We start from the raw sequence: 144,179 nt of genomic DNA on the forward strand, positions 1-144,179 counted from the left end.
CCTTGGCCTTGAGCTTGAACTCGTGTTTCACCTTGCTTCGTTCCCTTCCTTGTGGCTATCCTTGATTTTCCTTAAAGAGGGCAGTGCTTGTGAGTTGATTCATGTTTATGGTGATAAAACATATATTTCTAAATTTTGAATTAGTCCAAGAAGGTTTGGCACGTGTGAGATTGGTGATGCCCTAGGAACAAGGGTTTTGAGAAGGTGAATTGGGGCTTTTGGAGTTAGGGAACCCATAAACTGGTTCTTAGTCTAATAACATTAATGAAATGCAGGGAACATTAATGCAAAGCACCTAATCTTTTTTATTTTCTTTATGTAATAAGGTCTAGGGATAGATCTAATGATCTCCCTATGACCATCCACATTTGTAATGGACACAAGACCCCATGGTGCAACTATAAGCCTTGGCCATCAATTGGTCCAATAAAGTGGATTTTTGGTAAGTTCCATGTTTTTTAGGTAAGTCTAGATGTTTAGAACATTATTAGGGTACCTAGGAGTTTGTAGAGTCCATTTGCAATCAAATTTGCAATAAAACTTGTCTTAGCGCAAAAATTGCAAAAAGTTGCTTAGCAACTTTTGCAATTTTCTTGACAACTTTTCAAAATCTAACTTCTAACAACTAAAATTGTTCAAATCATCAGTTCCATTAGCTCCGAGTGGGTGGGTGAACCCTAGTGACACCCTTGTTCCGGCCACAGAGACCATCCATCGTTCGCGGCCACCCTGTACCGAGGAGTCCTAAAGGTTCTCTAAGTGCATTTTGAGGTTGATCTTTCAAGGGTCATAACTCAGAGCTCGTGAGGGCTATCAATGAACTATTGAATGCTACAAGATAGTGATGTTGAGGCCTAAAATAACCTATCTCATTTTTGAGAGATCACATTCGGTTTGGATTCAGAACAATGATCTCGCTCGATGCCAAAACTCGCAGTGTGCCTCAATTCATAGGTTCACCACATCATAACTTTGAAACCACTAATCTCGGCATCGAGTCATCAGTGCCATTAGCTCTGGGTGGGTGGGTGAACCCTAGTCACACCTTTGTTCTAGCCACGGAGACCATGCATCATCTGCGGCCACCCCGTACCAAGGAGTCTCCAAGGTGCTCTAAGTGCATTTCGAGGTCAATATTTCGAGGGTCATAACTCGGAGCTCATGAGGGCTATCAATGAATTGTCAAATGCTAAAGGACAGTGATGTTGAGGCCTAAAATAACCTATCTCATTTTTGAGAGATCACATTTCTGTTTGGATTCGGCACAATGATCTCGCTCGATGCCAAAACTCACAGTGTGCCTCAGTTCATAGGTGCACCACAACGCAACTTTGAAACCACTGATCTTGGCATCAAATTATCAGTTCCTTTAGCTCTGGGTGGGTGGGTGAACCCTAGTGACACCCTTGTTCTGGCCATGAAGACCATCCATCATCCACGGCCACCCCGTACCAAGTCCCCAAGGTTATTTAAGTGCATTTTGAGGTCAATCTTTCAAGGGTCATAACTCAGAGCTCATGAGGGCTATCAATGAACTGTCGAATGATAAAGGACGATGATGTTGAGGCCTAAAATAACCTATCTCATTTTTGAGAGATCACATTTCATTTGGATTCGGCACAACGATCTCGCTCGATGCCAAAACTCGTAGTGTGCCTTAGTTCATAGGTGCACCACAACGTAACTTTGAAACTGCTGATCTTGGCATCGAATCATCAGTGTCATTAGCTCTGGGTGGGTGGGTGAACCCTAGTGACACCCTTGTTCTGGCCACGGAGACCATCCATCACCCGCGGCCACCCCGTACCGAGGAGTCCCCAAGGTTCTCTAAGTGCGTTTTGAGGTCGATCTTTCGAGGGTCATAACTTGAAGCTCGTGAGGGCTATCGATGAACTGTCAAATTCTACAGGACAATGATGTTGAGGCCTAAAATAACCTATCTCATTTTCAAGAGATCACATTCTATTTTGATTTGGCACAACGATCTCGCTCGATGCTAAAATTTGCAGTGTGCCTCAGTTTATAGGTGCACCACAGCGTAAATTTGAAACCGCTAATCTTGGCATCGAATCATCAATGCCATTAGCTCTAGGTGGGTGGGTGAACCCTAGTGACACCCTTTTTTTAGCCACAGAGACCATCCATCATCCGTGACCACCTCGTACCGAGGAGTCCCCAAGATTTTCTAAGTGCATTTTGAGGTTGATCTTCCAAGGGTCATAACTTGAAGCTCGTGAGGGCTATCGATGAACTATCAAATGCTACAGGACAGTGATGTTGAGGCCTAAAATAATCTATCTCATTTTGAGAGATCAAATTTCATTTGGATTCGGCACAATGATCTCGCTCGATGCCAAAACTCATAGTGTGCCTCAGTTCATAGGTGCACCACAACGTAACTTTGAAACTGCTGATCTTGGCATCAAATCGTCAGTGCCATTAGCTCCGAGTGGGTGGGTGAACCCTAGTGACACCCTTGTTCTGGCCACGGAGACCATCCATCGCCCGCGGCCACCCCGTATTGAGGAGTCCCCAAGGTTCTCTAAGTGCATTTTGAGGTCGATCTTCTGAGGGTCATAACTCGAAGCTCGTGAGGGCTATCGATGAACTGTCGAATGCTACAGGATGATGATGTTGATGCCTAAAATATCCTATCTCATTTTCAAGAGATCACATTCCATTTGGATTCGGCACAACGATCTCGCTCGATGCCAAAAATCACAGTGTGCCTCAATTCATAGGTGCACCATAGCATAAATTTGAAACCACTGATCTTGGCATCGAATCATCAGTTCCATTAGCTCTGGGTGGGTGGGTGAACCCTAGTGACACCCTTTTTCTGGCCATGGAGACCATCCATCGTCCGCGACCACCCCATACTGAGGAGTCCCCAAGGTTCTCTAAGATCGTTTTGAGTTCGATCTTCTGAGGGTCATAACTCAGAGCTCGTGAGGGCTATCGATGAACTATTGAATGCTATAGGATGATGATGTTAAGGCCTAAAATAACCTATCTCATTTTTGAGAGATCACATTTTTTTTGGATTCGGCACAGCAATCTCGCCCGATGCCAAAACTTGCAGTGTGCCTCAGTTCATAGGTGCACCACAGCATAAATTTGAAACCATTGATCTTGGCATCAAATCATCAGTGCCATTAGCTCTGGGTGGGTGGGTGAACCCTAGTCACACCCTTGTTCCAGCCATGGAGACCATCCATCATCCACGGCCACCCTGTACCAAGGAGTCTCCAAGGTGCTCTAAGTGCATTTCGAGGTCGATCTTTCGAGGTACTTATATGTCTTTTGTTCCTATTATTATCTGTATAAGCAACACATCTTTTTTATGTTATTATAGTTTATGTTTAAAAGACAAAATATATGTTAAAAGCATTTGGTTAGCTCAACCACTCAGAATAAGACTTTTCCAGTGCCAGGGACATTGAGAATAAATATTGAATTCATATGATATTAATTTTTAAGTGGGCTAGTGAATTTGACTAATTTTGATCTTGAAAATTTTATGGTTAAATAGGTTTTGAGTTAGAGTAGTGCAAGGATGGTGATTTTTAAGAAGTTTTGTCATCTATATCAGCATTGCCAGAATGCAATAAGTGTTAAATAGACCATACATTCTTATAAGTCATAAATCTGTACAAACCACTACTCATATAATATGAATCAATAATAAAAACTTGAACTGTAATATACCATTAATTAATAATGAACATATCAAAATAGACCAGCATATCCATAGACAAAGTACTCAAATATATATCAAAATACATAGATCCATATACAAAATGTGGCTGAACATGCCATCAGAATGTGTATAATATCAATGTTTCTATATACAATGTGGCATATGCCATCTCAAAATGTCTCATGATGCATCCTACAACAACTATACTACCCTAGGGTGCTGGTGGATGATCAAAATGCAGCCTCTTCACTGCACTAGGTGGATTGGATGCCTCCTACATAAACAAAAATGGAAAACCCAAAGTTAGACTACTAAATTTATATGATTCTTTGTATCTAACATTGAATTACTCAAATGCATAATGATCTTTTTTGTAATGAAGATTTATACTATCAAAATTTCATAATAAATACCTCTCTCGTCGACCTCCTACGCTGGTCAGGAGTCCTCTCATATGCCCTCGGCAATGCTTCTACCTGTCTGATTGTGGGTTGTGTATGTTCAAATAGGTTTGTCAAATGAATCTATAATTTAAACTATAACATTATAATTCATAGCTTGCTAAATTTATAACATATTTAATCATAAATTCAAACTACAACTTACTATTGTAGGCTCCTCCTCAGGAGAGAGTGCCCGCATCATCAAATCTACATAACTCTCCCGTCGGACCTCATGTGCACTAGGAGTCTCCTATGAGATACAAAATAGTAGTTGTTAATATCATGAAAATCAGTTTTGAATTTATTTATGAAGATAAGGATAATAAAAAATAAATGATACTTATACATACAATGGGGCTCTCAGTGCAAATGGAAATCCCTGATGGTCTATGACGCGAAATCTGTACATTCTCATCGTCAATAGCCATGCCCTATATATAATAAAGAATGTAATTAAATGGGATCACCAAAAACATGTTACAAGAATGCATTGATATTTAATCAAATAGAAAGCACCTAATTACCTTTCCTTTGTCAATGCACGCTGGCTCACCCTTTGCACTTTGTCCCCACAGGACAGCTACTACCTGCAAGATAAAAGAAAGTTTAGCAACCATATATGCTACAATATTAAATAGAAAAAAAAAATGTAAACAACATAATGTACCGTAGATGTCTCAAGGCCAAATGAAATGACCAAGAGCGTGGCATCATCAATCTATTTGAGCTCCTCCTCGGTCATCAACTAAACATGAATGAAGATTACATACATATAAAAGTCAATATGGCTTAAAAATCAAAATTACTCTATTATAAAAATTAACTTTAAATCGCATATGTCATAACAAAAAAATTTATACACGTACCAACACCGAAGGAGGCCATGCCTCTGCATTCCCCTCCTCTCTCGCATCGAGATCTGTAGCCTCTGCATGTGTGTCTGGTGTATCCTCATCTAATACAAAATGATACTCAGAAAGATCACCTATGGGACCCAGGCAAATATTCTTGCATGTAATGCAAGTGTGAGGCACACAAACGTGTGATGAGCTAGTTGATGATGAACTGGCACCAGCATCATCAACACGAGGAGGTAGGATTGACCTAACCTGAGATATCATGAGGCTACTGAGCCTATGAATGGCTCTGATGGTCTGAGAGCTAGCCTCTGTCATAATATCTGGATGGTGCACTCGAGGAGGAGGGGAGATATCAGTGGGGGGGACAAAAGTGCTAGCTTTCTTCTATTGGGAAGAGGATCTATCCTAAAGAGCTCCTAGTCCTACGCCCATGTTGGGCTTCATGCTCCAATAGTTCACTTTAAGTTTCAACACAAATTCTGCATATAATTTTTTAAGGAAATAAAATGGTATGTCTAAATTGCCATGTGGAGGGATATCAAAGACCATCCACCAACGATCCCAAAAGTTTGCACGTATGGCATCATTTGTGCACCATTTAATGGATAGTTTGGATTTTTTTGAGTCGACTCCTAAACCCGTTTTCAGGTTCGCAAAAAGGCTAGCCAAATCTTCTTTGGTTATGTTGAGGGCCGCAACCTCATCATAGTCCAAACCATCATCAAACATCGCGTGCATTTTATCACACCAATGAAGAGTAGCATTTTGTTGGTTCGTAAGGGTTTCAATGTTATCCACTATGGTGTTTAATGTGGATAACATTGGAGCCAATGCGAGTACATTATTATATGTCCTATGCAAACCTCTCAACTTGGTGAGGTTTTCATTTATCAAATCCTCAATTTGAGGAGGGTTTTGAGGGGGTAGAGGATCATTTGGTGGACAGTTTTGTGGGGGTACTAGATTGTTTGGTGGGGGGTTACAAGGAATATTATTTCCTGCCTCAATGTCATCATTCTGTTCAGCCATTCCTATTGAATTGCAAAACATAATATATATTTAAAAAAACCTTAATTTTAACCATTTTTTTCAAAAAAAACCTAGATTCAACTAAAACAAACAAAATTATGCAAAAATCTATTGAATTTAGATTAAAATGAATGGAAAACAAAAAAAACCTACTTAGATATCTAATATCCGATATTGTATCTGATATCCGATCGCCCTTGCAAACTGGCCCCTAGAAATACCAAAAAACAACACCCGCGGGTCTGTGTTTTTTTTTTTATGTATGCAGCAGATATCAGATATCCGATTCAATATCGGATATCCGATATTATATTGGATATCCGATATGCAGCAACATATTATATATATTATATATAACATATTACATTATATTATATTTTATATTATATTATATTATATTATTATTATAATATAATAATATTATTATAATATAATAACATTATTATATTATATTATTATATTATTATATATTATATTATAATATATTACTTTTTTATTATTATATTTTATATTTTTTTTAATTAAATTTTATATATATTATATTACATTAATATATATTATAATATAAAATATTATATTATATTATTATAATATAATATTATTATATTATTATAATATAATATTATTATTATATTATAATATAATATTATTATTATATTATATAATAATATTATTATTATATTATATTATTATAATGTATTATATTATATTATATTATTATAATTTATAATATATTATAATTTTTTATTATATATTATATTATAATATATTATTTTTTATTATTATATTATATTATATATATATATTATATTACATTACTATATATTATAATATTATATATTATATTATATTATTATAATATAATACATTATAATATAATATTGTTATAATATCATATTATATATTATATATTATATTATATTATTATAATATAATATATTATTATATTATTATAATTTATATATTATATTATATATTACTTTTTTATTATATATTATATTATAATATATTACTTTATTATTATTATATTTTATATCATATTATATTTTATATTTTTTTAATTATATTTTATATATATTATATTACATTAATATATATTATAATATAAAATATTATATTATATTATTATAATGTATTATATTATATTATATTATTATAATGTATTATATTATATTATATTATTATAATTTATAATATATTATACATTTTTATTATATATTATAATATAATATATTACTTTTTTATTATTATATTATATTACATTACTATATATTATAATTAAATATTATATTATATTATTATAATATAATATAATAATAATAATAATAATATATTATATTATAGTATAATAAATATATAATATTATTATTATTATATTATTATTATAATATTATATTATAACAATATTATATTAAAATGTATTATATTATACTATTATAATATAATATTTTTTATTATTATGATATAATAATAATAATATTATATTTGTCTATTACGTCGGCTATCGGATATCCAATATGCATTCGGATATCCGATAATATCAGATATTTGATATTAAATCGGATATTCGATAAGGCTCAGCCTTACCTTCCAGGTTTGGTACCCGGATAGGTGGAAAAAAGTCAGAGCGGATTTTGAAGCGCTTTTAGACATCTTCAAACTCTATTTTTTTCACATCGCCACTTTTTGGCACACCATGATCTTGCACATACCAACCTCATTAAGGTATTTCACCTTTTCATAATTACAAATCACTCACGGCTCATAGCCTTTACACCTTTTCACACATTTGACCTATGACCTTGTGCACTTATTGACATTGTCATCAAGTTATCTTATGTAACTATCTAACTTTTCTTATCACAATTATTTCTCTATTAAGAGATACAATCCAAACATCAGAAGCCACTTATCAAGTACTTTGACTACTTATTGTCTTCTATAATTCAAGAATAAATTTTGCATGTTGTCGATTCTCTGTATGCACTCTTGTCCATGGAACTAGGACACAATGTAGAATACATCCTCAACTATGCTTGACTTGATCATCAATACATTGTCCATATGACCTCATTCTCTATCTGCTACTATGTCAGTCTTCACAGAAACAATACTATGTTGACATCAATGACAAACACAATCATGAGTGCAACATGTCAATCATGCTAACTGTCTCTCCAATGCTTAGAATACTCCCCCAAAGGAATACCATCAGCATCAATGCTAACATATAAATTGACAACATAGTTGTGGCATTGGAGATGATCCACACAAAAAGGATTATATATATAATATATGAACCCCAAGTGATTGTCTCTGGAAGAACAATGTCTTATTTCATGAATTGATGTGGACTATGCATGAGTCAATGTCAATTTTATTACAATTAATAAAAGATGAAGATGATTGAGATGGGATCTTAGTGTAAGGTGTAAGAATAGAAGATGGGGATTTGATCCATTGGGCCATGCAAGACCTCTAATATACTTGACCTCCATTTTAGTATCATCATTAAACCTGGTATGAAATGTACATTTGAAAGGGAAAGAAGATAATATATTAAATTATTCTCTAGGAATGAAGAGATATGAAAATCTCCATGCATCTCCAAAATTTAGGTCCAAAGTGTGTAAGGACACTCACAGTCCAGCATAGCACACATAGTGTCATAATCAAGTCTAGAAAAAATTACACCTACAACATGGTCTATGAAATTACCCCAAGCTAATTTATCTCCTAAAGTTTGAGTCCATACAAATATGGCAACACATCTATCCATATGAGATTTGTCAAGATATCATGTTGTCAACAATTGTAATTTCCCTTTATTAGGCTAATAACATAAGGATTAACAAAAAACCCTGTGATAACTTCTTAATAAAAGTGTTAGACCCCAAAAATATTAGAACAAGTAGAGAACATCCAAAACCCTCACCAATAAAAAAATCCATCCCAAGAGCTAAAACGTTCAAGTAATTGAGAAGATAGTGAGCAAATAAAAAATTTAATAATTAGAGCACAAATTTTTAAAATTGAATACAAATATGGGTAGTCTCTAATATATTTTTGATAGTCTATGGAAGTTGAAAAGCATGGTCTATTTGATCAAGTTATGGCCCTTGAAGCATAAAATCATAGGCTAAATTTGGAGGGATGGTATAAAATTTTGGTGTTGAATCTAATCAAACAACCACTAAGAAAAGATTGCCACCAAAATTAGGTTTTTGACAATATCTTGTTTGATCAATTTTTACTTCATATTATGAAGTTATGGGTATAAAACATAACTAGGTTATTGAGGATTTAGATGCTAAAAATAGAGGTCAACTAAATTTAGATGAGCATCAATTTTAGTGGGTTCACAAAAATTAATAGGATGGAGATGTTTACATTAGAAAAATTGTAAAAAGGTACTTAATTTGTTGTAAAAATAGTATGCCCCTCTGACATTTTGCAAATAAATAACTTTAATCTATACACAAAATTTTATGCAACTTTGTCTAAAAATTGTCCAAACTACATTAATGTTTTTGCAACTATTTTGATTCTATTCTAATAGAACATTTATCAATTGTGTGTATTCGATATGGGTCTATATGGACATACCTCAATATGTGTGCACAATTTTTATTTTTTAAATACTCAATTTATTTTCATTACCTCCTATTGTCATAAAATCATAGGCGATATAGAGTTTTTGGGTATCCTGAGTGAGATGGTAAGCTCTTTTTCTTTACAAAGTATCCAATCCTTTAAGCTACCCTCAAATCTTGCCTCAATTTTTGTGGCTTCATCCAATTTGATCAAATTTTCAACTACTCAAGTTTTGATGAAAGGTTTGATCTTAGGTTTTTTGACATTACAAAAACAATGTCAATCTCTATTTGCTCTTAATGTGCACAAAAAAGAACCCCAAAGTTTGGATTCCTTGAAAATGCAAACAAGAGAGTGGCACATCTAGAGATTTGATACCATATAGGAGTTGATGAAACAAACATAGTAGTCAAGAATCATTTGCAAGAAAAAAATCTCACATAAAAAAAATTAAGAAAATATAATATGCTCTATAACAACCATAGAATTTTTTATTGATTGCACATTGAAATTGGACATACAAAATTAAAATGATTTAATGACTTGCTTGATAGAAATAAAGATCTCTACCCTAGTCCTGACTTTAGGAGAGCTAAAGCAATGAAAAATAGGAACTAAATTAATCTCAAAAAAAATCTTTAAAAACTAACTAGAAATGCTCTTTATGAACTCAAAAGCACCTAAGTTTAGATTAAATGAAAAATTGATTTAAGAACCTAATTAATTAATTATTAAATAATATGTCCTAATTACTCTCACAAAAGGTACCTATATTAGTGCAAATGATGTTTTAGATAATCAATTTTGTATGAAAATGTTGATAGTTTCAAGAGTTTGCCTTTGACAAAAGAAATGGCTTGCCTCAGAAGAGGTTGAATGCCAAAATGATGCATGTGAATGATTGTTGGAATTGAAATGGGATTTAGAAAAAAGATATATTTTATTATGTGGATCAAAACACTCATCCAATTGATTAGTCACTGGCATAGGTTTGGGGTTGGAGCCCCCTAGAGAGACAAAAAAATGACTAGTACAAGTGCTAAAATTTAGAACATTCACACTCAATTATAAAGATGTTGAACTATATTGCTAAGTCACTACAATAACCAATGCATATGCTAAAGAAACCAAGGCACTAAACTACATAAGAAATAAATGCATAGTGTTACACATGAGTTTAAGATGTATTCGTGTTCAAAGAAGAGGTGTTGAGATGCTAAATCACAAATCATGTGTGTTGCTCCATAATTCTAGGAAATAGTCACAATTTTGCAAAAATGATACTATAAGAGCTCCAGAAGGGGTAGATTAACTAAATTAAACAAAGGGTTAGTAAGGTAATGTACAAGATTAATAGAAGAAGAAAAAGGAAAACAAAAAACCAAAAAATAATCAATGCACTAAATTGTAAATGTATTGAAAGGTAGATCATAACCACTAAACCACATAGACACTAAAAGATGTAATGCAACCATTAAACCTCATAGGCCTTGAAAGGCTAGGTGGAAGCAATAAGAAACACAAGCACGGAAGGACAAGTTGTGGACAATATAATACAAAGACATTGATCATATCTATAGAAGCAATAAGATACAAGGCATAGACATTTTTCTTGCAACATAGGACACGAAAACTTAAACAAAAACTTAAATTTTTTATTAGTATTTATGGATATGGGTTTTGCCAAACATGCCAAAATAAAGATGGAGAAATTGTAAAGACAAAAATATTTAAAAAAATGAAAGATACAAATTATTATCTTTTACTCTCATCATCTCAAAGACTGAGCCCAAGTAAAAGTACCTTTCTCCACTTGATTTTTTTTATTTGACATAACTAGGTGGCATGTGGTTTCTTATGGTAGCATCATAATATTAGGATAATGATCGATTAGAAAAATGGACACCATAATGATAAGAAGGTGGTGTTCAAAAAAAGAGAAAAAACTTCAAATTGTAAATTTTTCATGAAGAACATCAGTGGTCTAGATGTGATGATAAATGAATGGTTAAATTAATCTAAAAATGGAATGGATTGAAGGCTAAACCTTGTAACATGTGTCGAATGGAGTAGGCAAAAAAATTGTGTGTCATAGACATGAGAGCTAGATGAGCTCACACATGAGGAAGCTCCTGAAAGATACATATCTATGATATGTGTAAGAGAGAGGATGGTTATGAGGTGATCATTGAATGTTCTCATTGTGTGAGCAAGAGGCTACAGACATGACAGCAAGTTTTTTTTTTAAATCCATGTAGATGGACTCGATGGTTAGAGTTGAATGGAAAAGGATCCAGAGCAATATGGAATAAGATATTAGGAAAAGTGATAATAAAAATTAATAGTCTAAATCAATTAATTGAGTCAATATCAATTGATTGATTTTTTTGGACGATGTAGAAGTAGGGTTAGACTTATTAAATAAAAGTAAATTTATTCAATCAAAGGTCAAAAAGTCATTTATGACAGATTCTCTTACAACAATAAGTGATTGTATATATTACAGATTCTACAACGATTGTAAGGTGCATAAGAACATATGTAATACCCATTATTAACAATAACAATGAAATGTACCCAAGTTTGGAGATGTGGAATGGAGATTTGAAAATGATGGACAAGTGTATGTTGTGTTCTTTCATATAATTTAGTGAAGATAGCTTAATAGTGCATTCTAAAATGATTTAATAATAGTTATACTTGATGTTATTTAATATTTTACATCTTGATTTAACATTTGTAACAAGGTAGTTATTCCTACTCTTTCCAAACTTTATCTCATAACTTCGTAGCTGGTAAGTACTTTACATAAGCACACAACGCTCGTATAGGAGCATTTCAATCATTTCATATTATTACAATGCAATTGCAAGTTTTTACCTTTAATCTTTTTGTTTTGCATTGCTTTCTTATACGAATATTTCTATCAATTCATATCATTACATTGCAAGTTTTTGCCTTCAATCTTGTTGTTTTTCATTGCTTTCTTGCAATTGATGTCCTAATTTGATCCCTTAAAGTTTGCAACTTTATAAAATCCAATTTTTTCTAACATGGTATGAGAGCGCAGTTCAAGCAAATTACCTTCCCGATCAGAAAATTGAACACTTGACAAGAGATCCAACATTAAATCTTCTCACAACATTGTTTGCAGATTCCACATCATTTCAGCATTGAAAATTCTTGAGATTTTAGACAATCGCCTTTATCATATAGTAACTAGGGTGGAAATATTACTCAATTTTTCTTAGCCAGTTTGCAGAGACAATCATACCTACTTATAACAGCGATATACATTTCATTATCAAATTTTGTCTATTCCTCAGTTACTTTCCTGTCAATTCTTCGCAACGACATTACATGCATTATCATAGTCTTTGACAACGATTACAAAGCATTATACACCAGTTATGAAATACATTGGCTGAAATATATACAGTTGCAACGTCACCTTGATCAGTTTCACAAAAGCTTCTTTTGCCACCTACGATGTAAGCCAAGGAGTCGATATATGAGGTGGTGTGATCAATATCACAGAGAAAAGTTTTATTTGATGAGATATTAATAATATTAAATAAAGGTAGCTTATTCATCATTGGCAGTGATATATCAATGTTTGAGAAGTTGCCAGCATCAGTGTTATTATATTGGGAGCGGTTATCCTCCCTACAAATTGTCTCATTGACTAAATTTCAAGAAAATGAAAATACAATAAAAATTTTTTGAAATTTCAACATTTGATCTTCATGATCTGTATATTTTGTGATCGAAAACAACAAATTTTTTGAGAAAATTTCGCTGTGTTTTCATGAATCTAAAAAGAATCATGTTTGACTCTTTTCTTTTCTTTTTGTCTTTGGTGCATTTTGTCTGGAGTTTAGCCAGCGCCACTATCTTGGCATTGTATTTATCATTGGTTCATGATTGTTTTATTAAAGTTGGCACAATCATCTATAGAGTGGTCACTTTCATATAAAGGAGGTTGATATTAATAATTGTTTTTGATTGCCAACTTTATAATCGAAGCCCAATTTTTACTCCTCATGTTCTCAAGGCTGGTTGGAGTGGCAACAACTATCAATAAATATTGGTATCAAAGGCTATTTTATAATAAGGCATCATTTGTTGACAAGTTGAGTTGAAAAAGAAGCATTTACTTCGAGCTTGTTAGTGTCAAACTTGTAAAAAAATAAGTTAGGAATCAAGTCTTAATGTGTGATGTTTAAACCATCTAGTGAATTCTTCGGTGGAGAATTTGTATCGATGTTACAAATAGAGAGATTAGCTACTAGCGACTTATGACACAAGACAATTGTTATTATCCACTTTTGCACACTCCACCTACCAGCCATTCTCATATGATCAAGTTTGTCTAGTTTACTTATCATGTCTGCATTTTTGAAGAATATGATAGTATACAAAGGAATATCAATTCATCCTTGTTTGATACATATTGGAGAGGAGGAATTACATGAAATGGAGGAATTGCATCATTACCGATCTTAGTGGACTTTACATATTGTCGTATTTGTAAATTCATGTTCCTCTTCCTCACACACTTGGTCAAAAAATTGCTCCAGAATGCAATGGGTTCAAGTCTTAGGAATTGATATTATGCATGTTAATGAAGAGATCTTGGAGTCTACTGTTAATTTTGAGTGTCCTCATCATGCTCTTTGGACTCATATTTGGAATTTATGTGGAGATGTTGATACTCAACCCTTCTAGATGATCTTATTTTATCTCTTCATTCTTCAACAAAGATATCATTTGATTGTTTTCCTTTGGAGGTTTTTGACACTTTAACAAAGGTTTTTAGTTCTTCTTCAAAGATAGTTGCCTAGGGAACTATTATAATGTATTCGTCAGTGGATATGGCTCCATATCACTTTCTACATAGTTCTAGTTTGTTGCTTTTGTCTTTGTTTGGGCATGTACCTACATGGATTGCAGCATCAACATCATTCACGAACCGATGCACCTAAGCAGTTTTTAGAGAAGACATCTTCACTTTTCATGCTTCCATCTTTCATTGCATATCTAGAATAAGAAGCATACTTGCATTTCTACATAGTTTTATTTCTTCTTAAACGATAACAAGTTGTTTGTCAGCATTGGATCTTGTTTTGTCTTCAAATACTTACCATTCTTGTAGGAGATTATTTAATATGGAAGGTTATATAGTCTCTATGCTTCTATCCTATAGAAGGTTATCAATTGAATTTTATGATGGATGTAGTTCTTGGGGATTTTGATGTGAGAACTTCCTGTGTCACTTCACTTTCAATGTATCTTTTTTTTAAAGAGAAGTTATATGCTAGGAGATATTCTCCTTTTCTCCATTACTAACAAATTAGTTGCCTGATTAGTTGTCCATGGCTAAACATGGCCTAGTGCTAAGAACCATATATTGGATTTTTATATTAGGCTTACATCATTTGCATAATAGTTTTTCTCCCTAAGTTAAGTATAATTACTATAATTAAAGTTAATTGAGATAGCTTAATAACACATGTTACAATCATTTAATGATGGTTATCTTTAGATTTCATTTAATATTTTTCATGTGCATTTAATTATAGCAAGATAGCTATACATACTCTCTCCAAACTTTACCCCACATTGATAGTGTTTGTAATCTCTTAGGTGGTAAGTACTTTGCATACTCAACCATTACTCTTATATGAGCTTCTCAATAAAACAAAGAGTAATTCATATCATTGCATTGCAAGATCTTTCATTCAATCTCACGTTCTTTGTTGTTTTCTTGTGGTTGATGGTTTCTTGTTTCGATCCCTTGAAGTTTATAGCTTCATGGGCTCTTAATTTTGCCAACACTATGAACCTGCAAGTGTAGTGTAACAATTTGTTGCTAATTAATGCATTCATTCAACACTGTGGAATGTGGGGTTTTAAATATGAAAGGGATTTCCCACCTATATTAGTGTTTCTTATCTTTTTGTCAATCTTTCTTCTATTTTGCTTTCATATTCTTGGAGTGTTAATGTACACATCATTATGCCACCAAAAAAATAGAGACTTGTTTCCAATTTAATGGCTTAGTAGTATGTGCTTGTATCAAAATATTGAAATTTGTTTAAAATAAAAATGTAGGATAGTGGAGTTGTATATTGATTCTAAAATATCGATTTGGGTTCATCTTTCCTTTCATGGAAAATTTTGTGTGTCAATAGGCACCATGAATTCCAAGATTGATCAATAAAATTGTTTTCTGTAATGCCCCGCCAAGAGATCCAAAAGAATTAACCTAAATTTTTACTAAGTTTGCCAAAAAAAAAATTAAAAACAAGAAGAATAGCATACACATCAAACACATAGTAGTGGAAGCAATAACATACAATCATCCATAAGCATACATAACAGGTTACATTCCTTAAGGATCCCAAGATGTTGAGTCACATTTAAATTTAACTAATACTAACTCTAACAACTACCACATCCATATGAAAGAATAATTAAGAAGTCCAATGTCTATTTAAATAATATACATCTATTATGAATGCCTCTTGGCGAATGAAATTCAAAATGCTCAATCATCCACTATACATGACATAGGGTATGAAAGGCTAAAAGAATATACATATGTAGAAAAAGAAATACATCATCCTCCTCAGATCCATGATACAAAGTACAATAAAATAAATGAAACCATCCACCATACATGATATGTTCCTCCATCATAAAATATATAAACATCCATCATAAAATATAACCATCCATCATAATGATACATAGATAGAATGGAAGGAAATGCAGACAAGGAATGCTCCAGCCATGGTGACTACGGATGGATCTCAATGGTAAGAGTGAAAAAGTACTACCACCTGACTGTGTGGGACCTAAATGGCCCACTCCCACCATGCTGAGGATATAGTCTCAAGTTCCAAATAGGATATCAAACCACATATCAAAAGTACTCTCTAAGTTTGGGAATCCCTAAAAGCATTCTAACTCAAAGGTTCCAAAATAGATCAACATCTATACCAAAAGGCACACAAGACACGTAGGAAACCTACTATGTAAGTGGGCAAGTTTCATCGCATGAATCACGCTAGAGTTACCCTGGGAATTTCTCAAGACCTCGGCCCCCTAGTGATCCCTATGCGGCCGCTAGTATCCTCTCGTACTGACAAGGCATACTACGGATGCAAGGTCACAACCAAGCATTCTCTCTACTCTCATCCTAGTTTGTACTAGCACTTGAGGCATGGGCGAGAACATTAAAAGAATCTTATTAGGTTCATTTTATTCCCATTTAGAGTAGTGTTTTCACTTATTAAACAACTTACAATGCGTTACCCTACAAACTACTTAGGGCCCTGGCCCCCATTGCAAGCCACTTCCCGACACTACAAGTTGATAACCTACCCGAGGCTCATAAAAGCACAAATCAATAATCATATAAAATCACCTCAGTCATGTACAAGTGACTGAAAAGCATCAAAAGATAATCATAATAACACATCAATCCTCTATGAGCAACTAGAAAGCATCCAAAAATAATATTGATCGAAGACTCATAATGGTTAAGTCAAAAATGTCACAACATGACATTACCAAGAACACAGCAAACAAACACCTCAGTCCTATAAAAGCGACTAGAAAGCAATCCAAATATAACTAATCGAGGACTCAAAAATGGTTAAGTCAAGAAGGTCTTACATTCACCTCAGCATCACATAAGAACACTGGAAAGCAATAGGAATCAATAGATCAACACACATCATAGAGCATACCAGACACATTACCATGGTTAAGTAAAAATAATCAAATCGAGTCAGCATACAAACACACTCACAGAACTCCCAAGCCTCAAGTAACATCCTAAGATTGGTTAACACTAGGACAAACCCCAAAACTCGAAAAAATAGGCAACATACAGAAAACAAGATGTAAGTTTCATGTTTTGCTATGTTTTGAAAACACGTGGTTGGGTTAAATGTAAGGTTTCGGTTTCCTATTTAATATATGTTCCAATTAGATACAATTCACCATTTAACCCATCTTAATATTTGAATAAAATATAAAATTACCCCGTTATATTTTAGATCAATTATCCCAAAATATCCCAAAGGGTAACATTGATTTATTTAAGTTATAAAATAATTATAATTTAATTAAAATCAATATCATTAATTATCTACAACTTCATTTAATAACTTTCATTATTAATAAAACTTAATTTAATCAAATTTAATTTAATTAATTAATAATTTATTTAACTATATTACATTAGTTAATAACTATTTGAATTATCCATATTAATTAAATTAATACATAATAAATAAATTTGCAAATAAACTTATTAAATAATATTTAATTTAAATATAATTTAAACTTAATATAAATTAAACATAATACTATTATTTATTAATTAAAACAAATTTCAGAAAAAAAAAATATAACACTACATATATTTTAAAAGCTTGTCGGCTTTATTAAGGTCATGCGGCCATAGGCTGGGCTGCTGCCACCGGCAACACTAGTGTTGTGGAAGGTGAAAAGTGGGGTGGGGGGGTGGCCCCTACCCACCCAAAAATTATTATTATATTATTTTTTTGGTATTTTTTTTAATTATATTTTTTTAATTCTTTTTAAAACAAATTTCTTTTTAATATATAACACTTTTAAATTTTTATTTAAAATATTAATAATTTATTTTATTTAAACAAAATAATCAAAGACCCCCTTTTTAAAATAATAATTTCAATTGATTTCACTTTATAAAATTTTATACATATAAGATTTATATAAAACAAATTCTCCCCTTTTTTTTTATAAAACATATTTTTTATAAATTTTCTAATACAGATTTGGTGTGGAAATCCAGATCAATCAATTAAAATTCTAGACAATAAAATTTGCTTTCTTAGCAAACCCAAAACCCAATTCCAACATCCAATAAATTCTCATATTTGTTTGATTTCCTATTCAACCTTATTCAAAATAAAATATAATTCTCTATAATATATTTAGCGAGGTTTTCTAATTGGTCTTTCAATCCCTAAATATAGATGGAATTGAATAATAAAGATTCAGAATGAATAGTTGAAGGATTCATACAACGAAATTTGAGAAACAAATTTCTACAATCACAAATTAGACAGAAATATCAAATTACATAATTCATTTAGTGATCAAAACACAAGACCCTGCCTAAGCCTAATGCTAATATGCAAACCTCCAGAAGATTGTGAGAGAATTCGCTTCTATCCAAGAACTTCTCTCTGAAAATTTTCCCAAAATTCTCCTTCCAAAATTCGCGGTCCTTCGAAAATGAACCCTCAATTGGTGATAAGGAGTTCTCTCCTAAAATCGGGGCACTAATTGTGTGTTCACTCAAGAGAACTCCCTACTCACCAAACTTCAACTCCCTATTAACTTTTCTTTATCTTTTCTTTATATTTTCCATGCACGTTAATTGAATTATTAAATTATTTTATTTAATTTTCACTTGACTTCTTTTTTAATTAATTTATTAAATTTAATCTCACGCATGCACCATGCAATCTTAAAACTTTTAATAAATTAATTTCTTTTTTCACTTCTAATTAATTTGTTATATTTTAATCTCATGCATACTTTATGCAATTTAACAACTTTTAATAAATTAATATCTTTTCCCTTTTTAATTTATTTTTGAAACTTAATTGATAAAATATTTATTAACTTAAATAATAATATAATTTATCATTTATTTAAAAATGAACTCTAAATATATTATTATTAAATTAAATTAATATTATCACGTTCTAAAATTATTATTATAAATTTCATCTTTAAATTTAGTTCTTTTTATTTAATTAATTTTCAAATTAAATATAATTAAATATTAAAATATCATAATAATTTTCCATTAAATTAAACCATTAATTTAATCTTTTAATTAGACTTAATTAATAGAAAATTTCACCAAAGACTCATAAAATAAAATACGAAAACCCAATAAAGAAAGACACATACAAAATCAGACTAAAGGGTTATAATCACGAATTAACATCATTCGACGCATTCAGAAGGTATTCAACTCATATACTTGTCCTAATTTTCTAAGACAAATGGCTTAAAGGTTTAGGATTTGGACTTAAGAATTTATCTCCCCTCTCTTACCATTGAGATAATGCGTTAGGGTATGCTCATCCTAGCAATTTAGGGAAGTCGATACCCGGTACCTGCAACCTGCATAAAATGCATGCATGTACAAACACAATATTCTAAACTAAACAGGCAATGGCAGGAAGTGGTGCATCGTGTAGATCCCAACTACCAGGTGACTACGAATCCCTTCCTTAACCACATCAAAAACACCTTACATAAAGAAAACATACACACACACCATACGCATGCAGTATGGGGTAAGTATCCATAATAAAACACATATGATAATCCATCTAACTAATCATCATGAATAACTGAAAATACTGTAATAATCATCATGCATACATGAGGTATAGAGTACCAAGTAATCTCATCATAAAATCAACTGAATGTAAAACAATATCTGATAATCTCAAAGATAGCACTACTAATCAACAAGCATAAATTGGCCTAAAAGAGTTCGGCAATAATAACAAAATGTAAACTAGGGGCAAGCACTACATTTTCTCAAAACTATTGGGGACATAACCACCCCCACCAATAATACATCTCTTCAACATCTTCTAGAAAATTATTTCTTAAAATTTTTCCTATAGGAAACAATATTTATACCGAAGGCATACTATACTGAGGAAAACAACTTAAGATTGTTGATCAATGGTTGAAAGTCTATAAAACGCCTTGCAAGGCCATTGAAATGATCTTGTCTGTAGATTAGTTCTTTATTATTTTGGTGGAGTCTGTTTGTCACGACCTATTTTGGTTCCACTTTTCCCTTCATATGCGACATCTTTGATAAGGTGGTCATTGTGTGTCTGTTTTACAGTTTGCGTTGTCAAATCCTTTATGAATGCATCCGTCCAATGCCTCCTCCGTTCACTTTCCCTCAAATAAATTGAATTGTTCTATTTTCCAAGTGAGTGTTATTATTAATTATTATCTATAACATAAATATGAATAAGTTTTAAAACTTTTTTTCATTATTAACTATAGCATAAATATGAATGAGTTCTAGAACTATTTTTCATACTGCACAATCGCTCAATTCCAATAAATATATGTTTCAATTTGTATAAAAGAATGTAGAAAATGAATATTATTCTTCATATATAAATATATTAAAATAGAATTTAAACATTTAAATCTATTTGTTTATACATAGATAAATATTAGATTAGATGAAAAGATATAATAAACAAATTATAAATATTTTTATACTTGTAATATTGATCTTGATTATAAAGAATTATTTCTTATCTTAATTTTAATTCTTATAAATTGATTGCCAAATTATTTCTCAAAAAATATTAAACAAAATCTATTTCTATATAATTAATTGTGAAAATCAATTTCATACAAATTATAATTAAGATAAGATTAATTATATAGAAACAAATTTTGTTTTGATGTCTTGAAAATTGATTTGACAATTAGTTTAATAAGGATAGGCACTAATAATTACATTTAAATATAATTTTTTTAATAAATTTAAATTGAAATTAGAATTTATTGAAGTTTATTAAATTAAATTAAGTAAAAAATTTCAACCGTGATTTATTAATTAGTAATTATTTTTATTTTTAAAATATTAATAAATAATTGATTATCTTATGGTATCATTTCTTTTCAATTTTAACACTATATAACATAATATATATAGTATATTATAATATGTACATAATAAATATTCTATATTTTTTTAATGTATGAGACTTAAGTAAGCTACCATATTCATTATTTATAATATTCAAACTTCACAACACATTATTATAGAATAATTAAAATTAATATAAATTACACGAATTTATGATTTTTTCAATTTATTGAATTATTCAAGTATAATCATATTTTTAAATGATTTTAATGTACATAATATTATATTATTAATTTTAATTTTAATGATTTTTTTAAAATTATACTTTTATGAACTATGCAAATTTATTATGTATTATTAGATAGTAGGTATATTTATTAAATAATAAATAACATTAAATAGTTATGAAGGTTAGTATCATGGTTAAAATTAGGATTTTGATTACCATTCATGATAAGGGTTGAGGTTTACATCACCCTTACAATTATCTTAGGATAGTTATAAATATGATTGTAAAGTTCTAACTAGGTTTTGATGCTCAGGGCTAGGGCTAGGGTTACAAGAAAACTCTACAATTAGGTCATGGTAAGAGTTTGATTGGGTTTTTAATTTGGATGATCATGCCTAGAATTATGATTTAATATTTGGATAAGGGTTACAAAACTGATTGGAATTAGGGTTCAAGTTGACAATTATTATTATGATAAGAGACTACATCATTTAACTGTACTATTTTTTAATTATTTGTGTACCTTTTAACGCTCCATTGAGACTTTTGGCCAACTCACGTTATTAGTTTAGATGTTGCCTCTTTTTCGGCGTACCCATTGCACCCTAAGGTGCAATTGCTAGTTAATAGTAAGGACACAATGTAGATGCTTACTTGCTCATGCACGCTTTTTGGAAAAATGCATTTCTTTCTAGTGTATATATGTTTGTTCACATGCACAAATTTTTTTTTGTGTGCGTTATTTCTTTCATGCATGCATGATTTTTGTATGCACCCATTCGCATTTCATGCATGCAAGCATGCAATCTCTTTCCATGCATGTATTATGCATTCATATTGTTTTATGTATACATGTATATAGACACATAGCATGCATGTAGATTCAAATAATGGCATTGTAGGTAATGTCCCTGAAATATATAAATGACCAAATTAAAATAATTGATTAAGTAGTCTCAAATCTAATAATATCCTATGCACCATGTAACTAATTAATTTTATTATAAAATAAAAAGTAATAAATTTCTAATGTCAACTTATTTGTAACCCGTCAAGAAACTTTTTGAAGCCCTTTATAAGGTCATGTTTTCTATTATAAATAATCATCATGAAGTTTTATGTTTCTTATGTATTTGTGATTCTAGCTATAATTTAGAATTGTATGTCATTTTGGAGGTGGAAGATCCTCCCTATTTTGGCATTTGTGATTTCAGTGGAAGGCACTCCTCACCGCATTCTACTTGTTGGTCCAAATATGATATAATTTGAGATATATACAAGTAACAACTATTGATTCCTATGTGTTGATCTACAATAGATTCCAGGCAATAGTGCTAATGGTTTGCATGAAGATTGAGTTACTTCCATCATACAGCTACCAAGTTTCTATGCATTACTATGATCTTTGAATTATATTGTGAATATCATTCGGGAAGTGTTGGAGATAGTACACATTCAGGAGCGGAGGTTTTTTGCCATACAGACATCATCAACATAAGCACGCTATATGTATTGGTGTTGAGATAATTGGCATTGGAAAAATAAAAGAGACAATTGGCATTACCTAACCATATCCCAGTTGGAAAGGTATGTGATTATCTTATGGTTGTCATTAATGGCAATCATACATTCATCAATGAGAATTAAGTTGGCCAACCAACTAGTTCATTGGTAATAACACAGGTTAATAGGCAAGGAAAGGACACCTATCATGATCAGTGATCACTAAGTGATGATCAGTGAATACATGATAGAGTGTGGACAATTTGCCAACCAATCAAGGAAGAGGTACAATGGATAGTGTGAATACGCAAGGTGAAGGTTAAGGAAAGATACAAGGTTACCTTGGGATAGGTTATATGTTTTGACCAGTCCAAGCAGTGGATAGATAAAATAGGGATGAAGGTCAACCTAGTCAAATCTAATCATTAAGTTTTGTGAAATGTTTGAGAAGACAAAGAGGGAAACAAAAAGATCAAATAAACGATCATGATTAAGAGGCAAAGAGATTACAAGTAAACATATAGGATTTGTAATAAATAGATTGGTGTTGTAGAAGAAGAGAAGTGAACAGAAAGGAGATACAATGCAAAGTTATGTCTAAAAAAAAATGAAAAGTCTCGCAAGACATATGTTAAGTAATCAAGAAAGCTCTTCGTCACATTCAATTCTAACTGGTCATATCCATTGAAGAATCAAGTAATGGATAGGTATGTGTTAACCAATGACAAGAGTCTGTTCTTGAAATTAGTAAAGGTATTGTTTGAACTGTTAGAAATGGAGACCTCTATCTTTCAATGCTAAATAGTAGTAAAGTGATTCATTTGACACTTTTAATTTCATCTATTTACTCGAGGAAAATTAAGCATTATCAAACAATTGATCAAGAGAGATATTGAGATGTGAGAAAGGAAATTGTAATTAAAATTATCATGAGCCCTAACTAGTCATTCACGAGATGCTAGTTTCAATTGTTGATTGTTGAACATTATTTTAATCTAAGAAAGAATGGAAAAGTATGTTGAGGTGATTGTTTTGATTAACAATAAGGAGGAATCTAGGCCAATGTACATGCCTTAAGTGGACAAAAAAATTGAAGTAGACATGGTTGGAGCATTATCTGCAATATCATCAGGTTAGAGCTATTAGATTTCCACAATCCATCAGTGTTATTTGTTTTCAAACAATAACAACAATATCATCAGGTGTTTTACAACTGGAAGATATTCAAGCATATATCCATTGCAAGATTGAGGAATTAGACACACAAACTATTAAAAATGATTACGAGAATAAGTGCTTGAATAGTGTATTGAAAGATGAGCACAAGCATCTACAAGTGAAAGGTTTACCCTACATTGTTGACATTCTCACTGAGTTTCATCCAAACTGGATAAGGATTGTACTAAGTCGAGTGTGTGACCATTACATGTGGTTGCACAAACCACACAAGTTGTCAAAAATGATTATTCACAGTTACATTAATTTTTTTCTCAAGGAAAAGAGTGCATAGTAAGAAAGATCCCAACACATTGGTTCCAAATCTAACCAAATCGAGATATGATAGATGAGTCATAACCATTGAGAACATTATAGACATTTAAGTACATTTGTTTCAAGCATAATTGGATTTAAAGTGTATCAATCTAACAAAACCAACAATGTACCAACATGTGCAGTACATGTCACTTACAAAATTGTGAAGAACAATGTGGTTTACAACCTATGAGAAATGGTAAGGAGGCAACTTCTAGAGAATATGAAAATAATAAAGAAGGGCAACAAGTAATCGGTGAAGTATGGAGCTTTACCAGTATGTATTTTGTTTTACATTCAAAGTTGTTTTCAAGGAAAATGAAAGGTTGAATGTTCAAAGAATACACTAGTAACTACACATATAAGTGAACTTATAAAGGAGCAAGGTTAAATTTTTAGTAATGTCATGAATGAATACTTTAGAAATTTTCAGACTAACATGCATACTAATGTAAAAATTCTTGTTGGTGCCATAGAAAAGCATAAGAATGATATGTTTTTTCTAGTAGACACAAATTCTTGTATCCTACAAGCAGTTGAACCTGTAACCCATTGGCTTCCACCTATGGGCTATGAGGTTGATGAAGAAGAGGTCAATCTTCATGTTGACATGCTATTGTCCAAACCTATTGACAAAGGTGAGAAAAGGTTTGGCAAATTTGAAGAAATTCTTGTAGGAATAGTCAAGGAGATGAAGACACTGGGCTCAACCAAAAGGTTTATCGGGCAAGCCTAGTATACACCCAGTGAAGGAATAGGAACATCTGGTACATCAAAGATGGTGATAGAGGATACATATGCAAACATCCCCTCCCCTTATCAATGCGTAAAGAGGAAGGCTACTTGATCAGCCACTAAGGAAGAAAAGGTTGAATCAAAAAAGAAGCAGAGTCAAGAAATAAAGGAAGTTACTAGGAAAAAGAAGCATGACAAGAAAAACAAGAGGTTGAAGAAGAGGTAGAAAGCACTAAGTTGGATCAATAGGTTTCACAATTGAAGAAAAGAGTGCAGATTAAATCACCCACAACTGATGATTTTGTCAAAGTTATAATAGAATCAAGGGTCTTAGCAGCGTAAAGAGAAGATACAATTTGGCAAATGAAGAAGATGAGAAAAAAAAATTGAAGAAGCAATTGTTCTACATTTGCACAAAATCAAGAGAACACCGGTAGAGCTACATTCACTATTCTTGATGAGTTGCAACAGCTTATTGATGCAAGATGGGCATCCACATTACAAATGGACAAGAACATAATTGAGAAAGCTTTAATGGAAGCTCAACTAGACCTAAGTTTAGAAGATGTCAGGAAATTATGTGAAGATCGTAAGAAGAAATTTAGAGTAAAGAAAAGAGCAACTAGAATTCTAGTAGAAGACAATCAATCATTACATCATGAGACAGTAGAAGTATGGAGAAAGATTCTAAAATCTAATGACAAGTCACAAGGGCACTCAACACTTGTTTGAGTGGATGATATCTTTACAATTGAAGAGATAATTGACAGTGTGGTACAGGATATTCCTCAACGAGTAGAGGAACTAGTAGCACAACAAGAGAAGACACCAACCAATGAAACCACAGATGTTGACATAACCAGTCAACTAGAATTATATATAGGATAGGAAAAAAGATAGTTTCACCAAAGAAGAAAGATTAAATGATTAAGGAAAATCAAAAAAAAAAAGGGGCAATAGGAAAAGAGTGGGCAAGACTATCAAGTAAGAAGAAAGCTTCGTCTTGAACCAAGTATGGTGAAGAAAAGGAAAATGGTCAAACTTCTAATTGAGGAAGAAGTAGAAGATCTACGTGAAGAGGTGATCATTCCTACACCTATGGACATTAAAAAGTTAAACCCAAAGAATCAATGGAGTACTCAAAGAAGTGGAAGAGAGGCACCATTACAGCACAAGCAAGCACTCGAAGGTACAGTGTCTTGAGTTTGTGGTACGCTCCAAGGATGGTGTGTCATAATCATGTTAGACAATAGGGCCACTCTCAACTTCATCAACTTGTCACTCATCACCAGGTGAGCTTAGTGTACGGAGGAACATGAAGGGTTTGAAATCAAGGTGGTGAGAGCAAATCTATTGACACACCCTAATTTGGTTTTGCAACTTAGCATCACCATAGGGAATTTCATAGTGATAGATGATTTCTTTGTGGAAGACATAGATGATACGGATGTCCTATTGGCATTCAATGGATCAAGATCCTCGACTTGTACACACAGAGTTTCAAGAGAATGGAGTTCTCGTTCAAAGTGGATGGCAAGGAGGTGGTAGTAAGAGCAATGTCAAATGGAAGCCCAAGGGCAATTTTGGCAAAATTTATGGAAGAAATCTTTAGACATGATGACATTGTCTGGGTGGCACATTACTTGGTCTCAAAAAAATCTTTGAATGGGCAATTAGCTTACTACCATGATGAGGAGCTTCAAGCAGTGTTCAATAAGCACAATTTGGTCTTCATGGATATAGTTCACCTGGTATACCCCCATATAGAGGTTTTGAGAACACCGTCAAGTTAGAGAAAGGAGCCAAGCATGTTACCACCATGCCCTATCCCCACCCCTAGAAGTTCAAAGAAGAGAGAGAAAATAATCCAAGAACTCCTTGACAAAGGATGGACTAAACCTAGTTTCAAAAGTCGTGTGTTGACTTTGAACATTAAACAAGAAGACCATCAAGAATAGATGCCCCATTCCCAAGATTGACAAGTTATTGTATAACTACACAAAGTAGTTTACTTCTCCAGAATGATCTTTGCTATGGGTACCACTAGATCCACATTAGGAAATAAGATGCCAAGATGATAGCAATTTGTTACCACTATGGACATTATAAGTTTTTGGTCATGTTATTTGGTTTGACTTGTGCTCCAACCACCTTCCAATCCTACACAAACTACATCTTCAGCAAATAGTTGTGTAAGCTTTTGTTGGTGTTCTTTGATGATATACTTGTTTACAACAAGACATGAGAGGAACATTTGAAACATTGGGACAAGGTATTAGGAATCATGGAATCACATTCATTGTTTGCAAAAAGGTCCAATGTGAATTTGGAATGACTAAATACTTGGGTCGTGTCATCAACACCCAAGGGGTTTAGGTGCATCGGGAAACAATCCAAAGAATTATCGATCGCCCAGGCTACTCACGGAGTTGTCTGGATTTTTCAGTTTGTACAGGTACTACTAAACATTTGTGAAAGGGTTTTTACATTTCAAAGCCAACCAACAAACTAATGAAGGAGAATTTCCATTGCAATAAGCAAGCACAACAAGCCTTCGATAGATTTAAGTCATGAATACGTGATCAATACTAGCACTATCAAACTTCAATTGACCCTTCACCATGGAGTGTGATGCGTCAAGAGAATGTATTGAAGTGGTGTTAATGCAAGACCGTCAATTCATCGCATTTGAGTTGGAAACTCTCGAAAGTTGAATGATTGTACTTGATTTATCATAAGGAAATGCTCGACATCATGCATCCATCGTCCAAGTTTTGACAATACCTCATTGTAGCAAAATTAGTTGAGGATAGACCACAATAGACCGAGATATTTCCTAGAGTAGGACTTGAATGAGGAGCAATAAAAATGCATAAGAAGAATACAGGCATATGATTTTGACATTGAGTATGTGGAGGGAAAGAGTAATGTGGTGGTTAATGCACTATCAAGGAGACTTGTCATATGTTCATTGTCACAAATTTTGGCAAATTGGAAAGCCCATTTGTTGGTTTACTTTAAAAACACGCTTGTGTGTCAGTTGATGTATGGTTGAGTATAGGATGACAGGTACAAGGTGGCTAACAATATCATCTACTACAAGGATAGAATCTATTTAGTACCTAATTCGGAGATAAAGAAAAAGATTTTGAGGGAATGTCATGATTTACCCTTGGCAAGAGCCCACTGTACCTCAAGACCTATAGGCAAATTCGAGAGAGGTTTGCTTCAAAGTGCCTCAAAGATGATGTATCACAATACATGAGGGAATGTTCAACTTGCAAACAGAATAAACCCAAGCATAACTTGCCTACAAGGTTACTTCATCATCAAAAATGGGAAAGCATCTCCATGGACTTCACATTGGACTTCTCCTGGTGCAAGGGAAGGATTGTACCTATGTTGCAACAGATCGTTTGACCAAATATGCCCATTTATTTGCCATCCCTGTGAGATTCCAGGTAGCTTGGGTGACTGAGTTATTTTTCCAAGAGGTGTTATGCTTGCATGGCCTTTTGTGGAACGTTGTCAGCAACAGGGAAAGTCGTTTCCTCAACACTTCCTGAATACAACTTTTTCACTTAGCAAGCATAGAGTTGTCACCAAGTATGAGCTACCACCTGCAAATGGATATTCAAATAGAGATTGTGAACAAATGATTGAAGACTTACTTAAGGAACTACGCTACAACACAGTAGAAAGTGTGGACTTGTTGGCTTCACCAAGGAGAGCACTACAACACTGCATACCACATGTTGATAGGCATGTCACAATTTGAGGCACTTTATGGTTATGAGGCTTCGTCACGTGTGGATCTAGCATTAGGCGACAATAGTGCACTGAACTATGTCACAGCGCAATAGAAAGTGTGGATCTGTTGGCTTCATTTAGGAGGGCACTACTACAACACTACCTACCACATGTTGATAGGTATGTCACCATTTGAGGCACTTAATGGTTATGAGGCTTCATCACTTGTGGATCTAGCATTAGGCAACAATCGTGCACTGAAGGCCAAGGAGTGGTTGCAAGAGGGTTTAGATATCCTTTGGTCTCTCAAGGATACCCTACAATTAGCTCAGAATCAGCCAAAGATTGTAAGCACAAGATTGAGCAGAATTTTGAAGTAGGAGATATGGTCTACCTCCAACTATAGTCGTACAGACAGCCTTTCTGGAAGAGAAGTGGTCTCAAGAAGTTGAAGCCTTGCTTCTATGGACCATACAGAGTGGTAAGGAGAGTAGAAGTTTGATGTTGAAGCCTCACTTCTATGGACCATACAAAGTGGTAAGGAGAGTAGGACAAGTTTCCTACAAGCTCGAGCTTCCAGAGGAAAACCAAATTCACGTCTTTCCTGTTTCATGCCTCAAGAAGGCAATAGGTCAATGTGCCACAATTTCTAAGGAAGTCTTGCCAATTGATGAAGAGGGAAAACTTGTGTTGGAACCTACAGAGATCATCAATGTTAGAAAGAGGAAGTTAAGGTCATGCACCATCAAGGAGTACCTAGTTTGTTGGAAGGATTTGCTTGTTGAAGATGCCACATGAGAGAGCAAACATATTTTAAAGTAATTGAGTTTGCAAATGTTTGAGGGCTAGCAATTTTTGGGCTAGTAGGACTATAATGTCCATAAAATATTCAAATGACTCATATTAATTGATTAAATGGTCCCAAATATAATAATATTCTAAGGAGCTTTTAATTAATTAATTGAATTATAAAATAGAAACTAATAAACTTCTAATGTCATCCTGCTTGTAACCCTCCAAGAAACTTCTTGTAGCTCTTTACGAGGTCTTGTTTGGCATTGTAGGTAATCATCGTGAAGTTTTATGTTTCTTATATATTTGCAATTCTGGTTGGAATTTGGCAGTGTCTATCATTTCGGAAGTGCAAGATCCACGCTATTCTGACATTTGCAATTTTGGTGGGAGTCACTCATAACCCTATTCTACTTGTTGATCCAAATCTAATGTCATTTGAGATTTATCCAAATACCAAGTATTCATTTCTCTATGTTGATCTACAATATATTCTAGCAATAGTGTTAATGGTTTGCGTTGACGAATGAATTGCTTCCATCATTCAGTTGCCACATTTGTATGTCTTACTTTAGGCCTACTTGTTGAACTATACTATGAATATCGTATGGGACGAGTTATAGATTGTACACGTACGTGAGTGGAGGATTTTTGTCATACGAATATCGTCCAGAATGCATACTAGTGAGTAAGTCTATATAATAGTTGTCATACTCTCCTGGACCAGACTGCAAAGCTTCTCTTCTGAAAGAGAAGGCTTCAACCCCCAATATCTAAGAGGTTGGAGGTAGTGAGGTGGGAACTACCTTGACTTCCCCTTGGTGGTACTGCAACAAGAGGCCACCGGAACCACCCCACCGGTGGTGGTGCAAAAAGGAATGGAGGTCATTCTGGGAGATGTACCTTGGAAGCATGTGGGGCCTACTTTGTTGCATGGTTGAACCATTCCACAATATGGGGAAATTAGTCAAGTATAGACATTTTACCAAATGGGTGAGGGGCAACACTATAGAGCTTGGACTTTGTCATACAAGTGAAATACATCACCATAGGCTGTGGTCTTTGCATTACATGCAATTATCGTATGTGTGAGGTTGTGAGGTGGAATGTCGACCGAGGATGGTGTACAGCTAAGAGGTGGTGTCGGTACATTCTATCAGATTTTACAATTTGCAAAGTGGACAAGCCAATTATTTTAGGGTGAAAAAATATTATCTTTCACATGCATCACATTTCCATATGCACATGCAGCACATAACAGCCCCTCAAGTTTTACCACCTGCAAGGTTGAAAGCCAGTTTTTTTGGGCAAAAGCTATCTCTCGTCTTTCAAAGGCATCATATTTCCATAATTCCTCCTTGAAGGCCCATAAGCTATTGTTTTAGGTAATTGCTCCAGATTTTACTGCCTGCATGGCTGATAGCCTGTGTGTCTTCACACACATCCAATCTACTTCTATAATTCCTGCTTTAGGGCCTGCAGGTTATTGTTTAGGTGATTGTTTCAGATTTCACTACCTGCATGGCTCAAAGCCAAGTTTTTAATTTGAAAAATAAACTTTCACAAGCATCGCATTTCCACAATTCCTGCTTTAAGGCCTAAATGCTAATTGATTCAGATAATTGTTTTAGCATCTTTTCCATGTGTTAAGCTTTTGACACAATTTCTTATTATAATTTTGGACTTATTTCTCTATTTGATAGTATTTTCTGTTAAACTTCATTAAAAATGTGTGCATCTCCCTGTGATCTTCAGGGTAACAAGCTAGACACAGCCTATGAGATCATGAAACAACAGCACGTTTTGTATATCAACAGACATTGCAGTTTTTTGCTGTTTCTGGTTTGCCCTGCTATTTGAAGTTTTTTTTTCTGGCAAACCTAATGAAGGGGTGTGTAGTGGTGTACAATATTTACATTTTCTAGAGGTAGAAACCCCAATAAACCCCACTTTTTTTACCCATAAAAATTAAATATTGCCTACTGAGGATGTTTGTAGTAAATCCTACAATTTGTTCGTTGAGGAAAACTTTTGAAATGACCAAAAAGGGGAAGCCACGAGCTTATATTGTGTTGCCTCAAATTAAACTGTCCTATTATATTGGAAATAGTTGCCCATGCCAGACATAGCTTTGTTCCACTTCTTATGGTGGAATATAAAGAGATACAAATGCTTTTTTGCCTGCAACTTTGTATGGAAAACTAGTTATGGTAACCTCATTCATACCTAAATGCTTAAACTTCCTAAACAAACATCAAAATAAGACAAGCAAGAAATTCAACCAGCTCTTTGACAACTAAATAGATTCATTGAAACATGATACCCCATGCAATGCATGAAAAATGATTACGTGAAGTGGAGCTTAAATTTTTGCATTTATTAATTTTTATTCAATCTTGAATTGTGGTAGAAATGAACTCTAAACTAACTATAAATATATGAAACATAAAAATGCTTAATTAAAGAATTTATTGAAATCCTTTTAAATTAGCAGAACGCTAGTGCCGTAAGTTAATGACATTTTGGCCACATATATACCACTATTCCCATTGTATTTTAATTAAAGAAGCAATAACTTCCGAATAATTCAATTCATCAATCAGAGTGGCCCAATTTGGAAGCCATAGTTCTATCCCAGTCATCAAATCGATCTCAAGAAAGAATGAGAATTATTCAAGAAATGATATCCCAACTGCACATTATGGATGTTGGGGAGGAAAATTGTTTAAAAACATGCAACAGTGAACCGTATCCTAAAACACAAAAATTCAGCAGCAGGATGCTGTGATTGTAAATATGATATGTCAAATTTCAATATTCCAGGTCCTCTCTGCAATTAGCATTGGTGATTTATTCGTTTCATTAATATTCACTGATGCTGAAACCTGAAGCACCAAAAACAAAGACATCTGTAAGGATCAAAATTCTATTCAACGTTGAATGAATTTGGATTTAGAAGATACAAAAAGTTATATAGAAAAATCAAATAAATTGGCCATTTAATCACTAGCATAATTCATCTGCCCCTTATCTGATAAGGAATCGCCAAGATACAACAGGAAAACAATTGAGCTAAATTCCTTTTATTGAGTTGACAATTCAAAATATTGATGTGACGTTCAACCTATCAAAATCAAAGGTTAAGTATATGTAAAAATCAACAAATATGAAACCACTACAATGTAGTCAGGAACAAAAATCTGGCTAAAACAATAACTTAGAATAGTGCCTACATAAATCCTCACAAACCACAATTTTAGAAGTTACCAAGTGTTTTACAGATGAACTCTAAGATGCACAGGTCAATAGTACATTTTCAAGGCACATGATCCACCTAATTTGAAGGAAAATCTTCCTAGTCCTGAGCAGGACTCATCTACATCTATGAAACCAACTCCAGTCTTGCCTTCAAGCCAGGAGATGGGAACACCTAATAATTAAAAATGTGATTTCACAATTGAAAAAATCTCTGCCATAATCTATTTAACACCTAATAATTAAAAATGTGATTTCACAATTGAAAAAATCTCTGCCATAATCTATTTAACAGATGCCTTCGTTAACAATAAAGACATTCAACTTGCAGGTAAATGCAAGGTGAGATAGGCACTCAGCCTTCATGGATAACACAGTAGAAATATCAAAGGGCGTACAAAGTAGGGATCACAATGTACAACATACTCTTTGATGACTATGAAAGGAAATATATCTATAGTGGCAATATATTACAGTTAGAGATATATTAACGATTTTTTTTTAGTTTCAAACAAGCCAATTCAACTTGAAAGTGCTCAGAACATAATTTTAACAAAGAGCAAAAGGCAAATGAACCCTTAAGCAACTAAGATAGTGAAAGAGAATGTATTGGCTAAGATAATCTATGGTAGCCATAATGTAGTGTCCACTTTCGGGGTTTCCCTAAAAACACAAATGCATTTCAAATAAGAAATGTAAGATAGAAGTAACCTAAACCTTTAAAAAAAGCCTTTTTACAAAATAAACCTTCATTTTTAAGTCCTGCAGCCACAGCCCCAGACACACACATATATACAGAGTACACACGCACATATATGTCAACTATCTTCAAAAGGGTTAGTATTTACACATTAATACAAATAAATATAATCATACTTCACTTGATAATCTCGATCAGGTGTGTGTGTGTGAATTAGCTTCATTACGGTTAGTATTTACACATACAAATCAAAATATTCATTATTCACTTGAAAACCCCAGTCATAATAGAGTTTGAATGAAGGAGCATTATAGGATCGGCCCAAAGCAATCTTCAATAAGCCCAAAAGTCAATATATAATCCCTCTTGGCCACAAGTGGCAGGCACCTTGGACAACCAGCATGGAGTAGTCTACCAAGTTGGAAGCATCAAAATCCTAGTTTTGTAGTAGGACTAGCTCTTTCAATACACAAGTATAATCCTTCTCAATAGCATATAAATCCGACTCTTGTAGCAGTAGCAACAATTGTAAAATTCTATAGGTATTAGAGTCAATTTAGCTATTTAGTCAATTCATCTTCTAAATTTACCAGATTTTTATGTAAAATGGCTCCATTTGTTGGGTGGAGAGACAGAAGAAGGGGATGTATTTTTGCCAGCAACCTTTTGTGATAATTTATTAAAGCATGTCCAAGTTCACCATTGCAACTGAATCAACTGAAAAAATTATTTTAGCCTTTCATTCCATCCAACTTGGACACCTTGAGGCCAAGACATCAATGTCTCTAGTTTTCAAGTTACAAATGCATGCATTTTGAGGTCATACCTCATACACCATATAGTGCCATCCAGTCACCCACATATTCCAGCCAGAATATTCATCCATTAGCACCCTCTACCAATTGCCAAAAATATCCCTAAGGACTGGAATATTCCTCAACCCCTTTAATACACCTTCCTAAATATTCCCTAGGAATATTCTAAAATACGATACCAGTGAAATACATACACCTATGAGCAGCATGCATGTAAGTTGGACCTTCTTCAACAAACATTATGTCTTATCTTCATCAGGATTGTAACTATTGGGTGAATCAATTCATTTTCCTAGACCTCCATTGTGACAACACTTGAATCTTGCATCTTTATTGAGCCCTTGATGTGTTCAACAACACGTCCTTCCTCTCTCTTTTCCTTGTTTTGGAGGACTACCTTTTTCTTTCTTTAGAGGGATTCTATTTTGTACACAGGTACCTATCATGGCATCTTGTTTGTTTAGACGCGTTCTTTTTTCTCACTAAGTTGTATTTAAAGGGGCTTAAAGGGGGATGTTAGCATAATATTTGATTTTGCATCTTTTTTACTTAACTTTATTTAGACAAATAAGTTTAATCCTGGGTAAGTAACAAACACATATGGGTTTTGTTTCTTGAAGGCAATCAGATACCACCACTGCCTCTAGCTGTCAATTTAGCACCTCTCTCTATGTTGAGTTAGCACCTCTCTCAATCAAATCAACGCATCTCCTCCAGGACATTCATCACCATGACTTATGCATCCAAGAGGCTATATAGATGTATGTATTTCCTTCTGAGCATGACATGAAAATTCCAACTTCTATTCACATGCAACTGTTGGTTTCTTCTTTTGTAGATAAAAGACTGGCAATGTTTAATTAGCTTAATTGCCAAGGTATTGGATAGAGGTTACAGGCTAAAACAGTTCTATAATCCCCAAGTCCATATTGACGAGCTGAATTAGAGAACTCTATGGTGTGCTCAACTGTCCATTTATTGTCTCTGCCTACTAGTTGAGAATTATTAGGAAAACAGGCATAACCTATGGAGATTCTCATCAGCTCTAATACCTGGCTGAGTCACGTAAGCACATCCACTTCACTTCTGATTAGCTTTGCTCCAGATGTGGGCCATTCTCATTCACATGGATCCTCATCCTCATTGGTGTTCTCGGGAAGGGGAGGTGGAGTTGCTGTGTACCTAGCTTGGCTGACTGCCTGATCTCAAACCAGTTAGTGAAAGGAACTGGTTTTAGTTCATAGGATGTTTTGAAAAGGCCTCAAGAACAGAGAAGAACAATTTGGATGCCGGAGTGTTTTTCGAGTTGTATAAAACATCTAAAAATAAGTTTTGGCAGAAGAGAAAGCAGTGATTTGTGATTATATTAGCCTGTGATTGCCAGTTTACAACAGCAGCTGGTGTCAAGTTTGCTGGCACAGTAGCAGAATCACCAAGCCAGTTTTGATACTCAAAGCAGTGAATTTGCCGCACAGATAAAAGCATCCTAAGGCCTTCAGGTTTCTTCTGTCACTTCATTTCTCCCACTCCCATCAACTTCTTCATTACATAATGTTAAATATTTTAGCCTTATATGAAATTCTGGATATTTCAATTTAGAAATGGCAAATTTGTATAAATCATGAATTAACATATTTCTGGAGAAATTCTATATATCCGAACAGGTGTCTTATATTTTATTCTTCTTCCGTTCTGGGTCCCGCATATTTGCTGGCTACGGTTATCTTCTTCTTTTCGGTTACCAATTGTCAAGAGGAATATCGTATGAATGCAACCCGATATATTAATGAAATGACAATCAACGTGGGAATTTCAGTCTGCCATCACTACTTGCATCAGGTCACCATTCAGGCTTTAAGAAATGATGGTATCGGGAGAATACAAAAATGATCTTCAGTATTATCTCACAGATTGATTACTTCATTACAAATGATGAGTTTTTTTCAGTAGGACGGCAGCTAATGATCTGCTCCCTTTATATATACAGCATCTCCGATCTATCAATTTCTTCCTCTCAGATTTACGTTTTGCATACCAGTTTTGGTTCAAGTCTTACGAAGATTTGGTAATGTTTATAATTACTTTGATGTGTTCTGTATCATCGGGCTTTACCTGCCTTGATCAGAGGTGATTGTGGGGATTGATAGCTCACGTGTTCATAGAGCAGTAGCTCTGTTATATTGTAATGATGATTACTTCATAAATAAAAAGGATTCATTTTGGGGCTGGGTTGTTTCCGTCTGAAATGAATGTGTTTGATTTATAATTTCTAGTCCAGATTAACACATAAGATTCCATTTAGCCTTTCAAAACCTGATTGTGCAATTGATATGCATTGAGGACATGTCATTGAGGATTTAGAGCAACCTTAAGTGCATATTCTTAGTTACTATGTGACTGTGCTTAGTGAGCAGCCTGACAATGTGGTTGTGAAGGTAGAATAGAGCTCTGAGAAGTCCGAATCTGAATTGGTTCTTGTCTTTTTCAAAGCCCAGAGGCTTAAAACTGTGTGCTGCCAACTGGAAAGAGGTTAAGTGAGACTTAGCTCGTATTCTTGGAGGAATTTTCTCCCTTAGGTGGGTTTCTCCAAGGTAAATCTGTGTTTTTCTCTTTGTGGTGATGTTTGAAGTAGATCTTTGTTGTTTTCTTAGTTCAATTGGTAATTGATTGACCATCCAATGGAATGTCCATTGTAGTTAACAGATCACAAAAATTAGAAAAAGAAATTTAAATTCCTTGTGTGGAATCGGAAGCATCAAAAAGATAAGTTGAGAATACATCATCAGATGTTCATTGACCAATCTTGAACTGGACCAGAATGAAAATTACGGCTGAATTAAAACACTGACTGGTAAGTTCCGATATCCAGTTCTTGTCTCTTAGTAGATTGTGTTAAACGTACCAGTAAAGCAGAATAGCAGTTAGTTTGGTCTTTTCTCTTATGTGCAATTGTGATCGTCATAAAGATAACTTGAAACTGGAGAACCTTCTTCAGAAACCAATGGAATTTATATAGCCAGATGCAGTTTAACCCAGGCAGAATAGAGCACCCATAGTACACAGCAAGAAAGTTTGAGACATTGATTCATGAAAGCATAAGATTGTTTGTAACCCTTTGGCCGTACCTCTAAATTTCACCCATTTAAATTTTTTTAATGTAAGATCAAATTTATTTATTTATTTATAATTCCACAAACTTATTATCATTTTCATTCTATTTCTTATGCATCTGCCTTAACACTGACAGCTAAATGGACAGATAGCAATACTTGTGGTGACCACTGAATGAAGAAAATATGATACAGGTCCATTGATAATAAATAGTTTTATAAGTCAATGTTGCATTATAACTTTCCATGCTATAAATGGTCAAATAGATTATATCAACCATAGAGGGCTGGGTGTTTTTCAATTTTTTTCATGATTAGGCTAATTAAAGTTAAGATCCATAAGAGTCAAGCTGTCATATCTTTTGAGGCATTTTTGTCCCTTTTGTTAATTCAAAAAAAATTAATAACAGCATAATTGATCACAATTGAAACAATACTAACATAAGCTTAATAATTTGCAGATTATCAAGGTAAAAACAAAAGAAGAATTTTATGGGTACCCAACATTTAAGTAGGTTTGTCCCTACTTAGGTGGTTGAGATTATTAATATTTTAATTTTGTATTTATTTATTTAGAATATCCCACATATCATTTGTCTTTTAGTTTTCTTTTCTTAGATGTTATACCATATTCATTACAAGGAATGTTGGAGTACCATATTGTTTGCAAAGAAGATTGGAGTGTAACTCCTATTTGTTGCACATGAGCATGCAGATCTCTTCATGAGGAATAAGACACAGAAGCACACACTAGAGTAAGATGGACACTCAGAGCCACAAGCATTTCCTTTTTTTTCTCTATAGAATAGAGGTCCTGAATCCCTTTTATTTGTGGCAGTACTTAATTATCCCATTATGTTGAAACCCTTTTTTTTTGTTGTGGAGAGATAGTGAGGCATTGTAAGCTTTTGATATTGCCATATTTCATTAGTGCATATAGGGTGTTCTTCAGTCCAACAGTTTTGCCACTTAAAACCCTTGTCTTGCATTTGTTGTGATGTGATATTATATAAATTTGTTAGTTTATTTTTTTTTCCTTGGTGATTTAATGTTTAGTGGTTGATCTTGTATACCAGAATGTTGGCACACTTCTATAAACCCTTATTCTTGAGAATGCCCCATGATGAAGAGTATCCCAAGAGGCAGCTTATAGCTTCCTATCTACGACGTGCAAAAGCTATGATGGCTCTCAAATGAACCTAGCTTATGTAACCCTTGCAAGGTGCACCATATAATGGAAGATTCAAAGAAGAGAGCAAAAATGCTAGCATCCAAGAATCAACAATGCACATGCCATGCAAGATGAAAGCTAAACTAAATGAGATGCAAGATGCAAGCTAACAAGCATGAAAGATTAGAAAGCCTCCTATTTAGACTAGGTGATCTAAGCCATGAGTATAAAAGGAATCTAAACTAAGAATGCCATGATGCAACCATGAAAAAGCAAATATGAGGTGCAAATGCAAGAGCACTCCAAAGTCCTTTCAAAGCTCCAAAGCACCTAGAAATCCTGTAGCATAATGTTAGTAAAAAGCATAATGGTTAGAGAATGAGGAGAGAGCCCTCCATTTTAAAGATAAATAGATGGTTGAGATTAAAGGGGCATTGAGATTAAGGGGTGAGAGAGGCATAATCAAAGGTGAAAAATGCATCTTGAGTGATCCATGTGCACAAGCATCCCACCTAAGCAAGATCAACGGTTGAGTTTAAAAGACAAAAGATGTGTGGAGGAGAACTAAAGTTATTTTGGAAATAGAAGATTCCTCTCACATAGAAAAGTGTGCCCCTCATGTGAAACAAAAAACCTTTTCTTTTATTTTTAAATAGGAACAATACTTTATGTGTGCACACTTAGGATAAGTGGGACTTGGGGATTTTATTTAATTAAAAGGGAACAAGTTCTTTCAATTAAATAAAAGACTTAGGATAAAGTGGTCAAACCATAGGTTATAATCGGATAAATAGCAACGTGATGATTTGATCAAGAATAAGCAAGGGATAAATTAAGTAAAAATGTTAGAAAGGGTGCTCAAAGTCTAGATGACCATTTTTGAGTCATTACAGATCTTACCACAAAAAAATTTCTCAACAAGTATTTTGATGTGTTATACGCAATGTCTAATGATAATACAGACTTTACTAATAACCATCGTCACACTCCCAAAGCAAATCTACAGGAAATTGCTTGCTTCAATGATTCTTAGGTTGTATCAACCACTGATCAGGTAGATGATTACCAAAAAATTCCTACCAATGCTCACCGTACAATTCAAGTGTCCTCTAGCTAGGTGCAAAGATTGTACTATCTAGGGATTATTTAATTTCTCTTAAAAGAAAATGAAAATATGAGAATGTTGTCCAAAGATGATCTGTCGCAACAAAATTCATATCTCTATCTACTCCTTGAATAACCGAATCTTTGACTTCTCTTCAATGTTGAATTGATTTTTTTCACTTTCTTCTTTACGAATTGATTTGACAAAATTCATATCTCTATCTACTCCTTGAATAACCGAATCTTTGACTTCTCTTCAATGTTGAATTGATTTTTTTCACCTTCTTTTTTACGAATTGATTTGAGATGATTTTGCATTGAGCAGGTTCACAGTTTTCGTGTTTCAAGATAACTGATAACATAAGATCTTTTATGCTAATCTACAAATGGTTTCTATATCCATTTCAATTGATAATTTTGTTCCCATTTATCTTCACCATGTCCATCAGAATTGTCGGTATGGCTCTGCATATGCCTCCTATTCTATTAATGTAGGAACATCATCCTCCATATTTCCTTTGTCAAGAACTTCTCAGTTTAAATTTTGCATATTCTTTCACATTCATGTCTTTGGAACAATTCATATATCTAGCAACAAATTACAGAATCAAATAAGTTAATTTTTATACTTCTGTTGATTACGAAGAAAAACTCCTCAAAGGTTGCCATAAATTATCCTCTAAATACAAAATATATCTGCACCATACAAGAATTTGCATATTGTTCATATTTCAAGATAGTAACAAAGTGAGATTTCCAATGCTAATCTACCAATAGTGTCCACATGCATTCCACATGATTAATTTGTTACACATTTATCTTCATGTATATTAGATTTGCCATTTATATGTATGGCTATGAATATGCCCTATGATTCTAATTATTTATACAATGCTTCTATTAGAATAATATCTTGTTTATTGTTATTTTAACGATCAATTTTGTAAATATTGGAATGGTTTTAATATTGTTATTCTCCTTTTATTATTAGAATATTTGTAAACCATATATGAGCATCTTGCTCATTCATTTAATTATCCAGTATTTTACCAATTACCCATGTCATCTAGAATCAAAGCTAAAGTTGTTTTTATTTGACAAATTTATATTTTCTTTATGAAATTAATAGTGTTTAAAAAGGTTGAAATTCTTTCTTAGTTCAGTCTGAAAATCATAATCCTTTTGTTCACAATTAGGGTTTCTTGAAGATTTTTGGGTTTCACAGGGATATTTTGCAAAGTTCATTTGTATTTTCAAAATTTATTTTTCTGGAGACGATGATTTCTCCAGCAAACATGCCCTAGTAAAAGGCATATTTTTCTGTTGAATCTGCAAACAACTTTAACTATTTTGGCTCGCATGATGCCTTTTTCGGCCTTCATCTGCGTTTGAATCTCAGCCATTTTCTGGTTTTCTGCAACAGTTGACTATTCCTGTGGTAACGATTAGCTAAAACAGGCCTTTTTCCCAATTTATTTTTTTGTTTTTATGAAAACATCACTCACCTCTGATATGCTTTTCACCAAATCTCTTGCTCAAACAACCCTATCTGAGGTCATTTTCTTTGTTACAGATGGGCTCCTCTGCAATTTATGGCCAACTTTTTTATGCAATGATTTCCTTCAGATCTTTGCCTTTTGTTTTCTGCGCTAAGGTTTTCTACGTGGGCCATGTTAAACCCAGAGCACAATTTTGTGGCTCAAACTGTGATTTCTTACACCTACAGAGACAGCCGACTAGGGTTTTTCAAAACCCTTTGATTTTCCTGTCAGATTCAAATTTTACCTTCAGATTCTTAGTGGATTTTTCAAGAGCTTTTCTAGGTTTCTCTCAATGGTTTTCAAATCTTCCAAAAAATTTACCTTGGGATCTGTGCCCAGATATCTGTTGTTGAACCTCAAAATAATTCTGTTGTCTGCCTCAATCTTGTTCAACATGCACTTTTTCTACATTGTATCTTATTTTGTCTTGACATTTGTGCTGTCATCCAGTCAACCACCTTTGATCTCAGTATTCTGCAATGACATTTTTGACAAATATTCTACTTGTGAAAAGTCTGAAATTCAACGGCAGAAACTACAATGCTTGAAAGCAGTGTATGATGACAATCTTTCGAATAGACATGTCTTGACAAAATTGCTTTAGGTAAGACCAATCAATCTATGGATGAAGGCAAAGAGCAGGACAAATTTGATGAGCAAAATCGGGAAGCTGTCATGCTCATCAAACTTTCAATGACTAATGATCAACTGCCGCAGTTTCCTTTTGGCAAAATAGTTGTGAAAAATTGGAGCCATCTAAAATATTTGCATGAAACATTTGATAATAGTCTAGAGTTCTTCTTAAAGAACATGCTCTTCACAATCACAATGAATAAGCTGGTGTCTAGGCATGATCATCTCAATAAAATCAAGGACATTCAAGATAAGTTGGAAGCAATCAGACACAGAATGGAAGAAGACATCACGGTGATCACCTGAAAAGTCTTTCATTTTCCTACGAGCACTTCGTTGAAACTCTCAACATTGCTTCCACTTATGTTGATCTGTCACTTTCCAAACTCCACATAATGCTTCTACAGCAAGATCACTGGAAACAACAATTTGGCAGAGGCACCAATTTATCTTCCAACGAACAAACTTTCTCAACCAACTCTCACTTTTCTCAGTCTTCTCCGCAGAATCCCTCTGCTCGGTCATTAGAAGGCCCAAAGTAGAAAAATATTAAGTTTAACTACTACCATAAGTTTGGCCATATGAAGTTGGAGTGTCATAAACGCTTAGCTGCACAAGTCAAGCAATTTGGTTCACAGCATAAACCACATATAGCGGAGCACACTGAGTAGAATGAGTCTAATATTTACACCTCTATAGCTAAAAGACCTGCAGATCATGTAAAATCTTTTGCCTGGTATGTTGATTCAGGTGCCTCCTGCCACTTCACTCATTGTTAGGCCCGGTTCACAGATTTTCAGTCATTCTCAGATTTAGTTACTTTTGGAGGGGAAAAGTACACTGTAGTCGGAAAGGGTAATATACAGATCAGTGTGAAAAGAGAACTGATTTTCTTCAATGTATACTATGTTCCAGGAATGGGACTCAACCAATCAATTTCTGAGACATTCTCCTCAATTAGATGTCAGCTTCAATTCACATCAGTGCAGTATCATTGATAGGAAGACTGTCTACTATGTCGTGGATCTTAGGGATCATGGTCTATTCAGACTTTTTGACTACAAAGATTCTCAAGAACTTGCTATGGCAGCCCAGCACTACTTTGTTAGCACACTCTAGCACTGGCTGTATGGACACTTACAATGCACTATGTTTCTCAGCATGTTTGAGAAAATCAGAGATTCAGATCTAGAACCTAGGAGTTTACAAAGCATGAAAAGTAGAGAAACAGCATCACACTTCGTATCCAAATGGGGACTCCTAGAGAGCTTCTAAGGTATTACAAGTGGTCCATGTAGATATCTATGGACCTATGGCTACTCCTATTACTGGGTCCAGGTATTTTTTACTTTTTGACATTTGTTGATGATTTCATTCATAAAATATGGCTATATTTCCTTCATAAGAGGTATTTATTTTCTTTCAAAAGTTCAAAGCATTTGTATAAAAAGAGTTCGGTCAACATATTTGTTGATGTGTGTTTATGACCCACCAAACAGTAGAACAAAATATCGAAATATCTTATTCTCTCTTGAATAAAGTCTCATGTATGCTAAGATTGCTAGAAGATCATACGATGACTTCAAGGTTCCTTTAATGCCAGGTCTTGACTGTGGATAAGATCGGTAGTTGATGTGATTTTTTGATGACCACAAGGGGCCTTACGTGTTTATTCAAATTTATTTCAAGCCATACTGGATGTGGGAGCTATCTTAAGGTTTTCCAATGAAGTACTTTTTGGAGTTTCCACAAAATATGCAGGAATTAAATATGATAGGGTTCAAGAATTCAATTATAATCCCAAGGGTAGTGATGACAATAAATGGTACTCTAGTGGACAAATTCCCCAATTTACCGAGCTCTGCTTTGCCAAGTCATACTACAACTAACTACACATGAACCAATGCAATCTTCAAGGGTTATGCAAAAGATTTTCATACCACCACATACACCATCATAAAGAACAATGTATATGAAAGATAGAAGTGAAATATATGCATGAAAGGGGTTCAGGCTCACTTTGCACAACGATTTAGAATCACCAAATGTCAAAAGTATGAACCAAAGGAATTCATCAATACACCATCATATTCTCCATTGCAATCACAATACTTTAACTAAACTAAAATTAATCTAATTGAGGGAATATGAGAGAACAAGCAAGCACTAAGACACATCAAGTATTCAACAAGCTTCTGATGGTTTGATTTTCCACAGTGCAAATTTTTCCCACAAAATAGGTTTGTAAAATCAGAGAGACTTCTATAATTCTTGCAAGTTAGGGTTTGACCTTTTCCAAAGTTGGCTAGCCCTAGGTAGAACCTTATTAAATTAAAAAAATTTGCCCTAAGTAGACTTGTTAGGTCATGTGGTTTTATTTTGAAAATTTTAAGCGGGTGAATCGTTTTTGAAATTGGTAATGTTCTTTCGGGATATCGTTTAAATTCTTCTTTTTTGGTTTCATTTTCCCAAAATTGCTTCTACCGTCAAATCTCCCTTTAGATCTACAGTGATCATCATGTTGCTTTCACAAACTGCAAGGATTTTATCCTATGCAACATGGCGACCATTGTGAAACTGAAAGACGGTGAGATGAAGTTCTGAAAGATGGGCGTTGGGTTTTGAATTTTTTTTGAAGTTTGCAGCAGTGTCAAAGATGTCAGATATCAAAAAGGAGGACTAGCTGGAATATGCTCCGTTTTTCGTTACCAATTTTTATGAAATCTCGGAGGTCGCTATGTCACGACCGGAAAATACAAGAATCCCACCGATTGCAACATAGCGCCTTCCCGAGAAAGTGAAACAAGGTGAAATAAACAAAAGGGCAAGTGTCGTAAAATGTTTCTGTTATCAATATGGCTGTGTGATTATGATGCATGGTCAGAAGCATTGAATACAATGATAAAGGCAGAAACGTGTGATATTTCTTGGCACCAGAGTTTCTTAAAGTTTTAAGGTGGTCGCCATGTCACCACCGGAATATGAAGGAATTTTGTCGGTAACAACATAGTGCCCTACCAGGAAAAATGGAACGCAGCAATGGTTTATAATGAAAAGTGGGTGCCGAAAAGTTCTCTCGTCAGCGATAAGCCACATAATCATCTTGACACGTTTGCAGCAATTAATATGGTACTAACTTTAAGAACATGCATATTTTGTGTGCCGAATTCTTTTAAAGAATGCAGTAGTCGCTTTGTCACTACCGGAAGACCCACGTTTTGCACCGGTAGCAACATAGCGCCTTCCTGGAAAAACCAGGCACGGTGGAGCGTGATTTTAATGAACATTGCAAAAAGGGGTAAATATTATATATACTTTGCCAGCATGTCAAAACAATGTTGTCATCTGCTACATGGAATCGCATTTAGAATATCACACATGTAAATGGAAACCATCAGATCAAAATACATCTACGGTAGGCGGTGAGTCGCTATAAGAAATTGTTTGATCTTTAATGGTAGCGACATGGCGACCAAAGTAAAACAAGAAGGGCCCACCACAGTCACATTAAAACACTAGTGAAATACACATCGTCAAATTAGGAATGAATCAACGATAGTCGTTATGTCGCATCAAGAAGCTACTCGTGGATTATGCATTGTGACAAAATGACAAGGTGACACATGTTCGTGAGCTCCAGTGGGTCCAGAACAAATTGCCAACAATAGAGAGAAATGGGTATGCGAAGGATTTTTATTGGATTGACTGCCAACTTGGCAAGTGGAAGCTGAGTCATTTATGGTTTTGTCCCTGGATCGTCGGATTTTTTTCAGAAATCAACAGCATGTTTTCAAAATAGAAGGTGATGCCACCCAGTTCTCCATACAGTTCATTTATGAAGATTGAAAGCTCCCGCGCGAACTAGAGACAAGTATATTACAAAGATTTCGCCATTTCTTTCATACACAAACAAACTTTCAGATTTCCAATGAGCTCGAAGCTATTGAGGAATTGTGCTTTGTGTAATCAGGAAGCGAAAGAATTTCCAATAATTTCAGTGCGTTACAGGATTGCAAAAACAAAAGCGCGAAGAGCCAAGTAAGTTTCTCAAGTCACTACATATCAAAAGTATTCTAGTATTCTATGATTTGTGTCCATCGTGCCTCCAAAGAAAGCATTCTTGGGTCAGGTAGATTATGCTAGTAGAAATATACATGATGACCTTAAATTATTACCTGAGTCTACCAATGAGTCAGCCCAAGTGAAAAAGTTGATTCCTTTAAACCCTAGGCTCAAGATAGCAGATGGTTTATATGATAAAGGAAATTGGCTTAGGGATGCAATTACTACAAATCAAGGCTTTCCCTTTTTAAAAAGTGGTTTTCATAAAGAAACTTGTTCGCCCTCCATGCAAACATTTGGAATTTTGATTTAGGGAAACTAGTGGTCCCTAGTGTGTTTGTGGATGTTGATTTACTCATGGTCATTGCCCAAAATTATGACTCTGTGGCCAGAATTGTAAGAAGATTGGATGGGGAACGTTTGAGTATTAATGCTCAGAAGATTAGGGAAGTTTTTGGCCTAGAACCATTTTCAGATTATCATATACCCATTGACTTGCGAAGACTAGAAAAGGAATACATATCTAAGAGGGATAAGATTAGGCAGGGTGCACTGAGGGCACACATAGGCTCAATTGGGAAATTGTCAGTGGTCACAGCATCTACTAGGGAACCTTTTAAGAAGGAATTTTTCACTTCCCAGGCTATAGAAATATATATGACTTTATGTAGGGTTTTTGGCAAGGATGAGCAGAAGTTTATGCCAATAAGTTTTATGTATATGATGGCTCAGATTTCTTCTTTTGGTGTGGATATTATTTTTGATTTTGCATCTTATATAGCAAAAGAAATCCATGAAGGACTAGTTGGAATTGCTAAAAGCAAGGTAGAAAAGACTTTTGGTCACTACTCATTACTAATGCATATGTTCTTGTTTAAGGGTGCAACATATTTTGGGAAGGAAATGGTTTTAAACAAAGAAAAGGAAGGGTAAGTTATGCCAGTCCAGTTGTGGAGTGTTGATATGACTAGGGATGCTGAAAATGCTAGTTTTGTTAGATTTGACCGATATTTTGCCTCAAAATTGAGAAGCCTCATATTAAGGGACAATCCCAGAATCCCTATGTTAATGTTTGGTAGCTTCAGTCGGTTAAACCTATAAATATGCATATATAAGTGTGATATATATATGTGTGTGTGTGTGTATGTATATGTATATTAATTATATATTTAATATATGAGATATTATACATATTTGTTATTGTATAATTATAATGGATAGACATGTCTCATGAGGAGACATGTCTCTCCATGTATCATTTGAAATACATATAAGAGGAGATTGATGCATTTGAAAAGTATATACCTTATAGGCAATGCAATTACATCTGCAAGCGGTCTGAAAAAATCAACATGGTATCAAAGCCAGGTTGCAGATGTAAATCGAATAAAAAATAAGGAATAGAAATCAAGCATCGCAACAAGGAAATCCAATGGAAGAGAGAGAAGTGTATTTGGGAAATGGCTTATGTCACACCGCCATTTTTTTATTCTTGCACCAGACCACATCTTGTGCATCACAATTTTATTTGCACATTCATGAAAGTTTCTCCCAGTTTTTTTTGCACATACGAACTCAACCCCCAGTCATTGTCACCAATTACAAACAACAGAGGAAGTTAAGTAAAGGCGGGATGTTTTAAGCTTAATAAGTGAGCCAACGGAGGAAGCTTTTTGTAGAATCATAAAATACCACAGCAAAGCACACATGGTCGAGCAAGCTCTTGGAGTCCTTGACGAAACAGTGATGTTAAGAACTTCAATACATTGATCTAGGGCTGGCAACATGGATTCTCCATTGAGTTTGTTGAAACAAGTCGACATCCGAGCAATGTGGTTTGGTCAGCCAAGTCATCTTTTCAGCACGACTTTGGTGCCACTTCACCAATATGGCAGTGACTGCTGAAGTCCCGAGAAAAATTCTGGAGGAAGTTTTTTTCTGACCATTGCATTTATAAGATTGTACGAGGATGATTGACCAACTGCCGAACTGAGAAAGACAGATCACAGACATGAAACTTAGCACCATGACCAAGTGGGACAAAGGAAAGTTGTGAATTTAAAAGGAAAAGGGGCAATAAACGTATGTTAAGGGAGGCTGTTTATTGGCTTTGAACAGGAATTTCTACAACCCCTTATGAGTTGAAAAATAAACTAATTTAATTAAACCAATCACCTACATGGATACCCCACAAGGGATAAGGAAAGAGTGTTATCTCCGATGTTGACATAATGAAGGATTTCGCGGGAAATCACATATGGTGAAATTACATATCATAACATACTTGAGAGTGGGTCAGAAGATAGCATGCAGAATAAAGCAAATGAAGTGATGGAGAGGAAGAAATATATTTAAATCTTTGATCCATTAATGCATATGAACCGTTACATTAGCAACATGAACCCATACACCCCTAGCATGGAAAGGTTAATGAGAGTCAAGGAGCATTTTCTGATTGGAGAAACTTGTACCAAGAAGATAAGTATTTATTAAATTCTTGAGTATTTAGCTTATTTTTATTTCTATATGTACTATTAAGAGTTGTGTGCCTTGATGTTTTCCTTCGAGAATGTCATTATAGGAAATAGAGAGAGATTGAGATTTAGAGGGAAACTAAAATTTCATAATGTAGTAAAGGAAAAAGAGGGAGATTTGGAATTAGAGGGAGTCTAAAAGTCTGTGTGCTATGGACCTGCCCCATGTGTACATCATGAGGAAGTGACGACTTCTAAATGATCATCACTTGTATTTGCAGAAGTTATTGAAAGGTGACGATCTTTCAATAACTTAATCTATTGTGACGGATATCTTACGATGTCTATGCAGATCATGATAGATTATACTTTGCATGGTGGATGTTTATATGGTATGCATTATGAGAATGCACGTGCACATACTTTATGAACATTTAAGCACCTAGTGAATGTCAAATGAGTTGACATTCACGAATGTCAAAAGAGTTGGCATTCAAATATCAAATGAGTTGATATTCAAAGTCAAATGAGTTGACTTTAAAATGACATTTGCCAAATGAGTTGGCATTCAATAAACCACAAAGTCAAATGAGTTGATATTCCGAAACCATTTTTTACATTGAGGTAATATGTTGTTTTAAATTCTTGTTTATCCTCCCTAGCTAAGAGGGAGTGTTAATGTTTGGTAGCTTCAATCGGTTAAACCTATAAATATACATATATAAGTGCGATATATGTGTGTGTGTGTGTGTGTGTGTGTGTGTGTGTGTGTGTGTGTGTGTGTGTATTAATTATATATTTAATATATGAGATATTATACATATTTGTTATTGTATAATTATAATGGATAGACATGTCTCATGAGAAGACATGTCTCTCCATGTATCATTTGAAATACATATAAGAGGAGATTGATGCATTTGAAAAGCATATACCTTATAGGCAATGCAATTACATCTGCAAGCGGTCTGAAAACATCAACACCCTAGGGCATTATTGAATTTCGTCAGACCAATGGATAATCCCTCTAATTTAAAAGTATCACATAATTGGGCTGATGTTATACCATACCCTATTTCAACAATTTTTAGGGTTTATGGTTTCCGAGGGACTCCTCATGTACTGCCCTACTAAGTGTCCCTAAAAGTAGGAATAGCTGAAATATTGCGGCAGCTAGGAGGATTGGAGGAAGCATATTTGGTAAAAAGAAACAGAGGCTCAATTTTCCCTACTTGTACTGTAGTTCACCAATTTGTGATCACAAAAGATGGATGGTTGTCCTTGTATAAATTCTTAGATCAATACCAAATGGCTATGTCTCATCCTCATTTTTGTGATTCTGAGGGATTTTACAATAATCTTTTTAAAGCAAGGGCTAAAGTTGGTACCATCAAGCATGAGCCTTATTTCCCTGAAGATATAATAAGGAATGAGTTCTCCTTGCAAGAATAGGATATTAAGAAGGAAAAATGGAGAGTTTTCTCTAGAGTTTTGAAATTTATTCATTGTTTTGATAAAGATTATGAGCCTCTAGGTAATGCAAAAACTGAGGCAGACAAAATAAATAAACTCATGGCTAATTTTTTTACAACCATGGAAGTAATGAATGAGAAAAAACAATTTTTAATCAAATCTTTTCCAGACAAAGCTAGAGAGGTCATGAGGATATTGGCATTCACTCTTGCAGTTGGAACAGAGTAGCTGATTGTCTAGAAAAGACCTGGCTATAATGTAATTCAAAATAAGTCGGCCACTATTTACAAAGGAAAACAAATAGTCGGGTCAACTAATGTTGTCCTCGAAGAGAGACCTGACGAACCCTCTCCCAAGAGGCAAAGAATAATAAGAGAACGGACTCCTTACATTGAGGAATATTCACCTACTCAATCCCCATTATAGATTGGAGATGAGCAGCTCACTAGGGAGCAGATGGAGCAATTAGGATCCCAAGGGGGAGTATTCATTACCAGGAGAGTTAGATGAGGGAAATCCTCAAGAGCCTCCAATGCCAAGCCTTGAATTGACTGTGGCAAATTATAGAGGAAGGGAATTGGACCCTATAATGGAGCAAGCCTGCCATGAATTCATATCTGATGATGATTTTGTTAAATCTAGGGCCTTCCATCAATTTGTTTGAAGAAAAAACATGGAAATGTTGAAGAAAGATGTGATAAATTGAGAGCAGAGCATCCAGAGATGGAAGAGGCAGATGCACAAAGTCAGATAAAAGAAGAAATGACACAGGAATTCAAGAACATGACCCCTGAGGAGGGGAGACAAATGATAAAAGCATCTAGTGTTTTGTTGTTATCAGATTGGGATATAGTAGATGCCTTAGTTTTTAATTTTGTTTCAGGAAAATTAAATGTAGAGGATCAGCGGAATAAAGAAATAAGAGGTGCCAAATTCAGTGAGGACCAGGCTGCATTAGTCATTTGGTCGATAAGGAAAGGATCTAGGACTACCTCCTCCCAGCCTGATAATATTGGATTAATAGGCAACCTAATTGTGAAAAGGGTAGAGGATACTACTAATGTAGAAGCTGTGTGTCTGGGTAAGGAAGTATCTGGTTTGAATTTAGCCACAGCTGAAAGAGAAGAAAAGGCAATGTTTGAATTGCAAAATAAGTATGAAAAGGTTCTGGAAGCCTATAATAAAGAAGTTCAAAGGAGAATTGAGCTTGAAAATAAGATGATGGGACAGTCTACTAGGCCAAGGATCACATGTCCTCGCCCACCAATGGAGCCTTTTAAATCCACTCCCCTTACTGAGGTTCCTGATACACCACAAAGGCCACAGTATTATACAGTTGAAGATTTTGAAGAGGAGAAGAGTAAATTGTGGGCATTACATGTAGAGTTAAATGTGCAATATGAGGATAAATTGAGAAAAGCTCTCATGCATTTGGTTGATAAGATTGAATGGCCCTTGTTTTATGGTCAACTAGCAAAGACAGTGAAGATATGGGATGAAACAAAGGCAAGTGATGAAGTTCTGAAGCCAATTGTTAATAAGTGGAATAAGAGGAGAAAAAAGGTCACCTTTTTATGTTTTTCTGTTAATGACCTCTCAAAGTTTGATGGTAAAAGAGTTGAGCTACAAAGGAGAATTGTTAGCTACTTGGAAAAATACAATAGTGTTAATTTTGGCTTATTTCCACATGCTTTAGATAAGAAGAATAAATTGAAAAGTAGAGAAGAATGGGCCAAAGAATTAGATGACTTATTTTGTCTAAGGATGAATAGAGTCATAAATGAAAATGGAAATGCATGTTGGTCAGCTACTACCGAGGAAATTGTAAAAGCCCAATTATTCTTTGATTCTTTAAAGCAAGATTTTATTAAAATTGACAAAATAGTTGAATATGCAATTAAGAAACAACATGATATTCTGCAGTTCAATTGGCCAGATGACACACTTTTTGACAAGTGGATGGCAGATATTGCTCCTACTGAACAGTTAGAAGATGTTGAAACTAATGATGATGAGGAGATGGAACAAGATGATATACAAATAATTGATGCACCATCCAAAGATCAAAAGGAGGAAGAGAATAAAGGTGAGCAACAAATTACAATTGTAGGCACAGAGGCCCAAATTTATGATATGGCAACAGAGGAAGAGAAAATAACTATTACTTTAACAGTACATGATGATACAAGTGAAGATGCTAGAGTTGAGGTGAACCTGTAGAGATCGGAGCCAGATACATCACTGGCACACCGGATGGCCACATATTTGGAGGATTCAGAATAGTAGAAAGGCCAATCATCAGCTTTTTCAGGCGAAGAAAGCATATCACTAGGTGGAACAGAAAAGTAGTCCCATAAAAGAATGTTATGATACAAAATCTTTTCTATTGCACAAAATTTTGTCCTTTCTGATAGTAGCAAAATGTAGAAATCTTCTGTCTAAAGGACAGCTGTCAGTTCTCTATACCTGAAGCTTGTTGCATCTCACCCTATATAAGTAAGATCCCAAGGTTAGAGAAGGGTCCGAAAATTTTGTATAATTTTTGTTTTTGTTCAAGAAAAGAATCCACTTGTGTGTAGTTATTTTTAGAGTTTACTTTCACGTTTGGTACTCTCTGAATGATATATATCAATGATAGAATTAGCAAGATGTTCTGAGTTTCATTGAATTTTTATTGGTTATTGTATTAGTCAATTCAAAGGATAATACAAAAGGGTACTTCCACTGCATTTGTGTTATTAATTTTTGTCTTCAATTTATGAGTTTGTTTACTTTGAGATCAGTTAAATAAGGTTTAATTGATTGAATGTGATCTAGATAGGTTGTATACTGATTCTATTGTTGCTTTTGATTCAAGGAATTAAGGAAGTGCTTCAATATATCAATAGGGTCTTTGAGTTTATAAAAAGGGATATTTCATAAGAATGGGAATTGGTGATTACAGTTGATAAATTCATCTACAAGTTATTTGATTAGATCCCCTGCTAGTAGTTGACTCTATGTAACAACAGATAAGGCACTGGTCATATAACTCAGAGATAAATTGAAGTAAATTCTGCTACATCTACCCAATCTATATTCAAATCTAAATCAGTCAAATATTGTATCCAGTGTATAAGGGTGGTCATCATCTATTTGTGGAAGTTCATGAGGTATTGTTAGCTGCTATAGTTCATGATTGGTTTCACATATATTAGAGAAATTGGACCATATCTGAAATATTAGGGATTAAGGGTAAGAGTCAAGAAAATATTGGAATCCCTAAGGTACTCCCACCTTGGTCTTGCAGAGCCAAAAGTGTAGAAAGCATTTATGCTTTGTGAAGTTGGCCCAAAGACAATTTATTATGCTAAATATGAGTATTAGCTATCTCTAGGTGTAATGAATTTTGTTGTCTATTGGTAATAATAATCACTATTAAATCAGGAGCCAACAGCTTCAATGAAAACTTTATTATCTCAGTAGCTCATAGCAACAATCTCAAAAAATCCTCCCTTAACAAATGAGAAGTGAGGCCTTTATATAGGTCCTTGAATACAATAGATGGTTTGGATGATCGTAATAACCAATGGCCTAGATCATGCCACATCAGCCCTAATTAGGGTTAGGGCAAAGAAAAGGAATCTATATTAACACAATAACAAATCCACTACTATAGTGGGTTATAAATGCCCACCATGCATGCTTGTTTAGGAAGAGTGGAGTGCAATAAATATCCACCATGCATGTCTATTACTTGATAAGTGCTCATTCTTCCTTGAATAAATTATTCTTGATTCCATTCTCCTAATGCATAGAAGTTTGTTCATCAAAGATAATTGGATGACATGAAATGATGTGGAGGCCATGTAAGTTTGAGTCCTTTCCAACTGCATTATTTTATAACTAAGATCCAACCTTGACTGATTTTTCTGAAAACCTCTCCTCGAACATTCTCATCTTCCATGTACTTGCTTGGAAATTTATCTCCTTGAAATGGATTGGAATCCCTTGCCAATAATTATGTCACTTTAGAATTTCTTCATATTGAACTTCCATCGCCATGTTCTTGTATTTTTGGATTTGAACTTTGATCTTTGAACTTTGAATGCTTGGAATTGGATCACGCAATACTTGGATGCCTTTGATGTTCGAACTAGGATCTGGTACTTGAACATCTTTCTTGAATTTCTAAAACTGGAGCTTTCTCCTCCTTTTTCTTCAAATGTTCTAAATTCACCGATATGCCTTTTCTTACATTTTTGATGAATTCCCCCTTTTTGTTTATCATCATGAATCATTTCTCCAATCATGGATGCACACTTGAAGAGGATGAATTTTGAGATCTCGAGGAGAAATTTTCAAACACTTAGCCATTTTTTCTTCCGTGAAGGAGAAACTTTCAAACACTTTGCAATTTTCTCTTGCACGAAGGAGAAATTGCCAACACTTATCCATTTTTTCTTCCATGAAGGAGGAAGTTTCAACACTTAGTCATTTTTTCTTCCATGAAGGAGGAATTTCCAACACTTAGCCATATTTTCTTCCACGGAGGAGAAATTTCCAACACTTGGCCATTTTTTCCAAGATTTCTAGTTTTCTTGTCAATGGAAATTTTGAGTGGTCATGGATTTTGTCCATGATGGAAGAATTTCACAGCAACCATTTTTCTCCAAGGTAGGATTTTTTAAGTAATCATGGATTTTTTCCATGATGGAAGAAATCTGCGACAACCATTTTTCTCCAAGGCGAGATTTTGAGTGGTAATGAATTTTGTCCATGATGGAAGAATTTCGCAACAACCATTTTTCTCCAAGGCAGGGTTTTTTGAGCGATCATGGATTTTTTCCATGATGGAAGGATTTCGTGACAACCATTTTTCTCCAAGGCAAGATCTTTTGAGTGATCATGTATTTTTTTCCATGATGGAAGAATTCCACAACAACCATTTTCCTCCAAGGTAGGATTTTTTGAGTGATGTGGATTTTTTCCATGATGGAAGAATTCTGCAACCATTTTTCTCCAAGGCGAGATTTTTTTGAGTGATCATGGATTTTTTTCATGATGGAAGAATTCCGCAACAACCATTTTTCCTGATGTTTTCATGTCTTTCTACTTTTGGATATTTCAAGTCTGATTCTAGACTTAACCATTTTCTGATCAGTTGTCTTGCTTGCTCATTCTTTTGGATATAGAAACAGATACCCTTTTGGCTCTTTATCAACCACAACTCACTTTTTGCCAAAACAGACCTACCAAAAATAAGCTTTCTAAAAATAGTAAGTTGTTCCAATGTCAAAATAAGGTCAATGCAAGAGGTAGTGAAATTTACTAAAAATAGATTTTTCTAAAAATAGTAAGTTGTTCCAATGTCAAAATAAAGTCAATCTGGGAGGTAGTGAAATTTACTGAACATGGACTTATTAAAAATAGAATTTCTAAATAAAGCAAGTTAAGACATTCAATTCTCAAACAAGCAAACAGTTTTCATTCTGGGAGCCACATGGACAACGCTTTCCAAACTTGGCCACTTTTTACCAATTCTCATTCAAAAGAGGGAACCTTAGAAAATCGAGCCAAGACTACCATGAATTATAGCCAAAAGGACAAGACCACAAGAAAAAAGGGGGGTCCTCATTTGCAATGGGGTGATGGTGTGAAAACCCCACAACAATATTATTACTCTTAGAAGTTAGAACTGATAATAGGGGAGAATTTTATTCCTCTACCTTCTCCCATTTCTGTGAAAATGGCATCAAGCCCCAATTAACAACACCCTACACCCCTCAGCAAAACGATGTCATTGAGCAGAGAAACCGCACAATTACCAAAATGCCCTAGTCTATGCTTGAACACAAGAGTGTTCTAAAATTATTCTGGGCTGAAGCAGTCAACATTGTCATTTGTCTTTTTTACTCCTAAATAGTCATGAAACATACTCTCAAAGAGGCCTAATCATTAAACCCAAAATTGGTCATCCCAAGAAATTTGGCTCCATTGCTTTTGTCAAGATCCCTGATGCTAAGTGCACAAAGTTGGATGCCAAGAGCCAAAAACTCATGCTAACCAGCTAGTGCTACAATATTAATCACAAAGCAATCACAAAGCCTACCGATTAGTTGACGTCAACACAAATCATCTCATCTTCACTCGTGATGTGGTCTTTGATGAGGAACAAGGACCATTTCAGCTCTCTCCTCCAATTATGAATTCAAAGGATATGCCTCTAAGGCTCCAGCCTCAGGTGTTCGTCTTCCATTAGGTCCATCTGATGGGAGGGCTCCAGTTGTTCTGCTTCCTACACTCCACTGGTTCCTTCTCATATAGGTTCACCCAGACATGCAACTACAACACATGATTTCCTCGAGATTCATCTAATATTTTGTTTGATGAACCTTGTACAGATGTTGGTACTTCTACCCTTTGACCCAAATGGTGGGATAAGACGATTTGTGATATTCATGGTGATGAGCTCGTTGAGAGTAGAACTGCTCAGAAGAAGATAAAACCTTCTAATTCTATCAATTTTGCTCTCATAGCTAATATTCACATTGTGTTTGAACCTCAAACATACACGGAAGCAAAAGGGATATTTAAGTGGGAAGAAGCTAGAAAGACTAAGATATTCTGTCTGGGAAAAAACCCATCGGATGCAAATGAGTCTACAAAGTCAAATACAAGACTAATGGTACTTTAGACAAGTACAAGGCTCATCTTGTTGAAATATCCTAAGCTACGAAATTTGCAAAATTCACAACCACACAAATTTTACAAACCAAAATACAGCTCTTATTTGAATTAGAAAGTTGCAGATAGAATATGGATATTAATTACATGCTTGAAGAGAACTTTCCCTTACATAGATTCACAGTAGAAAATGCCCTGCTATTTATAAGAGATTTATTACGGAAAGACAACTGAACAATAATAGTATGCGATGATCATACTAGAACCGGCCCCATCAGACAATAACAAATACCCTTGTGAAGATCGTATCAATCAGATTTGTAGACTTGATGCGCTCAGATGTTTAGATAAAATACAGCAGGTGCTGCTATTTTATTTAAAGTTGCTCCTAAACCCTTCAAACTATTTCCTGAATAGTTCTTTGCCCTTATCCGCCTGAAATTCATTACCAGCAGTCTGATCTGTATGTAATTCAAGGCACTTGATTACTGTAATGAGTTTGTTGAGGCTCCTGGGGTTTCGTCCAGAAGATTTTCCTTCCAGGGGTTTCGTCCTAAGAAGTTGCGCACAAATTACAAATTGTAAAATAATAATAACTTGGCTCAATGAATCCTCCAAACCATAGTCGAAGCCTTTAAATAAAATCTCCAGCCTCTAGAAGATTCCTCATCGGCAACTTAGGCAAATATTATAAGTTGTATTAATTATTAAATGACCCACACATTTAGTTGCCTAGGAGAAACAACTTAATAACTTGAATTGGCCCCAACTTAAGTTATATCTTTGAGTTATAATTTTTTAATCTCCCAACATCAGCTTTTTGGGCTAAGTCATGCATTATTTAAATATCCCCTTTATTAATTGATTAATTCTAGCCTAGGGAATGAGGATGGCTAGAATTTGACTCTCAATGGCCTGTCAAAAGAGTGGGGACATTACAGTCCTCCCTTCCCGGAATCGCTGGTCCTCCAGCAATGGCAAGCTAGGATGTTGCAATATCTCTTCTCCTTCCCAAGTAGCGTCCTCAAGAGGTAGATTCTTCCACTTGATTAAATACTCTCGGACCATTTTATTTCTTAACCTCCTCTCTCTCCAATCTACAATGCCTTCAGGGACTAAAACCAACTTCCTCTCTTCATCTAAAGGTGGCAACTCAAGAGAAGCAACTGCATGTTGACCTAAAGCCTTCTTGAGGCAAGAAACATGAAATACATTATGTATTTTGCTGCCTTCTGGCAACTCCAACTCATATGCAACCTCTCCTACTCTCTTCAAAATCCTGTAGGGCCCATAAAAACGTGGCTTCAACTTTTCTGCCCCGCTTATTTTAATCGTGGACTGTCTGTATGGCTGCAAGCGTAGAAAAACTAAGTCTCCCACTTCGAAAGTCCGCTCAACTCAGTGCCTATCAGCATACATCTTCTGCTGGTTTTGGGCATGTTGTATGTTATCTTTGAGTGCTTTGAGAATGTCTTGATAGCTCTACACAGTCTCCTTAGCTCGTGGGACCTTACAGTCATCAAATGCTAAATCCATAAATGATAAAGCCTCATATCCATACAAAGCTCTGAAAGGTGACATGCCAATGGACATGTGATAGGTGGTATTGTAGCAATACTCACCAAGATAGAGCCACCTCACCCAAGTATGTTGTTGTCCCGACACATAGTTTCGCAAATACCCTTCGATCCACTTATTAACTATTTCCGTCTACCCGTCCGTTTGAGGATGGTAGCTGGTGTTGGGTGTCAATTCAATTCCTACCAATCTGAACAATTCTTGCCAAAACATACTCATAAATCTGCTATCTCTATCACTTACAATGGTTTTGGGTAATCTGTGCAATCTGAAGATCTCCATGAAAAATAACTCTGCAATCTGAAATGCTCAAGAGTCAATAGGGACAGCAAAGAAGTGTGCATACTTAGTGAGCTGGTCAACTACCACAAAGATACAATCTTTCCCCTGCACACGTGGTAGTCCTGTGATAAAATCCATTGATACCCCTTCCCATTTCCGCTTAGGAATCGGCAAGGGTTGTAGTAGACCCGCAGGAAATGTGTGTCCTGATTTTTTTGTTGGCAAATCAAGCATTCTCTAACATGTTGGAGTACATCATCCTTCAATCCTTTCTAGGTAAACCTCTCGTGAATCTGATGATAGGTTTTGAAGAAACTTGGGTGTCCTACCATAGGTGAATCATGAAATGCCTCCAATATTTTCTTCTTCAGTTTGGAACCAGGTACAATATAGATTCTATTTTTAAAATAGATAATATCATCCATCACTGCATATCTGTCATCCTACACCTTACCATCAACAAGTTCACAAGCAAAAGAAATCTTTGAATATTCAACCAATAACTGTGTCTTCCAGTGAGCTGCGATCTCTGTGAGGGAACAAAGAGTAGGTTTCCTAGAGAGAGCATCTGCAACAATATTTTTCTTTCCTTTTACATACTCCACATCAAAATCATAGGCTTAAATCTTGCTTACCCATTTTTGTTGTCGCTCATTCAAATCACTTTGTTCCAAGAAATACTTGAGACTATTATGATCAGTACGCACTATGAAATGAGTCCCAACCAGGTACTGCCTAAACTTGGCCAGCGCATGCATGATCACTAGCATTTCCTTATCATATGTGGAATAAAGTCTCTCATTGTCCCTCAATTTTCTACTCTCGTAAGCGATCAGATGTCGGTTATGCATCAACACTGCACCAATTCCTTGCCCCGATGCATTACACTCTAAGACAAATGGTTGTGTGAAATCTGGAAGGGCCAACACTAGACATGAGCTCATAGCATCCTTAAGCTTATCAAAAGCTAACTGTGCACTTTTTGACCATGAGAACGCACCCTTCTTAGTCAAGTCAGTCAGTGGAGAAGCTAATTGAGAGAACCCACGCACAAACCTTCTATAATATGGACATAACCCCAAGAATCCTCTCAACTCAGATATGTTTTTAGGTGGTAGCCAATCTAAAATTGCTTGAATCTTCTCTTGATGTACTTTTACACCATCAGCGCCAATGATATGCCCCAGATATAAGATCTTTGTCATCCCAAATTCACACTTGGAGGCATTTGCATAAAGTGACTGTGCCTTCATAATTCCCAATACCATGTCCAAATGCTGCAAATGGTCACTCAAAGTTCTGCTATAGATAAGGATATCATCAAAAAAGACCAAAACAAATTTCCTTAGTTGTTCTCGAAACACATGATTCATACACAATTGAAATGTTGCCGGTGCATTTGTGAGTCCAAAGGGCATGACCAAGAACTCAAAATGCCCATAATGGCATCGAAAGGCAGTTTTGTGAATGTCCTCTTCTCTGACACGTATTTGATGATAACCAGAGTGTAGATCTATTTTGGAGAAGTACACGGCCCCGTGTAGTTCATCGATCCTGGGTATAGGATACCTGTTTTTAATAGTTTTCTTATTCAATGCCCTGTAATCTATACACATGCGCATCGTCCCATCTTTCTTCTTAACCAAAACTACCGATGAGGCAAATGGGCTTGAACTGGGCCTGATATGACCCATACTAAGAAGCTCTTTAATTGTCTTCTCAATCTCCTCCTTAAAGTGATGGGGGTGCCAATAAGGTGTGGTGATCACAGGTTTTGAACCTTCTTCCATCTCAATCACATGTTTAAATCCTTTGTCTGGTGGCCGACCAGGAGGTATGTCTCCAAAAACTATACTATGTTTATCTAACACTGTTTGTATGTCCACATGGTAATCTGGCTTTCTGTTGGAGACCGGTTTAGAAGAAATGAAACACAGTGCTCCCCAATCTACATCGCCATGCCTGAATAAGGCTTCCACCTTCCTAGCTGACACCACCCTAGGTCCACCATCTGCCATTGCCTTAAGTATTATCTTTTTCCCACTTACCATAAACTCTAGTTGCATCTGTTTAAAGTCTTGAACATAATGTTCAAGTGATTCCAACCACTCCAATCCCAAAACAGCATCTAAATTACTCAGATTAATCGCATAGAAATCCCCTATCAAAGTGTAGTCACCAAATTGTATACTGAGCTGGGGAATTACCTTAGTGCAAGTCAACAGAAAACCATCAGCCACTATGACGTTGAATCCCGGAAACTCCTCAACCTGAAGCCCTCGCCTCTTTACTAACCCTTCATCAATGAAGTTATGTGTGGCTCCGCTATCAACCAAACACACCATCCTTTGTCCCTTAAGAACACCCTTTAGTCTAAAAGGTCTAGTACGAGGAACTCCAAACAAAGTAACAATGCGTGGAATTTCCTTAGTTGTTGAGTCCTCCAGAACTATTTGAGGCTGATCTCCTTGATTAGAACACTCCTCCGTGCTATGATCCTGTTCTTCTTGTTCTTCATCTTCACAAATCACCTCAATCAAATGTACCTTGCCTTTACCAAGGCAACGATGGCCAGGCTCCCATGGTTCTTTGCAATTAAAACATAACTTCTTCCTGCGAAGTTCATTCCTGGATTCCTGATCTAGTTTTGGTGAGAAGTTCTTTTGTGGTCTGAAATTCTTTTGCTTTGACTGTGAACCGCTAAAGAATTTCTTTTTGGTTGGAAGGGAGGTGTAGTTTCCAAGTCCAATGATAGACCTATGGCATCGTGTAATGTGCTAGGCCTGTGAGCCTTCACCAACCCATGCAATCTATCACTCAAGCCTTCAACAAATAGCATTGTAACACGCCTTTCTGTCATGTCAGGGACCATAACAGCAATTTTCTGAAACTCATTGATGTATGTTTCAACATGACTAGTCTGCTTAAACTGAGCCAACTCCATATAATAGACTTCCACATCTTTTCTGTCAAATCGGGCAATCAATTTGTTAACAAATTCTTCATAAGAGTGAATCAGTGCATGATCTTGAGAGACTAGCCCATGATGCCACCAGTCATATGCTACTCCTAAATGCATTGTGGCAAATTGAATGGCCTTATCTTCTTCCATCGGTTTGAGAGACAAGAAGGTGTCAAGTTTGTGTATCCAAGATCTGGCACTCATTTGTCCACTGCCACCAAAAGTAGGTAGAGGGATTTTGTTCAATGCATCCTTATATTCAGCTGGCTGAGTACCAAATCTACCCTGTCCTCTAGGCCTCCCATCTTGCCTGTTCATGTGTAATCTAGCTTTCTCCTTCCGCTGATCCATAAAATGATTCAGATTCATTAACGCTCTAACCTGCTCCGGAAGTGCCATATAATCAGCATATGCAGCCAACACATCATCAGTTATACGGGTTTCTACCTCCGGTTGCTCTGGTATCGTCTCTTCTTCATTTTGTCTGGGCAAGAAGGTAGGGCGTAGGGGTCTATCAGATCGTGTAGTTGTTGTTCTAACAGTGTTAGACCTTGCTCTGTCCTGGTTTTCATGTCTACTATTGGCCCGACTGGGTACACTACTTGATCTTCCAGACCTAGAATGACCCATCCTCAATTGACTTATAGCAGTGATCATTCGATCTTGGAATTGTTGCATCGTCTGTTGTTGCTGCTGAGCAAAGACTGTCAACAACTGATCCATTTGATTGTTTAAATCTAGGTGGTGATCCATCTCTTCTCTCACCCATTTCACCTTCAGCTGGTCTGATTTCTGATTCTTCTTGATGCCCAGATCTACTTCTAGTGTTATATCTGTGCATAGATTTCCTTTATTTTGACATGCAACCGCCAAATTCACCAAGAAACTAACATGCAAATTCACTAAACTGACATGCAGCGCTGAAATCTCAACAGGCTGGCAAGATCTCCAGCTCTGATACCACTGAAATATCCTAAGCTACGAAATTTGCAGAATTCACAACCACACAAATTTTACAAACCAAAATACAGCTCTTATTTGAATTAGAAAGTTGCAGATAGAACATGGATATTAATTACATGCTTGAAGAGAACTTTCCCTTACATAGATTCACAGTAGAAAATGCCCTGCTATTTATAAGAGATTTATTACGGAAAGACAACTGAACAATAATAGTATGCGATGATCATACCAGAACCGGCCCCATCAGACAATAACAAATACCCTTGTGAAGATCGTATCAATCAGATATGTAGACTTGATGCGCTCAGAAGTTCAGATAAAATATGGCAGGTGCTGCTATTTTATTTAAAGTTGCTCCTAAACCCTTCAAACTGTTTCCTGAATAGTTCTTTGCCCTTATCTGCCTGAAATTCATTACCAGCAGTCTGATCTGTATGTAATTCAAGGCACTTGATTGCTGTAATGAGTTTGCTGAGGCTCCTGGGGTTTCGTCCAAAAGATTTTCCTTCCAGGGGTTTCGTCCTGAGAAGTTGCGCACAAATTGCAGATTGTAAAATAATAATAACTTGGCTCAATGAATCCTCCAAACCATAGTCGAAGCCTTTAAATAAAATCTCCAGCCTCTAGAAGATTCCTCATCGGCAACTTAGGCAAATATTATAAGTTGTATTGATTATTAAATGACCCACACATTTAGTTGCCTAGGAGAAACAACTGAATAACTTGAATTGGCCCCAACTTAAGTTATATCTTTGAGTTATAATTTTTTAATCTCCCAACATTAGCTTTTTGGGCTAAGTCATGCATTACTTAATTATCCCCTTTATTAATTGATTAATTCTAGCCTAGGGAATGAGGATGGCTAGAATTTGAATCTCAATGGCCTGTCAAAAGAATGGGGACGTTACACTTGTTGCCAAAGGCTTCTCTCAGCATTAAAGAATTGATTATGAGGAGACCTTTTCTCTAATAGCAAAGATGAGAGCATCATCAGATCAGTCCTTTCCACAGTAGCTTAGTATGGTTGGAAGGTCCATCAAATGGACTTAAAGAGGGCCTTCCCCCATGGTAAGCTATAGGAAGAGGTTTACATGATGCAACCTCCTGCATTCGAGGTTTCCAAAGAAGAACACCTGGTACTCAAATTGGTGAAAGCACTCTCTAGCCTAAAATAGGCTCTTCGGGCATGGTACATGAAAATTGATAAGTACTTCACAAGTCAAGATTTCCAAAGGAGTCCTTCAGACCCAAATTAGTATGTCAAGACCACTGGCAGTGATATCATCCTTCTGGTGATGAGCTCATTGAGAGTAGAACTACTCTTAAAAAGAGCATGTTTTTTACTCAGTGGTTAGCACCTCCTTGGAGATTCTCCCAAGGCTCAAGTTAAATCTGGTATTTGTATCATGCATGATAGTTCAAGCTTATTGTGCAATGGCAAATGATTCCAACAATTGTTATAAGAGCCTTGGGCCATGGGCTTGAGTCTCCCTCCAATGGGAATTGAAGGCCCAGTCGATGCTGAGGGGGAGATTGTTGTTGACTCGGTGGTCAGCACCTCCTCGAAGATTCTCCCATTGATCGGTTTAAATCTGACATTTGTATCTGACATTAATAGTTTGAGCTTTTGGTGCAACGGCAAATGATTCCAACATAGCAAACTTTCTAATTCTGTCAATTTTGCTCTCATAGCTAACATCCGCAATGGGTTTGAGCCTCAAACATATACAGAGGCCAAAGGGATATCTAACTAGGAAGAAGCTAGAAAGATTAAGTATCAAAGTCTGTTAAAAAATAACCATATGCTCTATTAGATCTTCCATCTAGGAAGAAGCCCATCGGATGCAAATGGGTCTACAAAGTCAAATACATGGCTAATGGTACTTTAGACGAGTACAAAGCTCGTCTTGTTTCCAAAGGCTTCTTTCTCTCATCATGAAGGAATTGATTATGAGGCGATCTTTTCTCCGACAGCAAAGATGAGCATAATCAGATTAGTCCCAAATGGATGTAAAGAGTGCCTTCCTTGATGGAGAGCTACAAGAAGAGGTTTACATGATGCAACCTCCTAGATTTGAGGTTTTTCGGCAAAGAACACCATGTACTAAAATTGGAGTAAGCACTCTATGGCCTAAAACAAGCACTTCAGGCATGGTTTATGAAAATTGATAAGTACTTCACAGGTCAAGGTTTCCAAAGGAATCCTACAAACTCAAATCTGTATGTCAAGAATACTGGCAATGATATCATCCTTCTAGTTATATATGTTGATGATCTTATCATCCTTAATTGCTCGACATCTTTGATTCAGGGAATTAAAAGGAACTTATGCTAGTCTTTAGGCATGACCAACCTTGGGCTCTTGCACTACTTCCTTGGTGTCAAGGTTTGGCAGCAATCTGATGGCATCTTCATCTCTCAGTAAAAATGTGCAAGGGCTCTCTACTAGACAAATGCAGAAAGCAGGAATGTAAACCTACATCTACGCCTATGGAGTTTGGTTTTAAGTTGTCGGCCAAACCTAGTTCTCCTGTTGAGAATGAATCTACATCCAAGAAACTAGTGGGCAGTTTGATATATCTCACCACCAATAGACTTGATCTCATCTTTGCAGTGAGTTACATATCCCACTTCATTACAGCTCCTGCATCTGATCATTGTGTTGCAACGAAGCGCATCCTGCACTATGTCAAGGGCACTTCAGACTTTGGTATCCACTATGAATGAACCAAAGATCCCAGACTCCTTAATTACGCAAATGAGTCCACTTCGAGATATGTCTTCAGTTTGGGCACGTGCTATCATTTGACCATACAGAAGTAAGTTGTATCTCTTTCCTTGATGGAAGCTAATTATTGAGAAATATTCAAAGCAAGTTGTAAGGCAGTTCGGCTTTGAAGGATGCTTTCTGACATCCATATGTCTCTGGCAGGCCCTTCACCCCTCTTATACATCAATCAAGGGGTTCTCAAACTTGCCAAAATTTCAGTCTTCCCTGAGCAAACCAAGCATATTGATATTCATTGTCACTTCATCTGTCAGCTGGTTGAAGTTGAATCCATAGATTTGCAATATATTCCTACAGCGGACCAGGCTGCATATATTCTCACCAAGTCCCTCCTTCCATATAAGTTTGTTAAAATCAGTGGGCGCCTTGGTGTAGATGACAGATTTACCATTAAGGGAGGGTATAAGAATAACATCTCTGAATATCTTGTTTGTTAATGTAAATCTTGTAAAGATTAGAATCTTTCTAACATTGTTATTATTCTTTCGTTATTAGAATGTGCTAATAACGACAATTGTTTTGTAATAGAAATACCAAGTTTGTAAACTATAAATGACCATCTTGATCATTTATTTAATTATCCACTGTTTTATCAATTAACCGTGTAATAGTTTCCTCCGTATTTCCTTTGTGAAAAACTTCTCAATTGAGTTTCACATATTGTTTCACAATCCAATTTTTGTACATTCTATATTTCTATAAGTAAGGTATATAATAGAAAAGTAAACACCCACAAACTTGTGCTGATATAAAGATAGTTTTGTTCAAGTTGCAAATTCTGCAATAAACCATATTTGTAGACTCCCTCCTAACCTTTTCACTCTCCATAATCCTTGACAAAGTGATGTCTTAACCGTTTTGAGACAGATAAGAAAATTGTATGCATTGCTTTGCAGATACTTTTGCTCAAGTTGCAAATTCTACAGTGAACTGTAGTTGTAGACTCCCACGTAGCTTTTCACTCTCCATAACCTCTGGCAAAGTGAAGTCTTAACCTTTTAGAGCCAGACAAGAAAAATGTATGCATTGCTTTGCTCCCTCAGTTTATTATATAGTAAGATTCATATACCAGCCACAATTCACATCCTTCAGCAAGACACTAACATAGAAGACAAGAATATACCTCAAACACCTTACACAATGTAGCCAAGAGGAATCAAGCGTAACATAGTTAAACTCTGCCAATAGACATTTGTAGAAAGGCATACACAGTTGGAAAATACTTGAGTAAATTGATACTTTCATCTATATTGGAGCTTAAAGAGATATGTGGAAATGGATTGTTTAGAAATCTTAAATTCTACCATGTCATGGATGCATGAAATCAAGCTACAAAGTCTCCTGTCAAATGCTCATTTTTTAAAGTTTAGCTTTGCACAATATTATAGATAATACCATATTAATAAGCACTTTGGATTTGAAAAATTTCAAGAGAATAAATATGAGTATAGAAAAAGACGGGGTATCAAGAGTAACACAAAATGAATTTAGGTCACTAAAAAGTAAAATGACTAAAGGAGTTGGACTATTATAAATCCAAGAATTCTCTATTCCAGAGCTAAAGCTGGTCTTCAGGACATGCTTTTGATATTTGCAGACTCTTGCCTCAGTGGGATTTAAACTCATCATCAAACATCAGCACTTACCACTAACCACATACCAAGAAGCTAATTCATGAAGCAAACTTGCTTGGACCTGAAATTAAAACAGTTATTTGTTTGTTGATTTAAATTTTATGCCCTTCATTCAAACATTTGTCTTAAAAGACTCTATGGTGTGAATTTGCTTCTCCTGTGTCTGGGTTCCAGAAAAACTTTGAAGCTACTTTTAAATCAATTAGCTAATTTCTTAAAAGAAAAAGGATTAGCCTATCAGTAAATTTTGTATGAAAATATTACACAATAAGATTTGCAGCAATTGCTAAAATTAAATTTTTAATGTGTTTCCTTCAACATTAATATGCATTTGGTTCTCTTCTGAAATAAAAGGATTCACCAATTATTCTAACTACAATTTTTTAGATTATTTTCACAGGTTCTCATATTCTAACATGGATCCACCTATCACTTTGTTCAATCCGCTTTATTCTATGCTTGTGAAAAATATTCCCTCCTCTACAATGTAATTATAAAGATCCAAATATTTACCTTAAAAGAACCTGCATCTTTTGATTCTCTCGTCCATTCCAACCCAAGCCGCTTGTTAAAAGTCTCATATGAAGTCTTAAGAGTATCAGCTCCATAGACCTTCTGGGACATCGAAAAATTCCATGAATTGGTTCTTAAATCATAGGCCGGCTCAAATGTCCGGTCCCCTTGATGAACATAAGAGTATTTCAGCTGCCCACTCCCAGTCATAAAACTGTAGTTAGCTGAGAGCTTGTTCGATGGATCAAATGTCAAACTGCCATCCAACATGGTCCTGTTGGTCTTTTGAGCATGTATGTATGTCATTTTCAATTGTTTGCCAGAAACTTTTGCAGAGCTGATGAATTGGAACCTTGCAGCCTGAAAATTGAATTGCTAATAGATTATGCATAAAATTGTGCCTCGCTTGGAAATCAAATCGAAAATAATTAAGGTGCAAGTGTACTTTAACTAGAACCAAATTGCAGGCAGATTATTTAAAAAGAGCATGATTTGAATTGAGATCAAATTGCACATATATTATGTGAAATGGCATGTCCTAAAGTGCAATTAATTGACATGCCATACAATTTCAATTCCCATTTAATTGGAATGTGTCAAACAGTAAAAACATATATTTCTTGAAATTCGAAAATCAAATCACATGTTTATTTAAACTATTCTATCTTCAGAAACAAACTTATAATCAAATTTTAGCAGATTATGAAAAAGAATGTATCCAAAAATCCCCAAAAGGGAGCAGTTAGCCCATCATTTATCATATATTCATGCCTCAGCCCTTGCCATAAAGAATATTGTGGTTAATAAATTCAAAGCACATAAAACAGAGGAGCAAGCAGGAGAAGAACACAGATGTGCATCAAGCAGAAAGGAAAAAATGATAGCAAGGGAAAGAGATGACATGTGAAGAATGTGCAGAAGCGAGCAGAGGCCAAATTAACAAAGCAAGAAACAGCTAGTAAAGGTGAGTGAAAAAATCCCAAAGACAGTCATGGAATATGAAATTGGAACAGAAAAAAACAATGTAAGAGGGGAAAAGAAGAAATCCAAAATCTGAGGGGATAAACCTTTTATTCTCAGCAGCATGCAAAATTCCTCCACATAATCATACTGTCGTGGAATTGGTGGGACCTCAACATCCTTCCCACCATAGATTACTGAAGCAGCGCTAACTACGAACAGATAAATTGGATATAATAGTATTCGAGGAGATAAAAGTGGATAAAGGGACTTTTGACAACATTATCTACTGGATATGGAGACCAACCCAACACTCTGTTGTTGACTTTGTAAGTGTTGCATGGGAGCAGGTGATAATATCATAATAGTATTCAAGGAGATAAAAATGGATAAAGGGACTTTTGACAATATTATCAACTGGATATGGAGAACAACCCAACACTCTATAGTTGACTGTGTAAGTGTTGCAAGGGAACAGGTGGGTCTGTACATTGTCTGGTAACAGCAAAGTTGCAAAGGAGCACTTGTGAATGAACGTAAAAACTGGCAAACAATGCAGTTTGAACTCAAGATCTTTTGATAGGAGATTCACAGTAAGCAGTGAGTACAGCCCATCTTCAAGGCAAAAAAAATATTTGCTAAGATGCCTTAACAACCTTCGTGGACAGAGTACTAAGATGCTTTAACTAACTTCATGGACATAGAGTATAGTAAGTGTGCAGTAGAAGGAAAATTCAATGTAGTTCTATATCCAGCTGAAAATTCAGCCTATTCGTATTATCACAATCACCTCAAGACCTTGACACTTTTATAGACACGGAATTAATTGAAGTCAATTCAAACCCAGAGGTGTATATTTGGTCAAAAATAAGACTTGAAACAGGCTTCTAGCAGAAATGACATGTAACTTTTTGCTAGGTAGTAATTGGATTCAAGATCGTATCTTAAATGAATCAAACAACATTCTCTTCTCAAGTTCAGATCATTGCCATTAAATTCGACAATAATGGTGGAATCAAGGCTAAAGAAGATCCAGTTCAGGAGAATCACTAAACTAGAGTATCAAGAAGCAAAGTCCCAGGAACAAAATGGAACAAAAATCTTCAGAATTGCTCAAAAGATATCAAATATACAATTAAAAGAATTGAACAAAGAAGTCTTTGGCTAAGTTGCCGAATTGTGTACAGGAACAGGAATGGTTATGTGGGTACGAAACGCCAGTATGGCAGAAATTTGCTTGGGGGTTGGGTACGTTCATACCTATATAATAACATATGTAATGCAAAAGAATCTTTAGCCTCGTGGACAATAAAGTTTCTTTCTTTCAGATATATGTATGTCTGTGTGAGCTAAACAAAGAAATCACTATTAAAGAAATCAAAATAGAATCTCATGATAGACAAGCCCAAAGTTCACTAATCAGCAGTGTAGGTCTTAAGCATATCAAAAAGACCAAACCAGAAGCACTAAATATTTCAACATCTAAAAACATGAACCCTAGACACACCCACAGAAGATTCATTTCAGAATCTGATTCCAATACAATTCGTACCTGAAATTGCCTGAAAATCCCACGATTCAGCATATTAGGTTTTTGTGACATAAATAGTGGAGTAAGAAACAGTGTTACTTCAAAAACCAATACCAAGAAAAGGATTGATAGATAAAACTAAAACAGAAAGACATAAAAATCAATGGTGCACTAAAGTTATTAAACCACATTTTGTTATGGGAAGATATCCATTTGGAAAAGAAAGACGGAAACAATCCAATTAAAGAAGGGTGCTGAAATACGAGATACATTCACAAATCCATATTTTGTGGAGAAACTATAACAGGATAACAAAAACCACGAATCCAGGAGGTGATATGATTCAAGATAGAGAAATGATCAGAATGGAAGCAATTAAATATTTCTAAAATCTTCAAAGGCTGAGGCATAGCACTGAAAATTTGAAAATTAAAGAGGAAAAATATGTGGCTAAAAAGTGAAGATGAAACCGAAGGGTAATGAAGGAAGTAATCAAGAAGGCATTGGCACAATTGTCTTTCAATATCTAAGAGACAAATTGCCTGGTCCAAAGGGTTTTCTCGGAGCCTGCAAAAGGAATCGTAAAGCAGAAAAATCCTAAAAGAGCACAACACCACTTTCATTGCATTGATCGCAAAAAAAATCTTTTTTCTTCACACTTTTAAAAACTCTCAGACAAACCTCACTTTGCAATATGATCATCTATATTGTTAATTTATTGCTAAACAGACTCAAGACAATATTAAGATTGATCTTGGAAAAGTAATGGTATTTGTGAATGGCAAACAAATATTGGGTGGTACAGTTATGGCTCATGAAGAGCTCAATTTTATGAAAGGCTGAAAGTGTGGAAGAAGATGGCTATGAGTACTAAACTAGAAAATAACAAAGCCTTTGACAAAATGAATTGTTTTTTCATACACAAAATGATGGCAAATAATGGGATTTTACCCTGAATGGAGTGGTTGAGGAGTGAGTTATTCACAACTATATTCTTGTCAACAAGGAATCTATCAATTTTTCCAGTATCTCTGGAGGTCTAAGGTCATAATGTCATTGAGAAGTGCAGTTATCTACTCTAGTCTCCTGCAAAGCCATCTCCAACAAGTTTAAGAGTAAGGACAGTTGAGCAATAGCTGATCCATTGCTTCTTCTGCATTTTTAAGAAGGGCACAATTTGACGTTCCTTCAAATCCTTTTCTTTTTAACCATTCTATCATGATTATTCCCCATTGGAATGCAACCCAAGCAAAGACACCTGCTTTACACAAGCATTGTTTGTTCAAACATAGTTTCACTTGTAATTATATCCTTTGTATTTGTCTTTTTTCCATGACTCTGTATCCTTCCTTTGTATTGTATTCCCCTATTTTCGATTATATCCATATCAACCTATCTTGTTTAGGCCTGAACACTACCAGTCTCTCACTCAAAATTTGTTTCAGCCGGGGCACCTCTTGAGATGGTAAGGGAAAGCCAATTGAATTCTTCCCTTGCCAACCAATTGATGGGTGATTCTCATTAATTTCTATATAATTCCTTACTTTGTCTCCCCACATCTGCTAATAATGATTCTAGATCCTTCTTGTATCCATATAGTTGTCAATGGCTAGTAAGCCCTTCTAGGAAACTTCCAAAATAGGATCGATCTGCCATCCATTGTGTCCCAAGAGAGGCACTCCCAAGGGCTGATCTGCAACTGAAGATGAAGTTCCCCCTGAACGCTATTGGAAGGTCAGAGATCTAAACATTCCATATGCTTCTGTCATCTCCAAGTATTTATGTTGCAAGATTCCTGCCCATTTTAAAAGTGGCTCCTTGTACATTTTCCATGTCAATTTGGCCCCAAAAGTCTTCTTCTCACACACTTGATTTCTTACTCCAAAGCCCCCCTTTTTTTTTTGGTCTACTAAGTTTTTCCTAGGATATCCTTGCCATCTTCTTTTCCTCCATCCCTTGCCAAAAGAATTTACTCATCGGCTACACCAGTTTTGAATTAACACGTGGCAAGTGTGAGGCAAGACAACAAATACACAAGAAAAGCAAAATATTACTAATTAGAACATGACTAATCCCACCCGCCCAAGATAGCCATTTTCCTTTCCACGAGGTTAATCGTTTTTCCATTTTTTTTAGCAGGTTCCATAAATTAGTTGGCCACAATCCTTTATTCAATGGTAATCCTAAGTATATGCAGGGTAGTTTGTCTGCTTTATAACTAGGACACTTAGCATTTTTGCCTCTTTTCTAGGGTCCACATTAGAAAAGAAGACCTCAAATTTGTTTTGGCCAATCTCTCACAAAGATTTTATTGCATATTATTGGAGAATTTTCCTCGATTATTAAGCTTCCCTTTTCTTCCCCACTCCAAAACCATTGTATCATCAGAAAATTGTAGGTGAGTGATTGCAGGCAATCCACTAGCAATTTGTATTCCTTCATTTGACTCTTCCAGCTAGGCCTCCCTAAATTTCTTCTCTAAGGCCTTTGCCATTATGATAAATGGGAAGGGAGACAAGGGGACTCCTTGCCTCAAACCTTGTAAACTCTCAAAGCATCCTCTCGAAGAACCATTGACAAGAATAGCGAATTTTGTGTTGGAGGTGCAATAAAAGACCTAAATGATCCACTGTTTACAAAATCCAAAGGCCTCTAAACACTTACATAGAAATCTTCAACCTACCTTATCATATGCCTTCTTTATATCCAACTTAATGAGCATACTTGGGGATTTGTTGGATTGGATTTAGTGGATCGCTTCTTGTGCAATCATCACTCCATTTAAGATTGACCTTGCTAGGACAAATCCAGTTTGATCTTTTGAGATGATCTAAGGAAGAATAATTTTCAATCTGTTGATCACTATTTTAGCCATTAGTTTGTACATCGCATTGTATAGTGATACAAGTCTAAATTCATCCAAACTTCAAGCATTCTCTTTCCTAGGAATTAGAGATATAAAAATATTGTTGATCTCTCTGAGAAACCCTCCTCAATTCCTTGCTTTCCCTAGGGCCTCTACTAAATCTTCTCCCATTATATGCCAACATTTTTGGAAAAGCCAGCAGGGAAACCATCTGGGCTTCGTGCCTTATCTGGGTATACCTAATCTAAAGCAACCTTTATCTCTTCTCTCATAAACTTCCTAGTAATCATTTTGTTCGAATCCACTATCACAATTCTTGGTATGTTCTTTATAAAGTTCTGTTGATTTCTCCAATTCAAACCCTCTGAATTGTTCAAAATGGATTGAAGTATGAGACTGTGTGTTTAGTAATTTCTTTGGGTTCCATATTACTAGTCCATCTTCTTTTTTAATCCTGTGATTATTTTTATGTCCCTTCTTTGCTTAGTTGCATTAAGGATGAAGTTTTAGTTTTTGTCTCCCTCTACTGGCCATGTTTCCCTAGATTTATGTCTCCAAAATATGTCTTCTTTAGCTAGGATGTCTTCATGTCTTCTCATTAATTCTTTCTCCTTATAATATTTCTCCTAATCCATCCCTTCATCACTTTAGGTTTTGGGTTTCCATTTCACTTTCAATCTCCTTTTCAACGAAGATATACTTCAAGTTTTCTCTATTCCATTTTGAGAGTTTTTGCTTGATGAATTTTAATTTTGCTTGAGGTTTTCTCTATTCCATTTTTTCTGCAATATGACTAAATCCTAACCTCTTGTCGTTTCATGTGTATGCCCCTTCCCTTGTTTCAATTTCCAACAAGCTACTTCTTCTAACCCATTCCATAAAATCTAGTTGTGACTGATTGGCTCTCTAGATTCCTCCTTGTTTATCTGATAGGCATAGGATTGCAATAAAATCTGCTGTAATTATTGTATGTGGAGCTGGGAAGGAAGCAAGAAAGAAGTCCATTCTTCCCAAAGTTCCTTCATTCTATCCTTAGGGATTGGCCTATACATATTTATCAGAATAAAGTTTTGCTACCACGTTTTTTATGTTCCCCCAATTCAACTGTTGCTACTGGCCAATTCTTCCAAAGGCATCCGTCACGGTTTCCAAAGGATAGCAAGTCCACCTAAGGCCCCTTCAAATTGGATCCATTCTAATTCCCAATTGCCTAATCTTGTGTGTAATGAGTGAATGTCTTCATTAGTCAATTTTGTTTCTTGTAGCAATATAATATCAGCCCTTGGTACTTAGAACTTGACCAAGCATTGTTTGTTGTGCGCATTTAAGCCCCTAACATTCCATGTTAGCAGCATCACGGCTCTTAAGGAAGGATGTCACCCTTCTCTCCCTTCAGTAGTGATGTGCTTTTGGCTTGGTCTCCTACATTACCAACTTTAGACCATAGTTCAAAAAAGGATTTTCTAACCTTTCTTTTCTGTAACAATTTTCCATGATTTAATTTATTCTTGTTTTCTATATTTTTGAAAAAGCCTTTTGTCATCTTTCTCTTCCTTCTCCTCATCATCCTCTTCCATTTCCTCATTTCCAGATAGTGTTTCTTGATCAGCGTCCTTCATTTGATCCATATCCAAGATTTTCTTGATTGGCTCATGTTTTTCCTCAAGGATGTCTTTAGTTTCTATTTTTGAGGCATGAGAAGAATTCACTAATTGCCTTTATTTCCAATTTGTCTCCTTCCTACCTTTGTGATATCTTTGCAACCTCTAGGATTTCTTGCTTTGATTGTTTACCAATCGTAGATACCCTCTCCTAGGTGTCATTAATAACTTTCTTAGTACATAGTTCTAATGCATTATCCTCGAATCCTATTCTCTTATCCGCAATAAGATTCATGCCTTTTCCCTTATCCTAATTTTCAGGACTCAAAATCTCAATTCTCCAACTAATCTCTTCTTGTAGGCCTTCACCTTCTTGCTTGAGGAAAGTTAACTCTTCCTCATAATATGTTTCTTTCTCTTTGCCCAGAGCTTACTCTGCTAGAGCCTGCCCCCCAATAATATCTATGTTTCCCCTACCTATTTCCAAGGATCCCAAAACAAGTTTCATTATTTCCCATTTGTGATCTACTTCATTGTCTCGCATTGTCTGCTCAAACATTTTGAGCTTTCCCTCAGATTAGAGATAGGAGCCATTTGTTTTTCCCTATCATGGTCCTCTTCACATGTGAACAACTTGTTATGAGTCCTAACCCTAGGACATGCCTCCCCAACTTTCTTTTCAATCAAGTTCAATTTTTTGGTTTTGCTTTCCATATTTTGGGATTATCTCCAAGTTATCTAGACACCATAGATCACTATCTGGGTCTACCAGAATTTAAGCCACCAGAATTTAAGCCTCGCCAAACTTCTCCAAGGCTCCTATATTCCAATATTTTGTCGGTAGATTGCTTAGTTTGACCCATTTTGGCCCATTTCCCTATCATGCTCCTCTTCACCTATGAACAACTTGTTATGAGTCCTAACCCTAGGACACGCCTCCCCAACTTTCTTTTTCAATCAAGTTCAATTTTTTGGTTTCACTTTCCATATTTTGGGACTATGTCCAAGTTATCTAGACACCATAGATCACAATTTGGATCTACCAGAATTTAAGCCTCCCCAAACTTCTCCAAGGCTCCTATATTCCAATATTTTGTCGGTAGATTGCTTAGTTTGACCCATTTTAAAAATTATTTAGGCTTACGACTTATTGGATTGAGATTTGATTACCAATCTATTCTATTAAAAGTAAAACCCTTAGATAACATTAATTTCCCATAGAGTAGCTCTTTCTTTCGAAATTTATCAATATAATCAATAACAAAAAAACATTTTCAAGAGCTTTTGCACTTATCCATCTGCCATAATGTGATGTCCACCAGCTAATGATTTTATAGGCCTAAGATTTTCCTCCAAACCATTTCATAGAAATTTGTATTCCTTAAATTGTTCGACAATTAGATCTAGGGATTTTGAAAATAATCATTGCTCTTATATTTTGTCGAATGGCGAAAACTCCTTACCTAATGGCGAAAACTCCTTACCTTTATTTGCTTTTTCTAAGGTTCAGCTTTCAAAGGGCAAATTGGTATATGACACTTTGTTTTTGAAATCTCACCTTATCTGCAATATGATTTCTACTTCCTTAAATCGGATTCCTCCATCTTGAAGATCCTTTATTCTGTTCTAACCTCCGCCTCTAGGTTAATGAATCTAGCCATTCTTTTCTTTGCAAATTTGGTTTTGTTCCTTGAGTTGAATCTAGTCATCCTCTCCTGCTTGGCCTCAAATTCTTCCAAGCCCATCCCCATTCCCTAGCTCCTTCCATTCTACCATTTTTCTTGTCCATTGTGTTTTTGTTTGTTTGTGGCTGACCAAATTCATGCGGGATTGTATTTGCTCCAGTGGCAAATTCAATATTATAGAGAACTTTGAATAGTGAAGCTGCCAATATGACCTACCCACTTGTCCATCTTTGTTATTTGTATGATTTCAAAGTTCTTACATTTTTTTGCATCGCTATTAGTATTCTATCTAAAATTATATATTAATATTATTAGGTTCTCCAATTTCCACTCATAAAAGTGGAGAAGACAATAACAACCTTCTTGTAAAAAACTCTTCACTCAAAATTTTAAAAAAAGGTACAATGACCCTTTTGGAATATTCCTAAGGTTAACCTTGCAATAATAATATTTACTTGAAATGAAAATAGGTTTGTCAAAGAAAAATAACTTATCATAACTCAAAATCAATCATATCATGAATTTTCTAGATACACTTATAAATCTAATATATTAGATTGTTTTGACTCCTAACTCAACAGCGGCAATATCAAGGGTTTTTGTCCTTGACTTGCCAAAAACGTGAAAGGGTTTTCATCCTTACAACTCATTGTCTACCATGGAGGTTTGTGGCCTTGACTAGTTTTGAGTTTCTGTCTAAACTAACAAAGAGCAATAATGGTTTTTGTCCTCATCCTCTCATGGACTTGGATGGGATTTCATCCTTCCTATTTGAAAGACACTTTCTCAAATACAAAATCAATTGCTTGATGTGTTTACCAAATTATTGTCAATGGCTTTGGCTTATTGATATTTCTCGTTGAATTGACAAGTCAATGTTTGAAATTACTTTGAATAATTTCACACTTAAATGGATTGTTGATATGTTTGATGGGCGATTCCCTTTATATCCATTCCTTGAAGGAAACCAGCCTTCATTGCTTTCATTTAACAGTAAAAATTATTTTCAAAACTAATTGATTAGCTATTTTCTTCCTTTGTTAATTGATGGATACATCATTTCTTGGTTAGTTGATTCCCTTCTTGCTTTTATACATTTAAATATTTGATACTTAAATAGTCATAAATCTTTAATTCATGCCTATTGACCATTCATTAAACTCAATTATTTTTTATATTATTTATATTTTATTTTCATTTTTTAAATGTTAATTTATTAATATTTATTATCAAAGCTACCCAGGGAGATGTTCCCAAGCCCATTCAACCCATCCTAAAAGTGACGACATCTTGGGGATGTAAACTAGTTGTTCCAAAGTATTAATGTTTGAGTTTTGGTAATCTATTTGACTTTGAATCTCATGTGAACTTTCATTTTAAGTTATTTAACATAAATATTATATGTTAAGGTTCTAGAATGTATATATGCATACTTTATCCATGTTTTCATATATCTTACATTTTCTATATTTTATATCGTTGTCCCCTTTGTCGTCCCCTAGTCGCCCCCTAAATTGGCTCAAAGAATCAAGGACAAGGAAACGCATCCCCCTCTCCTAAAAACTTGGGATAACATAATTTATTATTGTATCACATTTCAAACGGAGTTTTTACAAATGGTGGTAAAAGTTTCACCACAAATAGGTGCAGCATTCTCTCCAATTAGAATATAGCATCATATAAAGTAGACTTGACTTGAGAAAACAAACACAAGTCTTACCAAGTCAATATCTTGGTTATTGAGCAAAACATTAAAGCTATCACTCAAATGATACTTCTAGTACAACATTAAAGCTTTGTCTCAAGCAGATGAGGTGTCATAAAAAAAGTTGTCCAATATGTAAAACAAAGTGGTTTTCCCACTTTCCCTCTAGATCACTCAGGATATGTAACACTAATATACTTAAGGCTAAAAGTGGGATAATATTTTTTGTTTTTTATCATTTTGTATTTCCTAGCTACACTATGTCATCTAGATGATGGATTAAGCAATCATTTTCATTTGTTAAATTTGAACATTGTGTCATATTTTTTATCAGTGAATGCAATTTTGCACTAACTAATAAATGTTATGAGCTTCACTAAATATTTATCTTGTCCAATATATTTATCAATCATTTCAACATTTCATTACCAAGTTTGACAGAAACAACTAGATTTTAAGATTTTTATTAGACCAATAATCACATGCAACCATCACCATCTTCAGCATTTAGCCAAATCACAGAAGACAAAAAGTTTAAATATATTTGGTTAGTGCACCTTGAAATAGTGTTGCAAGAAAGACATAGCAATAGGTAAAACCTAGATATATTTGGTTAGTGCACCTTGAAATAGTGTTGCAAGAAAGATATAGCAATAGGTAAAACCTAGATGGTAACAAGAAGCATGAATATTCCAAGCTCAGGAAAGCTGATGATTGTGCTGAATCTGCCAAAAAGAAACCGTTCCATAAAGGAGGTTTACTTCTTAAATTTTAATCAGCTAAATTTTTTAGATTGACACATTGATTTATCTATATTATTTACAGCAACCACTGCCCCACCCCAACAGCTGTCCCCAAAGTCCAGAGATTTTTTTCATACCCAGAATTTGGAGAAGCGCTACTTTTTACTTGAAAGAGGAACGTAAAATCTGGATCTCTGTACCATGTATTTTAACAATCGCTGGAATTTATCTTTAGAAAGAAAGAAAAGATCTTCATAGAGGATCTTCCTAAGGATAAAGTATAGCAAAAAGTTGTAGAACTGTGCAGAAATCCATATCTACTTTGCGTCCTAAATATGGAAAGGTCTACTTTGCCTCCTAAATATTGAAAGGTCACCTCAATTGATGCAGGTACCCTTAATCGCTGGAAAAGAATCTTTGATGAGATCCCTAATAAAGGCAATGGGAAGAAAACTACTAAAGGGAGGAAAAATCCATGAACCTCCAAAAAAAGGCACTTAGATGTTAATTTCAATAGTGCTGCAAAAGGCAATCCAAGCCTGGTCAATGCAGTCAGATACGAGAAAGGAGTTTTGATACTAACTTACATGCAGCCTTGGCAATCTCCATAACAACATTGTTGAGGCAAAGGCACTGAGAAAAGGCTTCTTAATTGCCAAAGAGAATCAAGGGGCGAGCATTGAGCTTGAAAGCAACTCGGAGGAATTTACTAAGTGCACTGAAAGTCAAAATTTGAGAATTGGTCGTTAATGAAGATTGTGGCTGATGGCAAGAAGCCAATGTTGAAGGTGAATGTATGAAGGTGGCAGCATACCTGGCCAGCCTTGCAGTAGAATAAAACAAGGAAAGCAGGAGAACAAATATTGAGATGACTTTAAGAAATTCCCATTTCATATATCTTCCCAATAATTATGTGGATATTATCTCAATCTCCTCTGCGTAAGTGCATGGTCGAGAATAATCATCTTAATATCTAGAAAAATATGCTTGGATTCTACAGGCCGGCTTGAACAAAAGCACGTGAAGGGTCACCCAGTTCAATTTTTAAACAAATCATTGAAATCAACCATTTAATGAATGTGTAAACTGTAAACCATATAAAGAAAGCACATTCATGGATTCTACAAATCAACTAATGTAGAACTCTCATCTCGCCAAATAGTCTTCTAAATCAGTCATAATAAAACGAAATACACATTTCTGAATTCTACAGATCAATTCAACTTAGAGCACACGATGAACTCCCATCTCAACTAAAATTGTCTAGACCAGAAATCTGTACAACTAGATACGCATTAGTTAATTCTATAGACCAATTTGATTTAAAGCATACAAAAAGACACATTAGTCATCTAACTAACAAGATATAGTCGTTGTTTCTACAGGCCATTTGACCTAAAGCACGTGAAAAGTCTCCTCTCACCTAGTAACTTTCTAAACAGCCGGGTAAGCCTTGCACAGATTTTTTAAATTAAACCTTAAAAAAATACGTCCCCTAAAATTTCGACATGACAAAAGTCTTGCAATTTTGTAACCTGAATCCAAACATTTTTTAATTAAAAACATTAAAGTTTTTGGAAGGGGCAAGCCCTATACGGATTCTTCAATCCACCCCAAACATTTTTTCCCCTTCAAATATTGAAAACATTGAAACCGGAATCTTACCTTTTGGGGCAGATCATAATCAATCATAAAGAAGCCAGGTTTCTCCACGCCGAGAACAATACCATCCAAGCAGGGGCCTTTGACAAAGGTGGCATCAGTGCATGTGGTCTTCAATTTCAGATCTCCAACATTCACTGAAACTGTTGCAGAGGCAGCTCTTGCGTGAACATCATATTTGCTCTTGATGGAAGCCTTGGTTGCCTTTCTTAGGGGTTTTTCAGGTGGTGCAGTTTCCTGTGGTGTATTTTCCATATTCCCCAAAATGGCTCTCTCTTCAGCGACTATATGAACAATTTCAGAAGATATGGTCTATTTTTTAACCAGGTATCAGTTCATCTCAGTTCAGCTGATGAGAGAACCAGTCACCGCAAACGTTTGGCTTCAAGAAAATAGAGGATAGCACCCACCAGATGGATTTAAGAGAAAAGACGCTAATTTGACTACGGTAGTTGAACTTTTCCTATTATTCGTTTCCATAGAAGATTCCCAACCTTGTTTGATTAGGGTCGTTTGGTTGCTCAAATAAGCATAGGAAATTAGGAATATGTTTTGTATTTTTTGTTTGGTGTGCCACATTGGAATAGGGCACAGAGGAATACATATTCTCATTTTACCCCTAAAATGAGCATATGTCCATTCCAAAAAAACCCTGCTATTGGAATAGTTATTTCTATTCTCAATCTGACTTTCTCAAATTGTATAGCTTTTTCGGATCTATAGTAACGCAGGTTAAGGAATCAAACCTTTAATAAGGCATTGACAATCAAAATTCCCCATGCAAGTCTCTTTGCAATAGCACGACACATCCCAATCCAAACAATGACTACCAACAACGGTCTCTCCATTCTCTCTAGCTTGCCAGCAATCAATAGACATTAAGTTGATCTAGCATACTAGGGAGACATTGCAGACCCGACTTTCTTATGCATTCTCACAATTTGTCAAACATTATCATTTTCAGATATATAAACGCGTTGGTGGGAGCCATTGGCTTTATTCTGCTGGACTTTTGTGATGTCCCTTGTCAGAACATTAGTCTTATAAAACCAAACCTTTCATATCTTTCTCCATCTCTACATCTTGGTTATTTATAATACCTTTTTTAAAAAATTTAAATCATTTTTTGTTGCTAATTCTCCTCATGTCTTATCTCAATGTAAGTATTCCTTTATATATTTTACTATGAGAAAGGATGTGTCCTTTCATATTAACTTTATTATATTAATAATGCTATTATGTTTGTTATTTGTCAATATTATTAATACTAATATTAAATTAATATTATCATACTTATATTATTATATATGTAAATCATATGATATTATATGATTCAATATATTTATTTTTAATATTGTTTAATCACTACTTGAATATATATTTATTTATTGCATATGATAATATTATAATTCTATGTAATTTGTTTCCATACTTTAATATTACTATTATAATTTATATGATATTTCTATTAATTGTATTTAATATATATATATATATAATAAAAATAATAATATTATTATTATTATTATTATATATAATGTATTATAATTTATATTTTCATCTTAATATTATTATACTATTTATATACATTATCCTTTTAATACTGTAAATTTGTAAGAATTTGCCTTAGGGCAAAATTCATCCAGGAACTAAGAACTCAAACACAAGCACAACTTTAGACCAAAAAAAGAAAGTATGATCAAAATGACGATATATTCATTCAATATGCCTTAAGAGTACACTAGGAGTGTCTGTATATAAAGGCCTCTGAGATACGTCTAGAATGCCTCAGAATCAGCTACATGATAAGTCATACAACAAGGCACATGTCCACTAGATATGGGTTATCCTCCATTAAGCATGAAAGTAAATGTGGTGATGAGAGGATAAGCCTACAAGAGTATAACACGCAAATCAGTGTTGTAGACAACATGTGCAAAAAAGGGAGTGTGAATAATTGTGTTGTCTACATGACAACTCAGTGAATGGTGCAAACTCCAGTGTTGTAGACACCATGTGTTGAAATAGAGTTGCGTACTTCTGTGTTGTCACTATGACAACTCAAAAAGGCGCACAAACTCCTAAGTGTCTCTCAAAATAAAATAATAAAATAATGCAAAATAATAAAGTAATGCATTAACCTAAGTAAACTTAAGTAAGTGTAAATAGTAAATACGTATTTACACCAACACCCCCCCTTAAGTGCAACTGAGGGGAATGCCCTTAAGCTTACGAAAACTAGCATGAAATGAAAGATGGGTCCCGGCTACTAGGCCATGTTAAGTACCCATGTACATAATGAAATGCAATCTCTCATAAAGTGGAGAAAGAGGGAAAACCTCATGGGAAAAACCTTCTCCCAAAAAGAGAGATGAAGAGGGATGCATGGATGGATGGAGCAATCAAGACCCCACCATTACGACATACATCTAGTATATACAAAAGTGAAGAATGAGAAGAACAGAACCTCATAAGAGGAAAAAGTCCCCCCCATAAGAAACAAGAGGAAGAGAGACAAGGTAGTCCCCCCCCCCCCAAAATGAAGAATTATTGTTAGTGAAAGCTGCTCCAAGGAAGAAGCTAGTCCAAGAGTGCAGGATGATGTTCCTCCCCTTTGGAAGAAGCAAAGGCAAAGGTACAATCCTGAAGATGTATGTTGGTCCTAAAACCTGCTCAAGTATCCATGTGTTGATGTTGATGATCACCCCTTCCAACTATGCTGAAAAAAATGAATGTAGATCTCGCAAGGATGTTTGTTGAACCTGTTCCAAAAAAACCAATTGTCTCCTCAACTGATAAAGAGACCTTTGAAAACTACTATTCATAAGGATCCACAATCACGCCAACCTATGAAGATTGATCACGTAGAGAATGGACATGAGGGTTAGAGTGAACCCTTGCAAAAACTGTAGAAGGATCACCTTCATCAATGAAAAGATGTAAATCATCAAGGTTGTCTCCCAAATCTGTGGTGTGTGACTCCACAAACAAATCTACAATGTCTGCCATGTAGTCATCAACTGAAGTTGAAGTTGGAAGACAACATGTACCATGTTGTGTTAGACCTTTCACTGTGGCGATATAAGCATGTGGACTATACTGATGATGTGACTTCTCGCTGCAACTATCGATAAAACCCCACATGTTTGAATCTATTAAGCACTATCACTAGTGGTACTATTAGTTTCCATTGTGTATGAAGTGCGGAGAAGATTAGAGGATAAGCTGGGTGAACTTTCCTCAAAGTGAACATCCTTCTCCACAAAGATCTTGTGAGTCTCTAGATCCATAAGTTTGTAAGCTTTAGCATTGTCTTCATATCCAATGAAAGTACAAGGCCTAGATGATGGTGCCTTGCAACCCTTGGAAGATAGGTTTGCCCATGCAGGACAACCAAAGACTCTGAAGTGACCCACAACTGGTTTTCTGCTGCACCATGCCTCAAAAGGAGTCTTCTCATCTAGGGCATTATGAGGAGACCTGTTAAGTATGTGAGTAGCACTGCTAATGGCTTCAACTTCAAGTGTAGGATCGAGAGACTTGGCTTTTATCATGCAACCTGCCATGGTTTTGAGAGTCCTAATCCTCATAGTTGCAACATCTGTCTTGTGCGGACTAAATGCTGGTGGATTTTGAAGATCAATTCCCTCAAGTTTGCAAAAGTCTTTGAGTCTTTTGTTCACATATATGTTCTCATTGTCCACCCATAGAACCTTGACGGCTTTCCTAGATTTGTGTTCAACATGAGTCTTAAAGGCTTGAAGCTTATGAACCAATTCATTCTTATGATGAAGGAAGTAGACCCATGTGAATCGTGAAAAGTCATAAACAAAAGTAAGGATGTAGCGGCCTTGGCTGACTGAAGTCACTACAAAAAGACCTGCTAAAACCATGTGAATGAACTAGAGAACAATTGGTGCTCTAGAAAACTTCCCTTTATCATACTTCTCCTCAAGATACATATCTACTGAACGTGATGAATACTCACCCTTAGAAAAGTTGATGTTAGGTAGACCTTTGACCATGTGTTTTGAGCAAAGTTGCTGAAGAGAGCAGAAGACAAGATGACCAAACCGCTCATGCCATAATGTAGTTTGAGAAGTAGAGTGAGTCAACAAGGCTTGAGAAGGAGACTTAGGCACAAAGTGGGAGAAGGAATAAAGCCTCTTGTCATGATTGACTTTCCCCATTGCAACTAATGAATCATCTCTAAGACTGCACACCATCATTGAATCTGGAAGGAACTCAACTTTATGACCATCTCTAAGGTGAGTGATTTGGTAAACTAAGAGGAGATTGAAGCTAAGGTTTGGAACATAGAGAACGTCTTTGAATTCTCCATTGTCCATTTCTACATGTCCTCTTCCTTCAACTTCCATTTTAGTATCATCTCCCACGAAGATGTGTGGTACCTTTGACTGCTTCAATGAAGAAAAGTCTCCCTTTGAAGAACCCATATGGTAGGAGACACCTAAGTCAAGTATCCATTCTGAAGAAGAACTTAAATTTTCCATAAGTGCTTGCCCTTTTCCCTTTGAAGAGGTTGGAGTTGAATCCTTGGAAGTACATGGCACTTGAGTCTTGTTCTTCCTAAGTAGGTTTTCCAACTCATTGATTCTTTTAGTCTTGCAATGATGCTCATCATGATTTGGCTTTTTGCAATATGCACAAAAAAGTTTTTCCTTCTTTTTATTACTTCCCTTCTTATTGGAAGAAGAATTGCCTTGCTGTGAGGAGGAATTTTGTGTCTCAGATTGTGTTTTCTGCTTCCACTGCTTCTTGTTATTGTTGCTAGAACTCTTCCCTCCTTGACTTGATTGGTGCTCATCACTAGCCACCAAGGCTTTGGTCTTTGATGACTTGAGAAGTCCCAAATCTATCAAGTGAGATTGTTCAACAATCAACATCTCTACAAATGCATCAAATGAGGGCTTCTGGTTAGTAGTTCCCATGGTCAACTTGTGAGTATTGAAACTTAAAACAAAGGAAGCATACTTTGAAGGTAGCCTCTTCAGGATGTGATGAATCAACTTTTCATCCTTCATGGGATTTCCACAATCTTTAAGAAGTGCTCTATACTCATTGGCCTTGTTGATGTAATCTTGAGTTGTGTCAAAGTTCTTCGAATCCAAGAGAAATAGATCATCCTCAATCTAAAATCCCTTTTCTTCATCCACCTTACCATACAATGATTCAAGTTTATCCCAAGCTGATTTGGATTCTGTACAACTGGCATTGTGAAAGAAGAGATTTCTATCTACACAACTCTTGATAATTCCTAAAGCCTATTGGTCTTGTTTTTTCCATTCAATGAGTCCTTTAGCATCAGTAGGTTTGGTAATTGTACCATCAACATAAAGACTGTAACCTTTTTCCATTAATATACTCCAAGCAATATCTTTCCATGTAGAATAATTGTGTAAAGTTAGAGGTGGACATTTAAATGAACCCATGATGCAAAAAATGAAAAGAGCACAAAAGAGAGACACAAGAACACAATACACACCCCCCATTTTCACTCAATCAAAAGACCCTCCAAAAAAAGATGCCTTTGGCACTTTATAAGTAGTGTGTGTACAATGGGCCACTTGTCAAAATGAACAAAGTGGACTTTCTAATTTTTCTTTTACAATTGCCTTTTGAGGCCAAAATCTGGAACTAAGCACTATAGCTCAGATATACAACAATTCTGAAAAGTAATCAGAGCATTACAATGTAGAAAAAGTCCTAATTCTGAAAGTGAGAATTTTGTCCATACAACCCAGATTTTGACTACAGATCTAGAAAGTAGACAAAAAATAATGCACTTTCAAAAAAAAAAAACTTGTTTTCCTGTCCAGATGAGCCCATACGGAGCATTTGAAGTTGCAAAATGCAGGATTAAGTAGGTATAGTTGCCAAAAAATGCATTTTCTGAAAAATCCTTGCACCACATCTAGAAAAGAACATTACCACTAGAAATTTTGGGAAATTCTACCCAATTTCAAAAAAAAATCGCGCACCTAAATTGGAGCTCGAATGACCAAGTTATGGGCTCGCAAAGTTAGGTTGCCAAATCAAAAAGCAATTTGGAGAGGGGTCTGGAAGAAAAACTGCTATCTTAAATTTGACGGTCAAATGATCATTGCAATAGTTAAAAATTACCTGGGAATGACACTCATATGGGCATCAAATTTAACCTAGTGAAATGCTGACGTCGACAAAAAATTAGCACTTGAGGTGACATGGTAGCTAATTGGACTATCTGTATGGCATAGACGACATGTGGTAGTATGGACGGTGTAGATGTGGTAGAATTCATACAATGAGGTGGTAGTCTGTGTGTCTGGATGACATGTATGCAAAGTCACCTATTGATTGTGCGAGTCTATGTTGACAGGTCCACGTAGTTGTAGAAGTGTTCGCATTGGCAAATATAAAAGTGTTGTGTAGCATAGAGCAAGCGAGGTCAGAGATGCTACAATTGTTGGACTTTTACAATGACATAGAAGATTTATGCAACCAACAATGGGTTCACATGGCCGTGTACATAGATCTGCTGTCGAAAACTCAAGCAACTACCAGAAAGATCCACTACCGAGCCAGAGAACAAAACAGCAACCAGAAGCAAAAAATGTCGACATCGGGAGTGTTTTAAAACTACACCAAAAAAATTAATGCACCGAAGTCTATCACGCCAACGGGCTCAATGCAGCAGGCCGACAAAAATTTTAGGTGCCAGAGTTCAAATGAAAATCCCACATTGAGTGGTTAAGCATTACAAGTGTTTTTTAAAATGAAGCCTGCAGTGAGGCAATAACAAAGAGTCGCCAAAGGTTTAAGGGCTAGCTGGAGTATGCTTATCATGTCAGCCAATGAGGTCACCAGTTCTTGCCCACCGATGAGTATAAAAGTCTACTGAAAACCCTTTTTAATAAACCCACATTCGTGGGTATTTGAAGGAGTGCAATGTTTAAAACACTCAATGCAAAATATACAAACAACAAAGCCCACCGGAGATGGAAGGGCTAGGTCGGGCACCAAATTCTAGTGGAATGAAATCACTGATAGCTTTGGCCGCGGATTTGTGTGCAGACTCGTCAAATTGGAATATTCACCCTGTAATAAATGCCACAAAATATTCCTCTACGTAAGGTCAAGATCTGATAGTCCAGTACCTGCAACAAAAATTCTCTGCTACCTACCTAGAGGGCAAATTTTTTTCTTCAAAAAAATACAAATGAAAATGGCAAAGAATTTAAAATGCAGATATGAAAATTAATCAAATAGATCTATAAATGACTATACCTGAACTACAAATTAGGGCCTCCAGGTGTTGATTTGCAAAAAAGAAATTGCCTCATAGTCGACTTTGGCCTAGGGTAGCTGAGTTTATAGTTGATCTTCACCGAATTAGCATTCCAGAGCAATGGAGAGGTCAGATCTAGCTCTAGACACTCCCAATTTCTGTAGTACTCTAGATTCGGGCTGAGGTGCTGAAGCAACAATGGTCTCGAACGACTATGTGAAGAGAAAATCTCCTAGCTCTAATACCATGTAAGAATTTTCCTTAGGAAAAAATTCACCCAGGAACTAAGAACTCAAACACAAGCATAACTGTAGACCAGAAAAAGAGAGTATGATCAAAATGACAATATATTCATTCAATATGCCTTAAGAGTACAATAGGAGTGCCTATATATAAAGGCCTCTAATATACATCTAGAATGTCTCAAAATTAGCTACATGATAAGTCATACAACCAAGCACATATCCACCAGATATGGGTTATCCTCGATTAAGCATGGAAGTAAGTGCGGTGATGAGAGAATAAGCCTACAAGGGAATAACACGCAAATCAGTGTTGTAGACAACATGTGCAAAAAAAGGAAGTGCGAATTATTGTGTTGTCTATGTGACAACTCAATGAATGATGCAAACTCCAATGTTGTAGACACCATGTGCTGAAATAGAGTTGGGTACTTCTGTGTTGTCAACATGACAACTCAAAAAGGTGTGCAAACTCCTAAGTGTCTCACAAAATAAAATAATAAAATAATGCATTAACCTAAGTAAACTTAAGTAAGTGTAAATAGTAAATACGTATTTACACCAACAAAATTTTATATCTAATAGTTGTTTACTATTAAATCATATCTCAAGGTGAGGATATCACAACTTTATTCTTCACGTGCTTATTTGCTACAAGAGCTTCAACCTCACTCACAATTCCTCAATTTATAGGGTAAACAATGCAATTATGGTGATTTTTATGGGCGTTAGGATAATGGGTACCATCTCCTTAGTGCACCAAATATCCATTGATGCTAAATGTTTTCACATTTTTAGCAATAATGTACTAGACTGCTATTGCAGATAGTTTTGTTACTTGAGCATACCCAACAAATTTTAAAGAATTCAAACCCACTATGCCATTGCCAGAGGAATTCCCCACTGAAGAAGCTTGTAAGTAAGATTCTAGCAACTTTAACTAAATTATATTAAGAGCCAAATCATGGGTAGAATATCTTGTCATTAGTAAGCACTTCACCCCAAGACTTTCAAGAGGGGTTTTGAGTGAAATGCATCATTGTGCATATTTGATTTCCCCTCCAACCAAGTGGCAATTTCTTAGAGATTTTGTTGGCACGCACTCAAAGAACAAGAAATTTAAAATAATAGAGAGAACAAATTCTTATTCTACTTTGTCTAACCATAAAGAGAATACAAAATCATATTCTAGATTAACAATTATAGAATACCAATTCTAGATTAACGATTATAGAATAACAATTCTAGAATATCAATTCCTATCCCCGCAACCAAACGGGTCCTTAGGAAATTGATGCCTACCTTTCAAAAATGAACCACCTCTTCATAAGATAATTAAATTGTAATAGATTCCCCTAGATTAGAGAATTGATAACTTAAAAACTAATAATATAGATAAAATGAGTTGGTTATATGAAGGTTTTTTTTGGGGATTTAGCATGTGTAATTTTGTAATAGTTTACAAGTTTTTTTATATTTTTTTATTCTTGCCTAGTTATAGGTGGAGACTATAGTTTTCATGTTACTTTTGGCTATTAGTTTATACCTTGGAAATCATGGGAAGTCATTTTATCCTATGCTCCTTTGAAATTATTCTATTAAAACTAGTATTTTTACATTTATTTCTATTTTAAGATTGGTTGCTTTGATTTTTCCCAATGATCTTTTTCATTTTCTAACATCTAAAAATAGACAAAATTAAGGTGATCTTTCTTCACCCGTTTCTTCCATGCATCTTTACATGTGCTACTTTGCATGTCTTACTACTTGGAAACTCTTGCGGAAGGCAATTGTAGTGAATGTGACATCTTCATGAAACTTATTTAAATAAGTTCCATTCTTTAAAATTTTATTCTTACATTTTTATCCTGTTGAATTTGGGTTTGCACTACTAAAGGCTTTTGTGAATATCTAGCACTTTTTTCAGTGATAAATTTGATAGTGATTCAAGTATCATGGAGGTGATAAATCTAATAGCCCTGGCAACTCATTTTGAAATGGTGAATGCAACCCACGAAGGGGTAATCCTATTTCCTTGATCATTTTCTATTATTTCAACATGTCCATTCTTATACACATGAACACAGGAGTATGTTGGTTCAAGATCAATACCAATTATCGTCCCTAACTTTTTTGTTTATTTTGTCGTTATAACGGAGCTGACAAGAAAACCTGAGGGAAGAAAAGAAAAATTGAGAATTATATCACAATTTTAATTTCATAATTTTCCTATATATTTCCATTCTTTAATTGCATTCTACCTTGTATTGCTACCATAATTATCCCTCACAACTCTATGAATAAACTTTCATTGCATTGAATATCTTAAAAATAGAGTAAAATGCAGTTTGTTCATCAATAAATTTATCCAAGACGATTTGATCATTCAATTTAAGTAGTACACCAGAGTATCATTGGTGAATTTGAAAAACTAGATATTCATTAGGTGTGACATTTGCACAAAACATAACCGGAGAAAACTTGACTGAAGATATACATATCCCTCATTAGTTCTAGAATTTGAATCAAAGCTTATTGTTAAAGGTTAATTTACCAAAGCCTATAGAAAGATCCAGTGGAAGCAAAATTTTGTCAATCAACAATAAGAATTTGTTTAGGTTAAATTTACAAGAATATTCAAAAACATATAGAAGATTTCAGATAGGGCAACAATTGATCAAAATAAAAATGACTAATTTCATGTATCTCAGAAAAAGCTAATGGAAAAGCATGCACTCTTGACCACATCCTACAAATACTAGCATCACTAGCAATTATCATCTTGCAGTATGAATAGTCTAGTAAACAGAAAAACCTAAATATTTTGGCATAAAAAATTATCTACTAATTACTGCCATTTTTTGGAGGATTTTTGCCAACAACTTCTGTCATTTCTTTACATGTTACCCCTACTTCTGATACTCATGTTACCAAAGTTAATGATACCCAATTCTAGTACTTGAAGCCATGTGTCAAAAGTTATATTTCCTGAATTTCTCATGGTGTAATATTGTGTTTAGGTTCTATTTTTGGGGCTTTATTTTGATAATTAGTAGTTAAATTAGAAGTGTTGCATTGTGCAATGATGAGGGGAAACCCTTTATTGCTCAATTTGATTACAAAAACTTGATCAAAATTTTATTCAAGTATGACGATAATGAAGTACAAAGAGTTATCAAACTTTTACCATGTAAAATTATAAACAAGGATGGAAAACCTTATATTTGGGTAAAGATTAAGGATGGGGAAATCAAAGTTTTTCAATCTTGAGGAGATCAACATCATCATCTTGACTAAAATGAAGGAGATAACTGAGTCTTTTCTTGAGAACAAAATTAAGGATGCAGTTGTGACTATTCTAGGTATTAGCTTGGTTAAATAGGAGGCCTTTCGGATCTACTAGAGGAAAAAATTACACATTTTTTGAGCCATGTGAAGGTTTACTTCATAATTATTTAAATTTTTATTTCAGGTTAAAAATTGTTAGTGTAAATAATTAATTATTATTTACACTTTACTTAAGTTTACTTAGGTTAAAGGCATTATTTTATTAGTTTTCATGTAGACACCTAGGAGTATGCGTACTCATATGAGTTGTCTTGTTGACAACACAAGAGTTAGCAAGTCATTTTAGCACATGGTGTCTACAACACAAGAGTTTGCATATTCAACTGAGTTGTCATGTATACAACATAGTTGTTCGCACTCTAATTAATCACATGGTGTCTACAACATCTTTTTATGTGACACACCTATGTAAACTTATCCTCTCATCATCACACAAACTCATGTGCTCAATGGAGGATAACCCACTCTTGGTGGACATGTGCTTAGTTGTGAGGCTTATCATTTTTCCAACTCCTAGTCATTCTAGAGGCTTTTGTATACAGGAACTTCTAGTGTACATGTACACCAATTCATTCTCATATTGTTATTATGATCATACATCATTTGGTCTATATTGTGCTTTGTTCTTGAGCTTCTTGATCTTGGCATCAGTTTTCCCTAAGGAAAATTCTTACATGGTATCAGAGCTAAGGGAGTGTCATCTCATAGTCATTTGAGACCATTTTTGTTTCACCTCTCAGAGGACCACGATTTAGATCTAGAGTATCTGCAACTATTGAGAGCATCTAGAACCAAAGTAGATCTCATCATTGTGTCTAGAGCATTGATTTAATGAATTTTGACTATAAATTTGCCTACCCTACCCTAAGCCATAGTCAAAATTGAGGCAAAAAAAATTGCAAACCAAAACTCGAAGGCCCAATTTTCAAAATTGGTATTATCTCTTCAGATCTATGCAATTGATTTTCAGATGTACAATAAGATATTGACATCATATTCAAAAGGTCAAAAAGACCCCAAATCTACTTTTGTTTCATCAAAATTAGACATCTGAGGTGAACTCTAGAGTCAATTGATTTTTGGAGGTGTGGCGGCGGTGATTCAGGAAAAATAATTACAGAAGTGATTTTCAAACAACACTATCTCCCTCATATGGACTCCTTTTTTCGAGCAATTTTTTGTTTTGTTTTGGGGTAGAATTTTGTGATCTACACATTGGTGTAAGTTGTTTGAGATATTTGTTCCTAAATTTTTCTACAAATTGCAAATCCCAATTTTTGCAACTTCAACGACTTAGTTTGGGCTCATTTGGACACATATTCAAGTGCTATTTTATTTGAGAGTGCATAATTTTTTGTCTACTTTCCAGATCTATTATCAGTTTGGAGTAATTTTGAGTAGAGATAGTACTTTCAAATTTTGGTCTCATTTTGGCCTAAGAGCACTTGTAATTAATTAGATCCTTGAGAGGTCTTGTGTCTTATCTTATTGAGTTTGATATAGCTTCATATTTTTTGTTGTAACCATCAAAATCAGAAGTTCACTTACACCCTAAACTGGCAAGTGGCCATTGTAATCACACTAAGTATAAAGTACCCAAAGCATTCATTTGGGGAGGGTTTCTTTGATTGTTTTTGCTTTTTGGGGGGTGCATATATTTATTGATCTCATGGAGTCATGTCACAAGTGTCAGTTTGGTTTAAAATTCAAGTTGACAAAAAGGAACTATTAGAAATGGAGTGCTTTGATGATTGATAATCTAAGAGAGCATAAGGAAGTATTTCATTTTCTATGTTCCAAAGAACTGCCCTCTAACACTAATCTAATGCCTATTCGCATAATTGTGCAAGCCATTTATTTCAATATCAATTATGATTATTTTGATGTCCTTAGAAAGTTTAGTGAACCTTATGATCTTTGGATCACCCTTTGGAAAGCATATGGACATCCAATAGTTCCTCCATTCCCAGAGGACATTCTACCTCTAGTCACTCCAGTTATGGTACCTTCAACTCCAGTTGAGATCCTACCTCCTGATGCTCATGTTGCTTCTACTGATCCAGTTCCAGCCACAGATGCTACTAATTTAGTATAGTAGGAAACACCATGTCTTCCTATTTCAGCTTTATGGGATGACTTTCTTCTAGACATTGCAGTGTTGTTTGTGGAGTCTTACATTGCAGATGTGGGAGACATCATTGATGACATCCATCTTCTCTTTGTTGAGGAGACTTCTTCTTCACTTGTTGCGAGGGAACACTCTGAACCTCAACCACTTGATCTTTCTTTTGAGACTGACATGATTGTGGACACTTCTTTACAACAGTTGGAGAAGGACTCTTTTACTTCAGAGGAGACACATCAGTCTTTAGAGATTGTATTCAATGTTTCCTCAAACATCATATCTTTTGAGGATTCTTCCTACTAGTTGGGGAGCATTCTCTACTGCACCTATGGCACCATTTCTTCCTACAAGGAGGAGCATCATTCATCTTTCATGGTGTAGCTTCTTTAGTCATCAATGAGCTGCTTTCATGGGTGTGCATTCATCATTGAGGGGAGGCTACATTGCTTATCTTTCCATATCTTCCTATCAGGATGCTTCTTTGGAGGTTGATTCACTTTCATACATGGACATGCTACCTTGTTTTCCACCTTCTTTTTGGCATCCACTAGATTGGTTTGTGGCATCTACATTCATCAAGGACTTGTCAACATATGAGTAGACTTAAGAGGCAACATCCACAACATACTACATTTGGATCCCTCTTCCATCTTCCTATCCACAATGGGAAGCATATTTGCACCTATACTTGGTGTATCTTCTTCCTAAAGGGAGAAATGTTATTTGTAGTCATTGGATTCTCTTTTGTCTTCAAGAACTCATCATCAGGAGATCCTTCACTAAGGGGGGGATTTCATGGAGGAATTTTCTATTGTATATGCATGATGTTTGTCATAATGGGGGGGTCTTGCTTACTCCATCCACACATGCATCTTTAGTTATTGTACTTATCTCTCTTTTTGGGGGAGGGTTTTTCCCATGAGGTTTTCCCTCTTTCTCCATTTTTAGAGAGGTTGCATTGCATTTGTACATGGGTAACTAAAATGGCCTAGTAGCCGGGATCCATTATGCATTTTCATCATAACTTTTGTGAGCTTAAGTGCATTCCCCTAAGTTGCACTTAAGTTGGGTGTTAGTGTAAATAATTAATTATTATTTACACTTTACTTAAGTTTACTTAGGTTAAATGCATTATTTTATTAGTTTTCATGTAGACACCTAGGAGTATGCATATTCATATGAGTTGTCTTGTTGACAACACAAGAGTTAGCAACTAATTTTAGCACATGGTGTCTACAACACAAGAGTTTGCATATTCAACTGAGTTGTTATGTAGACAATGCAGTTGTTCACACTCTAATTAAGCACATGGTATCTACAACATATTTTTACATGACACACTTATGTAAGCTTATCTTCTCATCGTCGTACAAACTCCTATGCTCAATGGAGGATAACCGACTCTTGGTGGACATGTGCTAAGTTGCAAGGCTTATCATTTTGCTAACTCCTAGTCATTCTAGAGGCCTTTAGATATAGGAACTTCTAGTGTACATATACATCAATTCATTCTCATATTTTTATTATGATCATACATCATTTGGTCCATATTGTGCTTTGTTCTTGAGCTTCTTTATCTTGGCATCATTTTTGCCAGATTCTTACAAAAGTTAATTACATTTATTTTTATCCTCAGCATATTTCAATAATGCCTAAAGGTAGATGACTAAAGATGCTGGTGTAATTGTTCTCTTAAATGTTGCTTGTATAATAAATGAGCCAATAGTTGCAGCAATTGTACATGGATTAGACAAGAAAGGAGGCAAGAAGAACATTCTTGTTTATGATCTTTGAGGTGGAACATTTGATGCAAGCATTATGGATGTCCATAACTTAATCCAAAGAAATCCTACTTTTCCATAGGCACAAGGGATATTTTTCTAGTTAAACTTACTTGAATGTTTCTAAAGCCTTTTCCACGAATCCATGTTGGGCTTGTTCTTCAATTGTTAGTGTTGGTGTAAATACATACTTTACTTATTACACTTACTTAAGTTTACTTAGGTTAATGCATTATTTAATTATTTTACATTATTTAATTATTTTTATTTGTGAGACACTTAGGAGTTTGCACACCTTTTTGAGTTGTCATGTAGACAACACAGGAGTATACAACTCTATTTAAGCACATGGTGTCTACAACACTGTTTTGCGTGTCACACCCTTGTAGGCTTATCCTCACATCACCACACTTACTTTTGTGCTTAATGGAGGATAACCCATATCTGGTGGACATGTGTTTGGTTGTATGACACATCATGGTGTCGATTATGAGGCATTCTAGATGAATCTCAAAGGCCTTTATATACAGGCACTCCTAGTGTACTCATGGACCAGTTATTGAATACATCGTTATTCTGATCATACTCTCTCTCTCTTTTGGTGTACTGTGTGCTTGTGTTTGAGTTCTTAGTTCCTGGGTGAATTTTTTCCTTAAGCAAATTCTTACATGGTATCAGAGCAACTTGGAGATTTTCTCATCACAAGTCGTTCGAGACCTCTTGTTTGCTTCATCACCTCAGCTTGAATCCGAAGTACTGCAGAAATTGGGAGTGTCCAGAGCCAGATTTGACCTCGCCATTACGTCTGGAATGCTGAACTAGTGAAAATCGACTATAAACTCGGCTACCTTGGCCCAAAGTCGACCATGAGGCAAAAAAATTTTGCAAATCAAAACCCGGAGACCCCTATTTGTGGTATGGGTATGATCTCTTGTAGATCTCATTGATTATTTTCAGATCTGTAATTTTTATTTTATTTGAATTTTTGTCAAATTTTTGGAAATTTTTGCCCTTTTGGGTACCGATAGAGAATTTTTTTTTACCAAACCTGGGCAGTGACACCTCGGATCTGTTATTTGGAGGGTATTTTTATTTATTGCAAGGTTTTGTTATCGACGAACTTCTTAAATCCCAACCCGCCCGTACATCTGCAAATTTTTGCAGACTGCAAAGGAGGACGTATCTACCATTTTGGCAATCCCTCTAACTTCACATAGGCAAGCTCTGCAATTTTCGGCGGCTAAACCCACTGACCGGTGGACTCCCAACGACAGGCTTGTCTTTGTTAAGATGTCTGCGGATTTCTATTTAAAAATAGTGCTAAGCGCCCATACACTGCAAATCTGGGATTAAATTTCGACCACCAGTGAGAATTTTTGACCCTGTGACAACCCTTTCTGGCCACACGAGGGTTTCAACCCTTTCCTTACAGTTAGAAACTATGTGACCATGTTTCAATGAAATGTGATATGTTCAACTATTGACATGTCCCTTTTGTATATTTTGCATGCATGTATCTCTCTGTTGGAAACTACAATTGGAACAATTGTTGTGTTGTCATTGATCTCAAATCTACTAATGAGACATGTTGTTATCTAATCTAAATGTCATATCTATTTGGATGATGAAGAGAGTTTGAGAAATCGCTTGTAAAAATAGTACCTAGAGGAAAGGTTGATTTATGAAGATAAATATACAATGGAGATTTGATTAGTTAGACTTAGACAAAATAAAGTGATTGTTTAAATCATGTTGATGTTCAAGTCTCAACATTGTAAGCCAAGATAGATCACTTATGTAAGGCTTGATCAAGCATAAGAGTAGAAGATCAAGGAAGTTTGAAGTTCATGCAAAGTGATGCTAGTATCAACCGAGCCACGTTAAGTGCAAAGCAAATTTAGTGTTGACCGAGCATCAATATTGACTAAGCATATAGTGTTGATGCCAAGCTAGAAGTTTTATAGTGACTGAGCAATTTAGTGATGATCGAGTGTCAAAACTTAGTAATGGCCGAGTGATGGTATTTTGAATGTGTATGAGAAATCATGATTTCCATCTGGCTCAATTGATTTCTTGGGATATGGAAAGCATGTTGAAGATAAGGATTGATGAGTTGGATCATGTAATTCAAGGAGAGGATTAGGTAAACAATCTAAGAGAAAAATTTGATGAGATGTTTCTAGAAAAGAAGGAGATGTACAGATATAATGAACCTGATGAATCGAATCATGAACCCTAAGATCTACGGTGATTGTGAAAATGGAAAAGGACTAGAATTATCTATTTAAGGAGGTATAGAGATGAACTTTAGTATGAAAGTGAATGAGATATACAAAGAAGAGAACAAGATAGATAAGTTGTGCATGTTTCCAGTAAAATGGAACAAAATTGCTGAGATTGATAAGCGAATCTAAGCAAAAAGCTTGAGTTTATTGTGAAGAGAAGGGTGATTCTTTAAAGGGTTGCTGAGAAAATCAAGGAAAAAGGTGACAAGGAAGGCTTATTAGGAATCAACACATGAACTGAATAGAGATTTGTAACTGCAAAGTGGGTTGTAAACATATAGATCAAACCCTACTGCTTTCTTTCTAATCATTGTAAAAAATTTGTATCGAAATCCTTTTAATTAAAGGTTGACCCAATAGTCATTCAAGGACTTAATAGTCTATGCAAATCCTTTAACAAGGTGAAATTCTAATGAAATGATCTAAAGACCTCTAACAATGTCACTCCTAACAGGGTGAATAAATCCTCTAACGAGGTCACATTTAATAGTGTGTATTGTAATAGGGTTTGCTCCTATTAGGGCTCACTTTATAAGAGTGAAAAAGTGGTGACATGTTGCTAGTGGTTTTTCCCAAATCGAGTTTCCACGTTAAATCCTAGTGTCAAATGTTTTATGTCATTTTACATTTACATTTTTTACATTTAGCAAAGTTTGTTATCTCAGGATAGTGAACTACTAATTAACATTGTTATTCAAATTATAGTACAGAGCGAGCTACATCAAATTAAGAAGAACAAATAATGTTTAAATGTTTGATTGTTCAAATGGTACTTATGGACCTTGAGTAACTGACTCACCCCTTCCTCTCAGTTGTTCTAAACATTCTAACAATTGTTATTAGAGCACCAATGCTTATAAAGAGAAGTTTGAAGGTACTTAAAGCTAAAGATCATGACTCACAAAAGGAAGATACTAAAGTTGAACAAGGAAAATGTTCCTACATGGAAAACACTGTTAAGGCTACACATATCTAGTATTAGTGATGTTGCAATAAACTTTGTGGACAATGAATATGTGAAGATAACAATTGTTGCTCTGACTACTCAACAACTAAAAGAAAAGAAAGAACACAATCAGGCAATGTTGGAGATTGCTTCATCCCTAAGCTATGTTGAGTTTGATGATATAAAAGATTATGAAAGTGCAAAATAGATGTGGGATAAATTGAAGACCATATATGGAGGAGATGACAATGTTTTGAGAGCCAAATTAGAGAGCCTGAGAGGAAAATTTGATGAAATGAGAATGATGGAAGGTGAGAACATAGTGCAGTATTCTACAAGAATCGAGGAAGTTGTCAATGCTATTCAAGGTGTAAATGGAGAGATTAAAGATGAAACAATGATAAGCAAGGTATTGAGAACTCTAATTCCTATATATGTCATTAAGGTTTCTGCAATACAAGAATCGAGATGTACTCCAGGTAACAATTTGACTTTGGAAGGTGTAATTGGTAAATTTAGTGCTTTTGAGATGTCTAATTTTGATAACTACACACCTGCTATTGTTGAATATGCTTTTAAGTCACAATTGGTTCTTAGCAAGAGAAAAGGCAAACATGTGAAGAGTGAAAATGACACTTTTGATGATGAGCTTGATGAACTTGGAGCACTTATTGCAAAAAGATTTGGAAGAAGCAGAGGTAAATACAAAGGTAAATTACCTATAATTTGTTTTTCATGCAACAAGGTTGGTCATATAGCTACAAGGTGACTTGATAGAGAAGACAAGGATGAGAGAAATGAAAGCAAGTATAAAGGAAGGAGAGATGACTGAGCCTACAAGAAAAACAAGGATGACAAAGGTAAGAAATCTTGTTATAGTGTTGAAGAAGAAACTAATAAAGGAAGGAGAGATGACTGAGCCTACAAGAAAAACAAGGATGACAAAGGTAAGAAATCTTGTTATATTGTTGAAGAAGAAACTAACACTAAATCTAAAAGCAATAATGATGAAGTTATCTATGTTGCTATAAAAGAAGATTATGATGAAGATGAGAAAACTACTTAAATTTCTTATGTTAACAAAAGTGACAGATGTATAATTGATAGTGGATGCTCTAAACATATGACTGGTGATAGAAATAAGTTTCTGTGTTAAATTTGGTAATGATATTCCATGTGTTGTAAAAGGTAAAGGTACAATTCAATTGACTAGCAAAATGAAATGTGACAATGTTTACTAGGTGGAAGGACTTAACTATAGTCTATTGAACATTTCACAGTTAAACAAATCAGGATACAAAGTTGAATTACATCTCAAAAAGGCCAATATATATGATGTTGATGGTAAGCTGATTGGAAGTGGTGATCAGACAAGAGGTAACTTGTTCTATCTATATTTATCTAATGAGACTGCATGTTTGTTTGCACAATAAGAAGATGTTTGGTTATGACACAAAAGGTTACGTCATGTAAATTTTGACAATTTGGTGAACATTAGTAAAATGAAGAAAGTAAGAGGGTTGCCAAAACTAAAGAAGCCTAACAATGATATGTGTAAATAATGTCAATTGGGAAAAATGACAAAGTCTAGCTTCAAGAGCAAAATATACCCATCTAGTGATATTTTGGAATTGGTTCATACTTGTTGGTGTAAATAAGTATTCACTATTTACACTTTATACTTAAGTTTACTTAGGTCAATGCATTATTTTATTATTTATTAGGTTGGCACTTAGGAGTTTGCGTACTTTTATGAGTTGTCATGTTGACAACATAGAAGTAAGCAACTCTAATTTAGCAAATGGTGTCTACAACACTAAAGTTTGCATAATTAACTGAGTTGTCATGTAGACAACATACTTATTTGCACTCTTAATTAAGTAAATGGTGTCTACAATATTATTTTTCATGCTACACCTTTGTATGCTTATCCTCTCATCATCGCACTTACTCCTATGCTTAATGGAGGATAATCCACTCTTGGTGGGCATATGCTTGGTTGTAAGACTTATTAGTGTGCTGACTCCTAGACATTCTAGAAGCATCTCAGAGGCCTTTATATATAGGAACTCCTAGTGTACTTGTACATCAATTGAATACTATATTGTTATTCTAATCATACTCTAGTCCATTCTATGCTTGTGCTTGAGTCCCTTAATCTTGGGTGATTTTGCGCTAAGGAAAATTCTTACATGGTATCAGAGCTGAGAGAGATTCTCTTCACATTTCCATTAGAGACCTTGTTGCTTAACTTCTCAAAGGGACCCGATTTAGATCTGAAGCATTTGCAGTCATTGGGAGCATCTAGAGCCAAAGTGGACCTCGTCATTGCGTTTGGAGCATTGATTCAATGAAAATTGACTATAAATATGCCTATATTGGGCCATAGTCAATTTTGAGGCAAAAAAAAATTCAAACCGGCACCCGAAGGCCTGATTTGCAAATTCAGTATGGTCATTATCGATTTCATTTGAGTTTCAGATCTATCATTTTAATTTTATCTACTTTCAAATTTGTCTTTTCAAAGCAATTTGTTCAAAAAAAATTTAGGCCGTCAAGCCTGCAGAGAATTTTTTTTTGTAGGAACTGAATGGTGAAACCCTGGCCCCTACAGAGAATATTTTTAGAATATTCTTTCAACAATACAGTTTGACCATCACAAACTAGCCACAAGCTCTGACTGTTTATAATTGGCAGGCACACATCACATCGGCCGACAACATAACACATCGGCTTCTTTATTTTATCTCCGGCAACCTTTACTTTTAAAAGAATACGCTCCACATTTCACAGTAAATGATTTTAATCCCACTACTAGAAATTAACACTTTGGTGGACATTCAAAGACCTCCAACACCCGTGTTATTCTCTCTAGTGACACAAGGGAATTCCCAAAATATACTCGCTGACACCGTGTTTTTCCACTGCCGACTGCTCCCAATTTTTCCCAGCGCTGCACCTTCAAACACTCTCGCATTCACCATGCAGACACACGACATACAAATCTTGGCATCCACATCACCTCCTTCACACACATTTCAACAATAGGTCAACATCGAATCCAACTCATTATCGAAGGCCACGTCAGGGCTAGCTTGCGCTACAAGGACTTCATACCTTTGACATGTCAACCCTCCATGTCAGCTGACACATCATATTTTTCCATACCATCCGTATGATAGTACTACACAGTTAACAATTCCTACTACCACATCACCAAAGGAGTCAATTTTCTGCTGACATCATCATTTCATGGAGTTCAAATTGATGGTCATTTAACCATCATTTCTAGGCCAAATAGAACTACTGCAATAGTCATTTGGACATCAAATTTGACATAGTGTTTAATCTGTATACCCCTCTCTAGATTTAGTTTTGATTTGACAATCTAACTTTGAGAGGCCATAACTCAGTCATCTAGACTCCAAATCAAGTGCTTTTTTTTTTTGATTTTGGGTAGAATTTCCTAAACTTTTCAGTGGTACTATTCTTTTCTAGTTTTGGTGCATGGATTTGTTAGAAATTGCATTTTTTGGTGACTGTACCTATCCAATCCTACATTTTGCAACTTCAAACACTCCTTACAAGCTCATCTAGACACATTTTTAGGTTTTTGTTTTTTTTTGAAAGTGCATATTTTTTCGTCTACTTTTTAGATTTGCAATCAGATTATAGGCTTGTGTGGACAAATATACCACTTTTAGAAATAGGTCCTATTTTGCATTATATTGCTTCAAAATAGTTGTATTTCTAAGCTACATTGTAAAGTTCCAGATTTGAACTTCAAAAGGAGGTTGTAAACAACAAAATCAGAAGCCCATTTTATCCATTTTGACAAGTGGCCTATTGTAAACGCACTAAGTATAAAGTGCCAAAATCTTTCATTTTGGGGGGGTGTGGGGGGTGTGTATTGTGTTTTGTGTCTCCTTCATATTGTGTTCTTGCTTTATGGGTTCTTTTTCAAAGTTAACTCCACATGATTATGCTACTTGGAAAGAAAACATAAAGGAACCATTGGTTGAAAAAGGTCTACTACATTATGTAACTGGTGCAGCAAAGAAACCTCTTGCTAATGCCGATGAGGCTTGAAAAGAAGACTGGGAATCCAAACAAAAAATGGCCCTAGGAACCTTGCTTAAGAATATCTTAGATCCCATCAAATATCATGTTAGGAAACTTACCAATCCAATAGAAGTCTGGGCTAAACTTGAAGCATTGTATGGGACTATAGATGAAGACATGGTCTACACCATTAAGGACAAACTTCTCAATTTGGATCCTAGGAATTTTGACACCATCAAAGATGATCTTACCCAAGTAGACATGTACAGGACACAACTTAAGGATTGTGGTGAACCCATCAAGGATGGAAAGATGATCAAATGTATAATAACTCATCTTCCACCTGAATATGCTCCTTTTGTTTCCAATTATAATACTCATAAACTAATGATGGGTAGTGCCTACACTAAGCCTTAATTTGAGAATTTTTCAGAAATGTTGGTCTTAGAACATGAAAATTTAGTGAGTATGGGAATTCTCTAATCTTCCAAGGCCAAAGCCTTGGTAGCTAATGAAGGGAATTCAAGAGATAAAAACTCCAACAAGAAGCATAAGTAGTGGAAGGCTAAGCCACAAGATGACACACAAAAATCCTCCTCCAAACAAAAATCTTCCTCGCATCAATCTTCTTCCACTCAACAATCTTCCTCACAACAAGGCAAGTCTTTGTCCAAAACTAATCAGAAGGGGAACAACTCCAACAAAAGGGAGAAGAAAACTTGTGCCTATTATAAGAAGAATGGTCATGATGAACATGAGTGTAATGATAAGCAGATTGATGAATTGGTAAACTTAATGAGGAAACACAAAATTGATGTACCAAATGCCTATAAGGATAAGGGATCTTCAACCACTTGAAAGGGTAAGAGACAAGCTTTGGTAGCAAGCACAAACAATGCTGAGGAATGGGTTCTTGATTCAAGAGCTACACATCATATGGGTGCTTCAAGGGAGCATTTTTCCTCTTTGAAACCATCAAATGTACCTTACATCTATGTGGGCAATTACACTTAAGTGGAAGTTGAAGGGAAATGGAATGTTGAGTTGCACAATGACATCTTCAAGGATGTTTGTTCCTAACCTTAGCACCAACCTTCTTTCCATCTACCAAATAAATCACTATGGATGTGGCAACAAAGTGGAGTTCCTTCCTGATACAGTTGTGGTGAAAAATCTCAAGGATGATTCTATGGTGGTGGTTTAATCATGAGACAAGATTTTACTCTTTTTCTCATTTTGTGCCCAAGTCCACTTCCCTTTCCTTGTTAACTCATTCAAATTCACAAAGTAAACTATGGAATGAGAGATTTGGACATCTCAATTATTGCTACCTTCAACAACTTAGCAGCAAGGATATGGTCATAGGTCTAGCTCAAGTCAAGTTTTTAGAGGGTATATGTCTAGGTTGTGAAGCAGGCAAGCATCTCGAAGAGAAATATGACAAGGGGAAGTCTTAGAAGGCTACTACTATTCTTGAATTGGTTCATAGTGATGTAGCTAGCTCATTTCCAGTACCATCATTTGGTAAGGCTTGCTATGTTCTCACCTTTATTGATGACTTTTCACACTACACTTAGGTCTTCTTTCTTGCTCATAAGAGTGAAGTATTTGATAAGTTTATCACCTTCAAAGCTCGAGTTAAGAAAAAATCAGGGAAAGTCATCAAGATTCTATGAACAGATAATGGCAGGGAATATGTCAACTCCAAAATTATAGACTTTTGCACTCATGAGGAAATTGATCTTCAACATTAGTTGCATACATGCCACAACAGAATGGTGTTGTTGAAAGGAAGAATAGAACCCTTAGGGAGATGACCACTTGTATGCTTCAACATAAGTCTCTAGATCAAGTATTTTGGGTAGAAGCCATGTGTTGTGCAAATTACATCGAAAATAGAAGTCCCCATAAGGCCTTAGATGGAATTACACCTTTTGAGGTTTGGTGTGGAAGAAAACCAAGTGTAAAGCACTTTAAAGTTTTTGGTTGTCCAGCATGGGCAAGGATACCTCCACAAAAGCGAAAGGCATTAGAACCTTAAAGAAAACCTTGTATATTTGTTGGATATCCTAACCATCTTAAGGCATACAAATTCATGGATCTAGAGACACATGAAATCTTTTTTGAGAGGAGTGTTCACTTTGAAGAAACTTTTCCAAGTTTGGCTTCAACTCCTCCTTCTTCCTCCTTCGTGGAAAGTGATCATAATGATGATAGTGACTCGAAATATGAGATTCCTTCAACTTTGAATCGCAAAACACCACCTTCATAGGGTCCACAAATAGTTGAGGATATTCCTTCTTCTTCCACTAAACCTCGTTAGGCACATAAAACCCTTGATTCAACAGGTTCATTGGTGGGGGATCCTTCAGATACTCAGACGACAAGGTCACAACACAAATCATTTCCACATGCTTATATTGCTATTGCTTCAGATCCATAGTCATTTAAGGAAGCATCAAGGATTCCAGAATGGGACAAGGCTATGGAGGAAGAATATAACTCTTTGATGAAAAACAACACTTGGGACTTAGTTCCCCTTCCTAAAGGAAGAAATTTGGTTCAATGTAAGTGGATCTATCAAACCAAATTTATAGCGGATGGAAGTGTGGATAAGCATAAGGCTAGACTAGTTGCCAAAGGTTTCTCACAAGGTTCCCAGTATTGACTATACAAAAACTTTCGCACCAGTCACCAAGATGAACTCCATTCGCTTGACACTAGCTATTGTTGTAGCTCATGGTTGGATTGTACATCAAATGGATGTGAAGAGTGCCTTTTTGAATGGTGATCTTCATGAGGAGATTTATATGGAGCAACCAAAGGGGTTCATATAGGATTCTATTATGGTTTGCAAATTGAAGAAGTCTATCTATGGTCTTAAGCGGGCTCCTTGGGCTTGGTATGCCAAGATGGATTCCTTCCTAGTCTCAACAGGATTCACTAAGTGTCATTCTGATTCAAATGTCTACATTCTTTAGAAAGATGGCTTACACTTGATACTCATGCTTTATGTAGATGACTTGATCATTATAGGAAGTACTTCATCCATCATTGCTAGTGTCAAGACCTCTTTGCAAGACATATTTGCTATGATAGAATTGGGCCTACAACATTATTTCCTTGGTATTGAGATCACACAGTCTTTAGCAGGGATCACACTTTCTCAACCCAAGTATGCTCTTGACTTGCTTTCTCGATTTCACATTAGTGACTACAAGCCTACTTCTACTCCCTTTCTTTCAGGTGTCAAGTTAGAGGCCAAATGTACCAATCCACTTGTTGATGCTACATTGTATAGACAATTAGTTGGGATTCTCATCTACTTGACACATACACACCCTAATATAGCTTTTGTAGCTGGGATGGTTTCTCACTTCATGCAAGAGCCACATGAGCTTTATTGGAAGGCTGCTAAGCATATCTTGTACTACATATAGGGTACACATATGCATGGGATACACTATGTAGCAAGTACAGGACTTCAACTAGTTGGATATACAGACTCAGACTATGTAGGGGATCTTGATTCTCGCAAGTCTACTTCAGGTTATATGTTTCACCTTGGTTTTGGCCCTATTTGTAGGCAGAGTAAGAAGCAAATTAATATTGCTCTTTCTTCAACTGAGGCTAAGTATTGAGGAGCTATCAATGCAATTACATAGGCTCTTTGGTTAGAACATATCCTGGAGGAGTTTGGATTTGATCTACCTAAACCTATAGTCATACATTATCACAATCAAAGTGCTATTGAGATCTCTAAACATCTACTTCAGCATCAATAGACTAAACACATTGAGGTTCATATGCACTACATTAGAAGCTAATACATGAGCATATCATTGCATTACAATATTGTTCTACAACAGAGTAGGTCGCAGATGTCTTCACCAAACCCTTCACTAAGGTCAAGTATATTCATTTGTGAGATCTCTTGGGGGTGCGAGATATTGCAGAAAGGTGAGTCCTTAACTTCTCTTTTCTTTCTTTTGGGAGGGATCTTTTCCTCATCTGAGGTCTTCTTCTCTCTCATCTTCTTTATTGTACTTATCTCTCTTTTTGGAGGAGGGTTTTTCCCATGAAGTTTTCCCTCTTTCTTTGCTTTATGAGAGATTGCATTGCATCAAATTCTATGTAGAGCATTGCTTTTGTACATGGGTACCTAACATGGCTTCATAGTTGAGACCCATTATGCATTTGTGAGCTTAAGTGCATTCCCCTAAGTTGCACTTAAGTGGGGGTGTTGGTGTAAATAAGTATTCACTATTTACACTTTACTTAAGTTTACTTAGGTCAATGCATTATTTTATTATTTATTATGTTGACACTTAGGAGTTTGTGTACTTTTATGAGTTGTCACATTGACAACACAGAAGTAAGCAACTCTAATTTAACACATGGTGTCTACAACATTGGAGTTTGCATAATTAACTGAGTTGTCATGTAGAGAACATAATTATTTGCACTCTTAATTAAGCACATGGTGTCTACAACATTATTTTTCATGCTACACCTTTGTAGGCTTATCCTCTCATCATCACACTTACTCATGTGCTTAATGGAGGATAATCCACTCCTGATGGACATGTGCTTGGTTGTAAGACTTATCATTGTGCTGACTCTTAGATATTCTAGAAGCATTCTAGAGGCCTTTATATACATGCACTCCTAGTGTACTTGTACATCAATTGAATACTATATTGTTACTCTAATCATACTCTATTCTATTCTATGCTTGTGCTTGAGTTCCTTGATCTTGGGTAATTTTGCCCTAAGGAAAATTCTTACAATACTGACCTATGTGGACCTATTGATATTCAAATCTACTATGGAGATACATATTTCATTCTATTTGTTGATGACTACTTTATGATGATGACTGTGATGTTTCTCAAAGCTAAATCTAATGTTTTTTCAATTATTTAAGTGCTATTTGAGCATAGTAGAAAAAGAAACAAGGAAGAGTCTGAAATATTTGAGATCTAACAAAAGTGGTGAATTCATTTCCAATGAGTTCAACACATTCAACAATGATAGAGGAATTAAAAGATAGATCTTAGCACCAAGGACCCCTCCTCAGAATGGGATAATTGAAAGGAGAAACATATAAATAATGGAATGTGCTTGAACATTGATGATGGAGAAAAATGTATCACAGAAATACTGGAGAGAAGTTGCTAGTACTATTGTTTATACCTTAAATAGAATACAAGTCAAGAAAGGTACAAATGCTACACCTTTTGAATTGTGGTATGGATATGCTCCTTGTTGGTGTTTTGAAACATCATGGTTTCAAATTACCTTGATGAGAACATAATACATCTAAGGGTAGCTACTTCCCATCTTCAACATACCCTTTTAGAAATTGAGCCAACTATAAGGCTAGACCCTTCTTCTACTTCACGCTCTGCAAAATCTAGGTAGGTGGACCTATAGATTCTTCATATGGTACTAGTATTCAAAGCATACATTGAATCTAAAATAAAGTAGAAAGAACCCTTATATCTTCTGTACTTATGCAAATATCATAGACATGAAGTAACTAATGAGATGACCTAAGAAATTGATAAGCTAAGTGAGGGCATCCTTTCAACTCTTAAACAAAAAGGGAAATGGATGATTATAATTTTGATTTCAACAAATCCCCAAATATGCGATAGTAAGAAGAAGTTGTTCTTGTACTTGATTAGTGCCTTATCTATTAGGCAGTTTCACAAATCACACACATACATCTATGATACCAGTGACATATTTCATACATCAAGATATTAGATCTATCTTATCACTTTGTGAATCAAACATCGGTGTTCATAAAGACCTCATTCTCATAAAATATCCTTCTCAAATAACTAACAACCCTATCAAAATTTACTTATCTCTTCGTTCCAACAAAACATACTAGACATTCAACCTTAAGGGGATGAAAATAGGTCTAAGTTCTTTGTCCCTAAACCACATAACATTGAAGATTACATAGATAGGAGATGAGAATCAGAATGAAACTAAGAAGATTCTTGCTCACTGTATTCATTTCTTTGAAACTATACATTCAAGATGCATGCAAACAATTCATAAAACCACTAAATAGATCAGAACTATCTATATTAGCTCAACCATTGTTGTTCATAAAAGAGAAATATGGTGAAGAGAATGGTTTCATAGTAGTGAAAAATATCAAAATTGGAACCCTGATCTCACAATACTGAGAAAAAACTCAAGACTAGAACCTCTCCATTGGATGAGAAAGAGAGAGATATATGAAAGGAATGTAATCCCAAATCTGATTTGGAAGTAACATGTGTCCACTTGAATCTTCATTCCCTGTTGTTGCAATGCATCTCTCATCTTTCTACAACTGAAATCTAAAATGATTCTCATCATTATATATAACAAACTTGGAAATATCTCTTCTAAATGATGAAAACCCCTGTTTTGCCAAAATATTTGAAATGCATCTAAAATGTTGATAATACCTTTATCAAACTAACTTAGAGGTGACAAGATCTGCCCCTAATTACATTCTTACTACCTTTGATGTTCATCCAGTTCACCATTCCATCAAAGATCAAATATGAACTGCCGTAACTGAATGAAACTAAAAAATGGGTATTCGAGACAAAACCTTGCATAACTTGAACCCATGACTTCTTGTGTGAAAAAAAACTCCAAAAATGGAAAGTTCATTCTCTCCCAGTTTTGGCAATATATAATAGTGTTATATCTGTTTACTAGAAATGCCCAGAATCTCATAATGAAAAATAGGCTCCTGTTATGGGCTTCAGACTCCATTTTTATGACAAATATTTAAATTCATCCTAAAGTTTAAACTATAGGTTATAATCCTTATTTATTTAAAAGACTATATGTGATTTCAAAAGGGATAAATAATAAAATATTAACTTTTTGCACTTTTGAAATTTCCCTCTTATTCTGAATTTGGGTCAATCTCAGTTTGACCACTTGTGACACATGTCACTTTTTGATTTTCCCATCACCTACCCTATCACATATTCTACCAGTACCTCCACCACTCGGGTGCCACATGGTGCCACCAGATTGGTCCTTGTCCTGACACATCTGCCTTGATCCTATGCCACATGGTGGCCTCTGATTGGGTCGCCATGTAGCTATCCTTGTTAGTATGGTCACCATGTCATTGTGACATAGTGATGTCACAACATGTAGCACCTTTTTCCATGTCACCATCTAGTCATCTTCCTCATCAGCATGTCACATCACCACTACTACGTCACTAGCCCCGCCATGTGGTGGCTTGTTGCTATGCCATCTTTACACCGCCATGTTACTAGCGACATAGCAACCTTGTGCCATGTGTTGTTGTTGGCCACATCATTGCCTCATTTTGCATGCCACATCAAGAATCCTCTGCCACATGTCACATTTTTATTGGCTACTGGTTCCATGTTATCAGTTGATATCATCACTTAGTTGACATGTTTGGTCCAAAAATTTTCCTTGTCTTCAAGCTAGGCGTTCATCCATGGGTGGGGCCTTCAACATTAGCCACACGTCTTCAAAAGGGGTGATGCCTTTAAGATAACTTCATATTGTGTTATGGGGTACTTAAATAATCTAAAATATTATAATAGGAGCAATGTGGGAGAAACTTTAAAGCATTTCCATGTTTTTAAAGAAAAAATCGCAGGGCCCTATGCATGCACCGATCCATTCCATTCCTCACTCAAAGTGAGCATATGATTAATACAGGGCTAAGACATCACATGGATTATATTCCATCCTTTAATATGCTGCCCTCCTTTGATCAATTCAATGGATTTCTCCCATCAGCCTCATGCTAGTTTGAAATTGGGGGTGTGCAACTGTGAAATTCATTTGAATGATAATGTAGATGAGGACTTCCCTTAGTTCATCTAGTGATACCACCTATGCTAAGACATTCTCTTGGTCCATTTTGGCTGACCACTGTTGGATGTAACATGAAAAATATTCAAAGTATTATATCCCACTCAAAATCCATTTATGGCAACACATGCAATATCTATCACACTAGATCCTGGCAGACATAAGACCCATAACCATTCAAACTGCCATTGTTTCTATTTTAATAAAAACAAATCCTTGGCATGGCCCAAAAAATATTCAAAGTATTATATCCCACTCAAAATCCATTTATGGCAACACATGCAATATCTATCACACTAGATCCTGGCAGACATAAGACCCATAACCATTCAAACTGCCATTGTTTCTATTTTAATAAAAACAAATCCTTGGCATGGCCCAAAAGATTCCAATGACTCCCATAGTTATAGTTCTACTCAATATGGAAAGCCACAAATCAAAACTTATTAGGGCCTTCAGCTTCCCCAATAGTAATTGGTGTCAGACAATCAACAACCAAGTCAAGGGGAGGATTGGGTTAATTTTGATCTAATGCAACCACCAAGGAGGGACTGCACTCATTTGGCCTCCTCATACACATCGTAACACTCTCCAACACAATGTCATGAATTCAAAATTAGAGAGTCAATCTAATTTCTTTGATACATTCTTTCTTTGTGTGAGTGGATCAGGGAAAGAGATCATTTGAGGGGGACTTTGGCTTTAGTCGCAATTGTTGAATTTTGATTGAAAAGATCATTATTGAAGAAGGGAGATTGTTGGTAAAGAATATTTTTAATCATTGTTTTGTCACTGATGTCAAACTTGCTATTTTATGGAATGACAATTGCTTATAAGATCCAAGTATTATCACTTAGTTGATTGATGAAGAGGATTTAATCAATAAGATGTAACAAAAGCTCCTAAGGGAAAGGTTAAGTTATGGTTTTGTAATGAAGTACAAAGATCAGTTAAGACAATGGTAAAATGATGTATTGATAATACACTTGAAGATACAGAGGCTGGCTACACTTAGAAACTCTAGAAGAATAAGTTATAACAAAGCTATTTGCAAAGCTTGACTAAATTTATTAGTGGGTGCCAAGCGAGCTAGTTCATGCCGAGCAGATTATCAGTAAGTGCTGAGCAAATGCAAAATCTAGTGTGTGCCAAGTGAAATAGAAGGTGCCAAGAAAGTTTAGGTGCCAAGCTAGACAAAATTTAATAGGTGCTGAGCATCAGTAAAACTTAGTTGATGCCGAGTGAATCTACAATAGGTGTCGAGTAACATAGTATGTGCCGAGCATCAGAAAGCTAATGGTGCCGAGCTGCTGCATTATTTGAAAAGTTAAAGATTCGCTAGATGTGAGCTGATAAGTTTGTTACCTTGAATTTGTGAACCAGAAGGAAGATAAGGATGTTGAGCTAGTGGTATAGAATTCTAGATTAACCATTTTTAGGCAAATATAGGTGGATTCCACATGATGTTTCTAGAAGAAACAAGATAAGGGGAAGATACATCGTATCTTACCCAATCCATTCAAACCCAAAATAAGAGCAGGAAGATTAGAGCGGGAAAAGTATTCCAAACTCCTACTTAAGGAGTTATAGGTCAAGAAGCAAAGTGAGATGGGAGAGAGTGTGTGGTGTCAAGGAGAAGGCATTGAGAGGAAAGAACAGAGTATAGAGACTCTACTTTGATAAGTGACCACAGAGGTGATTGCATTGGCATAACGAGCATGGAGACTCAAGGAGACAAAGCTTGAAAGGAGGACAAACTGTTAGAGCTACAAAGACTAAAAGCCAGGAAAATTTGTGAATTGAATTGAGATCTAAAATCTACAAGTTATGTTGTGAGTTATATTAGATCAAAAGCCCTTATTGTTACTCTCTAGCAATTGTATCTGTTAGGGAAAAATCCTATGGACTTAGGTTGGTTTAACAACCATTAAGAAATCCTTTAATAGGGTGACATTCCAAATGAATTTTCTAAAGTCTTTTAACTAGGCTCACTCCTAACAAGGTGGTTGAAATCCCTTAATCAAGTCACATTTAACAGTGTTTTGTAGCCTTTAACAGGGTAGGCCTTTCACAGGGAATCACTTCAGAAGAGTGAGAAACGAGTAGCATGTTACTGGTGGTTTTTCCCAAATTAGGTTTCCACATAAATCACTGTGTTGTGTCAAGTTTTCATATCTTATTCCTTCATGTTGATTTATCAGTAATTTGCTAAGAAAAATGTTTAGCTTGGATGCATAGTTAGTTTAATGGGCTCACCGTACTTAGTGAAAAAAAGAAGGTTTTATTAGGACATTTGGACCTTGAATAATTGAATCACCCCCACTCTTAGTTATTCTAAATAATTTCTAACAATTGGTACTAGAACCATCTACTGATTTGGTTTAAAGGTACTAGAAGCAGAAAGATCAAGATGTCTAAGAGAGAAGTTCCCAAGCTCAACAGAGATAACTTCGTTGCATGGAAAAGTTTAATGAAGTTGCACCTTAGATCAATAGGTGATCATGCACAAACCCCAATTGAAGTGGAACATGTTCATCTAGTTGGTGTCCCTATTGTAGAAGATATGAATAAAAAGAAGGAGCACAATCAAGCAATGTTGGAGATTGCCTCTATCCTCAACTATGCTAAATTTGATGACATCAAGGGATGTACCTCTGCATTCAAGATGTGGAAAGCCTTGACAAATATTTATGGAGGAGATCGTAACATCCAAAGAGCTAAAGCATAAAGCCTAAGAGGAAAGATTGATGACATGAGAATGGAGGAAGGTGAGAACATTGCTCAATATGCCTCTAGAATAAAGAAAGTAGTAAGTGCAATAAGAAGTGTGACTGGTCATTTAGAAGATGAAACTGTTATTAGCAAAGTTTTAAGAACCTTGCTCCCCAACTATGCTATTAGAGTATCAGCCATCCAAGAGTTGAGATGCATACCAGGAAACAACTAAATCTTGAAAGAATAGTGGGAAGACTTATTGCATTTGAGTTATCCAATTTTGATAGCTACAGACCTGAGAATCTTGAATCTACTTTCAAGGCCAAGTTGTTGTTGAAAGACACTAAAGAAGTGAAACCAAATAAGAAGAAAAGTAAGATGAAATATGCATCTAGTGACAACAACACATATGAAGAAGATGCAGAACAATTGCAAGCATTGCTGGCTAGAAGATTTCATAGAGGTAAAGGCAAATTCAAAGGTAAGTTGCATATCATTTGTTTTAATTGCAATGAAGTAGGACATATTGCTACAAGGTGCACATAGAAAAAGAACTATAGAGAAGGCAATAAGTACAATAGCAGAAGAGAAGATGATAGCAAAGACAAAGGCAAAAAGTGCCACATTGTTGAAGAAGAGAATTCTAATGAAAATGATGATGAGGTAGTCTATGTAGCTATGAAGGATGAGTCAGATGAAGATGAGGCAACAACATTGGTAACTTGTGTGAACAAGAATGACAGGTGGATCATAGATAGTGGATGTTCACATCACATATCAGGAGACAAAAATAAGTTTGTTACCTTAACATAATATGATGTAAATAATGTTAGATTTGGAAATGATGCTCCATTTCTAATCAAAGGAAAAGGTTCCATTAAGCTTACAGAGAAAATTTCATGTGATAATGCATATTATGTTGAAGGATTGAACTATAATCTACTGAGTGTGTCACAATTAGGCAATGTAGGATGCAAAGTAGAATTTAGAAATAAAACTGCCAAAATCTATGACGCTGATAGAAATCTGATAGGAAAAGGAGACCAAATTAGGAGCAATCTATTTTACCTAGATATGAAGGATGTTGCCTATCTTATTGTAAGATTTGATGATGTGTGGCTAGGGCATAAATTACTATGTCATGTCAAATTTGATAATCTGATTAGCATCAACAGAATGAAGAAAGTCAAAGGATTGCCTAAACTAAAGAAGCCTGACAATACAATGTGCAAACAATGTTAGCTAGGAAAGATGACCAAGTCAAGTTTCAAGAGCAAAACCTATACTTCCAAAGAAGTACTAGAGTTAGTCCATACTGATTTATGTGGCACAATAGAAGTGCAAAGCTACAAAGGAGACACATATATAATGATGTTTGTTGATGACTACTCTAGGATGATGACTGTCATGTTCTTAAAGCAAAAATCTAATGCATTTCAAATGTTCAAGTGGTATTTGGCCAGGGTTGAGAAAGAAAGAGAAAAGTCTGAAGTGCCTAAGATTAGACAGAGGAGGAGAATTCACATCAAAAGAATTTGAGACATTTTGCAATGATAAAGGAATTAAGAGACAAACATTGATCTGATTAGGACCAAGGCAATGTTATACTAAGTGTAAAATTGCAGAACAAGTATACAGAAGCTTAATGTCTGGAAATACCTTAAACATTAAGTATGACCTAAATCATATGGAAGATAACTACAGAGAATTTGAATATTCAGAAATACCCCTGATGTGCTAGTGCAATATACAAATAAAAGTTAATTAAACTTAAAAGAACATTAAAGCACATAAAATAAAGTAAGAGAGAGAGAATCAGTTTGATCTCAGAGTTCGTCCGTCTGAACAAACTACGTCTCCGAGTCTACCTCAACTGGGTGACTGATGCATAAATCATGTTCTGAAAGTTTATTAAAACACGCTACAGTCCATCCACAAAGTCATACAAAATTCAGACTCAAAATTGTCTTGTAACAAGCACCAAGGCGCAAGACCAATTTCTGAAGAGTTAGAATGACTTTGCCTAAAACAAGGTCTGACTATAGACTCAGAACAACTGCATCATAGAGTGGCTCTCCAACAATTTCCTCTAAAATCCTCTCCTTCTTCCTAGAATGTCTTTCGAATAAGAAAGAACGAGAAATCCAGGATGCAAGAATGAGTGGGAAAACCAAGGATTGGAAAAATGAGCCCCCCTTCTAAGCCTACATTCCACCCTTTATATACAAGAAAATATGCCAAAATTAGGCTAAAATGGATAAAGGGCTTATTTATTATCCCATATCTGAAATCCTCCTTTGGCCATTTTTGGGGATTAGCCTTATCACAAATTTGGGGCGAGTTGTTTAAAAATTTAACAAATAAACCTATTTTTAAATAGGTGATCGGCAGTTGATAAGGCTTAATTAAAATTAGCGGCGATAATATCTCAAAGTGCTAAGATAGCGCAACGACTTGTGACATTTTGAGCAGGCCGCCGATCGGGGGTTCAAACCCCGCCGGCGGTCTTTCTAAAGCCAATTTCTAGTGTAGTAAACGTTAAATAGAAAATCCACCTGTTTAATATCAAAGTCAAGTGGTGGCTCAATTGCCACTAGCCGTGTCTTGGAGCCCCTAGGTTAGAGGTTCAAATCTATACAAGTATTTTGGTGAAATACATTACACCATCCGCCATGTAGGTGTCACATCACAATGCTGATGTCATCATTTCCCTCTTTTTTTTCGTAACTACAAATGATGATATCTTCCACATCTGGACTCCGTTTTCAATGAAACGACCATCATTAGAAAGCTCTCGGAGAGCTCTTCAATTTGAAATCCATTGTTGACCAGTTTCAAGGAGTTTGGATTTTCACCTTTCTGATGGCCTCTATACCCGAGGTTGACCTAACTTTGACTGGCTGTAACTTAAGTGTACAGACTCCTTTTTCACTCGTTCAAGTTACACCGGGTTCAGAATTCTGTGCTCTATGCAATGGCATTACTTCTGAGAGAAACTAGAACACTTCAATTTCAGGTCCTGAAGATCCTCCTGGATCAAACATCAACACCTAGAACTCTCCCACAAAATGGAATTATAGAGAGGAGGAATAGATTTGTGATGGATTGCACCAGAACATTAATGATGGAGAAGAATGTTTCTCTAAAGTACTAGAGAGAAGCTATAAGTACAACTGTCTACACCCTGAATCGAGTTTAAATCAAGAAAGGTACAAATGCAACACCTTTTGAATTATGTTATGGTCACTTACCCAATGTAAAACATTTCAAAGTGTTTGGTTGTAAGTGCTATATTCTTAAAGATTTTAGAAATGGAAAGTTTAATGCAAAGAGTGATGAAGGTATATTCTTTGGATACTCCACTAGAAGTAAAGCATATAAGTGTTTAAATACTAACACTAAAAAAATTGTGGAGAGTGCAAATGTAAACTTTGATGAGCATACAGTAGTTCAAGTTGATGAATCCATCAAGAAACTAGAAGAGTATAGATCCTTTGTATACTTCTATGAAGGAATGCCTACTAAAGAAGAAGTTGCCAATCAAGTTAGTAATCAATAACAAGTTTTAGTATCAGCCGAGTTACAACTAGTGAATGTCGAGTTGCATTCAGAACTCGAGTTGCAGAATGAAAGTAATGCACATTTTGACTCTAAAATTAGTACACATGAAAGAGATGATGAGCTACCTAAAAGAGATATGCATAGTGACTCTGAAGCTAAAAGAATAGACATGGAAGTAAGGAAAGAAACAAGGCTATCCAAGTATGTGAGAAGACATCACCTTGCTAAAAAAATCATTGGTGATAAGGAAGCCAAACCAATGACAAGGAACAAACTAAGAAATGACTCATGTCTGCTAAGCAAGATTGAACCCAAAACAGTGAAAGATGCACTACAAGATGATGATTGGTGTAAAGCTATGGAAGAGGAGATTGAGCAGATAGAGAAGAACAAAACTTGGACCCTAGTTCCAAGACTAGATGATAAGAATGTGATTGGTACCAAGTGAGTATTTAGGAACAAGCTAGGTGAGAATGGTGAGATCACAAGAAATAAGGCCAGACTAGTTTGTAAAGGTTATGCTCAAGAAGAAGGACTGAACTATGGGGAAACATTTGCCCCTATTGCAAGAATGGAAGGATTAAGAACTCTACTTGCATATGCTACTTACAAAGGTTTTAAAGTCTACCAAATGGATGTAAAGTTTTCTTTTTTGAATGGTATATTGGAAGAGGAAGTCTACATAGAACAACCAAAGGGATTTGTAGATGACAAAAACAAGGATATGGTTTGTAAACTACATAAAGCACTCTATGGTTTGAAACAAGCACCTAGAGCTTGGTATGAGAGACTTCACAAATATCTTGTGAAGATAGGATTTGAGAGAATAGATGACAACAACAACCTGTATATCAAGATAGAAAAAGGTAAAGAAATTTTGATATCTAAAATCTTTGTTGATGATATAATATTTGGAGGAAAAGATGCACTATGCAAAGATTTTGCTGATTAGATGAAACATGAGTTTGAGATGTCAATGTTTGGAGAAATCAAATTCTTTATTGGATTGCAAGTATATCAACTAAAACATGGCATATTTGTGACCCAATCAAAATATATCAAGAAGATACTCAAAACATTTGGCTTAGAGGATTCAAAACCAGTTAGTACACCAAAGATAATAGGACATAAGTTATCCAAGAATGATGAATCAACTGAAGTAAATCAGACAATGTACAGATCAATGATTGGAAAGTTATAGTATGTTGTACACAGTAGACTAGACATTGCATTATTTTTTGGAATAATGGCAAGATTTTTTGCAAATCCAAGAGAAAATCATCTTATGGCAGTAAAAATAATAATGAGGTACCTAAAAGGAACAAATGACTTTGGCTTATACTACAAGATGACTGAAAAGTTTGAATTGAATGCCTACACTGATGCAGATTGGGGAGGTATTATAGATGACAGAAAAAACACTAGTAGAGGAGCACTCTTCTTAGGTAGAGGATTGCTCACTTGGACAAGTAAAAAACAAAGTTGTACCTCATAGTCCATAGCCAAATCTGAGTATGTTGCTACTGTCATAAACTATACAAATATTGTATGGATCAAGCACCTATTGAAAGGTATGAAGGAAGAGATAACGGAACCTGTGATGCTCTATTGTGATAACACAAGTGCCATCAACATATCAAAGAACCCTGTGATGCATGCCAAAACAAAACACATTGCAATTATCACTATGTAAGAGAACTGGTGGAAGACAAACAAGTAAAGATGGAATATGTCAACTCAAAGGAACAAATTGCTGACATCCTCACAAAACCACTACCTAAAGATGCATTTGAGTATCTTAGAGGTAAGTTAGGGGTAATACCCCTATATAAGGCTAATTGAGTAATAGTAAGAGTGCCTTACATCAAATGAGTTGATTGCTGAAATGATATAAATTGATGCAAAGGATACTTACTTTAGGTTTTGCCTAAAGTAATTAAAATACTAAAATTCCAAATAAGTCATAGGCAAGGTGATAGAGGGAGAAACAAGAGTTCCTACAAATGCTAAAATAATATGTCTTTGGCATTGTTGTCAAAGAGGGAGAAATAACAGAAATTGATCAAATCTACAGGATCAAATGTGTAAAGGAAGAAATAGTAGAAAATAAGGAGAAAGGAAATAGTAGCTAAGAGAGAGAAAAAAACACAAACAAAAATCAATCAAGATGACAAGATTAGAGAGGGAGTAGAGCAAAAAGGAGAAGACAATGTATCAACAAAAGAGATATCCCTAATCCTTTGAAAGAGGGAGATACTTACAAAATTCAAAAGGAGTCATAAGAAATTTAGAGTTGCTAATAGAATGAATAATTTTTGGATACAAAGTTTTCTTTTTGGCATTTGACTTACTATTCTAACCTAGTTAGCATTTTGGATAACCTGGTTGATTATTTTGGTTTGTCATCAATGCCAAACAGGGAGATTGTTGAAATCTGATTGAAAAGATCATTATTGAAGAAGGGACATTGTTGGTAAAGAATGATTTCAATCATTTTTTTGTCATTGATGTCAAACCTGCTATTTGCTGGAATGACAATTGCTTATAAGATCCAAGTACTATCACTTAGTTGATTGATGAAGAGGATTTAATCAATAAGATGTAACAAAAGAACCTAAGGGAAGGGTTGAGTTATGCTTTTGTAATGAAGTACAAGGATCAATTAAGACAATGGTAAAATGATGTATTGACAATACACTTGAAGATACAGAGGTTGGCTACACTTAGGAACTCTAGAAGAATAAGTTATAACAAAGCTATTTGCAAAGCTTGACTAAATTTATTAGTGGGTTTTGAGCAAGCTAGTTCATGCCGAGAAAATTATCAGTAAGTGCCGAGTAAATACAAAATCTAGTGTGTGCCAACTTAAATAGAAGGTACTGAGCAAGTTTAGCTAGGTGCCAAGCATTATAAAACTTAGTTGATGCCGAGTGAATCCACAGTAGGTGCTGAGTAACATAGTTTAGCTTAGAAAAATGTTTAGATTGGATGCATGGTTAGTTTAATGGGCTCACCATACTTAGTGAAAAAAAAGGTTTTATTAGGACATTTGGACCTTGAGTAACTGATTCACCCCTCCTCTCAGTTATTCTAAAGCATTTCTAACAATAATTGGCACGAATAGCCGAAACACAACCTATCCAATCATTCTTAGTCTCTCTCTCTATGGATTGTCCTCAATTTCTTTATAACCATCAATGGTGACACCCTTCCTCCTCATTCATGGCCTCTCCATTACATAGCCAACTAACTATGTTTAGAATAAGAATTGAATGACTTTACTTGAGCACGAGCCTTAGAAGAATACTCATCTAATAATTTCAAGCAGGTACAACTTATGACCTTTGGGATGCTAGTTGAAGCAACGTGCTTGGGGATTATACTCATTATATCTATCGTTTGGAGTTAATCTTATCTTTTTGTGGCTTTAGGAAAATTTATTTTCACTTGTACTTCATCACACATTCTTATAAAATCAATTGGAGGCCATTCCTTTTTTAGCAGGAGAACATATTAGCATAATTACCACTCAACTTGCTTTAGAATGATTTAATTCCCTAATGAAATGTCCACTTCTATGACACCTTTAAGACATATGAGAACTGCCAATGTTTCATATCATTGAAGGTGACATTGAAATTTTGTTGCAAGCGTGACACAATTTATGAGCATTAACAACCTAAGAATGTCCTCCAAATTCCTTTCTTATTATTGATCATGCATATATGGTCCAACATAGCCATTTGACCTTCAATTGGTGATATGCACATGGTGAAACATTGTAACAATTAGAATCATTACAATCTCCCTTTCAAAATCTCCATTTTGTACACATTTTATCAATATGATGGAATCAGTCGAGCCCCAAGTGGGTCTGGCTAAAAAAAATTTCATTTTCGAACAACTGACATCTTAAACTAATCTACTAAACACTTGACTCTAACTAAAATCAATCTACATCATCACTTCAACTTTTAAAACTCATTTTCACCTATATTTGCATATTGTCAACTTCGTGCCTAGAGGTCCTTTGACTGGCCTTAAAAATTGACCAAAACACTTGACCGAGCTTTGAAATCAAACCTACTAATTCTTTGTTTTGCATACTCTTACCTTGTCAAATCTAATGCCGTGATGAATTTGGAGTCAAAAGTTATTGACCGTCAAAGTTTCCTTTTCAAAATTGCCTGCAAGCAAAAATGTTAGAAAACCATAAATCACATTCAGTTTTGGCGCTAGAAATAGGTCAAACTGGCACTTGGGGGCACAAAAATTGGGGCATTGGTTCACTATCAATAGTATAATATAAATCTAGGATTTGGACTCATGACAAATAATTGGGTAATTTGGCGAGCAATCAAATTGGGCTACTTAGATTTGCAGAACTAGGAACACTGGCATAAAAGTGATTTTTGCAAATGGAATGGACCTGGGAAAGTGTGCAAACAAATTCGTCAAGAGTTGCAAATTGGCACACTTAAAGAATTTTTAGAGTAGAACACAATGATACAATATATTTGATCTCTCATGGATTTTGAGTTATGACATCCCGAATAGGGGTACCAACTAATTTTTACTTTATGACACTAGTAAAACTTTACGAATTACAAATGGAATTGCGTCCGAAAACTAATCAAACAGATTTGTCATAAGCTCAGAATTGAAACATAACAAGTATCTAACCTCTAAAATGCAATGTAAAGGGAATTTTCTTATTTCAGTCAACTAGATCAAAGTTATAACTGGTCAAATAGGGCCTCCCAAAATTTTGAACAATTTACATCAGCATGACAACAGTAAACAACCAATTTTGAGGGGTTCAAAACCTAGTCAAAACATGCTGAAATGACTTGAAATATGAAACATAGGTTCTTTGATAGGAATAATAAACACTCCAAAGGAAATGAGTCATGAAACATTACTGGGTGCAAGATATTCAAATGCAAACTAGGCCTCCTATCACAATTTGACACTAAGGCAAAAATGCAGATTTGGACATTGCTCAAAATGAAACTTTACAGAATGACTCAGAATGGTAATTTATCTTCATGGGAAAAGTGGATATACTGAATGCAAGGTATTAGAAATAGTAAACACATCTTAGACCTCAAACGAATAGCTAGGTACACATGCATTAAATGTGCTTAAAAGGGCTCAAAAGCTTGGAATGGTACTCAAATCGAGAAGGCAATTTTGAGTCCCAACACTCCTAATGTGAAATATTTAAAAATATTTGGAAGAAAAGTGTTATATATTTAAAGGTAATAAGGATGGAAAACTTGATACCAAGAGCGATTGATGAGGCATATTAATGTCTTAATTTTGATATAGTTTTTATAGTTTGGACTTACTCTTTGTGCTTTGTTAAAAACATTTCCAAAATATTTGTGTAAATATCTTGTGAACTTATTCTAGAAACAACTAGAACTTACTAAACCTATGGGTAGTGTGTATGACATACTTTGCTTAATATTATACATAGAATGCAATATTTGATATAAATATTTTAACCTATATTCTAATATTTGAATAAGAGTAGGAATGTTATCTTGCATATGAGTTATGAATGTTTCTAACTTTTAAGAAATGAAGAGTGACACAAAGGGTGGTGATTACTGCATTAAAGGAAGAGAAATGATGGAGACCTATCATGGCAAAGGAAGTGTAGTTCAGTTTCTATGGATAAGCCATGCCTACAAAGGAGTTACTTTTCCAAAAAATCCAGGAAGACTCGACTTGCTATATTTCCTGCAAGTTGTTATTCTGTTGCTTAGTAATGAATGTCCTATGTCATGGTTGATCTTCTGCCTTCTTTTCTAGTGATGTTTGTTCAATACTTTTATGTCATGTTTTTAATAATTATCCAATCCTCTATATAATGGATTTTAATCATCTCAGTAAGTTAGTAATGAGAAAATAGACAATGCTAGTTTAAGACTCAGAAGTTACTCTTTTTCTATTCTTCATGGATTATTCAGTGGATGTAGTTAGAGAAGGATTTTAATGAAAGAGTGATTTTTGGAATACTTGTTTTGTTTGTAATTATTTGAAACCAACCAAGGGGGCCCACTTGGGAGGTGGAATAGATTTACGTAGAGTAGATTCATTCCTTGCAATTTCTTATTTTCAAGATAGATTTACTATATTAGTCCTGCAACATTATTATTGTGAAAGTTCCTGCAGCACTTGCAGAAAATGATCATGGTGGATGTTTTGAGTTGTTAACTAGTTTAGATTCACTTTCCAAAGATTTCCATAGTTATCTTTTGTTAGTCCAAGTTTACCGTTTTGTCACAGTATTATAGATTCCTTTCATGCATTTTACTTTCCTGCAACATAGGTGTTAAGACTCTTAAAGGAACTTAGTGCACATACTGTGCTGACCCATTTCAAGTCCTACATCCTTGGGTTGAAAATTCAAGTGTATTTCATGGTGGAATAGGTAGCTTTTAGAATAGATATAATATCCTTGAGAAAGAAAATGGTGTGATTATCTTCATCTATTATGAAACCGTACATTTTTGGTGCCATTGCTGGGGATGGAGTCAAACTAGGAACCTTCATGAGTCCTTTATTTTCAGATTAGTTTGTTAGCTAATAATCCCAAAGTTGTGGGCTTGATTAACAAGTCACCAATTCAATTGCATGCATCGAAGAGGAAGACAACAAGATGAATATGCCAGATTTCTTCCATGGGAGTCTGTTAATTTGAATGAAGAAATTGAAGAAGAAGTTGAGTTTCCTTTTGAGGACACAAGCCCTAATTTTCCTGTAGGATCTTCCTATAGAACATAACCCTTGGACACAAGTGGTCTTCAGCCTTTTGCTGAAATTTTGGCTAGCTTTCTTGATAGTTTTGGTCTGAATCCACCCGTTGTTAACAATCTCGTAGCAACCATTCCTCTTCAACAACAACCCCATAATCAAATACCTCCAATAATGGCACAACCTACTTATCCATTTTCTCTCCTAATCCTCATAACCAATGCTAATCTCAAAAATATACCCACAACTATTCTTCCAGAGTTCTATGGCCTTGTAATTGAGGTTCCTAATACTTTCTTGTTTGAGTTTGGCATACTCTATCATAACTTTGACTATAACACTAATGTCCATAAGCTCAAGTTGTTTCTAACAACATTGAAAGAATTAACCTTACGATGGTTCATGGGCTTAGGAGCCAATGTAGTAGGTACCTGGGATGAAATGCAAACTCTATTTCTGGAGAAATACAAAGAGTATTGCAAGGGGAATGATCCAAGAGGAGATGATATCTTTAGAATATCACAAAAGGAGGATGAAACATTGGAAGACTATGTTTCATGTTTCTTGTAGACACTACAGAAGAACCCCCAACATGTATTGGTGGAGTATTCGTAGAAACTAGTCTTCTTGAGAGGGGTGAACGATAATTGTTTGGAAGCATGAGACTTGATGGTTGGTGGTGATGTATATCAATCTTCTTGAGCTGAACTCAAGAAAATCTATCTTAACTAGTCAAGGTTAACTATGAAGAAAGGCACAGGACACTGGTCCACAATTGCTAAAGGGACCAGTCAGGGTATTTCAAAGCCCAAGATATCTAATCTACTCTCAGATTCACATAGGAAATCATAAATGATGTCACTACACATCTCAAAATAATGATTGCAAAAAAGAAGCATGTAGAGGCTAAGGTGCAGTTAGTTAAGTCCACATTGCCAAAAGCAAAAGAAAGATTATCAATGCAAATTGGTTGCTAGTGTAGAGAACCAACATCTTCCAACTGAGTACATCAAGATAGAAGGAGAGGATGAGCAAGTATTCTTTGTTTCTCAATGTCGACCATGGGCCTTATGCCAAGATATGCTTCAAGACCCTTTACAAAATTTAAATCCATATGGTAATCAATGGAGAAATTGTAATGTCCAAGGTCCTCCACAATATAGTCAACCTAATTGGAATAATGCTTGGAAAAATTATCCACAACAACTTTAATGGCCTCAGTACTCCCAACCTTCCCTGCCAAACCAACAAAACAACTAGTGGTCTAACTAGCAAAATAGTCAATGAAAAAATCAACAGAACCAATGGCAACCACCCCAAGGGAATTAGTAGTCTACAAACCAATGGAGAGGACCTCAACAATGGCCTAACCAAAATTCTAGTAATCCACAACTATTGCCTCCAGTCCAACAATCTACACTAATGCCACCACCTACAAGTTTTGGACCTCAAAAGCAGATCTAGTTGCTTGCACAAGCTCAGCCAAATCCAAATAACTAACAACCACAACAACCCATGTATTTTGTTGATGCTCATCAATACCCTTCGTATGCTCTAAATGTTGCAAATATACATTTGAGATCTGGTACAACCCTACCAGCACCTAAACTACCTCTCATAACTGAAATACTAGATACTCCTGCAACATCAGTACTAGCAACTTCTCTACCACAAATGGTTGACCCAACCAATGTAACTCGCTCAGCTCAAACCCAAACAACAATTGAACCTATTTTTCCACAAAAGCTCACAAAAAATAAATTGACACAAACAGAGGAACAATCCTTTGACATCATTGATTAGCTAAAGAACATCCATGTCCAAATTCCTTTATTCCAAGCTATTGAAGATGTTCCTATTTATGGCAAAGCCATTAGAGAAGCCTATCTGAAAACATTTGGGAGAAAGAAAAAGGACCCAACCATAGTCTATGTTATAGGACAATTGACTGATATTATGTTAGGAAAATTGGTTATTCTTAAATGTTATGATCCAGGAAGTCCAATTGTGAATGTGATTATAAATGGCTAGTTTGTTAAAAATGCTTTGATTGGTCTTGGTGCTGTTATAAATATTATGATTAAGAATACTATGAAAAAGCTGAATATGGAAGGATTAAGGGCTACCCCAACAATTCTACAACTTGCAGATAGTTTTACTATCACTCCTGATGAGATAATAGAAGACACAGTAGTAACCCTAGACTCTTTAGAGTACCTTGTAGATTTCATGATTTTGTCCCCAAAAGTCAACTTATCTAGTTGCCCTGTCATTTTAGGATGACCATGATTAGCTATAGCTGATACAAGTATAAGTTTTAGGTCACGAAATATGACCATTTAAGATAGATAGGGAACACAGAAATTTGGCCTGTATCCTCCAACACAACCCCAACCAAATTTAAGCACATCAATATGGCCAGATTTAGGGGATGGAGAGGAAGAGTTAAACTCTATAGCACAGCTTATGATGTTACATAGATAGTCTTTTCTAAAGCTGTAGGAGGAGGATTCAGTAATTTAGAGTATTCTTAATAATAATTGTGTGGTAGAAAAGGATGTATTTGACAGTTCTATGTTGGAAATAACTACATATGAGGAATTTAATAAGAATTATTTTCTACTCAAGGAGCCAGACATTATCCATCATCTTTTACCATGTGAACTAGACACAAGTCCAATTTCTGAAGCTACTATGTTTGATCTCACAACTATTGTTGAGTTTTCAAGAGGTCATAATCTGCATGTCAATCACAAGTTGCCTCCCAAATAGATGAAACAGTTAATAGAGCTTCTTTAAAAACATGAAAAGGCTTTTGCATAGGACTATGGGGATATGTAAGGGTTAAGTCCTACATTATGCACTCATAGAATATATATCAATGAAGGGTGCCTACCACTCCATCAACCCCAGAGGAGGATTAATCCAACACTCAGAGAAATAGTTAAAACTGATCTATAAAAGTTTCTTATTACTAGTTTTATATACCGTATATCTGATAGTAGATAGGTCTCACCTTTGGTTATAGTATCTAAAAAGGGAGGGAAATGGAAAATTTGTATAGATTACAGAGAATTGAATAAGGCAACCAAGAAGGATCATTTTCCTTTACCCTTTATTGATCAAGTTCTGGATAGTCTGGCTAGCAAGAAATATTTTTCTTTTCTTGATGGGTACAGTGGTTATAATTAGATAAGTATAGCTCCAAAAGATTAGGATAAAACCACATTTACATGCCCATGGGGTACTTTTCCATATTTTGTCTTGTCATTTGGCCTCTGTAATGCTCCCACAACATTTCAAAGAGCTATAATCAACATTTTTGTTAATATATTGCATGGCTACATGGAAATATACATGGATGATTTCACAACATTTGGAGTCACCTTTGAGGAAGCCTTGATGAATCTTGAAAAGGTTCTTGTCCAATGCAAAGAACATAATCTATCACTCAATAGTGAGAAATGTTTCATGCTCATGTAGGAAGGAGTGGTGCTTGGTCATTTTATATCAGTTGCAAGGATACAAGTGGACCTAGCTAAGATAGAGGTAATTCTAACATTTCCCATACCTACAAAATTAAAGGATGTAAGATCTTTTTTAGGTCATGCTAGCTATTATAGATGTTTCATAAAAGATTTTAGTAAAATAGCCAGTCCTTTATATACACTATTGACTAAAGAAGCTAAATTGATTTGGACACCCAAATGTAATGAAGTGTTCATGTAGCTTAAAAAACTCCTCACTACAACTCTAGTTCTGAAGGGACCAGATTGGTCAATTCCATTTCATATCCATACTAATGCATTAGACTATGCTATAGGTGTTGTATTAGGACAAAAGCCTACTAACCTTGAAAATGCAATCTACTATATTAGTAAAAGCCTCCATGATGCTGAACTAAACTACATAGTAACTAAGAAAGAAATTTTAGCTATAGTTTATGCATTGAACAAATTCAAACATAATGTAATTGGATATCCTATTTTTGTTCATACTAACCACTCATCTATAAGGTACTTAATGAACAAACCTGTTGTAAATGGTAGATTGGCACGTTGGCTCTTGTTGTTGTAGGAATTTTATATTACCATTTTTGATAAGCCAGGAAAGTCTAACATAGTTGTTGATTATTTGTCTAGACTACACATTGCTGATGAAGATCTGACCCCAATTGAAGATACATTTCCAGATGAGCACTTGTTCCACATAGCAACTCACACACCATGGTATGTAGACATAGAAAACTATCTAGCTACAAATAGAATGCCCCCCCCACTTCTCTCACAAAGACAAGAAGAAGTTAGCAGAGAAAAGTTTTCATTATTCATGGATAGATAACAATCTCTTCTACACTGGACCATATCAGGTCATGAGGAGATGTGTCAAGGAGGATGAGATATATGACATACTAAATGCCTATCATGATGAATCATGTGGAGGCCATTTGGTAGGAAAAATAATAGCACTGAAGTTACTTTCAATTGGATATTATTGGCCAACTTTACATAAAGATGCAACAAATTATACAACTAAATGTGACAAATGCCAGAGGATGGGCCGACCAACCAAGTCATATGAGATGCCACTCAATCCATAGATTATTGTAACACCCTTTAACAAGTGGGTTATGGAATTCATAGGTCCAATTGACCCACCATCAAATGGAAAATCCTACATCTTAGTATGCACAGATTATTTAACTAAATGGGTGGAAGTTAGGGTAATGAAAAATGAAAGAGATGAGAAAGTAGCTAAATTCTTATATGAGGAAATATTCACATGCTACATAGTTCCCAGAGAAATTGTCACAGATCAAGGCACCTAGTTCACATCAAACTTGATCACTAAAGTTATGAAAGAATATAACATAAGGCATCGGAAATCCAGTCCTTATCACCCTCAAGGAAATGGGCAGGCAGAAGTCACCAATAGAGAAATTGAGGCCATTCTGACCAAGAAAGTGCAAATACATAGGAAAGATTGGAGCAATAGTTTAACTGAAGCTGTTTGGGCATACCGAACTACATGGAAGACAATAACTGGATTCACTCCTTTTGAACTTGTGTATGGAAAAGCAATAATGTTGCCTATTGAATTTAAACATAAAACACTACACATGGCTTTGGAATTAAACATTAGTCTTCCTGCAACACAAGAATAGAGACTTCTCCACTTGAACTCATTGGATGAAATGAGAAAGAAAACTTTGGAAAGAATAGAGATCATTCAATAGTAGCAAAAGAAGTGGCATGATACACATATCCATAATAAACAATTCTCATTTCAAAGAGGAGCTAGGAAAGTTATAGACTTAGTGGCTAGGGCTTTATGAAATTCAATATGTTTTCAACAATGGAGTAGTCCAACTAACAATCATTGATCCTATTTAGTTCAAATTGCTTGTAAATTTCCATAGATTGTACCTCTATCATAAACCACAAACCAAAGATGAGTTCTTGTAGTAGTTCCAACAAACAATTTACCAGCTCCTACAGACATAGTTCGTGCAACAGAGGGTGCAAACCTTCTTCCTGCAACCATACCATGACAAACCTTCAATGAGCACTCATAATAAAACCTCATTTAATGTGAGGTCCATTCTTTCATTCATTTTTCTTTTTCTTCATATCAACTTATCTCATTTCTTTATCTATCATCCACTCACACTCCACATCACCCACAAATTCTATTTTTACTACTTTCAATAAACCATACCATCAGTACCTTTTATGCAGTCATTAGACTTTTCCACCTTATCAATATGCATGCAAAAGTATGCTCTAAATAGGTACAACATTTTTACTCTTTATTCATTTTTAGTGCATAGGTTTTGACACACACACACACACACACACACACACACACACACACACACACACACACACACACACACACACACACACACACACACACACACACACATATATATATACATATAATACTACATTAAATGTATTGTATAAGCCTTAAGCCAATTTCTCATTTCGATGCCAAAATTTTTAAGTGTGGACACTTGTCAAAATTTAGTGAGGGGCCAAGAAAGTGTATTAATTTCCAAGTAACATCTCCATGTTACCCTAGTCATGTCCACATTATAGGTTGTATTGGTCTGATTTTAATTTTAAAATATTTTCGTATCTGTCGTACCTTTTCATTGAGATTTTGGGAAAGATCTCCTATGTTTGACATAATTGAAAAGGACTATTATTTATTATGAGAAAACTTTCAGTTAAACCTTGATGTCTTTCATAATTAATTGCATTATTATTTTAAATGCCAAACATAATGAAGTCTTGTTAAGAGAATGTGGTATTGGCATTTCTCAAAAAGATCAATTTGAAATTCTAAGAAGAGGGTATTTATATAAGTGTTTAAAGGGGTAAAACTTATTAGGGTGGTGAGAATAAAAAAATTGAGGCTAGGCATTTTGAAGTGTTGGAATACTTTAGAATAACTGGGGGGGGGGTGAATCAGTTACTCAAGGTCTAGATGAATAAATAAAACTTTTCATAGATTAGTGAACCAATAAAAAATTTATACTTATGCATGCATCCATAAGATTATGTAATCACTTAAAACTTGTAGGTTACTATCAAATCAACTTGCAAAAATGTAAAGCATGAAACATAACAGATTCATCAACACACTTGACATAATGATTTATGTGGAAACCCAATTTGGGAAAAACCACTAGTAACATGCTACTCTTTTCACTCTTTTGAAGTGATGCCTTGTGAAAGGCCAACCTTGTTAAAGGTTACAATACACACTGTTAAATGTGACCCAGTTAAAAGATTTCAATCATTGTGTTAAGAGTGAGCCTTGTTAGAGGACTTTAGACCATTCACTTAGAATGTCACCTAGTTCAAGGATTTACAAATGACTGTTAGGTCAACCTTAATCCAAAGGATTTGCCCTAGAATGATACAATTGTCAGACAGTAATAGTAAGGCTTTGATCTGATACAACTTACAACTTCATTTGTAGATTATAGATTTCTTTTCAGTCCTCAATTTTGCTTAGCCTTCATACTTTGCAGCTTTGACAACTTTTTTATCCTTCAAGCATTTATCTCCTTAAGTCTTTTTACTTAACATGCCATTGCAAACTCTTCTCTTAGGTCACTAAATGAAGTAAAATCTTTGACTTCTTGTCTCCCTTAGGTTCTTGCACATGACAACCTTGCTTCATGACCAACCATCCCTATAAATCGGAAATTAAGATATTTTGCCGCTCATTCTCCATCATCCAATTTAGAGTTTGGATGGATTAGTTAGGATATAATGTATCTACCCCATATCTCATATCTATTCTAGAAACTTCTCCTAGAATCCACTTTGATTTCACCTAAAAATGGTTTACCTTGAGTTTTGTGCCACCAACTCATCAACCTTATCTTTCACCTAATTCACACAATCAAGACAATAAACTTGCCAGCTTAGATTCATCGAATCCATGATCTTTTAAATAATGCAGTAGCTTGACATTATCAACCTTCTAATGCTCGACACATATTGCGTTGCTCGACATCCATTATGAAATTACTCGACACAAAGTAAAGTTTACTGGTGCTCAACATCAACTAAAATTTACTTGGCATCCACTGTTCTTCTCCGCATACACTAGAATGAACTTTTACTCAGCTCCAACTAATTTTCTGCTCAACTTGTACTGACTTTGCTCGACACCTACTATCCACTCAGTCAAGCTTGGCAGACAAACATTGTGTAACTTGTTCTTCTACTCTTTCTTAGTGTGACTAGCCTTTTGTAACCTTAAGTAGATTATCAATACATCATATCATCATTATCTCAACTGATCCTTGTACTTCATTACATAATCATAACTCAACCTTTCCTCTAGGTGCTATTGTTACATCTTTTGATCAAATCCTCTTCATCAATCAAATAAGTGACAGTACTTGAATCTTATAAGCAGTTGTCTTATTAGCAAATAGCAGGTTTGACATCAGTGAAAAAACAATGATTGAAATATATAGTCTTCTTCAACAATCTCCCTCTTTCAATAATCTCTTTCACCAATGATCTTTTCAATCTATTTTCAACATGAAGATGAGAGGACAGTTGCAGAGACATGAGTTAGTTGTTCATAGTATTCTACTTGCGGATGTGGAAGCAGTCCAATGATTTCATGCCTATGGATGGCTTAGCTACTTCCTACAGTTAACTGAGCTCAATGAAGAAGTAGTAATGGAATTTATGAGAGCATTTGATGAAGGGGAAGCCACAATATGGGGATTAAAAGTAATTGCTACTGAGGAGCATATAGTAGGTGTCACAAGACTACCAGTTAATGGGGAGTATTATCTGAATGAACATGATGCTAGGTCATCGCGGACATAGTTCTCTCAGTTGGGTGACCCTCTACTAGACATTTCAAACCAAGGGTATAAAAGACTCTCTCTTCCAAATCCGTATCCAGAATTGGAAACCCATATCATTAGGTATTTGACTTGCGAAGGTAGGTTTTCAAACTTGCATGCTCACCATCTTAAGTTGCTCAGTTTTATAAGACATAACATTCAAGTTAATGTCCCCAATTTCTTTAAGAAACTCAGAAAGGAAATGCAAATTCTATTTCTCATCATGCCCTCATCAAAATTTTAGTTGAAAGGTCTCTTAGGGATTCCTCCCCTGTATCGTGGGAAGAATTTGTTGAATTTAAAACCTTGCAGCCTTAAGCCAACCCTATTCCACAAAATTTAGGGACTAAAGAAGAAATTGCAGAGCCTAGTCAGAATCTAGCTGAAATAGAAAAAGACCAACATTATCCTCTCTTGATAAACCTGTTGAACCTATTTCAGAGGGTGATATACCTAGTCTTCTAGAGACAAAGGCAAGCATAAGGTTGGTAAAGAGAGCCCTAATCTTGAAAAGGAAGCTCAAAACCCTTCTGTTAAAGTGACAAAGAGAAAAAGGTTTGTTCCTGTAGCAACCACTCCTGCAATGTCTACCCCAGTTGCACCTAAACCAAAGTGGACCCACAAAACAGTAGAAGTTAAAGAAGTTCCTATGCATCAAACCCCTCGCATGTGGGGTTGAGTATCCCCAGTTTGCACTAAAAACCTAAATGATTCAATTTCAAAATCTCATACAGAATCAATGGTTGAGAATATTATAGATGATTTTCCTATACAGTTGGAACCCCAAAATGTGGAAACAAATGAAAATGAGTCTATTAATGAAATACCACAGGGAAATTAGGAAATGTATGAGTCAAACCCTGCTATTCTCTTAGAAAAAGCTCCTAAAAATGATCAACTTACTTCACCTCCAGTCCCTATATTCTAATCTTTCTATCATGCCTTATAAATCCTCCTAGTATACCCATTACTTCCAAGAAGTTGCTAAGGAACAAAAGAAAAAATCTATGGCTCACGAATTCCCTTCATCTACAATTCAATCTATATTATTTGGTCTGTATAATCACTTCATTTTTTAAAAGGCCTTGTGGAGGAAAGAAAGAGACCAAATGCAAAAAGTAATATTTGACAAAGATAAGGAAATTGAGTCACTGAAAGAGCAACTTGAGAAATAGAAACAACAAATGAATAAGACTTTAAAGTTAGCTGACCAGGTAATGGCTTGTAGACCACCACCTAGGGTGTATTCCCTTTGTCTAAAGGAGTAGTTTCTTCTATTTCAACTAATGATGACAATAAGGGATGTTGATTGTGAATTTAAAAATGCTCAAGATCTCTACAATGTGTATCAGACTTTGCTTTCACAGTAGAAGAATTTGTTGTGTGAACTCTATTTACATAATTTCATAATTAAACATGAGATAGAATGAAACCCTCTACTTTACATTGGGGATATTCACCTCAGAGCTTTAATGTCCAAGATGCACAATGAGACAAACTATGATAGGTAGTTAAATGCCTATAGAGATCTTGAGAAATTTGAACCATTACCACTACGGGTTGAATCATGCAAGCCCGATGACCTTTTAAGAGACTGGTTCAGACTAAGCTATGGAAGATTGAAACCAAAGATTAGGGAGAAAGTGTTTGCAAAAAGAGAAAAAGTTTATAGAGAGTACAAAACACTTCCAAACTTTACATAGCAAAGAGCTATTACAAGGGTTAGGAACTGATCGAACTGATTGCCAGAAGCTTTCAAAAAGGCAAAACCACATAACCCTGTCAATTATGAGGCAACTATTTTAATAGGGTGGCCAAGTATATACAACTGGGAAGAAAAATAAGAAAGAAACTATGGGTGCCATTGACTTTTTAGCCTCCTACCCTTCTTTGGCCTCTTTATGATAATGATGCTACAAGACTAGATCCATTGGTTGAGGAATACCTGGGTGAACATTGGAAGCACACCAAAGGATTCTTCTACACTCTCAGAAGTGGGAAGCAAGGGAAAACTATAGTGGGAGACTTCAGAGCTATGACAAAGAAGTATAATGCTTGAGGACAAGCATTTGAATAATGGGGGGAGATGATGAGGCATATTAATGTCTTAATTTTGATAAAGTTTTTATATTTTGGACTTACTCTTTGTGCTTTGTCAAAAACATTTTCAAAAACATTTCCAAAACATTTGTGTAGATATCTTGTGAACTTATGCCAGAGACAGCTAGAACTTACTAAACCTATGGGTAGTGTGTATGACATAATTTTCTTAATATTATACATAGAATGTAGTATTTCATATAAATATTTTAAGCTATGTTCTAATATCTAAATAAGAGTAGGAATGTTATGTTGCATATGTTGGCGCTAAAAATTGCATGGTCAATTTTCAGCATCATTGAAGAATTTGAGCCCTATAAACACTTTTAAGTGCCTATGTACCCGGCTGTCCATTTGAGCCCCCTAAGGTGTTTAATGTTTCTAACACCCTATATTCAGCCTGTTTAAGTGTTCCATGAAGTTAAAATGTCATTCCGAGCCATTTTGTGAAGTCCCATTTTGAGCTAGTGTAAAAATTTGCAATTCTGCCCAAGTGTCAAATAATGACCAAAGGCCCAGTTTGCATTTGAATATCTTGCACCCATAAATTTTTTGTGGCTTTTTGCTTTGGGAGTGTCTAGTGTCCATACCCAAGAACCTATGTTTTAGATTTTGAGGCATTTCAATTCCGTCTATTTAGGTTTTGAATCACTCAAACTTGGTCATTCACTAGTTTCTTGCACTTGCACTTTGCATTTTTTCTGAGAAGCCCTATTTGACATGCTATAACTTTGACCCAGTTGACCCAAATGTTGAAATTCTTGTTGCATTGCATTGTAAACATCAGAGATTTGTTATGTTTCAAGTTTTACCTTATGATGAATCCGTTTGATCAATTTTCAAATGCGATTCCAAATGCAATTTTTATCTTTTTACTGGTGTCAGCATTTGCAGATTTGTCAGGTTCCCTGTTTGTGGCGTTATAACTCCAAATCTGTCATAGATGAGATTGAATGGATTGTACCCCTATGTTTTAATCCAAAAATATTTTTAGTGTGCCAGTTTGCACATCTTGACGAATCCATTTGCATGCTTTTCCAGGTCAATTCCATTCGCAAAAAATGTTTTCTGTCAATGTTTCTAGTTTACAAAATCCAAGTTGCCCACTTTGATTGATTTCCATTTGCGCCTTGTGATTTTACATGAACCTAAATCACAGATCCATAATGTCCTCATGACAGAGAACCAATGCCCCAGTTTTTGTCTTTCTAAGTGTCAGTTTGCCCATTTTTTGAAGCCAATTCCGGACCCAGGTTGTTGTTTTTTAACATGTTTTTATGCAGGCAGTTCTGAGAAGTCAACTTTTTTGGTCAATATCTTTTGACCTCGAACTCGTCATGAGATGAAATCTAGCAGGGTGCAGGAATATAGAATAGAGATTCAATGTGCCAATTTTCAGGGCCTGATTAGAGGTTTGGGTTAGTTTTTAAAGCCAGGCAACAGGCCTCCGGACACAAGTTTCACAAGTGTTGTGGAAATGATTTAAAATGAGTTTTAATGGTAAATCAGTGATCACATTTGATTCCAGTTAGTTCAAGACGGTCGGTGGATCAGTTTAGAGAATCACTTGTTTGAAAACAAATTTTTTTTTAGCCGGACCCACTTTGGGGTTTGACTAATTCCATCAGACTGACTAAGGATTAGATGTATTGTGAATAACATGTGGAAACAAATGGAGTGCATTGAAAGTTTTCCATTTTGCAAGCAACATTTTAATATCCAACACCAGGAAGCATGAAATTACAAACCATATGATACATGTTTTGGAATCAATTTTACATGATAAAGCATAAGTGTTCATTCTAAATTGTGGGGAATGATGTTCTTGGGTTTTTTTCCAAGTCAAAGGCATAATAATTCCTTATTTTGTTTTGCCTAAAGTTGTCCTCTTCACGCAACTTTGAAACTCCTTGAAGTTTATAATAAAACAAATATATATATGTATTATGGGATGGCTGCATCAAACCTCAATATTCCTGTCAGTTGATTTGTAAGGGGAGGTGAACATGAATGGATTTGCTCCTTACACGTCAGGAAACATCATATCTGACTAATTTGTGTTAAAAACCATTCAGAGGTAGTTGGCAGGAGATGCTGTAGTTTCAAGAAGTCCACACAAAAGGGAGAATAACCTTTGAAAAAAATATGCATCCACGTTTTAAGTGGGTAGTATCAATATTAAAGCTGCAGCCTGTGCATGGAGCCATCCACTTGCATGAAAGAAGGAGGAAGGAGCCTCACACAGACAGAGAAAATGCCTTGAAGATGCTAAAAGAACCCCACGCATTTAGAGAACCCAGGCATCCACGCCTAATGAGGAAAGCTGCCATATTAAAGAGGTAAAGCCACAGCTCATAGCCTGTAGCGTGTTAAAAATTGCAAATGTGGCAATGAGGAGAAGTGGTGACAGGCAACTTAAATGGATGCCACACACAATCAAAGACCCCACACACACTGAATAGGTGTCCCCACGATTTAGAGAGTGTAGTTCACATTTTTGGACAGCACAGCAGCTCCAACGCCCAGGTAGCAACCAAGTAAAAGAGATAGCCGACCTGGAGAATGGAAGAGGGGCGTTAAAGAAAGAGTTTCCCCCATGTTCTAAGGAGTCAACTCATGCTTAAAGGAGCAGATATAATATAAACAACCATGGAAGGAGGCGAGATCAAAGAAGATCACAAAATCCAGCGTAGAGAAGGAAAATGTTGAGGAGTTTATCCCACATTGAGTGGGTGCTAAAGATATAATTAGTTTAAATATTCTAACACACAACCTAGATGTTTTCTTTAAAGACACACCTTTTCAAAGGCACATGAGTTATGAAGAAGGGCCTGTGTGATTGGACAACAGGCGGCAGCCAAACATTAAATTTTGAACCAAAACGCATAAAGGGAATGACGTCAGCAAGAAAGGCATCGAAAAAGAAAAAATTTGGCTAGTCACTATGGCGCTAGCCGAAAAATCCTAGAAATCTGGCTAGCGACTTAGCGAGTCGCTAAAAAATTTCAAAGTCTGGCGAAGAGCTAATAAGCATCGTGGGTCTCGCTTCAAATGTTATCGACAAATCATGTAATGCCAAGTGGCAGTGAGTGAGATTGATGATGACATCAACAATAACATGAGGTCGATAGAAAGTTGAAAAATCTGGCTAGTTGATATGGTGCTAGCCGAAAAATCTCAGAAATTCGGCTAGCGACTTAGCGAGTCATCGAGAAAGTTGAAGAATTCAACAAAGTTGTAAGGCAGGTCCTGCTCGGTTATCAAGGGTGAATCACAAAGTGACATGTGGCATTGCTTAGGTCTAAGCCAATCAGAATGCACCACGTGTCATCAGTGGTCAAACAGAGTTGACCCGAAATGAAACATGAGAGGGAAAATTTCAAAGGCTTAAAAAAGGGTTTTTCTTTAAAAAATTTCTCCAAATGTGCAGTCTAGAGATCTTTAAAATCATGTTTGAACTTTATATAGTTTAAACTATATGAAAGTTAAATTTTTTACAAAAAATAATGGCAAACCTGTGAGCAAAAGTCTGAACTTCAAAGAGACATAACAGGGGCGATTTTTATAAAAAACTAGCTCTCCAATATACCATTGGAACTGGGAGAACCTAAATTTTCCAAATTCGAGGTCTGTTCTTGCACAGGTGCTCACTAGTTTGAGCTACAGGTCAATTTGTAAAATCTAGGGCATTGGCGACAGAACAGGCTAAGTTCTTCATTGATGATTAAGATTGGTTAGAGGACAATTTTAAAGGTCTGTTGCAATTTGAAAGTGAAGAAAATTAACTTGGGGTTGTTTTCTTGTCTTCTCAAGACCATTTTAACTGATTTGTTACTTTTCCCCGAGTTTGTTTTTACACCAAAATTAGTTACTTTTCTCATCATCAGATTTTGAGATATTTTGATGCCTTTGAGAGGTGGAATGAAGAGGATCTGATATACAGTTATAGAGAGAAGTTAGAAAGAAGCTTTGATTCTTCTAGGGAAGGATTTCCAAAGGGACAAGTGTCAATTGCAAATTGAATCTGGGAATTGCCTTCTCCATACATATTCTTTCTTCTTCTCCGAAGTTGTTGGTTGGTTTTCTATTTTCCAGTTCTTGGAGCTCTTCTTAGGCCGTGAAAACCACACACCCAGCATTTCTCTCTTGTATTGAACAATATTTTGAGTTGTATGTAGATAGTCCTTACTGGTTAGGTGATTTCATGAGTTATCTTTTGTACATTTCATATATTTGGTTTCAAGGAAAGCAAATAAAGAGCAGCAAAGGTTTTAAGTTTAGTCTGAATCTTGTCTCCTGATTATGGATCTGTTATTTCTTCTAATTTGTGATCAAAGAGCATAGATTAGGTTGCATTTCATTTAGGAATGTATGTGATTAAAATGTCTTGCTAGTGGGGCAAAGAACCATGTAATTGCTTGATGTTTTTCATAGGGTTTGTAGATTTCGTGATAGGATGTTCTGAGTATGAGATTCATTCTGTGGCAGATGTCTGTTCACAAAGTGAAAGATAGATCAAGAATCTTGATGTAGGAATTATGTCATAGATTTCCAGAATATGTATGGTCATTATTCATTTAATTGCCCAATAGATAAGGCACTGGTCAGAGATAGGATCATTAAGTTCTGTTGCTCATACTTGAGTCTTGCTGTTATCAACATATTAAATCAATTTTCCCTTTTATGTTGAAAGCTATTCAATGTTAACCCGCACTTAGCTTGCCAGTTTCATGAGTTATGTTCTTAGCTATTTCATGCTTGTGATTCCTGGTCAAGTATAGAAGATTTAGGGGTTTTTATCTGCTTCACATTAGATTCAATGTATGCTTTGATAACTGGTACCATATAAAGAATCTATAGGTTCACCCGCCTAGGTCTTGTAGAGCCTAAAGTGCAGAAGGAGTATAGCCTTATAGTTGGCCCAGGTTCTTGGTGAAGTGTGTCCATTATTGGAGATAGCTGCCCACAGACGCATTCTTGCCTTGCATACTTGGTTGTTCAAACACTGTTAAATCAGGAACCAACAACATATGTGTTTTAGATGTTTCTAACTTTGTGGTGATTATTGCATTAAAGGAAGAGGAATGATGGAGATTGATCATGGCAAGGAAAGTGCAGTTCAGTTCCTATGGATAAGCCACACTTGTAGAGGAGTTACTATTCTAGGAAATCTAGGAAGACCTGACTTGCTATATTTCCTACAAGTTGTTATTCTGTTGCTTAGTAATGAATGTACTATGTCATGGTTGATCTTTCGCCTTCTTTTTTGGTGATGTTTTTTTCAAGACTTTTATGTCATGTTTTTAATAAGTATCCAATCCTCTATATAATGGATTTATATCATCTTAGTAAGTTAGTAATGAGAAAATAGACAATGTTGGTTTAAGATTCAAAAGTTACTCTTTTTCTATTCTTCATGGATTATTCAGTGGATGTAGTCAAAGAAGGATTTTAATGAAAGAGTGATTTTGGAATACTTGTTGTGTTTGTAGTTATTTGAAACCAACCAAGGGGGCCCACTTGGGAGGTGGAATAGATTTAGGTAGAGTAGATTCATTCCTTGCAATTTCTTGTTTCCAAGATAGATTTACTGTATTAGTCTTGCAACATTGTTACTATGGAAGTTCCTGCAATAGTTATGGAAAATGATCATGGTGGATGTTTTGAGTTGTTAACTAGTTTAGATTCATTTTCCAAAGCTTTCTATAGTTATCTGTTGTTAGTCCAAACGTGTTTACTATTTTGTCACAATAGTATAGATTCCTTTCATGCATTTTACTTTCCTATAGCATAGGTGTTAAGACTCTTAAAGGAACTTAGTGGACATACTGTGCTGACCCATTTCAAGTCTTACGTCCTTGGGTTGACAATTCAAGTATATTTCATGATGGAATAGGTAGTCTTTAGAATAGATATAGTATACTTGAGAAAGGTAATGCTGTGATTATCTTCATCTATTATGAAACCGTACAGTGATGAAGGTATATTCCTAAGATATTCCACCAAGAGTAAAGCTTACAAGTGTTTAAACTCTAACACTAACAAAGTTGTGGAAAGTGCAAGTGTGAAAGTTGATGAGTTTATATAAATAAATGATGTTGAATGTAAGAAAGAACTTGAAGATTACAATATATTCATAAATGGGGATGATTGTGCTCCCAACACTCATACTAAACAAGAAAACCAACCTATAGTTTTCCAGCAGACAGGAATGAAAAAGTGCAATAATAGGTTATCGAGCAACAAACAGTGGTTGCCGAGCAATAGGCATAAGATGTTGAGTCATAAATAAGCAATGTTGACCATCAAATAAATACTGCCGAGCATGTAGAACTTGAACCTGAACCTAAATAAGAAAGAGATAATGAGCTTGAGATTCTTTTTCAAGATGAACCTATTAAAGAAAAAATAAGGAGACCACTTGTGCTAACCAACTATGTAAGAAGATATTATAAATATAAACAAATCATTGGAGATGCAGAATCTGGTGTTATGACAAGAAAGAGATTAAGAAATGATACATGCTTACTTTGTAAATTTGAGCCCAAATCAGTGAAAGATGCTCTAGACAATGAAGATTGGATCTAGGCAATGAATGAAGAAATTGAATAGATTGAGAAGAATAACACTTGGACCCTAGTACCTAAACCAAAGGACAAAAATGCAATTGGAACAAAATGGGTTTTTAGGAATAAGATAAATGAAAAAGGTGAAGTTACAAGGAAGAAAGCAAGATTGGTATGAAAAGGATATGCTCAAGAATAAGGAGTTGACTATGGAGAAATTTTTTCTCATGTGGCAAGACTGGAAGGAGTTAGAACTCTAGTTGCATATTCAACCTACAAAAAATTTAAGATATATCAAGTCCGCATTTCTGAATGCTATACTTGATGAAGAAGTTCACATAGAATAACCTTAAGGATTTGTGGACCTAGATAAGAAGAATATGGTATGTAAACTGAACAAAGCTCTATATGGATTAAAACAAGCCCGAAGAGAATGGTATTAAAGACTTTACAATTACTTAGTGAATATTGGTTTTGAAAGCACAAATGATAATGGTAATCTATACTTGAAGATTGGAAAGAACAATGAGGTACTATTATCTAAATTTTTTGTTGATGACATTATATTTGGAGGAAAAGAAGCATTATGCAAATCATTTGCTGATGAAATGAAGAAGCATTTGAAATTTCAATGTTTGGTGAAATAAAATCCTTTGTTGGTTTGCAAGTATATCAAATGAAGTTTGGTATTTTCATTACTTAGTCCAAATATATCAAGGAGATACTAAAAACTTTTGGAATGTAGGAATCAAGACCAGTGAGCACACTTATGTCTATAGGACATAAGTTATCTAAAAATGATGAACATGTTGATGTGAACCAAACACTATATAGATTCATTATTGAAAAATTAGAATATGTTGATCATAGGAGACCTGATATTAAATTAGTTGTTGGGATAGTTGCTAGATTTTTAGCAAATCCTAAAGAGAACCATATGATGGCAGTGAAAAGAATATTGAGATATATTAGAAAGGTACATAAGATTATGGATTGTATTACAAGAGAAGAGATAGATTTGAACTGAAGGTATTCACTGACTCTGTTTGGGAAATCAATATTGATGATATAAAAAGCACTAGTGGAAGTGCAGTCTTTCTAGGAAAGAGATTGGTGTCATGGAAAAGAAAGAAACATAACTATGCCGAGTATGCAAAAGCTATAGCGAGCTATTCAAAAATTATGTGGATCAAACAATTATTGAAAGGAATCAAGGAAGAAATTATAGATCCAGTGGTTATCTATTGTGATAACATAAGTTCTATCAACATATCAAAGAATCATGTGATGCACACAAAAACAAAGCACATTGCTATCAAGTATCACAACTTTAGAGAACTAGTTCAAGGCAAAGAAGTGAAGTTAGAATATGAACACACCAAAGAACAAATTGTTGACATATTCACTAAAGCCTTACCTAAAGATGCTTATGAATATCTTAGAGGTAAATTGGGGGTGATTCCTCTAAGCAAAGCAACTTAAGGATAAATGGTGCATTGTATCAAATGTGCTCATTAGAATATCTTACACATTGATGCAAACAATTTTAATTTAGGAGGTGCCTAAGGTAGTTAAGTAAAGAAGAAGATGGAGAAACATATGACATAATTCAACCAGACATGCAAACATCTACATAGTCAATATGTATGAAATAAATGAAGTTAGAAGAGATAGTGTTATTGGCATTGTTGTTAAAGAGGGAGAGAATTACCAAAGACGGAGAGATACGTAAAAGGATTTAAAAGATACATAATGTAAGAGGGAGAGATTTGAATAGAAATGGAGAGTATGTATACAAGAGGATGTTTGAACTCAGAACTTAGAGGGAGTTTATGAGATTGCATGAATGAGAATTAGAATGAAACTAAGGATATTAGAAGTGAACTCTTTTGGATTTCATGGTAAAAAGGAGGGATATTTCCTAAAGAAAAATATTTTAAGGTATTTCCATTAATGCCAAAGAGGGAGATTGTTGGAAACTAAAATTGGAACAATTTTTATATTGTCATTGATGTCAAATCTACTGATGAGACATGTTGCTATCTGATCTAAATGTCATATCTATTTGATTGATGAATAGGATTTGGGAAATTACTCATAACAATAGCACCTAGAGGAAATGTTGAGTTATGAAGAGAAAGCTAAAATATACATTTGATTAGTTAGACTTTGACAAAATAAAGTGATTGTTTAAATCATGTTGATGTTCGAGTCTTGACAGTGCAAGCCAAGATAGATCACTTATGTTAGGCTTGATCGAGCAATATAGTAGAAGATCAAGGAACTTGAAATTCATGTCGAGTGATGCTAGTGTCAATTGAGCCATAGTAAGTGTCAAGAAAATTTAGTGTTGACCAAGTAATGATATCGACTAAGCATACAATGTTGATGCTGAGATAGAAGTTCTATAGCGACCAAGTGATTCAGTGATGACCAAGTGTTAGAGCTTAGTAAAGGCCGAGTGATGGTATTTTGAATGCATATGAGAAATTGTGATTTCTAGTTGACTCAATTGATTTCTTGGGATATGGAAAGTGTGTTGAAGATAAGGATTGATGAGTTGGATCATTTATTTCGAGAGGATTATGTAAATGATCTAAGAGATAAATTAGACAAGAAGTTTCTAGAAAAGAAGGAGATGTACAAATACAATGAACCTGATGAATTGAATCACAAACCCTAAGATCTATGGTGTTTGCAAAAATGAAAAAGGACCATAATTAGATGAACTTTAGTATGAGCTTGAATGAGATATACAAAGAAGAGAATAAGATAGAGAAGTTGTGTGTGTTTCTAGTAAGATAGAACAAAACTATTGAAATTAATAAGTGAATCTAACCAGAAAGATTAAGTTTGTTGTGAAGAGAAGGGTGAATGCTTGAAGGGTTGCCAAGAAAATCAAGGACAAAGGTGATGAGGAAGGCTTATCAGGGAATTAACACATGAATTGAACTAAGATCTAAAACTATAAAGTTACTATTTTCTTTCTAATTATTGTAAACCATTTGTATTGAAATCATTTTAATCAAAGGTTGACCTAATAATCATTCAAGGACCTAATAGTCTATGTAAAGCCTTTAACAAGGTGAAATTCTAATTGAATGATCTAAATACCTCTAAGAAGGCCACTCCTAGTAGGGTGATTAATTCCTCTAACTAGTTCACGTTTAACAATGTGTATTGTAACCTTTAATAGATTTGGCCCCTAATAGGGCTCAATTCAAAAGAGTGAAAAAGTGGTGACGTGTTGCTGGTGGCTTTTCCCAAATTGGGTTTCCATGTTAAATCCTAGTGTCAAATTTGTGTTGAATGTTTTATGGTGTTTTACATTTATATGTTTACATTCAACAAAGTATGTTATCTTAGGACAATGAACTACTAGTTAACATTGGTATTCAAATTATAGTAGAGACTAAGTTACAACAGGTTAAGAAGAATAGATAATGTTTAAATGTTTGATTGTTCAAATGGTACTTATGGACCTTGAGTAACTGATTCACCACTCCCCCACCCCCCCTTAGTTATTCTAAATATTCTAAGACACTCTACCTCCTCAATTATAATGACTGGAAAAGTTCCTTAATCACTACATTTTGGGAGATGCTCATAAATTATGTTTCCATGATATCGATAATCTTTAAGGCTAGTTCCTTTCAATTCAATTACAATCTACAATTGGTATTAGCATTATGAAATACCAATATTTTGGTGTTTCAAAGGCATGTCTTTAGGCTTGATTCTTCAAATGGGTTGTAAAATTGATTACT

General features: G+C 35.3%; 1 protein-coding gene across 1 annotated transcript; it reads right to left on the reverse strand.

Moving 5' to 3' along the window:
* Positions 1 to 32,416: 32,416 nt before the first annotated feature.
* On the reverse strand, positions 32,417 to 80,744 carry LOC149551105 (outer envelope pore 24B-like protein). The gene is made up of 3 exons (XM_089786676.1): positions 80,362 to 80,744; positions 67,606 to 67,965; positions 32,417 to 32,766 (listed from the first exon to the last, which is right to left on the reverse strand). The coding sequence occupies exons 1-3, from the start codon at positions 80,611 to 80,613 to the stop codon at positions 32,686 to 32,688; spliced, it is 693 nt and encodes a 230-aa protein (XP_089642802.1). The 5' UTR covers positions 80,614 to 80,744; the 3' UTR covers positions 32,417 to 32,685.
* Between the last annotated feature and the right edge of the window lie 63,435 nt (positions 80,745 to 144,179).

Source organism: Cupressus sempervirens, chromosome 6 (assembly GCF_028749045.1).
Source record: "Cupressus sempervirens isolate cs-2001-9-10 chromosome 6, ASM2874904v1, whole genome shotgun sequence".
NCBI classification, from domain to species: Eukaryota; Viridiplantae; Streptophyta; class Pinopsida; order Cupressales; family Cupressaceae; genus Cupressus; species Cupressus sempervirens.

Coding starts and splice junctions, on each gene's coding strand:
- LOC149551105 (XM_089786676.1), bottom strand. CDS start 80,613: ATGGAAAATACACCACAGGAAACTGCACCACCTGAAAAACCCCTAAGA. Junction 67,966..80,361: donor ATTATGATCTGCCCCAAAAG/GTAAGATTCCGG, acceptor TTCAATTTTCAG/GCTGCAAGGTTCCAATTCAT. Junction 32,767..67,605: donor AAGATGCAGGTTCTTTTAAG/GTAAATATTTGG, acceptor TTGGTGCTTCAG/GTTTCAGCATCAGTGAATAT.